Source organism: Eretmochelys imbricata, chromosome 10 (genome assembly GCF_965152235.1).
Source record: "Eretmochelys imbricata isolate rEreImb1 chromosome 10, rEreImb1.hap1, whole genome shotgun sequence".
NCBI lineage: Eukaryota > Metazoa > Chordata > Testudines > Cheloniidae > Eretmochelys > Eretmochelys imbricata.
In genome coordinates, this window is record NC_135581.1 from 20,234,802 (window position 1) to 20,345,917 (window position 111,116).

Genomic DNA, 111,116 nt, shown 5'->3' on the forward strand with positions numbered 1-111,116 from the left:
AAAGATTCACTCAGGCATGGACCTTGGAGGTTCAATACCTGGAGGCTGAATTTGAACAGCCAGAGAGCAGGGTTATTAGAGGGGCCCAGCGCAGGGCTGCAAGAATTAGGGATGCCTTGAAGGAGCAATTTGAGGCTGAAAGTCACCAGTAATGTTTGGTGCCCTGCATGGGAGTGAAGTGCAGTGGTTCCAATGTTAGAAGGAATCTGTGTTTGCTACGTATGATGCACTGACTTGCAGTGCCTGTTGCTTTCACGAGCTACAGTATCTTTTACTTAATGCAATAATAAAGAATGTTTTCAAAGCCAAAAAATTCATTTATTGAAAAGAAAATTCATTTATTGAAAAGAAACACAAGTGCTTGGGAAACAGAAAGGGCATGATAGTTCTGTGCTGTGTGGCACGAGGGAAGGGGGTGGTGTGGGGAACGGGACAATCACAGATTTGCATATGTCCTGTTATCATACTCAGCCTTCCTGTCTGGAGTGCCATGCAATGAGTGCTGCACTTCAGGCTGGCTAAAATGCATGGTGATGGGAGTTGAGTGCAGTGGGTAAGGGTCGTAGGTTGCAGGGCTGGGTGGTGAAGCTGCAGGTGTTGGAGGCAGCTGGTGGCGATAAGAACCCGGATGTTGGGGAAAGTGGGTTGGAGGTGACATCGGGGCACAAGGGAAAGAGTTTTGGGACAAGGGCTGCAGGCCAGGGTGGGCGCGGAAGTGCTCCGCCTGCATTGCTACGAGCACCTGTATTGAGTCCGCTTGGTGCTCCATGATGCTTAGCAGCCACTCTGTGCTTTGGTGCCGGCAATCCGCATTCTGCAGGCGGACCCTCCTTTCACTCTCCCGCCACTCCTGCGCTTTTGATTTTCATTAAGGGACTGCTGCATTACTTCATGCAGTATGTCCTCTTTGCTTCTATGTGGCTGCTTCCTGATTCTTTGGAGTCTTTTGGCCATGGATAACAAGGACGGCTGGGATCTCAAGGCTGCATCTGTAAAGCCAAAATGCAACACTTAACAGAGGCAGCATTGTTCACACCAGATAGAGCAATGATTCGGCCATACTTAAAGACAAGCACAGTGTACACAATAGCAGAAATTGCCCATCCCAAAGCGAGCGCACACAACCCACTGGAGCCCCAAAATGGTGAGTATGCACAGGGGGAAGGGGGACTGATTGTTTCACAGCTGTACTGCCCTCTGAGGTTCTGTGCCTTGGGGAGAGCAAACATCTGCACATCAATGCCCTATTCCACATCTAGGCATGCATGCAGCCCTAACCCTCCTCACCCCAAGAGCCCGCACCGAACAACTTCCTTCCCAAAATAAAAGCTGCTTACCAGGCACCTCCTCTGGTGTTTGTCCTTCCCCAAGCACCGTCCGCTGCAACTGGCTACCTTCCTCCTGGCTTGAAAACAGCTCCTGGCTGCATGCATCTAGGGATGCTGGGCTGTCTCCCTCCTCCTCAGCACCCTTGCTCCCGCTTTCCTCCTCCTCCTGCCTTGTTGAACTGGGCTCTGAAGTGTCCATGGTGGTCTTTGGGGTGGAGGTGGGATCGCCCCCAAGTATTGCATCCAGCTCTTTGTGAAAATGGCAGGTCGCGGGGGTAGCACCGGAGCGGCGGTTTGCCTTACGGGCTTGTGGTAGGCATTCTGCAGCTCCTTCACTTTAACCCTGCACTGCATTGCGTCCCAGTCGTGGCCCCTTTCCATCATGTCCCTTGATATCTGCCCGAAGATATCGTAATTCCTACGGCTGGAGCACAGTTGGGATTGGACAGCTTCCTTCCCCACAAACACTGATGAGGTCCAGCACCTCACTATTGCTCCATACTGGGGATCGCCTGGCGCATGGAGGCATGGTCACCTGGAAAGATTTGCTAAGAGCACTCCACACCTGGCTGAGCAAACAGGAAGGGGATTTTCAACATTCCCAGAGAATTTAAAGGGCTGGTCTGATGGTTGGTCACCTGAGGGCAGGGCAGTAGAGTTCAAAGTGATGACCAGAGTGGCTAGAACAGGCATTGTGGGACACTTCTGGAGGCCGATCAGAGCACAATAACACAAGGGCGTCCACACTGGCGCTGCGAGGCTCCAGCCGTGGTGCAGCAAACGTTATGCTTCTCGTGGAGGTGGATTACCAGGAGCGCTCCAGCTGCAGAGTCCGGACACTCTACGTGCCTTGCCAGTGTGAACGCATCATGAGTTAGGGCACCCGAGGCTGCTTTAATGCACTCTAACTCGCAAATGTAGCCAAGCCCTTAGACTGCAGAAGTGGGAACTCTGCAGCATCTTTAGCTGGACACAGAAACATTTAACATTAGGTATCCAAGTGTATTGTGATAATAATGCAAAATGTTAGGCCCATGTAAAAAAAATCTGGCAGATTACTTTTTTTCTGGCAACTGGCCAATCCATAAAAAGAATGGCCAGGCCGGTCAAATGCCAGCCAGATGATACCCTAATATAGACCAATGACACTCAGCTAATGTTTGAGGTTTTCTCTGTAACATCAGAGCTACAAATTTTTATTGTAAATTAAAATTTTTATTATAAAATTTTTTATTTTAAATTAAAGATCAGATTCTGGAGCATAATTGTGCAGCAAAAATTTCATGGCCTCAAAATCACACAATACACAGAGCCCTGCTAAAAGCCTTATCAATTCTGGGCTAGAATGTGATAGGAGTCCCGATCTTTTCAAGGCTGAGGACAATATTCTGTCAGAGGCAGGGTCTGAGGTGGATTAGCCATAATTAGTTAACATGGGATTTAGGGGAGTTATTGAGAGAGGACTAAGGTGCAATTATCATATTTGGAATTAATAGAGCAGTTGGTGCCCTCTGATGATGGGCTGGAATGGAAGCTGCCAGTGGCTGTGCAGTTCATGGGTCACAGGAAATTGGTAACAAGGAAGAAACAGGCTTAATTTTCTAATACAGTAGTTGGAAAAGGCTTTGAGAGCCTCAGAAAGCATTGAAGGATTGCAAAGTATTAAACAGTTCAGGGTATCTACGCAAAGAGACAAAAAAACTGGATTAGATGGTTATTTCCTTCCACTTACAGCAAGTATAGAATGTGATCAGCTTTCAAAAAAGAATGGTCTGTTTTTTCAAATTATCTGTGTACTTTGGAAAATATTACATTAAAACTGACACAAATATTCTGAGGCTGCTGCTATCAACTTACTGATAAGTTTCTGTCCACATACCTGAATATCAGACCACACCTCTCAGGGGAAAAGATACTGACAATTCAGGGAAGCTAGGATAAAAGCTGAATCCAGAACAGACAATAATGCTACCTTTCTCAGCTACAGGTCATTCACTCACAGCTCCTTCATTGCACGTCATCAATGTGTTATGAATACAAACTGTAGTGTCCTTATTTTAGGCATGAGTGAGTTTTCTTTAAATGGGGTTTGGTACTATGTGAAACGTGAAGGCTCCTCATATACCTACTAAATAGATGAGAGGGTAACGTATGCAGCATTAGGGCTTACTAGGTCTCCACTGCTGCAAACAATAGGTATCTGTCTTCCAGCCCATGCCTCCTTAGCAAGCTGCAGTGGTGAACTCATCTTCCAGTCTTTGGAATGCAGCATTGTTAATCCATTCACTCTTTGCCTGAGCATCTTGTACATAGGTTTGGTTGCTGGGACTATTTTATTAATTATTTGTATTTCAGTAGTGCCTGGAGGCTTTTCATCAGGGCCACATTGTTCTAGGAATAGTACAAACAAAAACAGTCCCTGCCCCTAGGAGCTTACTGTCTAAATAAGTAACTTATTAACCAATGATCCTGCAACATCTGACCTTCCTTCCAGTGTGATCTGAGAGAAAATAGTAGGGTCCTATTGCTATGCCAGTAAAACTCATTTTCTGAAAACTAGGAAGTGGCCTAAAATACCTAGTTCTAAACTTAATTTATATTTGTATATTCTTCTAATATGACAGATTGGTACTAAGAATCTAGGAGCACAATGCATATTGGTCCTTGCCCCTCTCTCTTAAAAAAAAAATCTATACCAAAGTTAAAAGCACAGACCAAAGAGAGTAAATGGAAGACAAAGAAAAACAGTGTTGTAAAAGTAGCTCCCCAAATGCTTGAATAAAAGGCATGTATCTATACAAAAGTAGAAATGATTTGTTATTTATTAACATATCAAATCTTTTACAACAGAAATCTTATAAAACTTGTTTTATAATGTAAGTAGCGATAAACATGGTATACACACAAATACACAATCATAAATTGGCCTGCCAAAGTCCCTAAAGCCCTATTGATGAGATCTATCTGCTGCTTTCCTCAACTTTGTAATATTGATCACATATGGTGGTTGATGATTTTCTGTTCTTTTTCTATCTTGTCAGTTGGTAGCATCGGTTAAAGTCTTTAATTATCTCATGTTTAGATCCAAACTTCTGTTTTTCTTACATTTAGATGTGTAACCCTGTTTATTAATTGTCCTATCAAAACTATATGACATAAGCATATAGGGGATGGGCTTAACTTTCTGAATAAATTATCCCACGTTTCTATTGTTGCTTTCATAAAAGGGTGGTTACATATTAATTTTGGCCAATAGGTTTTCTTTATCCAGGGGATCACAGAATTTTGTTTTCATTTTCAGGGAGGCAGGATGACTTAGCAGATTGAAGATAGGCCCAGGACGCAGGACATCTGGATTCTATTCCTGGTCTAGATACTGGCCTGCTGGGTGACCTTGCACAAGTCACTTAAAACCCCCTGTGCTTCAGATTTTCCATCTGTAAAATGGGGATAATGAGGCTTACCTCCTTTGTAAAGTACTATGCAATAGCTAAGTATTATTATTCAGGCTGAGAATTGTAATTGCTGAACATCTCGCTAGTAGGTGAAAGTACACTTGCTAACAAACCTAAAAGATTCTGTACTACTAGCACTCTTTTTACCTTTAACTTGATATCACTTTAGCAAATGAAAATAGTAGACAGAGATATTAGAATAAGTAGAGGGTTACATCTATTCTGTAGCTCATAGGATTGGGTTCTGTTTTTTTAACTTAATAGTTGATAAACAGCCTTTATTTCCTGCGGACATTTCACATTTTATTTGTCACTCTCCTTGAAAAATGTGTTATTAAGAGTAGTTGAATAAGAGGAGGAAGAAGCCAAAAGATATATAGTACAGAATGGTTTCTGTTGCTTCTAGAGCTGTCAAGCGATTAATCATGCTGTTATTAATAAAATACCATTTATTTAAATTTTTTGAGGTTTTCTACATTTTCAAATATATTGATTTCAATTACAACACAATACAAAGTGTACAGTGCTCACTTTATTTTTATTTTTTATTACAAATATTTTCACTGTAAAAAACAAAAGAAACAGTATTTTTCAATTCACCTCCTACAAGTACTGTGGGGCAACTCTTTATCATGAAAGTTGAACTTACAAATGTAGAATTATGTACAAAAAATAACTGCATTCAGAAATAAAACAATGTAAAACTTTTGAGCCTACAAGTCCACTCAGTCCTACTTCTTGTTCAGCCAAACAAGTTTGGTTACAATTTGCAGGAGATAATGCTGTCTTCTTCTTATTTACAATGTCACCTGAAAATGAAAACAGGAGTTTGCATGGCACTTTTGTAGCTGGTGTCATAAGATATTTACATGCCAGATGCGCTAAAGATTCATTGTCCCTTCATGCTTCAACCACCATTCCAGAGGACATGCGTCTATGCTGATGACGGGTTCTGCTTGATAAAGGAGAGCAGACTGATGAATGTTCATTTTCATCTTTTGAGTTAGATGCCACCAGGAGAAAGTTGATTTTCTTTTTTTGGTGGTTCGGGTTCTGTAGTTCCACATCTGAGTGTTGCTCTTTTAAGACTTCAGAAAGCAGGCTCCACACCTTGTCCCTCTCAGATTTTGGATGGCACTTCAGATTCTTCAACCTTGGATCGAATGCTGTAGCTATTTTTAGAAGTCTCACATTGGTACCTTCTTTGCGTTTTGTCAAATCTGCTGTGAAATTGTTCTTAAAATTAACATGTGCTGGGTCGTCAGCCGAGACTACTATAAAATAAAATATATGGCAGAATGCGGGTAAAACATAACAAGAGACATACAATTCTCCTCCAAGGAGTTCAGTCACCAATTAACACTTAATTTTTTTAACGAGCATCATCATCATGAAAGCATGTCCTCTGGAACAATGGCCGAAGCATGAAGAGGCATATGAAAGTTCAGCGTATCTGGCACATAAATATCTTGCAAAGCCAGCTACAAAAGTGCCATGCTAATGCCTGTTCTCACTTTCAGGTGACATTGTAAATAAGAAGCAGGCAGCAGTATCTCCTGTAAAGATAAACAAACTTGTTTATCTTCGTGATTGGTTGAACAAGAAGTAGGACTGAGTGGGCTTGTAGGCTCAAAAGTTTTACAATTGGTTTGTTTTTGAGGAAAAAAACCCTACATTTGTAAGTTACACTTTCACAACAGATTGCACTACAGTACTTGTATGAAGTGAATTGAAAAATACTATTTCTTTTGTTTATAATTTTTACAGTGCTAATATTTGTAATAAAAAATAATATATAGCAAGCACTGTATACTTTGTATTTTGTGTTGTAATAGAAATGAATATATTTGAAAATGTAGAAAAACATCCAAAATATTTAATACATTTCAATTGGTATTATATTGTTTAACAGTGCAATTAATCACAATTAATTTTTTAAAATCGCAATTAATTTGAGTTAATCAGTGTTAGGATATAGATATTCAGGCCTGTCGGTAAAGGCCTGTACTCTAAGAATTTAGGTGTATTCTTATCACTTGGCTAGATATAGAGGTATAAAAGAAAGAATCAAAATCACTGTCTGCTGGTGTAAGGTCCTTCTCTTACTGTGACAGTCTGAGGCCCTGTGCTTAGGCTAAGACCTTTGGCTAAGCAGCAGAGGCAGCCATAAACTGGGAAGCGAACGGTCACATCCTCACATTCCAAACTAGTCACATTGAAATAAGGTGCTATTGGGCTGTTAGGAATGCAATCCTGTCCAGAGAAAGGGAAATGCCTAGAAAATGTAAAAGGAAACTTAGTCTGACAGCATCCTGTCTGGCAAGAACTCACTTATCAATACCTGGGATGTGAAATCCTCACTTTTGTATTGTTCTGTCATTATAGTTCCCACTTTGCTATTGTTTGTCTGTATAATCTCTGTCTGGTTCTGTGATTTTTTCTGTCGGCTGTATAATTAATTTTCTGGGTGTAAACTAATTAAGGTGGTGGGATATAATTGGTTACATAATCATGTTAGGATTGGTTAGTTAAATTTCAGTAAAATGATTGGTTAAGGTATAGCTAAGCAGAACTCAAGTTTTACTATATAGTCTGCAGTCAATTAGGAAGTGTGTGGGGGGGAATGGGAACAGGGAAATTGGAATATGTTTTGCTAAAGGGGGAAATGGGAACAGGGAATGGGGGTAAGGAAATTGGAATCATGTTTGGCTAAGGGCAGGAATGGGAACAGGTACACAGGTGTAAGGCTCTGTGGTGTCAGAGCTGGGAAGGGGGACATTAAGGAAGGAAACTGGAATCATGCTTGCTGGAAGTTCACCCCAATAAACATTGAATTGTTTGCACCTTTGGACTTTGGGTATTGTTGCTCTCTGTTCATGCAAGAAGGACCAGGGAAGTAAGTGGGTGAAGGAATAAGTCCCCTAACAATTGTAAGTTAACTGTGATTAATGAACAGCCTGAGTTGCTTCAGATTAGAAACAAGGGCCTGCTATTGAAAGTGTGACATATTTTCCTTGATCACAAGGACCAGTAAAGGAGGGGGACCTGACCCGATCAAGCAGACATTGTCCCAGAGGTGAGCTAGTATCCACAGCATGTTTATCATTGACCAGCCTCCCTCTTTCATGAGAGCATCAACAAAAGCTGTATTTACATCATCTTTACTATCCTCTTTTCTCTCCCTTCTGTGTTGTTAAAAGGAGATAACTCTTGTTTAGAGCATCCACTTAGCTAAATAAAGCATTGAAGTGATTTTTTTAGTATAGGCAAAGGAAATAATACAGCCTGGGGATTGACACAAAGAAATATAGCAATGACCAAGTTAGAAAAAGGTTTATTTACATGTCACCTAGCCCCACTGCTACTGGTAGGAAACACTGATAGGCAATTATAAACCTTGGTGAAGACAGCTCCCTATGCTCAGGCTTTCTTTTAATCAAGCTGTTTTCTCTGATTTATAGTAATTTTTTTCTTTTTAAGCAAAGCAAATACGTTTAATCAGTTCACTTCATAGGCTAAAGCAATAATATAACTGACAGCGTTCAGGCTGATTGTGGGACTTTCATTTTCTTGGGAATCTGTTTTGGTGTTTTGGGAGCTTTCTTGGCTGATTTTACAAGCTTGCCCCCATGAGGTGTCACAAAGGATTTTGCTGCTGGTTTTTTGGGAGTCTTTTTCAGCTCCTTATCCTTTACTACTTCCTTTGCGATCCCGGGCTTCTTGGGTTGTTTCTGTTGAGCTGGTGTTGGCAAATCTGTCTCATTTTCAGCCAATTTTAGTTTTGTTTTTGGAGTCTCCGGAGCCAACGATGTCTTTCTCTTACCAAGTGGTGTCTTAAGTTTTCTGATCATATTTACACCTTTTTCTGGAGTCTGATTTGGTTCAGTTTTCTGTATTTAGGACATGGGGAAAAAAGTGTCATCCTACAACAAAGGACACATCGTAATTGTTTTGCAAGACAAGATTGATAAAAACATTAGCACTAAAGATCAGTGCCATCTACTGAATAGAATATTCTCTGCTCTAACTCAATTAGTCATATTTCAGGTAGGCTGTGCAAGGGTAAATATAAACCAACTCAATCACAAAAGGGTCCAAGAAAAAATATTTTCACTGATACTGTACAGAAAGAGAACAGACTTAAGGAAAACATACTGAGTAGTTGAAAGGTTGTGCTTAAATAAAAAATCCAAGATGACTATTTTTCATTTTAGAACAACTTTGTAACTTATGTTCATTCATTTTCTCTCCATTGGATATTTAAGACAGACTTGCTAGAAACGTCTGCAAACTGAGCATGGTTAACTTCATAGTTTTGAAGAAATTTTAATTATATGATCCTGAGTATTTCCATTCCCAGTAATGACTTGATCAGTATGAAGAGTCCACCAAGGCTTTCAATTTTTAATAGCCTTCGGTTCTCCTATTTTGTTGCTATCAGAAACGTAAATTATATGTATTACTCCACAAAAGATCTGACGTTACCTCTCCCCTAAATAGTGACCTCCACTCGGGCAAAAGGAGACACATTTAAAGAGATTTATTTGATTCATAACTTGTCTCAAAGCTGTTTTATTTCAAAAGTGAGAGTAAGGGAATGAATTGCAATCAGGCAGCTATGATTATCTATGGCAACCAGTCCATTTCCAACATACTGATGTAAAACAGTTTGATGAAATGGTACATAAGACACACCTGGGCAGAATATCCATTTACAGAGTGCATAGTTTTCGTCTTTTCAAATAGCAGACATGTGGAAAATGAGCTGACCAATCTAATTAAGATTTTGGACACCTGGAGTGCAAACAGCAGATAAAATTTCACTCCAGAAGCCATTGTTCTCTCTAAGAGAGAACCTATTATTTGTGCTAGTCAGAAATGCTATTGTTAAAATAAATAAATAACTTCCTGTCTGTCTGTAAGAGGCTTGTAAAAAAAATCCCAAGAGAAAAGAATCCCTTGCTCTTGTGATATCCCCAGGAATACATGTTGCACTCCAAGAGTATTAAAACATACTGCCCTGCAAGCATTAGGTTAGACATACCAATGATTTAACTTGCTCACTGTTTCCATTAGCCTATCTCAAGCCTTTTCTTTGCTAAAGGTAGACTTCGTCCACATTCAAAATCTTCATTAAGTTAAAGCTAAACTCTAGATTTCACAAACTTGTTCTTAAATAGAATTACCTCCTTCCCAGCTATACTGACTTCTGTTTGAATAGGAACAAGTTGTGGAATTTCTCCATCATCCTCATCTGGTTCTGTGACTGCCAAGGTTTCTGCTTTTCTCTTTTGTTCCGTCTCAAGGTCTTTGGTAGTAGCATTGTTCTTCTTTTCAGCTGTCACTTTGGCCTTAGTTGAAGTCTGTTCTGTAGCTGACTTCGGTTTTCTTTTCTTTCCTTTCTTTTTCTTACAGGAAGAATCAAAACATCTTCAGTTACACATCACCCCTCCACCACAGTCCAACGCAATATTACAAATATACTGATCTATTTTACTACAAAGGCAAGAATGAGTAGTTCACTATTGCAGAACTTCTGAAACTGAAGATCTTGAAAGAGTGTTAACTTTTAAACCAACACTAATTACAATCCTTCGGTAACAGCAATTTTATAAGCAATGTTATCATACATCTTGCTATTCAGCAGTTCAGATTTGGCAACAGGCAAGGAGGAAACAATGCCGAGTTTTACTTTTAGAGAACTTGCTAAAGGCATTGTAATCCTGTATGAATGACATACATGGACTAATATATATTGTATTACTATAGATAAATTACATGGTTTAGTGGATTATTATTATATCTACATTTTAAAAAATTCTTCCTCCTCCCTGTATAGAAGTTATGCTGACATCAAAATTGACAAGTTCAAAGTGTAGAGCTGTGAGCAATTAAGCAAAAATCAACTATTTTAAGTACAGGGAAATCAACTGTAGAATTCAATGTAACAAAATAGCTGACACTCTTAAATTGATGAAACAACATCCAAATAAGACAAAAAAATTAAAATAACCCAAACTTTTTAGAGTCTATTACCCAAACAATATTGAAGTCATAGTTCAGCTGATGAGTAATTGATGCATCCTCCTGAGCTGTGCATCAATTTAATTAATACGATTAAGTATTTATTTTCATCTTTTGTATTTTCCTTATAAAAATAACTGAAGCCGCATAACCTGGCTGGTCCATGAAGACGACCAGATCTCAAGTTAGAAATAAGGATATAGAAAAGTGAGGGAATCCCATCCTCTACCAGTTTAAGGGAGGAGACTAGCAACACTATAGGATTACATTTCCAACTTGCCACTACTTCAAGTAGAAACAGTGGTTTCCTATTACCATGCACTGTTGTAAAAGCATGCAGTCATGCTAACAAGTGCTGGGTGAGAACAGTTCAACATCACTTGTGTACTGCTGCCTGTGTACTGCACCTAGATGTCTGGCAAATATCCCCAATGCCAATGTTAAACTTACATGCCAAACACTTTATTCCATAAAGGTAACCATATAGCCAGTTATAGCACCACCTTATGGAAAGGTATTCTGTAAAGAAGTTAGTAGGAAGTTTTTACCTGTACTCCCTTTTGATGGAGAGATGGCTGCTTGTCAAGCTCATCTAAATTGCAGATGTATGAATTGAAGATTGGGAGAGCAACAGATTTCAGTGTTTTGAGGTGAAGAACTTTAATATTTTTCCAATTCTGCAATAATTAAGAAGAGTAAATATAAACAAAGAAATGCTTAAATCAAGTCCAAGTCACATTCTAATTTAATCATGTGATAGTACCTTTGGCAACTTATTGGAAATCACCTCAGAAGCAACAGTGACATTTTCTAATAACTCATCAGCTTTCATTCCAGTGTGACCTACACGTGCTGTACTGAAAGAAAAGAGAGGTGTGCTGTTTATCCTTCAGTAAAACAGACCTTCTGACTGAACCACTTGCTTTTAGGCATATCAAAAAATTGACTATGAGTACTGTCTATTCACAATGATCTTAATTAAAAAAAAAAGAATGCTGGACTTCACAGGGAAATAAGATCTATTGTAACTACTATTTTATACTAGCCTTTTCAGTATTTGGACACTTGTTTTTAGTTTTTGTTTTGCAAGATGCTATTAAATCTTTAAAGAATACATATATTTATAGCAGGAACTAATCATGCCTAAAGAAGTTATAGAAGTCTTTAAAAATAAAATAAACCAAGGTGGGGAAATCTTAAGAAAAAGATACTTCAATTCGTAAAAACAAGTTGTTGTCTCTCAACAGTCATAAGGGTAAAGTTTTCAAAACCAAGTGACTTAATTTCCTAAGGCCTGTTGACTTTCAATGGGATCTAGGCTCGCGAGTCCATTAGGAGCTTTTGAAAATTTTACCCATAAATCTTCAAGCTACCGATGTACATCATTAGAATAGCTAATAAGTGTTATTCCCATCATAAAATAAAGATTTAAAATACAAAAAAGAGGATTGTGTATTAATATGGCAGTTATCACTGATTTACAGAAACAAGACCTCGTACAATAGAGTGTCCTAGTAAACTGATTTGTTATTAATGGTAGTAAATAAACCTATGCAATCTATTAGGCCACATAAAAATTCAGCAGGATGGGAGATTAACACTAATGTTTAATGCATTGTGATGATTAGGGCTATGTCGTCATCTCCTTTTTTTTTTTTTTTTTACAGTTACAGTGAAGAGGTCAAAAAGCTATCTCCTTGTCAAAGTTTCTATTAAAAAAACAAACCCCAGTCTCTCTGTATAAACCAAAGTCCACTGCAAGTACTGTGCATTTTGGTGAACCTGTACCTCACTTTATTCAAAGCCCTACTAGAGGGAAAGTAAATAAATTAATTTAGTATTGTATCCTGACAGTACTGTTAGGATCACAATACTATCCTTCAAGTGAAGCACAAGCTAAAAATCGATACTTACTAACAACACCCCTTGTTGGTAACTGGAAGTATAGTTCCCTGGATATGTTTGTTTAGTTCCTTAGCTAGATTCTTGGCTTTCAGGTTTACAGATAAAGGTGCCCTAAAAACAGAAAAGGAAAAGAAAAACAATTCACTAAGAACAATTCAGCTTCCCAGGACAATATGGTATAAACATGCATTAGCTACAGACTTACTTTTTGCTTTGATAAAAGTGTTTCCCTATATGTGAGGGCAAAAGCCTTCTAATTCGATCATCGGCCAGGAAGAGGTTAAATCTGTTCAGGAGACGACGCTTTGCTTCAAATGGTTTGTATTCTTTTTTGAGAGTTTTATATGAGATGATCTGTAATGTGAAAGTAATGTTAGGATTAAACTCCCTTGCAAGAATGAATGGAATACTTCTATGCTTATATACAACTGAATGGCATGACTGCCAATCCATTAAGACTTCCACATTAAAATGTACTCTGTTGTCTTCTCTACTTTATTTAAAATAGTGACACGTTATTTATACAAATAAGACCAACTGAAGAATGCACAATGCTTTTTTAGTTTAGAAAAAACAGTAATAGCTTTCTTTTTAAAAAAATCAAAACAATACAGATGTTAGATATCAATAAAAAATATATAACCATCAAATGGTAGCTGAAGTACATATGGTCACACATAATCAATCCAAAACTACCCATTTCAAAAAACAAATTTAGACTGCTTTTTATTCCTAATAGGACATAGGAGCCAACACAGCTGAGAATGGGAGAACTGTGAATTGTTTCAGCTTGTGTAAACAAACTCTGCTTAACAATTCACACATCAAACACTATATAAGTTTGTGTAGTAAATAAACATGTTAAAAAGTATTCAATTTTCTATTTATGAAAGATTATCTTATTTAAGTCATATGACAGTTAATGTTGAAACCAGATTGGCAGACACTGAAAAAAGGTTTCTAAAAATGCTTTAAAAACTATTTTCAAATTATTGTAAACTAAGAGCATGTTGAAAATGAAGCAAAAGAAGCTATTAATTAATAAGTGTGCTCTGATATATTTTGCTTGCATAATACTGAAAGCAATGACAATTTTACTCATTTGGGTAAATTTTGAAGTTTTGAAAGTTTGGTAAGTTGGAGAAATTTGATTAGAAGTCCTAAATTTTGAACCATCTGAATTAAGTTAATATTTTGCATTAGAAATCACACACCTGTTTTTCTTCTTTTGAAGTTTTAAGGAGAAAAAGACAAGACATTATTGTCCCACATCATATTCCAATGTCTTCCTTACCTGGCTGATACTTGTGATCCCATTCTGGATCAACAGTTTCTTGTACAAGTTTTCGGTCTGTTCTGCAGATAATTCAGGTTCATCTTTTGTGAAGAGGCAAACTTCAGATGTTTCTGGTCGAATACCGTGAGGAAGTGGTCTATAACAAGAGGGTTAGAAAGGGGGGGAAGCATTCAGAGAAGGAATACAAATCTCCCTTTCCAAAGTTAGGCCTACAGAGAAGTTCAAAATCACTAGAGTTATGAGTAGTGCAGAAAGACCGTAGGCCCCAATCCTTCAGTGACTTAGGCCTGCTCTATACTACAATTTTACATCAGTATAGCTACATCTGCCCGAGAGAAGTAGCTATACAAACCTTACCCTGGTATAGACCGCACTAGGTTGATGTAAGAATTCTTTCCGTTGACCTAGCTACTGCCTCTAAGGCAGGTGTACTACCTACAGTGATGGGAGAATTCCTCTCATTGGCGTAGATGGTGTCTACACTGAAGCACTGCATCTGTAGCATTTTAAATGTAGACATACCCTCACATGCTTAAGTACTGAGTAATCCCACATACCCCATTAGGGCTACTAAAAAAGTATAAAGATAAGGATATGTTGAAGTCTTTGATGGACTGGGGTGATTAGTAGATAGATCTGTAACTTCTCATGCAGCATCACTGTAGCTCAAAATAAAATTTGGGTCTCACATCTACTAATCAATGGCACAAAAGAAAGTAGGAATCTTTTAGCGATTTATAATAGCACTGAAAAAACATTTAGTGTTATTTCCTGAACTGAGAAGAATGCTTAAAAACAGATACCAACTGCTCAGAAACCAAGAGGACTGGTGTACTAGATACAGAGATTATAGGCCTAAATCTTGTTTTATTTATAACTAATTTGTAACTAATCTAAATGACTTCAAGTGAGTAAAGTATGAAGGATCTGATCCTTTATATATCTGACTCATATATCAGATATGATGGAAACTGCCATGCATGCTCAGTCAGTGCTCCAAACTTTTGATGCTACTGACAATTATTGAAACCAATAAAATGATTTTTTAAAACATTGTGGTCTTGGGGGGATACCAACAATGAATGTAAGTTAAGTCCACTGCATGCCATAGCAGATGAAAAGTATTTATTATGGAATACAGAAAATCAGAGCCTTTGAGGAAAAACAGAAGTATAAGAATTCTTACATTTTGATAACTTGTTCTTGTGGTGGGATTTTCCATACTGTCACCATTAAGTATACATTCTCGTTCTCATTCAAAAGCAGTTCATCTGTGTTATCTTTGGTCTTTGTGTATGCAAGCAAGGCCTGCACGGCCTTTTTAACCTGGAAGGGTAGAGAAACAGCAACAAGGTAAATTAATGTTAAGGCCGGCCCTGAGTTCTCCTATTAGCGTCAATCAAAGTGAGTTATTGGCAGACACAGGCTCTACGGTTAGGACTGCCTGGCAGGCCATGTGCTCTCTCCCCTCACCAGAAGGGAGATCCAGCTTTACAGGTAAAATGTGTTCAGTTTGCCTGCACTGATGTTCCCCCTAGATATAGCACAAGTCACTGCGGAACTGCTTCTACCCCAGGGACGCGGTTCCAAGCCCTGTCGCCTCCCGCACCCCATGCATCGACCCCTGATACAGCAACAGCCGAAGCCGTGCGAGCGCGAAGCCCCAACCTCCCTCTCGTCCCCAGCGCCCAGGCGGAGTGCCAGGGGAGGGCTCAGGCGGAGGAGCTGCCCGGCCACCCGCGTTAGAGGGCTCAGGATCTGCTCGGCACAAGGCCCCGAGCCCGCCCGCCGTGAAAAATCTTTGCAGCGATTCGGGCCTCCGCGACACGCGAGTCAAGCCGCGCTTGGCCGAACAGCCGCTGGTACCTGTGCGCGATCCAGCTTCTGGCCCGGCCCCGCCATGCTCCCGAGTCCCCACAACGGACCGACACGTGTGTGGAGGTCCGACGGCCCCTGCGCGCGCGCACGCGCAGACCCATCTGCGCGGCGCCCCGTGATGACGTAAACAGCGACCGCCAGTTGTGGGCGGTGCGGTGACTGGCTGAGTCTTTTTGCTTGGCGCTCCTCGGAGGAGGGTAGGGGAGGGCGGTCTGAGGGAGGGAGCTGCGGGCCCAGCGGGGCGGTCTGAGGGGAGGGAGGGAGCTGCGGGCACGAGGGGCGGAAGGGAGCTGCGGGCACGGGTTGGGGAGGAGATCGCTCTGAGGAGCACGGCAGGGGGAGATCGCTCTAAGGGGGGACGAAGCTACGTGGGGGGAGATCGCTCTGAGCCGGGGAGGGAGCTGCGGGTACCGGAGGAGATTGCTTAGGGGTGGTACGGAGTTGCGGGGGAGGAGATTGCTTTGAGGCGGGCAGGGCCGAGGGGGATGGGAGGACTCCGAGGATGGGAGGGAGCTGCGGGCACGGCGTGGGGGAGAGTGCTGAGGGGGGTGGGAGCTATGGGCACACAGGGAGGTGTGAAGGTGCGGGGGAGGAGCTGAGGGCATAGGGAGAGTGCAGGGTCCAAATGGGGAGGGAGCTGTGGGCACAGGGAAAGGGCGCTCTGATGGGGAAGGGGCTGCAGGTACAGGGAGGATGGTTGCTGGCGGCGGGGTGGAGTTGTTGGCATAGGAAGCGGGGGGGGGGGAGGCGCCGAATAGGAGGGAGCTCCAGGTACAGGGAGAATAGGGATCCAGGAAGGGAGGGGCTATGTGCCCAGGGAGACTGGGGATACAAGGAAGGGAAAGGAGCTGTGGAAACAAGGGGGATGGGGGTCCGGTGGGGGCATCTGTCATGACCCTGGCTTCCTACCATAATAGCATCAGGGCAGCTCTACCAGTAGCTGTTTAGTGATGGGAAATTTCTAAATGAAAGTCTAGTATGCTGCAGGGTTCAGCTGTTTTTACTTGCAGTTTTGACCAGGTTTGCATGACGCAGTAGTAGAAATACCAGAGCCCTGTCTATGATAATGGCTCAGCCACACTGCAGCTGTAGTGTTGCTGGCAGTTGCTATACAGTGGAGTCACATCTTACGCGTAGGTTAGGTTCTAAAGTCAGCGCGTAAGGCGAAAATCGCGTATAGTCAAAATTACCCTTGAAAATCCCTTAAATTGCCCATAAAGTACAGTATGCTGTACATGGCTTTGTGTCTACAACCCTGTACAGTAACATATATATAAATGTATAATGTATACAGTAATGTACAGTGTATAATAAAGAGTACATATGCAAAATATAATTTTACAGTACTGTATTTTTAATTACAGGGGGTACTTGCAGGGGGTCATCAGGGCTTGATGTTGATCCAGGTGACGGAGGTGACGGAGAGCTTGGATGATGGAGAGCGAGTCATAGATGAAGTGGTTGGCTTTGGTTCAGCTCGAGAAGTTGATTGTGTAGGCTCATCCGCTGCTGGTTGTTTTTCCTTGAAAAACATGGTGATCGGCAATGGTCACTGTTGTCTCTTGAACTGCTCAAACATTTCTTGATACGGTCTCAAATCATTCATAATACTACGTGTGATTTTGAGGCTTCGTTCCATAGAGGGATCATATTCAGAAATTAAATCATTCAAGTGTTTCGCTGCTTGGAACACTTCAGCAAATTTATGAAGATTCCAACTTGCTGGCTCTTCCTGTTCATTATCATCATCTTCGTTTTCTGTAGATGATTTTATCAGTTCCTCTAACTCTTCGTTAGTCAATGTTTCTCTATGGCCTTCAATTAATTCTTCAATTTCTTCCTCAAGGATGTTGACGAAGCCATCACCACCCATTTGCCTGGCCAGCTGAACAATGCGTTTCACTTCTTTGTCAATGGTTGAGAAACCCTTAAAATCATTCACACATTCTTTCCATAGGTTCCGCCAACATGCATTGACTGTTTCAGACTTGATTGCATCCATTACCTGTTTAATATAAGTGATGCAATCGGCAATGATGAAGGACTTCCAGCACTCCATCACATTAAGATTGTGATGAGCATCCATAGTGCTATGTATCCGTGAGAACGTAAGCCTCATGTACGTGGCCTCGAAATAGCGAATCACGCCTTGTTTGAGAGGATGGAGGTGGTATGGGGGGGGAAGAAAGACGACTTCAGTGTTGTTATGTGCAAACCGGAGTACAGCAGGGTGGCCAGGAGCATTGTCTACGAGCAGCAACACTTTAAAGTCAAGTCCTTTCTCTTCGAGGTACTGCTTGAGCTCTGGAATGAAACACTTTTGGAACCAATTCAGAAATAATGCTGCCCTCACCCAAGCCCTTTTATTTGATTGTCAGAATACAGGCAGGAGATTTTTGTTCTTGCCTTTTAGGGCATGGGGATTTGCAGCCCTGTAGAGCAAGGCTGGATTTATTAAATGCCCAGCTGCATTGCCACAAATCACAGTCACACGGTCTTTAGCTGCTTTGACGCCAGGGGCTTATCTTTCTGATTTCGAAGTGTAAGTGCGGTTGGGCATTTTTTTTCCAGAAGAGCCCACTCTCATCAGCATTAAAAACTTGTTCCGGAAGATAGCCCTTTTCTTCTATGATTTTCTGTAATTGTTCGGGGTAGGCTTTTGCTGCCTCTTCATTGGCAGATGCAACTTCACCAGTAGTCTGCACGTTTTTGAGGTTGAAGCAGTTCCTAAAACTCTTAAGCCAACATTGGCTGGCTTTGAATTCCTTCTCATCGGAAGGCTGTCCCTTTTCGGCGGGAGGTTTGAACAGCGCGTAGAGGCCAAGAGCCTTTTCTCGCAAAGTGTTGCCATTGATAGGCACACGTTTACGGTTCATGTCTTCCAGCTATAAATTTAATGCTTTTTCAGTCTTCACTGAAGTCTTATCATGCACCTGGCTCGTCACCTTAGCAGTTACTGGAGCACTTGATGCCGCGGCTTGACAAATTTATCTCTCTCGAATCTTGATGGCACGGATGCTAGATTCGTTGTGGCCATGTTTTATGCGCCACGTTGGAGACCGACATACCGTCTCTCAATAAATCCAACACAGGCAGTTTTTCCTCCAGCGTTGGAACAGATTGCTGTTTCTTCAGTTGAGCATCAGATGAAGTAGTTGGCTTGTGTTTAGGGGCCATGTTGTACGAAAAATATGTACAGTATCTTTAAACACTAGAATCACACTCAGCATGGCGAGTTGTTCACACTATGAGAGGCACACGAGAACTGAGACTGACTGAGGGAACAGCAGATTCACATCTCACGCTCACTCTGAGGCATACGCTCATTGAGTGGAAGGGTGGGCGGAATCGCCCACATTATTTACAGGTATCTTGTTGTTTTTCTTTTTTTTTGCCGAGCACATATAGTTAAATTTGCAAAAGTTTGCATGTATGATGCGACTCACCTGTAGTTGCATATGTAGACAAAGCCAGACTCACCAGTGTCAACTTGCCCAAAACAAATACTCAGGAATAAAATCTAGCAGGCCTGACACCTGGTTTCCTACTCTGAGCACTAGATTTAAACTTTGATGTGTGTATATTCAGGCATCCTATCATGGGGGCATTCTTTCTTAATGAGTTCCCCTATTATTTAGGGCTGTTGATTAATCACAGTTAACTCACGCAATTAACTCAAAAAACTTAATCGTGATTAATCGCAGTTTTAATCACACTGTTGCAAAATAGAATACCAATTTAAATTTATGAAATATTTTTGGATGTTTTGTTACATTTTCAAATATATTGATTTCAGTTACAACATAGAATACAAAGTGTACAGTACTCACTTTATATTATTTTTATTACAAATATTTGCACTGTAGAAATAAACAAAAGACCAGTATTTTTCAATTCACCTCATACAAGTACTGTAGTGCAATCTCTTTATCGTGAAAGTGCAACTTACAAATGTAGATTTTTTTTTTTTTGTTACAGAACTGCACTTCTTTACAGGATATTTACAGTGTCACCTGAAAGTGAGAACAGGCGTTTGCATGGCATTTTGTAGCAAGCATTGCAAGGTATCTATGTGCCAGATATGCTAAGCATTTGTATGCCCCTTCATGCTTTGGTCACCGTTCCAGAGGAAATGCTTCCACACTGATGACACTTGTTAAAAAAATGCATTAATTAAATTTGTGACCAAACTCCTTGCGGGAGAATTGTATGTCTCCGACTCTATTTTACCAGCATTCTGCCATATATTTCATGTTCTAGTAGTCTTGGATGATGACTCAGCACATGTTCATTTTAAGAACACTTTCACTGCAGATTTGACAAAATGAAAAGAAGGTACCAATGTGAGATTTCTAAAGATAGATACAGCACTCGACTCAAGGTTTAAGAATCTGAAGTGCTTTCCAAAATCTGAGAGGGTTGAGGTGTGAGCATGCTTTCAGATGCCTCAAAAGAGTAACACTCCGATGCGGAAACTACGGAACCTGAACCACCAAAAAAGAAACTCAAACTTCCACCTGTGGCATTTGACTCAGATGATGAAAATGAACATGAGTTGGTCCTCACTGCTTTGGATTGTTATCAAGCAGACTCCGTCATCAGCATGGACGCATGTCCTCTGGAATGATGGTTGAAGGGACATACGAATCTTTAGCACATCTGGCAGGTAAATATCTTGTGACGCTGGGTACAATAGTGCAATGCGAACATCTGTTCTCACTTTCAGGTGATGTGAACGAGAAGCAGGCAGCATTATCTCCTGCAAATGTAAACAAAATTGTTCATCTGAGCAATTAGTTGAACAAAAAGTAGGACTGAGTAGACTTGTAGGCGTAAAGTTTTACATTGTTATATTTTTGAATGCAGTTATTTTTTGTACATAATTCTTCATTTTTAAGTTCAACTTTCATGATAAAGAAATTGAACTACAGTACTTGTATTAGGTGAATTGAAAAGTACTATTTCTTTTGTTTTTTATAGTGCAAATATTTGTAATAAAAATAAATATAAAGTGAGCACTGTACACTTTGTATTTTATGTTGTAATTGAAATCAATATATTTGAAAATTTGGAAAACATCCAAAATATTTATTTAAATGGTATTCTCTTGTTCAATAGTGCGATTAATCATGATTAATTTTTTTAATCATTTGACCGCCCTACTATTATTGTATACTTCTCCCCCTCTGCAAAGGGATACAAGGAGGACTGTTCCAGTCTATTCTAGACGCTGAAATCCCTATGAACACAATAAGAGAAAATGGGTAACGTGAAGAAATACAGGGAAAATCAGGGGACTGTATCCATGAGAAACCGAATACCTGGCCTAAGAATACAGTACTAGGGTGACAGGGCTAGAGCTATATGGATTTTACCTTTGGAAACCAGGATGAGATCTGATGGAGAGAAACAAATGTAACAAATCTGTATGTTGGGGGATGGAGGTTTTTTTTTTTTTTTTAAAAGGGTTAGTGCTATGTAGTGTTACATGACATCCCCTCTCACCTCCCACACACCCTAATTGACATGTGAGGGGTTTCTGAACAACATGGTCTGTAAGGACAGGCAAGGCCCAAAATGCATTTCTGCTCTAACCCTCTCACTCTTCAGCTGCAGTGCTTGTAGCAGGTACAGAAACAAAGGCAGCAGGGAGGCCATGCTTGAATAGATAGAGTTGGTAGTTCTGCTCATTTCCCCCCTTTATTTTATTCCCTCTGCCTTTCAGCCCTGCCCTCACGCCCTTCTGTGAGATCTCCTTCTCCAGTTTGTTGCTCTTCTGATGTGCCAGTACCAACAGGATACAAAGATTAAAATACTCTGGTCTCTGGCACACTCCATGTAGCGATTTCAGATAGCTGGCTCTAGCATCTACTGCAGGAGTGGGCAAACTACGGCCCGTACGCTGAATTCAGCCCGCGAGCCGGCCTGCGAGCTCCCACTGGGGAGCAGGGTCTGGGGCTTGCCCTGCTGCAGCACTCCAGCCAAGGCTCTGGGCCAGGGCTGCACAACGCGGTGCAGCTCCGCTCTGGCACTCCAGCCGGGGCACAGGACCCGGGGCCGCACCACCCGGCTGGGCCCCGCTCTGGCGCTCCAGCCAGGGTGCAGGGTCGGGGCTGCTCCATGCGATTCCACTCCAATGGGAGCTGCAGGGGCAGTGCCTGCGTATGGGGCAGTGTGGAGAGCCGCCTGGCCACACACGAGCCGGAAAAGGCACATGCCACTGCTTCTGGGAGCCACTTGAGGTACGTGCTGCTCAGAGCCTGCACCCCTAAGCCTCTCCCCACGCCCCAATCCCCTGCCCCAGCTCTGATCCCCCTCCCACCCGCCAAACCCCTTGCTCCCAGCCCAGAGCTCCCTCCTACACCCCACACTCCTCATCCCCAGCCTCACCCCAGAGCCCTCACCGCTTCCTGCACTCCAGCCCCAATTTTGTGAGCATTCGTGGCCTGACATACAATTTCTATTCCCCAATGTGGCCCGCAGGCCAAAAAGTTTGCCGTCGCCTGATCTACGGGGTAACAAAGTGGAGTGGTTAATGGTGATTTCAAACTTTTCTCTAGGTAAGAGATTGGAGTAGATTAGCAAGGCAGTTTAGGGTTGCTGAAATCTATATATGTTACTACATGTTTCACCCCTGCACATCTGCTATCAGTGTGGCAGAATAGCTTTCAGATGGTGTGGCCTAAACAACATAGCTAGAACATGTTTCTTCTACCTGTTGGTGCATTCCTGGCACAGCAGGTGTGGGACAAGGAAGCTTATGCTAAAATCAGAGAAAGCTTTTTAGAGCTTGCAGATAGAGGGCAGGGTCACAGCACAGAGGGGTGGTCCCAAAAGCCCATTGCTGTGATGCATTAGGATGTGGAGATCAGCATTTCTTAAAATGGATTTAGTGTTAGTGAATTGTTGGTCACAAAATCTAAAGTGCTAACCTCACACCCGTAGAGGCTCTGCAAAGTGAAAATGGTAGCAAAACAGGTGACAACAAAGAACGTGTGTGTTTTAGGGATCTTCGGAGAGAAAGAAGATAAGATACAGAGACCTTAAGTTTTATTTCTATATTGGGGGGTGGGCAGGTAGGCCAACAGGGCCACATGTGAGGGCAAATTACAGGCCTGCCCATGCCTTGCAGTTGAGGAGGGGGGGCAACCCCCATCATGTCCCCCCCCCAACTATGCCCATTCTTAAGACTCCTGTTTCAGATACTGGACATACAGAAAGATGGGGATAGAGGGACGATAATCATGGAAGTTAGAACATTGAGGCCTGATCTAACTTACAAATTAAATCCATCTAGGTAAGTCACTCAAGGCTATGAAAAATTTCTTTGACCTAGCTACTGCATCTCAGGGAGGTGGAATAATCACAACAGAAAAATCCCTTTATCTATGTATGTTACAATAGCACAGCTGAAGTAGCTGTAGCATAGACATGGTCTGAGTCAGTCTCCTCAATGGAAGGATTGTCTATGACGGTGGCTGTCAAATAAAAACTGCTCTTCTGAGTCAATGTGTGGGTAGTACATACCAAAACAAAAAGCTTAGTTTTTCTGCGGTTTTAAGTCAGCAAACCAGCGGTTGGAAAAAAGTACAATATAAACTAGGTAACAACTTGTGAACAATTTGAATATAAAGTAGGTCACCATTTGTGAACAATTTGTAATGATTTTGGTTTATAGAGCTGGAAAGAGCCAGTTTTAATCTAGTTGATTTGGTGCCATATTTGTTCCAAGATTAGAAATAGAATAAGGAGGAGTTCCAGAAGTCATCAGTTGCTGTAAAGTCTGTTTTTACTGAAGGATGAAAGATGTAATTATTAGAAATGGAATTCTAACCTTCTTCAATGCCTCTGTGTGGTTTGAATGAAACAAATTAGAAAAAAATTTAGCTAATTAATTGATAGTCAATTTCTGTCTTAAAACCATGTGACTAATGGGAATATTATTTGATCAAGACATCCAGTTTAGCCTTCGGGCACAGGTAAATAAACAAATGTGTTTTAAACACTATCTACAATGGAGTTAAATGTTTACATGATTAGTTTTGATTTAGAAAGTTCACACTGCATAATTGCTTCCAATAACAAAATTGAATGTCATTTTCATTCATTCTGAACATGATGTAAAGTTAAAGGATAAATTATAGCAGAGTAATTTTATCTTCACAAATTTTTTTTTCTCATACACACAAGTGCAAACTTTCCGTATATTTTTACCCAGCTCCAATCCATACCCATAATGTGGTGATTCCTGGAATGACAAAAGTGTGTAGTATTCCAGCTTTTGTCATCTAAACCAGTGCTTTTAGACCTCCCTTATTTTTTACTTAATATTTCTTTGAAACGAGCGTACAAGGAGCATTAAAATTTTCTACTATATCTAGCAGGTCTTTGATTTTGCAAACAGAGCTAGAGCTAAAAATATAAAATTAGATTTTTCTTCACTACTCCCTAAGGAGTCCAGATTTTTTTGAGAAGTGTTTTTATTTCTCCAGACTAGGTCACTTTTTCATTGGTGGCAAATTTCCGAAATCCATATGTTATCAGGACATATGTACTACTTGCCTTAAATTGTAGAAGGAAAATAAGCAGAAATGTAAGAAAAACATTTTGAGGAGGAATACCCAAGGAAACTATTATTGGAGACATTGGAAAATTTTGCTGTTGTTCCAAGAGTACATTCATTAGTTATATATTTTCTGTGTAATCTTAGACTACACTCTTCCTCTCCCCAAGAACAGGGATCTGATAAATGCAAATAAGAATAATCAAGTTAGAGGTAAAGATTATGGACATTTACACACAAAATAAAAATTAAAAACAAATGCTTTAAACACAAGGGAAGATGTCAAACTTTAGTACTAGGGCCCTACCAAATTCACAGCCACGAAAAACGTGTCACAGACCATGAAATCTTATCTTCCCCATGAAATCTGGCTGTTGTAGGGGAGACCAGATTTCAGAGCTGAGTGGCTGTAGAGCGGAAGCTGCTGGCCGGTCACCCAGCTCGGTGGCATGGTATGGTAATGCTACCTCCTTACTTCTGTGCTGCTGCTGGAGGCAGTGCTGCCTTCCGAGCTGGGCGCCCAGCCAGCAACTGCCCAGCTCGGAAGGCAGCAATGCAGAAGTAAGGGTGGCAATACCAGAACCCCCCAACACTAGCCTTGTGACCCCCCCACCCTCCTTTTGGGTCCATACCCCCAGGGTTACACCACCATGACATTTACAATTTAAATATCTGAAACCATGAAATTTAGTTTTTAAATTCCCATGATTGTGAAATTGACCAAAAGGGACTATGAATTTGGTAGGGTCCTATTTATTATGATCCAAGTTACAAATAGTTTTTGTAGTCATTTATAAGTAGTGTGCATATTGTCATTGACACAGGCTGGGGTTAACCTTCTTGTGGACTAGTGTTGATGGCAGGAAACCAAAAGCAGATTTTTTTTTTTAATTGGTATTTGGAGCCTCAAGCCAGCACTTCTAAATATGAGGGGAAAAAGATCTGATCGCTCTTTTTATTGTTACCAAAGCCATTATTAGAAGTGACATGCAATGGAAAAACCGGTTCCAATCAGTGCCTTTCTTCTTGACGTATGAAGACCTGAAAAGGTTTTCAAAACTTTTAAATTGCAGCAAGGACGGTTTAGGTTGGACATTAGGAAAAACTTCCTAACTGTCAGAGTGATTAAGCACTGGAATAAATTGCCTAGGGAGGTGGTGGAATCTTCATCATTGGGGATTTTTAAGAGCAGGTTGGATAAACACCTGTCAAGGATGGTCTATATAATACTTAGTCCTGCCTTGAGTGCAGGGGACTTCACTAGATGACCTCTCGAGGTTCCTTCCAGTTCTATGATTCTATGAAAACAATAGTGTTTTAGTTTATCTTGGAAATTGTAGGATTAAAGACCGTTCTTCTCTGTTTTTTCTAGAAGTTGTGGTGGAGGATCAAGAGAATTGGATTGTGCATTCAGCCCTTAAAGGGACATATGTGGTTAATTTTTAACTAGAACACCTGTTCTTCCAATTTAGGTGTTTTAGTTTTTTTTGTCTTTTCTTCACAGTGGTCTCTGTTCACATTACATACCCCTGACTTATTTCCTCCTATCCAATTCAGCATCTTGACCTGTCTCCGAAGCTCCCTAAATATCTTCATCAAACTTTATCTGGTACAAAACTTCTCACCTTTCCTTCCAAACCCTCGGCCCCTTCTCTTGCTGTTAATGCCATCATATTCCCTGTCACTCAACAGTGGTGTCATGTTACACTCCGTTCTTTCTTACCCTACACACCTGTGATGTGGCCAAATCCTTCTAGTTACTATTACTTCCTCCATAGCATTTCTAAAGGCCTATTCTTGTTTAAGCTTTCATTTCCTTCCACCTTTTCCTCTCCCCTATATACTTGTTACTTCCCATATTGAAATCAATGTCTAAGCTTGTTAGACAGCAGCTGACTCTTACAACGTATTTATACAGTGCCTACCACACTGGAGTGTCTTGATTGTGCCATCTATACACTACCACAGTATGAATAATAGTTATTTCCCTTGAGTAATTAGGTTTCACTTCCTAGCTACTCATTCCCCAAGAGAAGGAACCATCCCTACTTCTGTAATTGTACAGTATTCAATACCATGGGACCCCATTGTGATTGGGGCCTCGGCACTACCGTAAGTAACTGCCAATAATAAACTGTTAGTTCTGCAGTGGTCCATAGTTTCTCTAGACAAGCAGTACAAGCAAGATCTGACTTACTAATATTAAAAAAGAAAGTACTTTAGAAAAATTCTTTCAGGCCTTTATACACTGTGTAGAAGCCAGGTTCTCCCCACCCCGCCCCAATTTACATGACACTGTTGAAGAACAGATTCAGAGCCTTCTACAGCAATCAATGTGTAAGTTATTCAATGCAACTCAACCAACCAGAAAATGTGGAAGAACAAATATCTAAAAGAAGTGTAGTGGTGGATGTGGAAGGTTTTCTGTCCTGTCCTCTATTTCATAGAGTTCTGTTATCCAGGGAACTGAACTACAAGCACTCTGTAGGCAGGCGGTGATTATATAGTGTTCTGAGGTGAGCAGAAGTAACTTTCATCGGCTTAATTCTCCATATTTTTCTTTAGATTGCCCTACAGGGACAGGTTAAAAAAACTTGACCACCTGAGGGTGGTTTAATCAAATCCTAATACTTCTTGGAAGAGCTTTTGTATGCAGTATCTTGAGCCGCTCTCAAAGAATTGGAGAAACCATGCTTTCTTCCACTCTGCCAAGCATATTTTTTGGCAACAGAAATCCAACTAATGGTGGGACAGGAGTCAGAGTTAATATGAAATATTTTAACAAGAGAAGACAAAGGCTATTATACCCAGAGCTCAAGGTTCTCCAGCATAAATATCAGCCTAGTCAGAAGTTATCTTTGTGGGATATTAAGATTAGAACCAGTGATAACTCTTCTCCACAGGGGGAAATAAAGTGACTGGATAACCGAGCTCTATACCACACTGATGTAAATTGAAAACCTACCACTTTCCTTATGATCAACAGCTATCTAAGAACTAACTTTGTGGGTATACTTTTCCTTACGGATCCCACATGGGGTTTGTAAAGAAGCAGATTCAGTCTATTGACTTGCTGACTGAGCAAGTTTCTTGGGTGAGAAAAAGCCATGAAGTCTTATATGGAGAAAACTCCATTTGCTCAGGTTTCAGCAGATTATCTAAACATTCTGCACTAGCAACACAAAAAAGGCTAACATTTATTCAGACTCCTGGAATTGTTCACCATCTAAAAATACCCAGTGTCTGAGGACATATATAGACCTCTCATGAAGGCTATATTTCTCATAGTGACCACAACATTTAATGAGTTCATGGCAGAAATTATTCATTAAGCAGTTTTCACTGGGCATCTTGTGCCACTGAGAAATCTGTACTTCAAGCCATATCACCAGCAAAGATCCTTCTGGAATAAATTTAATAAAGCAGCTAGTTTTCCAAAGAACTATCCCCAGTAGATGGCTAGTGCCACTGAAGTGAACAATTAGCGTAAGTATGCATCAGGAAACTGGTGCCAGCAAATGTATAGGGTTTCTGCCTATCTGCAAATATGACCAAAGGAATATGGCATACTCCCAGTTAGGTGGATGATTAGCATGCCCAAAGCCCTATTTTATGTGGTGTTTGTTTCCTCTTATAACTAGCAGGAAAGAATGAACTATCATTTTTCATGGTACAGAATAATCAGGACTCTGCTACTCCATATAAAGATTTTTTTTCATTTAATCATTACATATATTATCAAGGCTTTCAGTTCAATAACAAAAGATCTAAATCATGTAAGGTCAGTATAATCTATTTATCAGTTGATACGTCATTTCCTTATACTCAGTTCAACTCTTCACATCTTAGTTCACATTTTTTCCTCTTATGGCTGGATAAATCCTTTATTTCTTTCATCTTCAAAGTAGTATGCCATGTGTCTTGACAGAAGGAAATAAGGATTCAAAATGACAACTGTTTAAAAAAGTTTATTACATTGAGGAACTTATTAGCAAGTAGTACTTATTTCAAAACAAAGCAGCTGCACCATTCCTTTTTCCTTAATTATCTAAATTCAGCCGTCAATTGTAGTAAAAACTGCACTAACAATAATAATGTGGTACGAAGATTTAATGGAGTACATTAAACTTATGCAATTTGAAGAAGATTCAAAAAAGTCAACGGTCAAAATAGGATAACGGTATATAGACATATTTAGCTCTTATACCTAAAAATGAAGCCAAATGCCCTATACTTTCACTTTGCATTTTGCTATTAATATGCTTAAAGGTTGTAAAATATTCAAACAGAACACCTTACAACCTTATCAAATTTTTGTATTGCTTTAACAGGATCTACAACCTATGATTCAACATATTGTTAATGCACTTCAATCTTAATTCAGTTTCCCTTAACATACAAGGCAGTTTTAACTGGATTTATGTTAACAGGATTCAAATGTACTAGATTTATGATGGAATATATTATCCTTTACAGTTCCATGTACCTGTTAAATTTCCGTCCATCAGTTGATTTTCAGGCTTCAGTGATGAATCTGTTTTCAATCCATGATCAAACTAATCAATTTAAGTCCTCATTACAAGTTTGCTCACAAGTGATAATTCAGGTATTTAGTGCTTCAGTTGCATTTAAATGCTTTAAATAAAAAAGCATAAAACTTTACATTAGGTCCTCCCTGAACTGTCACTCCACAAAGACAGTTTTAATAAGGTGAGAATTTCAAAAGCATAAACATTTCGGGAGCCAATTTATGTACCTGAGAATTTTTAGTCAAATCAGAAAAACAAAGAGCTTTGCAATAATTTCCTTGACTAATTTTTATACCAGTTTAAGATCCAAGTGTCTGTGATTTGCTTTTGTTCACTTAGTTGGGGGGGACGGGAGGGGAGGGAAGGTGTTTGTTTATATTTTGTCTAAAGCTCTCAGATTTCCCAGAAAAATAAAAGCCCAGAGATTTTCAGACTTAATAAAATTTATTTAAATTTCATGCATTATGGTAGCTACAAGTGTAATCATATGAAACTGAAGGACAATAACTTGTGCTGTCCATACAATGTAGCCTTAAGTGAAATGAATGGGAATTCCACAGTTACAAAGAAACAAGAAGGATAAAACTCTTTAAAATTTTGAGTTCTGTAAACTGAAACAGTCATGTGACTGTCAACTTCCAGGGAAGGCAAGGGTCACCACTATTTCATTTTACAATTGCAAAATATTTAGTTTAAGGAAAAGTATTCTGAAGAAACTCTGAAGTTAATCCTTTAATCTAATAATGAAGATTTCCATTAATACTTTATTTCTCTCATTTCCCATTCACCCTCTTTCTTATTGTTTGAACCAGGATGGCAACAGGAGATAGTCCACTTTCACCTACAACTACGTAGGGTTTTAATATTTAGCTCCTTCAAGTTGTATTGAGGACGCTTAATTTGAAACTGGTTATGGCTTTATTTTCTCAAGAAAGCTCTTCACCAGTCTACACAAGCTTAAATTGGCTTGATATGCAAAAATTTACAGACTGTACTTGATTCTGCACCTCCTAAATTTCAATATGTGAAAACACTTAGGGTCTTAAATAGTCTCTCTCCTTCAATTCAGAAAGATCTTTAAAACAGCAAGGATTATCCAGCCTTCTAACAGAGAATGAACTAAGTAACTTGTCGAACTGGCACTTTTTTTAACTGGCCCAGTTTTCAGACAAAATCTAGCTCTTATAAATACCAATGCAGGCATTATTGCCACAATTGCCATGTTTTTGCAACTTCCATTGATTTACTGGTTGTTAGCATTTTCTGAAGGTAAACATTTGATTATGCTGTATTTTTTATAAAGACATAGTATGTAGTTCTAGCATTCAAAACCAGCTTACTGTGTCTACGAAATTATGTTAAGTTGACTTAGGTTTGCTGTAGATATAAGCCATTGTAAAGCTAATATAGTGCCACATTTGCGGAAAGGTATTTAATTTAAAGAATGCATTAAACACCATTAGGATGGGGCAAAACATTCCTTTTATACAAACTTGGTCAATTGTCTAATTACCTCATTTAAAACTGGGGGGGGAGGGGGAGAGGGAGAGAGCCTCTGAGGAGTTTAGAAATCTCCAAGTAATCGAACATTTAGAATACTTGGAAAGTTTAAAAGCTAATGCAACAGTGTTACATCTGGATAAAAAACATTATTCAAAAGCAATTCCAATACCAAAAAGGATTTCAAATTGAATAGTTTATTAACATGGTAGTTGTCTTTGTAACATGTGTACACACACTCACACACTGAGTGATCTGCCTGGAAAAAAGATGTCTTAATATGCCAGGGGAAATTAAACATTAAAAATCCTTTAGATTTTCATAATTATAGGCAATTATGTCCACATCACTTACAAAGCTATTGCCGAATCTTTGCAAGGAAGCAGAATTTGAGAGAAAAAAAAACTTTTTGGGAAATTCAACAGTGGCATAGCAGAGCTCTCAATATGAGAAAGCTGACATAATGTGGACCTTTGCTGTGAAATTTGTCTTTGCAAAATATGGGGAGAAGTTTATCAATGGGCAGAAAATAAGAAGGCGGTGTGAAGTAGGCTTTTGCAGAGTCAATTTTCCTCACAGTATTGTGCAGGGTCATCAAGAAAAATGCTTAGTCCTTCTCTGGAACCAGTTTCAGAACTTTTCCAATTGCAATGGTCTTACCTAAACCAAGGAGAAAGATGCTTGTGTTAGGTCTTTATTGGTGAATAATGCACTTACATCTAGAAGTGTGAAAGCTTCTAAAACATACAGATTCCTCATGGTGTCAGAGATAATTATATATTAGAGGAAATTATTTTTCATGACAAGAGTACAATAGTGTGTTAATGGGAGCAAAAATGCCACTCTCTCACAGGAGAGATCAATGTAGATACAAATAAATTGTTCTACATTCATTTGAATTTTTGCTTGCTAAGAGATGCTTCATCATAAGTGCTTTAAGTTATGCTTTTCCAAATTGTACAGGTTGAAGACACCATTCGTGCAAGTTACATTCTAGGACAAGGGAGTACATGGAAGAATTTAAGTAATCATTAAGGGACAGCTCTTAAGGAGCAAAAGCATGTTATTTCAGGAAGTAATTCCATAAGTTTTGTTATGGATGCATACAGCCGGAAGTCGAGAATGAATGGCAAAACAAAGATTGCCTCAAGTCGTAATATTTTGTCACCAAAAGGCATGTTTTGTCAGGTTAGTGAAAAGTTATTTGGGAATACCACCTTTTCCTTCTTGTTTGAAGTTCAGCTAGCTGGAGTATCAGTTAGCTCCTGTACTCTGCTTTACCAGAAACACCTGCTTCAAGCTAAATGGATTTAAATAACGTAATCTTAAGTCATTTTTACTTGACAGCGATGTCATGACAAACTTTTTGTGCAGGTATTCAATACCCAGTTATTGGCACAGAAAAACTGGGGCTGGGGAAAAGGGAACTACTTTTCAGTGTCTGAGTCCAGCAAAGTTTGCAGAATATTATTAAGGTTTCAAGTGCTTAAAAAAATTGATCACACTTAACAAAATTAATTGTGATTAATCACACTATTAAACAATAATAGAATGCTATTTATATAAAGGCAGCACAAATGGAAGGAGGAGACACAGCTTAGTAGAGAGACAGACAAAGAGTGTGTGTGTGACAGATATGCATTGCCCCTTTTAGTACGCTGACCCCACTCTAAGTACACTACCTTTTTAAGTAGAAGAGCAAGTTGAGACAGCAGCTGTTGCCAGCAAACTCCCTCCATCCTGAGCCCTGTCATGTCCCCCACCCTGCTCTGTGGAGATCAGGTAAAGGAACGGGGGGTAGGGGACACCCTGACATTAGCACCCCGCCTTCCCCTCCAGCAAGCAGGAGGCTCCTGGGAGCAGCTCTAAGGCAGAGGGCAGGAGCAGCACACGGCCTGGGCAGCTGGGGGAGGGGGATGGACAGCTGAACTGCCCAGCAATTGATAGGCTGCTGGGCGGCTGCCGCACGGGGAATTTAGGGGGCTGCCGGTCCACCCTGATTCCAAGCCCCCACCACCTAGCTCCAACGGGCTGCTCTTCCTGCAAGCATTGGACAAAGCAGGCAGCTACCAAACATTATAAGGGAGCATTGTGAAACTTTAAACAAGCATGTTCTCTAAATGATCAGCAACGAAACAACATTAACCAGGACGACGTTAAATGAGAGTTACTGTATCTTTAGTATGCAATACCTGTGAATGCATTTCTACTATTAGCAGCAGCCCTGTTGTCTCCTCTCTATATACTGTACAATGGCATATCTGTTGTGCAGCAGGAAGAATAAGGAACATTCTTCAACATCCGATGAAGTGAGCTGTAGCTCACGAAAGCTTATGCTCAAATAAATTGGTTAGTCTCTAAGGTGCCACAAGTACTCCTTTTCTTTTTGCAAATACAGACTAACACGGCTGTTACTCTGAAACCATTCTTCTACAGAGAATTTTCTACTAAGTACTGCAGTTAGAAAAGGGACAGCTAGTATTTCCATTTCCAGTTTCTCATTTCAGTATTTTCAGCGTTTGAGATTTCTTATTCTAAGAGTAATAAAATGGTGTATATATACAGAAGCAAACTTTAATAGTTGCACAAGTACTCTTACCCTCATCTCTTAAGGTAAAACGACCCATCTGAGGGAACTCTTTGAATGTCTCAAGGCAGATGGTTCCTGCTGTCCTTAAACGGGCAATGCATACTTGATCTTGTTTCACAAAACGCGGTCGTGTCTTACTTTTTTCTCCTGATTTTTTGTCTACCAAGCAGATTAAGGCCTGTACAAGAATGAGAGGTGTTAGCAAAACACAGTATCATTGACAATTATATTTTCCCCTCAGAAATAAAGCCTCAGTATTCCCCAAGCCTCTTTAAAAGTACTGTCCACTTGAAATTGAGTCAATTTTGAAAAGGTAACAGTGGTTTACCTAACACTTGCTTATGAAACACTCACCCCCACCAACTTCTGTCATTTTATAATAATTTTTTTCTGCAAATACCCCTCTCCCTTGTTACTGCAGGAAAAGCTACACAAATTGACTATACTTGGAATACAGTGAAACTTACATATAAAATGCTGTCAAATGCACAAGTAAACAAATTGAAAAAGAGAGAAATATCTCCCCCCCCCGCCCCTTTTTTGGATAGTTTTAGGAAGATATTCAGACAAAAAAAAAGTGTGACAGTGGACCATATCCTTTTATGATATCAAGTTTGAACGAACAGTAGCATTCAGGACTCCCAAAGCGTTCAGAAGATTTATACATGATGCTTATTATTTGCTGTGTTGTGTTAATGCACCAGGGTCCAATCTAGATTGGAGACCTGTTGCACTATTTTCTGTACAAACAATTGAAAAAAAAGTTCCTGCTCTGAAGAGCATGCTGTCTTTAAGTTAAAGCATTAATATAAACTCACTGTTATCTCGACTTCCTCAATACAGGTATGAATGTGCAGCACTGCATTATAACCAGGGCAGATGATGGATTTGTGCTCAATTATCACTATCTATAAAGTAATATAAGAAGTTATATTAAACTGCATTCCTCACATATTATATTCTAAAGAGGCAGAGACTAACCAGTTAAGGGCTAGCTATCACACATTTTTATCTAGAACTTCACATACATGGCATGTCATGCCACTGAATAAAACTTTTCAGAAGCAAACAGCCAACCCCTCACGCTTGTTAGGGGACTGGAAAAATGACTGAATGTCTTATAATACAGAAGTATGCTTACTGAAAAATAACTGATCTATAAGTAGGAAAAATAGAATTTTGCTTTAAGATTAGTGATTTCTGAAACTTCAATTAGAATATTCACGTTCGGAGTACATTTGTTCAATTCACTCATGACTTTTTTTAAGCAATGATTTTAAATCTTGGATTAAGATTTATGAAATCACACAGTGGTTTTACAGTAGCTGTGAAATTTCTAACTAAATTTCAAATGGTATAGCCTTGTTTAGAGTCATTCACCATCATTAGATACAAGAACCAAGGAATTACAGAACTATATTTCAGCTAGTGTACCTGGGCATCAAATGTGCGTCCAGAATGACAAAGGTTATTAGGGTCACAGAGTATAAATCCTGGAAGGATCTCCTCCTCTTCAATTCCTTTCAGTCTAATCTTTAGGTTTTCACCTGGGGCTACAGAATCAGTTTCTACATCATCAGAAAGGATTCCAAGAACTTCCACGTTGTGCTTAAAGAAAGCAAGATTTGGGTTTTCTGATATATGAAATGTTTTACTTAACGCACGTCACAAAACAAAATCACTAACACAAAAATGTATATTAGACCTATACAGTTTGTCAGCTACATCTCTACTTCTTCAGTTTAAATATGTTGCACTAGGTATATTATTATTAGGGCTGTCAATTAATCGCAGTTTACTCACACGATTAACTCTAAAAAATTAATCATGATTAAAAACATTAATCGCGATTAATCACAGTTTTAATCGCACTGTTAAACAATAGAATACCAACTGAAATTTATTAGATGTTTGTGGATGTTTTTCTACATTTTCAAATATATTGATTTCAATTACAACACAAAATACAAGTGTACAGTACTCTATTTTGCTACAAATATTTGCACTATAAAAATAACAGTATTTTTCAATTCACCTCATATAAGTACTGTAGTGCAATCTCTATCATGAAAATGCAACTTACAAATGTAAATTATTTTTGTTACATTACTGCACTCAAAAAACAAAACAATGCAAAACTTCAGAGCCTACAAGTCCACTCAGTGCTATTTCTCATTCAGGCAATTGCTATAACAAACAAGTTAGTTGACATTTACGGGAAATAATGCTGCCAACTTCTTATTTACAACGTCACCAGAAAGCGAGAAGAGGCATTCGCCTGGCACGTTTGTAGCCAGCATTGCAAGGTATCTACGTGCCGGATATTCTAAACATTCATATGCCACTTCATGCTTCAGCCACCATTCCAGAGGACATGCTTCCATGCTGATGATGCTCATTTAAAAAATAATACATTTGTGACTGAACTGGGAGAATTGTATGTCTCCGGCTCTATTTTACTCCCATTCTGCCATATATTTCATGTTATAGTAGTCTCTGATGATGACTCAGTACATGTTCATTTTAAGAACACTTTCGCTGCAGATTTGACAAAACATGAAGAAGGTACAATTTGAGATTTCTAACGATAGTTACAGCACTCGACCCAGGATTTAAGAATCTGAAGTGCCTTCCAAAATCTGATCGGGATGGGGTGTGCAGCATGCTTCCAGAAGTCTTAAAAGAGTAACACTCCGATGCAGAAACAATAGAACCCGAATAACCAAAAAAGAAAATCAACCTTCTGCTGGTGGCATTTGACTCAGATGATGAAAATGAATATGCATCAGTCTGCACTGCTTTGGATTGTTATCGAGCAGAATCTGTCATCAGCATGGCCGCATGTCCTCTGGAATGTTGGTTGAAACACGAATGGACATATGAATCTTTAGTGCATCTGGCATTTAAATATCTCGCGACACAAGATACAACGGTGCCATACAAACCCTGTTCTCACTTTCAGGTGACATTGTGAACAAGAAGCGGGCAGCATTATCTCCTGCAAATATAAACAAACTTATTTGAGCGACTGGCTGAACAAGAAGTAGGACTGTGAGGACTTGTAGGCTCTAAAGTTTTAAAACAAATTTTATTTTTGAATGCAGTTATTTTTTTCTACATAATTTTACATTTTCAAATAGATTGCACCACAGTACTTGTAAGAGGTGAATTGAAAAATACTATTTCTTTTGTTTTTTTACAGTGCAAATATTCGTAATAAAATAAATATAAATGAGCACTGTATACACTTCATATTCTGTTATAATTGAAATAAATATATTTGAAAATGTGGAAAATATCCAAAAATTGTTAAACAAGAATAGAATACCATTTATTTAAATATGTGATTAACCGTGTGCTTAAACATTAATTTTTTTAATTGCTTGACAGCCCTAATTATAAACTTCACAATTTTATGAAAAACTTGAGCACAGAAGGAAATTTCCTGGTATCACTCAGTTATTAAAATATAATCTAGCACTTTTTCTGTCCAAAATTCCAATTTATACAACATTGTGATACAGTGTATTTTAAATGTTAGTCTAGAGCAAGTTTCAAAAGGCTTCCATCATAGCAAAAGGCACATACATTTATGGAGAAGATCATACGCAAGAGATAAGTCTCATTCACTTTGGGGAGTATATACTGTGGTGTTCTAAATATGTATTATATATCATATTAGAACCAGAACTAATCCAAGTTTTAAATTTCTCGAGAGCTTTATATTCAAAAGATGAAAAGCTAGTATGCGCCAAGGTAACATTTTCTAAAACATTTTCAGCACTCTGATAAAATGAATCATACATCAGAATAAATGAGTGCAGTGAATTTGTTTGCAGATCATAGAAGAAGATTCTGTAGAGCTTCCTAAGCAGATTAATATAAAATCAGGATGCAGGTTTATGAATACTCTCAATCAAAACATCATATAATCTAATTTATAGACATCCCTTTATATCATAGCCTGTCCTTTGGTCTCATGCCTTCGCTCACCAGTAAGGACCAGTGGGGAAGAATTACATTAATTTGCAAAGGAGTAAGTGAAAAGAATAAAAGGATTCATCCTACCCGCCAAAGAGTAAAAGGTTTACCACTGTTCAATTTTGTAAGGTTTTAGCTCACTACTGCCATGAACAGAAGTGCACATCATCTGAAGTGTAAAAGGACTTATTGAAATATACAAATTTTATGTTTATGGTAACCTGCTAAAGGCATTTGCAACTTCTCAACTTCTCCCTACTAAATTCTCCTACAGAGTTACATGGGTGTCTATTATTAGTAGTTGTGTCAAACAGTTTTGTCATGAAAAGGAAATAGCTACTTAAAGTACCTTAAGCCAAAAGGTACAAGCTCATCTGAGAATTACATCTCAAATTAGTTCTTTAAATTGTTGAGTCTTCTCCCTCCTTTCTCCTGGGGGAAAAATTGCTCAAGTTCCACAGAAGGCGTATTTTAAAACATTCTTTTCTAAACCACTTGCAAATAAGAAATGCCAGGTACAAGAGTCCAGAGAAGCACTCAATATTCACCAAAATAGGCAAATTAAGTTTTAACAAGAAAAATATTCTGTTAATAATGCATTTGACCCTTATGGAACTTCCCTACATGTTGATAAACTTGTCTTTTACTCAAATTTCAGGAGCAATTATTTTGTTCAGTGCTGTGATGATTTCTTTAGTCACCTAGACCAGTAGAACAAATGCTGGTAATTTGAGCCCTAATATTGATCTAACTTGCTCTTCATGCCCTAAATGAAGGTGGACTGGACATCAAATAGAGTAGGGGTTACTATGCAAGATAACTTTTGGAGACAGTGTCTGAAAATTTCTTTTTATCTTGGAATCTTAATTCAAGTGTAGACAGACTGTCAAAAACAAGTATGATGCAATCTTCACAACCTTTGGCATTAGATTACAGAATCTACTTTTAACCACACTATTCACCTAGATGGTAGCAACACAAAGCCAGCTCCTTTGTACTGTCAATTTTTAAATCTTTAATGCAAAAACATGCCCCATACTATTAACTTGCAGCTGCTAATTTTCCAGAAGAGATGACATGGAAATCAGTCTAAGCATCAATGCATTTTGCATAAAGAAATTTCAGTTTCTAGTGTACAAGAGATTCATCTTATGTTCTGGCATGAATGCTGAGACACCCTTCATTTTCACTGACAGTCTGTTGGAACAGAAGTGGTAAAGGAATTCTCAACCTAAGCCAATAAAAATAACAGTAGTTCTCTCAGAGCATATACCTCAGCTTATATCCTTAGAATATGTTTCATTCTCACTTGAAAATGGACACAGTGCGTGAGGAAGGCGGTGACTAACTCCCAGCAGAAAAAGGATTCAACTAGGCAAAGATACTTATTGCAAAACAAACTAAAGCTCGAGTAAGCCAGGCTGATTTGATGACCCAAGAGTTACTGGAGCTTAGTGATGAAGTACAATTCTACTTCTGAATGCTTAGGAAATCAAAGATATACTCAACATCCAGAAAAAAAGTTAACTGCTAAACTCAGATATTAAGCACTGATGTTTTCCCCCATAAATTTTACAAGTTTCCACCAAACACTTGTCAGGGATGGTCTAGATAATACTTAGTCCTGCCAGGAGTGCAGGGGACTGGACTTGATGGCCTCTTGGGGTCCCTTCCAGTCCTATAATTTTAGGATTTTAAAACATTGAATATTTTCAGAGGCAGTTATATAAAGCTGAATCCTGTCTGACACAGTGCCATATACGGAAGCGCTTAGTTCTGATCAAATTACTTACTGTAAACCAAGTTGATTATAGCCTTAGAAACTTCTTAAATACGGAAGGTGAAAACTTGCCATACCTTGTTTGGCATCATCACAAGTTGCTGTCCTTTGCAAATAGAGCCTGATTCCAGCTTTCCCAGGACCACAGTGCCCATATCCTTTGTAAAAAATAAACACTATTTAAAAGCTTATTTTTCTTAAAATACTGCTCTACTTTACTGTTTAATCATAAATGTAGTCAATGCAGATGTAGTCAGTGAAAACGTTGCACTATTGCATCTAAGTTACTATTTTCCAATGAGAAAAGCATCTAAAGCATGAAAGGGTCAGCATTAGAACATATTTAAAAGCAAATGTCACCCTTTTCAGTCAATCCAGCAGATCAAAAGGTAAATGACACCAGGCCCACCACATTTAAAACAGAACTACAGGAATCCTTTAAAAATAAAGTCAGAGTGGACTACATGGGCCATCCATTTGAAGGTAACAACTAATTTCAAATCCTAGTTTCGTTTTGTACCTTATATTTATCCACAATTGGCAGCCTGATTGGTCCATCAACTGAACGGTTGAAGTTTGGCAAATTATCCAGATATGGAATAAATGGTAATCCGCTAAAAGAGTAAAAATATTTATTTAAATAAACATTTCACTTTGGCTAAACTTTAAACTAACTGTATGGCTTATTCATTATAAGTCAAGGAAAGGATTTCAGCCAAACACAGCAGAGGGAAAGAACTTTATCCTCTAAACAATTAAATCCTTAACACCGCTAACTTGTGTATGTTAACATAGATCAACCGTGGTGATGCAAAGTGGTTATACTGCTTACATTCACACCATTTAATTTTAAAACCTCATTACAAGCATTTTTTAGAACAGTTCATTAGTCCATTGAGACTCTTGCTAGATAGATATGCTAAATCTGTTCCAGGAGTGTGAACATAATAGGCTAGTTTTCACAGTGGTTTTCATTAACATGGTTTAATTGCCTTGAGCCATATCAGCAAACATAGCATTAAATGACTATGAGCTGTGTCCACAATCTTATTAGGGGTCTACACAGACTATTCACATCGAACTGTTTTTCACCCTGGCCCCACACACCCAGTGTGAAATGACTGGAAAATTCAAGTGGCAGTACAGCACTTTCAAGATCTCACAAGGCAAGGAAAATACGCTGTTATGGTCTGTGGTAACCTTTAACTCAACATACAACAGAAATAGTGCTTTGGTAGCAAATTCTCTTCAACAGTGCCCAAATGCTTCTGCTTTACTTCTTGGTCATATTATTTTCTATTTCCTTTGCAATGAGAGTCTTCCCTCACGTATACGTAAGTCAATCATATTGGTTCGGACTACAAGTTACAAACCTATACTTCCACCTAGCTTTACTGTATTACTGCCTATTAATGAACTATTACTATTTCCCCAACATGCTAACACTAAGTTACTTACATATACCAAGGACAGAAATCAGATTGCTCTTTAAGGTTTGCTCCCGTCAGTCCCGAGCAGGGCATAAAATGAATATCTTTTTTGGGATTGAAGCCAACTTTCTTCAAAAATGGCACCAGCTTCTCTTTACATTCTTCATATCTATTAAAAATTGACATGCATCTCAATCATGTTGAATTAAGAAATTCCAGTAAAGTTCTATTTTTCTATTTGAAAACTAATATTACAATAAAAATTAAAAAGAAACCTTGCTGATTAGATCAATATTCTGGATTTGATCAAGTTTTCTGGAAGTGACTTGCCAATCAATTTGCCACATGCAGCTACTTTAGCAATGTGTGCTTACTGCCCCCACCCCCAACAAGCTGAGGGAATAAGAAAGAAAGTTTAATATAAATGTGCTGAATGCCCTCTTAGCTTAGTTCCTGGAGTTATTCAAATTATTGTTGAAGTAGATGAAAGTCTGGCAAACTGACTTAACACTCTCTCTCATATATAATTTGTTTTGGGGGGTGGGGGGGGCTCTCCCAAGTTTCAAGGCATTTAAAGTTTTCCTAACTCTCAACTGATATTAGAGGCTTGTGGCTTTGTTAGACATACATGCACAACAAACAGTTAAAATACATAATTATCTACTTTGCCAGTGGATGCTCTGCAGATTATGCCTGTATTCTCAGGCCCACCATCCTTCCAGTCAAGTATCAAAGGAGGCTTTGGCAAAAAAACAGCCCTAGCTGGAAATTACTGTAGCTTGTAGCTCAGCTATAGTTAATTACATGAAAATACTGAAAAAATAATTTTTACTTCATAGAAACACTCACCTTTCATTACTCCAGTTTACAGTTGGATCATCCATTTTATTAATAAGAACTATTAAATGTTTTACACCTGCTGTTTTTGCTAACATGGCATGTTCTCTTGTTTGTCCCCCTTTTTCAAATCCAGTTTCAAACTCTCCTTTTCTTGCAGAAATAACCTAAATTTTAAAAAAGTGTTAAATATTAAAAAAGAAACAACCCAACAACTTAAGAATTCAAATTATTCTCACTTATTCTGCAATTAAATCAAAAAGGACAATGCATGATTTACAGCCTTACGTTCAATAGTGCAATAAACCCTAAACACACAAACAACATATCACAATCTAACTCAAAACCATTTAACAGTACTGACATTAGAAGCTGAGTAACAGTGTACCTATCAGAACTAAATTACATACAAATATTACTAGATTGCTACATTAAGATTTGAAAATTTCAGAGACCACAACTGACCAGATATTCTTATATATGTAATTCTGATCTAGCTATTTGTAGCAACACCATTAAGTGTAGATGTCCAATTTGTTTTTCTTACCAAAACAGCCAGATCAGCTTGAGAAGCCCCGCCAATCATATTTGGAACAAAGCTCTTATGCCCTGGGGCGTCTAGGATTGTGAAGTGTTTCTTCTCTGTTTCAAAATAGGCACGGCCCACTTCTACTGTTTTACCTTTGTCTCGTTCTTCTTGATTTGTGTCTAAGGCCCAAGACAGGTACCTGCAAAAATACATTATTCTAGTTCTGCATTAAAATTTACTACACTAATATTTTGGTTTTCTTTAAAACATTGTTTATGAAAAACAAACAAACAGTCTTTAACTGCCTCAACAACACTGACAACTTTTAGCATTTCTAAGATCGAGGCATATAGATGTAGATTGTGCACAGACAGGACACCCTTGTAGTGCTAAATCATTACTACTACAACATATAGCATTAAACTAATTATACTTCTGTGATGGCTAAGAAGATACCTGTTATTCATAGAATCATAGAATCATAGAATATCAGGGTTGGAAGGGACCCCTGAAGGTCATCTAGTCCAACCCCCTGCTCGAAGCAGGACCAATTCCCAGTTAAATCATCCCAGCCAGGGCTTTGTCAAGCCTGACCTTAAAAACTTCCAAGGAAGAAGATTCCACCACCTCCCTAGGCAACGCATTCCAGTGTTTCACCACCCTCTTAGTGAAAAAGTTTTTCCTAATATCCAATCTAAACCTCCCCCACTGCAACTTGAGACCATTACTCCTCGTTCTGTCATCTGCTACCATTGAGAACAGTCTAGAGCCATCCTCTTTAGAACCCCCTTTCAGGTAGTTGAAAGCAGCTATCAAATCCCCCCTCATTCTTCTCTTCTGCAGGCTAAACAATCCCAGTTCCCTCAGCCTCTCCTCATAAGTCATGTGTTCTAGACCCCTAATCATTTTTGTTGCCCTTCGCTGGACTCTCTCCCATTTATCCACATCCTTCTTGTAGTGTGGGGCCCAAAACTGGACACAGTACTCCAGATGAGGCCTCACCAATGTCGAATAGAGGGGGACGATCACGTCCCTCGATCTGCTCGCTATGCCCCTACTTATACATCCCAAAATGCCATTGGCCTTCTTGGCAACAAGGGCACATTGCTGACTCATATCCAGCTTCTCGTCCACTGTCACCCCTAGGTCCTTTTCCGCAGAACTGCTGCCTAGCCATTCGGTCCCTAGTCTGTAGCGGTGCATTGGATTCTTCCGTCCTAAGCGCAGGACCCTGCACTTATCCTTATTGAACCTCATCAGATTTCTTTTGGCCCAATCCTCCAATTTGTCTAGGTCCTTCTGTATCCTATCCCTCCCCTCCAGCGTATCTACCACACCTCCCAGTTTAGTATCGTCCGCAAATTTGCTGAGAGTGCAATCCACACCATCCTCCAGATCGTTTATGAAGATATTGAACAAAACCGGCCCCAGGACCGACCCCTGGGGCACTCCACTTGACACCGGCTGCCAACTAGACATGGAGCCATTGATCACTACCCGTTGAGCCCGACAATCTAGTCAGCTTTCTATCCACCTTATAGTCCATTCATCCAGCCCATACTTCCTTAACTTGCTGACAAGAATACTGTGGGAGACCGTGTCAAAAGCTTTGCTAAAGTCAAGAAACAATACATCCACTGCTTTCCCTTCATCCACAGAACCAGTAATCTCATGATAAAAGGCGATTAGATTAGTCAGGCATGACCTTCCCTTGGTGAATCCATGCTGACTGTTCCTGATCACTTTCCTCTCATGCAAGTACTTCAGGATCGATTCTTTGAGGACCTGCTCCATGATTTTTCCAGGGACTGAGGTGAGGCTGACTGGCCTGTAGTTCCCAGGATCCTCCTTCTTCCCTTTTTTAAAGATTGGCACTACATTAGCCTTTTTCCAGTCATCCGGGACTTCCCCGGTTCGCCACGAGTTTTCAGAGATAATGGCCAATGGCTCTGCAATCACAGCTGCCAATTCCTTCAGTACTCTCGGATGCAACTCGTCCGGCCCCATGGACTTGTGCACGTCCAGCTTTTCTAAATAGTCCCTAACCACCTCTATCTCCACAGAGGGCTGGCCATCTCTTCCCCATTTTGTGATGCCCAGCGCAGCAGTCTGGGAGCTGACCTTGTTAGTGAAAACAGAGGCAAAAAAAGCATTGAGTACATTAGCTTTTTCCACATCCTCTGTCACTAGGTTGCCTCCCTCATTCAGTAAGGGGCCCACACTTTCCTTGGCTTTCTTCTTGTTGCCAACATACCTGAAGAAACCCTTCTTGTTACTCTTGACATCTCTCGCTAGCTGCAGCTCCAGGTGCGATTTGGCCCTCCTGATTTCATTCCTACATGCCCGAGCTATATTTTTATACTCTTCCCTGGTCATATGTCCAACCTTCCACTTCTTGTAAGCTTCTTTTTTATGTTTAAGATCCGCTAGGATTTCACCGTTATTCCAAATCCTTACTTTCATGCCTTAATTCCCTGAAGTTATGTTTTGAGCACATACATACAATTCATGCTTCTCCTCAGCTTAGAGATAAATTGCTATCTGAAGAAACTCCAACAGATTAATGGTCAACTTTATAATGGAAAAAAGTTTCAATGCTTTCTTCCTTTTATGCACAGATAACAAAACTGGTTTTGACCTGGCACATACAATCCTTCCTAGAGAATGTATGCTTTGTTAAGTTAAAAAAAAAAAAAGTTATGTTATGAAATAAATATGACCTTAAAAATGGCATCAAAAAATTACAGGAAGTTTGAGGTTTCTAGTGCCTAGGATTTCAATTTTTGCCCACTCAAGAGTACTCACTGCTCTTAGGCGCAACTTTGTACACTCTTTCAGATACATGCTCTTCTAGGCATTCAAATGTGATTGCCAGTGCAGAGTCAAATAAATATACCTTTGCTTCAACTTTCTTTCATATTCACCACGCACTCCACTTCCAAGTCCCCAAAACTGTTGTCACAATATCAGAACAGATTTCACATGACTGGAAGTTCAGTTATTCTTCCCAATGCCTCAATTAATATCTTAATCCTTTAATGCTAACACCAGGTTGGTATACAATATCCCATGTGACAAACAAGGACAGAGTTAAAATTGGTATGACGACTGTAATTCTCTATTTTCTAACTTACGCATAAAAATCATCATAATTTCATTATTTATTTATTGGTAAAGAATGGAAGAGTGTGTTGACCCAAACTTGGTGATGCAATTATAAAGTCCTTGTTTCAATAGGGAATCTTATAGTTTCAAATAAATGTTTATTTGACAAAGGTAAATGAAGAAAACACTACTCCAATCCATTGTTCATGTTGTGTCAAAGATTTGAGCTGTAGAGACAGTTGTTTCTTCAATAATGTTTTAATAGTCCCTATTTACTACCTGTATTATAAGTGAGTAGAACCTTGTCCTGGATATAAGGCAGAGCTGATGCCCTCTAGGAAGAACAAAAACTATGACACACACACACACACCCCCCCCACACATACCCCCGCTAAAAAGACAAGTTTTGAGAGACCCAAACCTGAGATGATCTGTTCACCCCCAGTAATTGGTGTGCTACAGCATGTAGCAGGAATTGCTAGGATCTCCTACTATACCCCTTTCAATAAACAAATGTTAAGTTATTTTCTTGACAGAAAGAAGAGATATTCTTTGCCATCTGAAAAGAACATTTCACGATCTCCCAAGGAGGCATACTACAGGAAGCCAGATCTTGCTTCTGAATCAGTTTTCTAGATCTCAAAGGTGAGCATGTAGACATGGATTCAAGCTTTTTTGGGGGAGGGAGTGAAGAAGGGATGGGGAAAAGACAGGTAATTATCTGTATTGTAGCGGTTTGAGATGTGTGTGCAGACATGTACTCTGCTCCAGCTTTAGTGCGCCAGGCATGCACAACCTGAGTAGAACACACATATCTGCACCCACATCTCGAAGAACAGCAGTTACAATACAAGTAAACTTTTTTCTTCAAGTGGTAGCAGATGTATATTCCACTCAGGTGACTCACAAGCAGTTTCAGTAGGCAGTGAACAATGACTGCAGAACTTCTGTCCCAAAGTTTGCATCTGACCTAGATGATGTTGTGATAGCATAATGTTTGGTAAAAGTATGCATGGAAAACCATTTAGCATCCCTGCAAATGTCCAATATTGAAGCATGATTGAGGAATGAGATCAATGTCACCTGGGCTCTCATCGAATGAGCCTGTAATGTCTGTGGGGTGTAGTCTGAGCTACTCCAAAAACCATGATCTGGAAATCTGCATTGAGATCGGCTGACTTTTCATCCAATCCGCATACGAGACAAAAAAAAATTTGAGGTGGTGAATTAAATGGTTTAGTGCTTTCCAGATGGATGTGTAGTGGTGCTTGGCATTCTAACATGTAGAGATACTACTCATCTACATCTGAGTGTGGCTTAGGAAAGTATATAGTCAAGTAAATAACCTGATTAAGGTGAAACTATGAAATCACCCTAGACAAAAGCTTTGGATGTGGTTTTAAAAAACTGACTAAAAAGAGGTTTGTAATTTCCTGATTTCTTGCAGATGTTATAACCACAAGAGTGTCTCCCTTCTCCCAAAAGATAGCCTACGAGTAGGTTGTCATCAGCTCAAATGGAGGAACCATTATGGTGGCCAGCACAGCATTTGAGTCCCACAATAGGTTCATTTCCTTCACAGGAGGAAACAGGGAGACTATACCTTTCAGAAATCTCACTGCCATGGGGAAGTGTAAAGGGTAATCCAAAATGTCCTGAACATGAGCCAACATGGGCTGAATTTCCTTAGATATCAACCAAACGGAAAAATGCATCCACTTAACAAAAGAAGTAGTTCTAATAGATGGTTTTCTACTTTTAATTAGGATCCTCTGAATTGCTTCCGAGAATTACCTTTCTTTCTCCTCTCGCCATGTACTAGCCATGTTGTGAGGTGTAGATTACTCAGTCCCGAATGAACAACCTGGCCATGGTACTGAAGCAGGTCAGAAGGAGGGGAAGAGATTTGGGTGGTCGAACAGACAAATTGAGAAAGCACATTGTCTTGGCCAAGCCAGCACACTAAGTATCAATTGGTCCAACTTCAGTTTGAGGATAATCTGAAAGGGGTATGGAGAAAGGCATACATCAGGTGCACACCCTAGTACAGATGGAAGGCATTGGTTAGAGATCTTGCACTAAGTCCCCTCGGGAACCAAACTGACGGCTCTTCTTGTTGTCCTTTGTTGCACCTAGTTGATGAATGGGATTCCCCATTCCTTGAAAATAGCCTCACCATGCTGCTTTTTAGAGATCACTCATGATTGTTGGAGAAAGTCCTGCTGAGATGGTCAGCCAACTGGTTTTGAGAGCCTAGTAAGTGTGCTACCGTGGGTATGTCGTCTTCCTTGATGCAGAAATGCCAAAAATTTATTGCTTCCTGACAAAGTTGGTTGGAGTAGGCACCTCTCTACTTGTTCACATAACACACTGCAGTGGTATTGTTGGTGAGTATGTGAACCATTGCTTCCCTCATCTGATCCTGAAAGGCAATGTAAATGACTTGAAACTCCACTACTTTGATATGACATGATGCTTCCTGCCCTGACCACGAACTCTGAACCTTTAACATTCCTAGATGTGCGTCCACAATATGTGGGGGAGCATCAGTGACTACAGTTCTGGTTGGCAGAGGATGGGCAAAAGGAATAATACCCTGGTACACATTGTTCTATTTTTCCTACCACTGTAGTGTCCAGTATCTCTGGAGGCCCTCAGACAAGCCTGTCCTATGACTCGCAGCTCACCACAGACCTACTTCAACCAGGATTGAAGAGGATGAAGACAACTTCACGTGTTGAATCATGTAAGTAACTTCAGGCATACACTGACCATGGTCAGATGAGATTGGAGACCAGACAACGAACTGAACTGTTTGCAATCACACATGTGGGAGAAAAGCCCTCAAATTCATCGTCTAGTAGGCCCCACAGAACTCGATTTCTGAGTTGGAGTCAAAGTCAACCCCAATCAATTGAAGAAGTCCAGTGTGAACGGAGGACTTGTTCCTCAGAAATGCCTTTCACTAGCCAATTGTCTAGGAACAGAAAGATATGAATTCCCCTCCTTCTCAGATAGGCTGCTGTTACCATTGTCATTCATTTGGTAAAGATGCACAAGGCTGACGATGGGCCAGAGGTGAGAACTGTGTACTGATAAAGTTGACTGGCGACAAGAAATCTCAAATTGCCTGTGGACTGGGAAAATTGCTAAATGGAAATAGGTGTCCTGAAGACTGAGAACAAACCCATCATTGTGATTCAATGGGGGGGGGGGGGAGGGAAGTAACCAGGATAAACATGCAGAATCTCAAACTTGAATTGTTGAGATCGCAGAGACTAAGGATAGGTCTCACCCCTTCCTTGGACTTGGGGATCAGGAAATACCAAGAGTAGAATACTTTTTTCAGATGAAAAGAAGGAACACCTCCTCTATAACTTCCAGAGCACACAGTCTGGACCTGCTGAAGAAGCAGTTACACATGAGAGAGGTCCCTCAAACGGAATGGGGAAAAGGCCTGATGTATAGTAAAGCTGAAGACATACCGCTCAATTTTCAAGCCTTTTAATGTGTGGCAAGTCACTGAAACATTTGACCACAGACAAAATCTGTGTTTCGCATTTCAGTCGCACATCATGCCATATTTCAAGTTTAAAACTTGTTTTTAAAATATGTTCCCTCACTTTATAACTCAAAGCATTTCTGAAACAGGATATGGATGAGGAAGAAGGTCTCTGCCCAGAATACTTAGGATTTTGTTGGAGGGGCCCTATGTGGTTTTATCATGGGATTCTAATGGAAAAGGTGGTCCCTGCATATGCTTACCTCAATACAATTAATTCATGCCACCTTCTATCTCTCTACCTTGTCCAAACACAATTAATTCAGGTCAAAATCTACCTCTCTGCATTACTTCATAGCTGTTCCCTCTAATGAGGTCCACTTCTGCTGCACGCCTCTCCATCCCTTCCAAGAAGCAGGAGATGCTTCTGAGAGGGTACACAGCCACCCAGGAATTGTTGGTGGAGGAAGGAGGCAGCAAGGTGGCTCTTCACAGCCCGGGAGGCTAACAGTTCAGGGCCCTATTTCATTCACTCACCCCATTAGGTGAAGAGTTTTGTGATCCAGCCTGCTCCCTCCCTCCAGAGCTTTCCTCCCTCTGACTCCTCTTTCATACAGTACTTATAGGGGAAGGGCAGAAATATGCAAGAAGATCCCTTGCTGTCTGAGGATGGTTTCCTTCTTCCATCACCCCTACCAGACAGCTGCTATTGTGCAGCACCACAAATTAAGGCAATATTCTGTACGATATGGAAGCAAAATCTGCTCCAGCATGGAATGCACTGCATAATGTAGCACACATCAAATCCCTGGCTGTAAAAATACTGGAAAAAACAAAAGGAACCAAATACTACAAGGAAAACTTCAAAACAGTCTCCTCTCAGGAGCTAAAAAAGGATGCCATGTTATAGTCTTAGGTAAGATTCATACCAGGTTTCTCTGTTTTTCTCTTTAGCTTCTCTTTCATATTTCTCAAGTGTTCTTTTGTCAACCATTCCTGTTAAGTACCTAGGGCGTGAGGAAGGGAAAAAAAAAAAAGAAAAAAAGACATTTTACATTAAGTACATGGCAACTAAATTTCTATTCAAATGGAGTATATCAGCAGTTCTCAAAGTGTGGCTCGGGACCCCAAAATGGGTCATGACCCCCTTTTAATGGGGTCACCAGGGCTGGCGTTAGACTTGCTAGGACCCAGGTCCGAAGCCAAAGCCCGAGCTCCACTGCCTGGAGATGAAGCTGCAGCCTGAGGGCTTCAGGCCTGGGTGGTGGGGCACAGGTTACAGGCCCCCCTGCCTCGGGTGGCGGGGCTCGAGCAGGCTCATGCTTTGGTCCCCCCGCTCCTGGCGTCATGTAGTAATTTTTGTTGTCAGAAGGAGGTCGTGGTGCAATGAAGTTTGAGAACCCCTGCAGTATATGATCTGATTACTCTGTAGATCTGAGGTATGGTCTGAAAATGGTAACAATGGAATTTCTGCTCTCAGAAGAGCAACTCCATAATTCAAAAAGTAAGGCATGACTATCTGTTAAGAAAGTAAAGGGCAAACAAGGCATAAGCCTACCTACTATATGAGCTCCACAGTTTAAAAGGTAAACAAATGACATTATTAAATTGAAGCATTTTAAAATGCAATATACAGCCTTCTATTTTTTTATTTTAAGAAATTTTAAAAGGGTACAAAATCTAATATATTCGTTTCACAGACATGACCACCCAAGGAGTGGTCTTCATTTAGAATGTCTTTTAAATCAAGCAAGTACTATTTTTCAGGACTGTTTTAAAACAAGTGTTTAAAGGAAAATATACACATACACAGAGACATCCATAATTAGAATAGAACAGTTACAGAAGATTGGATTAGTCAAAACTTCTAATTTGTTAAATCTTAAAACAAATAAATGTTAGAGACAATAAAACCACGTACAAGAGAGACAAAATATACAAGGAGAAAAGGAGAAGAGGTATCAGCAACTAAAAGCATTATATTCTAAACCAAACCAGATCATAAGTAACTGAGTCACTGCCCACAGAACTACAAAATGGTAATCGAAATCAGAAACCTTGGCATATAAGTTTACATAAAAGAAAAATGCTAACAGTTAGGTGAAGGCTAAAGACCAATACCTTTGACCAGCGCCTTCTTAAATTGGCAAGGAAAGGAAAATTGCATTTTTCCATAGATCTTGCATATTAAAAGCCTAGAGATCTATATTAGACACTCTTTGTCTAATACTAACATATCAGTTATGTTGCTTTTCCTTAAAGCTTCAGTCCGATCTTTTAATGGTAAGAATGGGTCTGTTTAGTTTAGAAAGGAAACTAGTAAGTGGGGAAATTATAGCAGCATTCAGAATAATTAATGGCTGAGAGAAGGTAGAGACCCTATTTACTTTTTCTCATAATAAAAAAGGGATATGCAACAAAATTTAAAAAGGCATACATTTTTTAAAAAACTACAGAACTTATAGAACTAATTGACACAAAGTATAAACACAGAACTTTTAAAAATTAACACCTAAGTGGATAATGAGTGCTTCCAGTGACAGATTAAAATATACTCTTGTGGTTTAAGAGTGTGACATCGTGCGGCATAGTAAAAGCCAACTTCTAAAAGGCTGGCCTTATGAAAACACTTCTCCTATGGGAAAGTTATTCCAGATTTGTTCAGTACTTGTTTAATTTATATAAAGAAAGCTGACAATTTATAATCTGGAATTATTTAAAATCAATATCTGGATTTCAATATATGAATAATGATAATATCAGATGCTGAGCATATTCAAATCAAAGACAATGACTTACTAAATTAATAGACCTGGAGTGGTATTTCATTAAACAAAAAACAGATAAAAAAACAAACAAAAAAAAAGTCTATGCTCACTAAAACCAATCAATCATACTATTTACTTCCCATGAGTTATAATTCACAATATTAAAGACTGTAACAGTTTAAAGAAATCTTATTTTTAAAAATTACGTACATTATTTGTCCTCCAATGGTTGATTTACCAGCATCTAACAAACATACAAAACAAAGATACTTTAAAGTCATTCCGTCTTAAGTATTAAAAAAAATAAAACATAAAAAAGAGAAAGTTAGGTCCATCAAACCCATTTCATGACAATATAGCATTGTTTTGTAGGACACGTTTTCTAGTAATTTGTCCTGTTTAGTTTGAAAATGTCTCAATGGAGTATCTACAACTTCTCTTGAAAGATTATTCCCCAATTTAAGATTTCATTGTCAGTACAATATATTCAGTCTGTATTTTTCCCATCACCATTAATAATTATTTTCCATCTTTCATACTTTCATCTTTCACTTTTTTTGATTGTCTAAAAACACTTAGAGTGGGACAGTGGCATATAAGTGTTTCTCTCAATTTCTGGTCAACTCCTCCATTTCTGTTGCTTCTCTCTGTATTCTCCAATTTGTTAATAGCATTTTGGTTGTGTAGCACCAATATTTCAGGTATGGTTTTACCAGAAATGGATTAAAAGAAAACATTTTCCTGCAAAGGATTTTTTTGTTTTTTTGCAGGAGAGGTTCTTGGGTAGTCTTCACCTAACCTACCAAACCAAGAAAAATGCCAAGGAGATCGTCACCTGAGGCCATAAGTATGGATATTATTTTGACCAAGAGAACACAGGTTTTCTATACCCTTTTCTTAGATGTTACTTCACTATTTAAAAAAAAAAAAAAAGCATTATTAGAACAAGATGGTAGCATCACCTCAAAGCAGGATGCACACTTTCATTTCCCTAGAAGGGAGCAAGATTAATTTCTGGCAAGGAACAAGAGCCCAGAAATTGCTCTACATATACAGCACCTGCTATTCAGTGGGCGAGAGAGAGGCCATCCATGATCATTCTAAAGAATGTCATAAAATTGAACAGCAGCAGCATTTTTGTAAAAGAAAGAAAACGGTATTTCAGATATCAACTTTTATATTACGTAGCATCAGAATATGATACTGAAAAAGCTATCAATGATCATTCATCTATGATGGGGTTATTCATGCAACTTAATTATTCTAGGCAAGTAAAGCCTCTGCCCCAAGGATTCAAATCTTCAGCCAAAATTGTACATAATAGCCTAGTTTATTAGATTCCAAAGAAATATTACTAATATTTGTCGTTAACCTTATTTAAAAATTATTCTGCCAATTCTAGTAACCTGTTAACCTAGAAAGGGAGCGTGAAAGTCACAATTTCAATTCATTAAAGGGCAGAGTTATACAATATCTCTCTCTTGTCCTGCAGTTGTTTATCTGTAACTTACCTACATGCCCAATGAATACTACATTTACATGTTCTTTTTTAGGAGCACCTGGTGGTGCTACTACAGATTTAGGTTTTGGTATTTCCTCCTCTTCCTCCATCATTTCCTGGGCACTCTCCTCAGTATGCCCTGCATCTCCTGACGGGCCACCTCCCAGCTCTGCTTCACATGTTTCTTCTTTGTGATCCCATGATTCTTCAGGGGACATTTCTGTCTCTCCATTTTCTACTAGAATGAAATGAAGTACATTCAAATAAATTATGAATGTAACTCAGAAAAGCTAGTCAATATTTTTACTCCAGCAATAACTAATTAATTTTTTTTTTTTAAAGTCAAGATGCAACTTTTCTGCTCCTCAGATATTCAGTTTATGGATGTCCTACTATGCAAAGCAGGTACTCTCTGCTTCGTTTGAAATGGATGTTACCACTAGCATTCAAGCAAGCTTGTCTGCTGACATCAGAAAATTATGACCCTCAGGGATTGAAGAGACTTCTATTTTAACAAAGCAGCATTTTTATGGGGAAAAAGAAAACCCAAACAGACTTAGAATAGCATAATGGTCAACTACAGACTAATATTTGTACTGAAAATTGCACTGAAGACTACCACAATTTTAGCAGGAAAAGGGAACGCTGCATACAAATTCAGGAAAAATATGCCATCTTTACACTCAACATGTTATGACTTGTTTCGCTTACTCAAAAGGCAGCATGCCATGGCATGAAATATTGAGACTATTTTATAATTTGAAGTAGTGACTGTATTGAAGAAGGGAAGTGGAGAAAATGCAGCATATTCTTATTCAGTGTTCAAATAATCCCACTACACCTGCCACCACAAAATTTACTGCAGTGGCATTTTAGTGTCCCATTAAGTCTCTTTTCTGATTCAGGCACACAGCAGTGATACTGAGAGTTTTGTACCAACCAAACTGCGAAGGCCCAATTAAGGCAGCCTCAATTTAGCTAACAATAAATCAACCCAAGTGATATTAGAAACTGTTAATGGCCATGTCTTACCAACAGGTTCTGAGACTTCCATACTAACAGCAACATTTGAACCTAAACAAAAAATTGAGGCATTATGTACATTTGCTTAATATGAAGTCAGCAATATCAAACAAACAACTTTGGAATACCACCATGAACACTTTAATACTGCAATTACTAAAAATATCTATTTTTCTTAATCACATTTATTGGTGCTACAACAGATTTTCAAACATGAAAGCCCAGTACCTTCACAAGATGTTGTTTGCTCCTCTTGAGAAGACTCTGCAGGTGCTCCTGAAACAAAAAAAATGTTTTAAAACAAGAATCAGATGTTACTAATTTCAAGATTATCCCATAAAGACCAGAGTGCTATCAAATTTATCAAGGCAACAAATAAAGCCATATCTAATAAAAATACTCCCTCCTCCCTGCAAGAGGACACTAAATACAACCTTCTAGTATGAAAGAATTCTACTAAAGCTAGTATATTGTATTTTAAGAACTATGTCACATATGACAGTTTCAGGGGGAAGTCCCCCTATGCCCCCTGCATCTAAAATAGTGGTTCTCAAACTATTGTACTGGTGACCCCTTTCACATAGCAAGCCTCTGAGTGTGACCCCCTTATAAATTAAAAATGCTTGTTTATATATTTAACACCATTATAAATGCTGGAGGCAAAGTGGGGTTTGGGGTGGAGGCTGACAGCTTGCAACCCCCCATGTAATAACCTCACGACCCCCTGAGGGGTCCTGACCCCCAGTTTGAGAACCCCTGATCGGAGAGGCTCCAAAGCAAACGTAGGGGAAGCAATTGCTGTACATGCACATTTTACTTCACCATTCTTTTTGTGTATTCTAGCTATTTTAGATATTTGGGTGTTTAATACATTGAAATGTAACTTCACTATCTGCAATGAAGTAATCTTTTGTTTGTGAGGTCTTTCTATTGTATAGAAAAGTTATTCATCTTGAAGAATTTCTACAGTGCCCATCACCACGCTATCTGGATGTTTAATAGCTTCACTGCAAGATCAAATAGGAAATTGAAATGAGGTAGGGAACAAGTGAGCCCTTGTTTAAGCAAAGATCTGCCATAAATTACCAAACATGGTAAGAAATAAAAACAAGTGACTGGTAAATTTTTAAGCCTAATAAATTATAAGATCCTCCCTAATATCAAAGCTTCTCTCTAATGTTTTTTACATATTGAAGAGTTGAACCATTTGTAATTGGACCAGATTAAGCATAATGATTTATTGCATCCACACATGTTGAACTGGTTTAAGATATTTTCCTTAATATTCACTTTGGCATCTTAAGCCATTTTAGTTACAATACTCTCTATCCTATAAAACTCAGTACAGTTCCAAGAAGAAATACGTTCTGGAAGATTTCACAGGGCCATCAGTGACCTGGAGTCAAGTTCAACCAAACATTTCTTGTACTGTTCCAACTGGTCTGCAGTAATGCAGTAAATTGGGTCACGTTGAGTTGTAACTAATTACACCTACTTAAATAGCTCATTCCAACCAGTTACTAGACCATTTGACTCTTTAGAACATTTTTATATGTGAGTACAAAGTGTTCTATAAGTGTTCTGGGGGATTTAATAAGTTTAATTTTTGGGTAAACCAGACTTCAATGGCCTCTGTGAAATGACATGAGCAACAGCATCTCCATCCACATTGTTCGTTTATGTTTGGCTAGTCCCTTACCAATCCCATATCCTTTACTTGGCTGTGTTGTCACCTCCCCTCCCTCCATACTTAGCATACAGCCCAGTCTCCTGTACTACTTTAGTTATCTGAGCTATATTCACAAAAGACCTGAAAATTGAAAAATTTTCTCAAAGCATCACAGAGAGCAATGAAGAGAAACTGGACCCTCAGCCATGTGTTCATTGCAGGCTGTCATAGACTGGAGCAGTGCAGGAGAATCTGGCAGAATACTAGGACTACAAGACTTGCAGGAAGGGTAGGGACATGGGTCATGCTGGTGCTGGGAGGGCCTAACAGGGCTGGTAGGCTCCCTAATTGGCTCTGTGTGGCTCCCAGAAGCGGCCGGCATGTCCGTGCAGCCCCTAGGTGGAGGCGTGATTGGGGGGCTCTGTGCACTGCCCCCGCCCTGAGCACCTGCTCCACAGCTCCCATTGGCCAGGAACCATAGCCAATGGGAGCTGTGGGGGCGGTGCCTGTAGGTGGCTGCAGTGCGCACGGGCGCCTGGCTGCACCTCCGCCTAGGAATATGTTGCTGCTTCCAGGGAACCCCCTAACCAGAGCCCTCACCCCCTCCTGCACCCCAACTCCCTGTCTTAGCCCTGAGCCCCCTCCCACACCTAAACTCCTGCTGCTGGGGTGGGAGAGGTTCAATGGCCCAAGATTGTCCCAACAGCGGTCAGTGCGGCTGACCCAGGGGCTGCCCAAGAGGCCCCCAGGCCAGTCACACTGGCCACTGCAGAAGTCCCAGAAGTCCTGGAAAGTCACGGAATCCGTGACTTCCATGACAGACTCACAGCCTTACTTATAGTACAATTCATCTGAATTGAGAATCAGAGTATTTTTTATAAAAGCGGTTAAGACTCCCATTTTACAGATGGGAATCCAAGAAACAAAAATTGCCTTATTCACCCAACACTGAACAGTAAGTGGCATAGCTGGAACTAGACTCTAAGTCCAACTCCAAACCCCTTTTTCTAGATTACATCACTTCCCAAATTTCAGCTGGCAACTTAATAATGCATTCTCTGTAGTCAAGGCTGAAAAATCATTTCCATTACAATTTCATTTGCACAGGCTTGTGATTTTTCAAGACATTCACCTTTAGGACTGAAGTTTTCCACATGGTCTCTTGCCTGCAAATGAAAAATCTATCCAATGTTTATTGTACTTTCACTTGCCTTGAAATAGAAACACTATGATAAGTAGATCAAAGAGGTGTGTTTGTTTTTCCTCTCTTATAAACCACATGCACAGCAGCACACATCATTTGAGCAAGTTGGTAATCGGACAGAACATTTTTCATAGAAAAAACACCAATTCATCTAAACCAAAATTGTTAGAGTGATACCCCAGAATAGCCAATATCCCAATGGTTAGGGCACTAACTTGGGATGTGGAAGACCCAGATTTAAAGTCCCTTCTCTGTCACATCAAAGATGAGCACCCTATTGGTTATTCTGATGACCTATTACCATGAGGCTATTGGTTATTCTGGGGCGGGTGTCTAATTTTTTCCTGCAACAAATTCAGAAGGTCTCTCCTTTCATCAGTATGCAGAACAGGAACATGTTTGAAATCTCAAAGTTTTGCAGGATAGGAAAAGCCATTTTCTGTTCAGTTTCTCCCATCCTAGCACTGGATCAAAAGTGAGCTTGCTGAAGCTCTGCACTACGGTTTCTAAACCCATAAGCACAATGGATTTGAGGAGAACAAGAAGAAAGCGACTCCTCCACAGAGAATTGAGATATTGGAAATGGGAAGTAGCACACAAAGAAGTATGGAATGTGGGTTGACCTAGTAGGAGCAGCACGGCTGCTATTATGAACTTCTATTAAGGTAATGTGACAAAGTCAGATCTGACAGCTATAAGAGAGTGGTAGAAGGCCTTAAAATGATGAAGGCCCTTTCCTCTCAGAGACACCTGAGTCAATTAAAGGCTAACAGTGACCTTTAAACACCCCTCTTCTGTTGAGATACAGGGATGAGAAAAACTACAACAGGGTTAGTGGCAGAATGGAGAAAAGGCGTCTCTTGCGAGGAAGGCTGCTATCCTCCCTGTAGGGGAAATAGCCGGCAACCAGAAACCAGCATAAGGCAAAACCCCGGAGAGTGGGCAGGGTATCTCCTTTTGTGTGTTGAGAGTTTTTGTTTTGCTTAAGAGAGCTACTTGTGTCTACCCTGAGGCTCACCTTGTAAATATTGAAAAAATAAATCAGAGAGAAGAATTAAAAACCTCTCGAGTAAGACTGATTCACTCCGGGCCCCCACTGTCTAAGGGAGAAACGCTTAGGTGGCAAAGGACATACCTTGCCACAGTTGTATCAGTCAAATTAGATATGAAAGTACCATATAATATGGCAACAGGGAAAGAGCTAGTGCTACTCTGAGCTGCATCCACAGAAGTATTTCACAGAGCTAGGTGGTGGATATATACATTCTAGTATGACTGCAGCTAGACAATCAGTTCTGGGCACCTCAGTACTAAGGAGAAGATGACAAACTGGAGGAACTATCTTGCAGTAAAAAACTGAAATATTTTAATATGTATAGCTCCACTAGAGCAGGAAAGGGATAACACAAACATCTGCAAATACATAAAAAAAAATGTGAACACCAGAAAAATTTAATATGGTAGAAGATATAATGAGGAATAAAGGAAGCTAAAAATGACCTACCCTACAAAGAAAAGAATTGGGTTTGTGCATATTGACTTTGCGATGTAAACACCTTTCAGAAAACAGCTCATTTTTTAGAAATGAACATTCTACCTACCCTGGAACATTATGGTACTAGGAGGTTGGTGCCAAACATATAGGAAAGCAATATCTGATTGAGGAGAAGAGTTTGACAGACTTTCACTATGTGCTCTGTGTAAAAATGAAGAGGTCTATTAAAGAATTTTTTTTCTTCAGGACAGACACCTAAAAGGTAACAGGTTAACTCAAGGAATTCATAATGGTCAATGTTACACTTTACAAAAAGACCCTGGAAAATGGCGTCTCCTCTGATGAGCTCCAAACAATTCCTAGGCCTAGCTAAGGCAGACTGTCTGAATGACTCAATGGGGGGTTAGGGTATGAAAAAAAGTTGAAAGCCTATACTGACCAACTTGGGAGATATGTTCAGGGCAGGTTAATTCAGCTAGTTAATTCAGGTTAATTCACTAAGTCCAGACTTCATCAGCTGGAGAGAAGGTCACAAGAACATAGCACCTCTGAAGGTAAAGTGACACAAAGGAGGTAATGGAGAAGGTCTTAAACGATATTTCTTGTATCTTGTGGTCTTCTGTTTTCTCCGACAATACTCTAGCAAATACCTATGGTCTCACATACTTCCTTAAGTTTTCCACAAGCCACATGAAGTATCTAGACAACATACTATTAAGGGTTTACACTTTTTACAAGAGTTTACTAAAGCAGTCTTTAGTAGATCATGTGTAACATCCGCTATCATATACAGCAGACCTAAGTGAACAATATGAAATTTTTATCCACACTTCTAAATTCTGCCTGAAAATTCCAGCTCTTCATTATTTGTGACAGTAATTCTGGTAAGAGTCTTTACAATAAAGGTGTCATCAGCTTACCAGGAAATCCAATTTTATCAGAATGTCAATCTTAATTCACACCAGGTGTTACAGAAGATCACAAAACACGGCAAAATTTTGCAATTACACATAGTTTAACGTAACAGAATTTGGTATTATGTATCATCTTTCACATTCCCCCCCCCCCATTCTCAAAGCACGTTACAGTAGGCATTAAACATTGGTATTATAGTGACTGTGGAACGTGGCAGCAATAGCTAAACAGACCGTACAGTCTTCCTAGATGTTCGAGATCTGGAACATTGTTCAAGATAGTTTAATCACCACTTGATCTTTCCAACAACAGACACGGGATCTTTAAGGGTGGACAATCAGAAAGGAAAGGATATAGTGTATTGCAGTCACCGTTTGCATTAGGTAAGAGTTCAGTTTCTAGAGCGAGCTGTGACTCTGCCGAAGAGTAAGTGTGCTCAGATTTAGCCTGTATAAAACTGCATTACAACAAAATGGATCATGCATCCTAGTGTTTTAAAGTGCTATTCTAGTGTCCCAAATAACTTTGCAAGAATGCACCATATGGCCTATATAATCCACATTATCCTACCATAGCTGACATAGATCAGTTGCTTATTATTTATATTCTATTTTGTGCTTCTATATATTTCTGTTGTACAATAGCCCCAAGACCTTGGAATACTGAAGGGAGAAGAGAGGTAGGGTTCTAAAAACAAGTTATGCTCCACTTTCTGAAGTACGAAATTATTTTGTTCTTGTGGAGAACGATGAGGGTAAGTCAGCAAGTTGACAGCATTAGCAGTTTAGAGTACTAGCAAGGTAAGTTTCAGAAAGCTGATTTGGATTGATATTTAAATTAAAATGAAGTTAGATTTTTATGTCCAGAAAAGATACAGCTTGTGGAGACGGGCGGGGGGGGGAGGGAGAAAGAGTGGCTAAAATATAGGAATACAATTGCTAGTAGAGTCAGTGTAAACTGGGATACAAGAAATAAATATAGCTGAAAACTGCTCAGTGACTGTTAATCTTCTAACTACAAAGTCAATTTTGTTCTTGACTATATTTCATGCTCCACCTCTTTTGAACTGCTCCTCTCTTTTATGAGGTGGTTCTGGAATTCCTATTCTTTCCCTTTATTTTATTTACATCTGCCACTTTAAATGCCCTGCATGATAGCAACCCTTCCTTTGATTCAGATGGGCTTGATGTGGTTCAATAAATAGCCCAAAACTTCCTCTTCAACAGATAGGGGGAAGGAATCAATTAATTTTTCACTTCATCCAATAAATGAGAGCCCAATTCCACAGTACTCCTATTTCCTTCTGGCCCAAAGAGCAAGAGACTGATTTTGGTCCTAAAGTTGATGTCACTAGACTACTGGTACAACTATCATACTTTTGTCCATCTCCTCTCTGTTTGCTTGAGTCATACTCATTTCTTATCCCCCTACCCCTTTCATGGCCTCTGTAGATTCTCATCCTACATCTGTGCAGCCTTTGCACAAAGCATATAACTGATGGAGAAAATCTGACCTGTTCTTGGTCACTTTCCCTCTGCTGCTCCAGCAGCAGCACAAACACCATAAACTTCTTCACAGCAATTCTTGAAACACTGGAGGATGAAGAAATGCAAGATGCCCATACTGACTATAAACCGAGTAACCTTAGAACTTCATCATTGCTCCATTCTTGTGATTTGAATATCTGATTTGTGTACCATATTTACACAATAACCATATGGTCTCAGCTGTTCTCATACAATTATTACAGATATTTACCCTTCCTTGAAAAAGGAAATTAAATTAACGATCTGACTTAAAAGTATAAAAGCAGGAGAATCACAGCCAACAGTAAAAATAGTAAGAGACTCAGTTAATATAAGCAGTATTATCTAGTTAAGGACAGTAAGCACAAGAGCTGTTCAAAATATTTCACATGAACAATATTTAAAATTATAGAGAAAGAAAAACATTTTCCAAGAGAGTTTCTGAAATTCACTTCAGGTGAATAAAGCAGTTTGTAAAAATATCACTTACACTTGGGCCCTAAATGATTTTTTGAAAGTCTTGCTCTCTACCTCAAAACTTCAGGTCTTGTCTTCCCTAGGAAAAGAAATGTGTTCTTTACGTGTGATAACAAATAGGAGGCAAAATCCCAATGAAAAAAATCAAGCAGTTGTTTTAATGTGAGTTGGCAAGTTGAGGTAAAAACCATAGGCTCCCCCACTCCCCCATTAACTTTTACCTGCCAACATGTGGGAAAACTACAAACTGCCTTGTCCTCACTAGGATTTTACCTCATGTTAGTTACCTTGCATTAACTAGTATGTGGCAAGACCCCCATTTCTTGTAGTGAAGTATCTTACCTGTTTCACTAAAACCTACATGTTACTACACAACTAGGCCTTATGAAAGCCTGTGGATCCTCAAAGAATACCCCATACACCCCCAGAGATCACTTCCCTTAAGATCAAAAATCAAGGCTCAATTGGTAGCACTCTTGCCTTTGAGACAGAAGATCAAGGAATCAAGCTCAGTATTAAGACAGTTCAGGGTTACAATTCCAACCTTCAAATAAAACATCTCATATCCCGGAGGGATTATGAGACAAATTTAACATTCCATGGCACTTAAAATAGAATCAAACTGAGTATCTTAACACTGACACTCACAAAGTTAGTTCTAATGTCCAAGCTATTACAAAGAATATAATATGATCTACATTTATTTGCCAATACTACATTGTCTGTACTTAACTCCTTGCTTTACACAGCTAACTGGGGTACCAGAGTATGGAGACACTGTCTAACTTCAAATTATATTCTAAGAATTACTAAAACTTGAGCAACTACATTTTGATGTAGGCATAAAGGCCTACTTAAAAACTTTTTGTCACAACATATCTATAAAGCAGCAAGAGATTATTGCAAACAAGTTAAACTCACTCTCTTTTAACCTAATATTGTTATAAGTAATAGGCAACATTAGAGAAAAAAACTCTTCATTTTAACTTCTTGTATTCGGCAAAACTTTGTTTACAGTGAGTTTCATTATTTTGCCCTGTAAGCTTCTTCTTTTGTTTGTATTGATATTTAAACACAACAAACTGGGGAGAAAAAACAAAAAAACAAAAAAAACCAACTTAAAACCAGGAAAATGAAAATGTAAAACCCCAAATGTGCAAGGGAGATTAGGGACGTACCCAAAACCACTTCTGACTTTGTTTTTTAAAACTGAACTTCAAGTTGACAGAGTCCCATTAAGTATCCAAGTTTGAAAATGCTCGCCTAATGTCAATCAACATAGACTTGGACTTGCTGCTATCTAGATGAAGTCAGGTTATCACCTGATTCAAGATTCCATTTTGTGCTAATTTAACATATTTATACTCTGCACAAAGAGATGAACTGTTCACAAGTTATATGATACAGATTTGCCTCCATGTGACCAATCAATAAGACCTCAGTGATGCTGAAAACATGTACATGAAGTACATTAAAGTTCGTGGAATCAATTCTGTCTGTGAAAGGCAGCTAATATGTGAATATTATAAATATACACATTAATGAACTGTATATAAACTAAGCCACTATATAATTTTGATCTGAGTACTGAACTGTTGGCCTCGGGCAAACTCATAATTTGTCTAAAATGCAGAGGTGTTAATCTGCAAAGGTGCAGAGTGGGAGCTAAATTGAACAAAGACTGGTGGTCACTATGCATATGATTTTGGAAAGATGTTTAAAGAGCAGATGGCCTAATGTTCACATAAGTTATACAAAGCTCGAGAAAACAAGACACGTGCCAGACTAAACTATTTTTGAGAAAGTGATACAACACATAATTTACCACCTTATTTCCAAAATGGTGGGCTTTGACAGAAGACAAAACACGTTATTCAATGTCTAGTTGAGAGCAGGTCATGGGTGACCTAAGGGCTAGCTGGCTGAGGGAGGGCAACCCACACAAGACAATTAGTGTTGACAGGTTAGGGAAACCAGAAAGATGGAAGTTCCCTTGACAGAGAAGAGATGTTTCAGAGTAGCAGCCGTGTTGGTCTGTATTCGCAAAAAGGAGTACTTGTGGCACCTTAGAGACTAACCAATTTATTTCAGCATAAGCTTTCGTGAGCGAGCTCATGAAAGCTTATGCTGAAATAAATTGGTTAGTCTCTAAGGTGCCACAAGTACTCCTTTTCTTTTTGAGAGAAAAGAGTTTATTTAGTGTTTGAAACTGAAGGTCTCCAGCTGCTCCTAGATAACCATCTCCAAAGAGTGCTGAAATGACAGCAAAGGTATGTAGAGAACCAACCCACTTAAAGGGTGTTTGACCTTTGACCCCGTGGTCTGCAAAACAGTACTGTTTAACCTATTTGTTGAGTCCTTGCTAAACACATTCAGAAATTTGCTTGAAGCAACCAAAAGCCATTGAAAGAAATGTTAGTGCCACTAAAAGTAACTCAACATCTTGGCTTGCTCTACAACTTTTGCCCTCCAGTTTTTGTTCTCATCACCTTTGTATGTAAAATTCTTCTAAATTTTACATACCACAACCACAGCAATCTCTAAAAGCCATTTTAAATGGAGTCAAAAATACAATACACACACAACAAACATCATGACTACACCGACTAGGTTTTATAGAGTACTATAATAAAAAAAAATTACTCAAGACAAGAGTCTAACTCACTTCTGTTCTCTAGTTTCAAAATAGATGACTTTTGTTTCCATACCCATTTGTCTGATAAGATTGCCAAATGACAGTTTTCACCCTAAGGAACACATCCTAGATCAGTGGTTTTCAACCTTTTTTAGTTTGCAGACCCCTAAAAAAAAATTCAAATGGAGGTACGGACACCTCTGAAAAACAGACAGTCTGCGGACCCACATTGAAAACCACTGTCCTAGATAAAGCATTTTCTTTTAACTGCTTCCTCACTCCTTAAAGCATAAACATCTCAAATCCTCTAAAGATACAAAAGTAAGGAACAAAGCATGAGCCCAGAAAATCACTTTTATATGTATTTAGGAAAAGCAATAAAGCATGATGAGAATTAAATATATGCTATAGAATGGTGAGATTAGAAATAGTGATTACTTGTGGACAGAATTGTTCTGACGCCCATACACCATAAACTGTAGTTTTAAGATGTACTTTCAGCTCAAATTAATTTAGTTCAGCTTAACACTTTAGAGATGGCTACATAAAATAAGTTTTCCCAAAAGCAAAGCTTGTCTATAATATACTTGACCATTTAGTGGAAGATAGCGTAGGATGGCATTCAATCATACATGAAAACGGAGAAAGGTTCTCAGTTAAAATTCCAGGTGGAACCTCATGAACTATGACTTTGGGTAAGTCAACCTTCTTATACCTTACTCAAACTATTAGTTGAACTGGATAAAACCAAGACCTCATGAAAAGCTAGATATTGCATTTGGAATAATTCTTAAAGGAGAAAAATGACAGTTTGGCCAAAGAAACTAAGTAAAATGACATTTTATGTATAATCTGAAGGTGATTTTGCTTCCAAAGTCAGGCATGGTATTGTATTTATGACAAACAAAAATTCTAGTCACATTAAAAGTAACAAAGGAAAGTGAGGAAATAAAAAATTATAGGGAGACACTCTTCTTAGCAGACTCAGTTGCAAACAGCAGAAAATCACATACAAAACAAAGGCATAACAGAGTGCAAGTATGCCACTAAAACCAGAATTTTTCCTGGATTAAAAAAAAAGACAATTTTTAGAATTGGCTTTCCTAAATATCTTCTGTGAAAGATGATTAAACACTCAAATGGCTATTTAATCAAAAACTACCATTCTACTCTATTAAATACATTTTAAAAATAAGTAAATTTATTATTTATGAAAGGAACCAATAATCCTAACACATTGAAACATGGTTATTTAACCAATTATATCCCACCACCTTAATTAGTTTACACCCAGCAAAAATTAATTATACAGCAGACTGAAATAATCACAGAACCAGACAGAGATTATACAGACAAACAATAGGGAAATGGGGACTTCAGTAATAGAACACCACAGAAATGAGGATTTCACATCCCAACTATTGATAAGTGAGTTCTTGCCAGACAGGATGCTATCAAACTAAGTTTCCTTTTACATCTTCTAGGCACTTCCCTTTCTCTGGAGGCGATAGGTATTATCAGGACAGGACTGTATTCCTAACAGCCCAATAGGATCTTATTTCAATGTGACTAGTTTGGAATGTGAGGATGTGACCAGTGTAGTGTGGTCAGTTCTGTGCAATTTTCTCATTTCAGTTCTGCTAATGTACCTTGTTCCTGACCTGCACCATCCTTTTGAGTCGGACTCTCCTCCTGAAGAGACTGAATATGTTGTGGTTTTATGAAGGAGTGTTACAAGAACCTAAATTTTAGGCCACTTAACTCATTTTAATTGACATCTAAACAGTGATGAGCTGCCAAAATCTTAACTGGTTCCCTCCTCACCCCACGAGGGGGTCACTGCCCACCCCACCCCCTGGGACTCCTGCCCCATCCAACCCCCCGCGTTCCTTGATTCCTCCAGCCCCCCCCCCAGGACCCCTACCCCATCCACCCCCCTCTCTGTCTGCCCCCAGAACCGGGCAGGAGGGTCTTGTGGGCCACAATAGTGGGTGCCCACCCCACCCCTAAGAGCCAGAGGGACCTCCCAGGGGGCAAGGTGGGGAGTCCCAGCAGTGCTTACCTGGGGCAGCTCCCAGGAAACATCCAGCAGGTCCCTCTGGCTCCTAGGGGCGGGGGAGCAGCCGCTCCCCCCACTGATCACATCAAAAGTGGCGCCTTAGGCACCGACTCCGTGGGTGCTCTGGGGCTGGAGCACCCCCAGGGAAAATTTGATGGGTGCAGAGCACCCACCGGCAGCTCCCCGTCCCACGCCCGACCCCAGCTCACCTCACCTCCACCTCCGCCTCCTCCCCTGAACGCGCCGCCCTGCTCTGCTCCCCCCCCCACCCCCCTGCGAATCAGCTGTTTGATGGGAAGCCTGGGAGGGCTGAGAAGCAGGCGGTGGCTTCACACTCTGGCCAAGGGGGGTGGAGGTGAGCTAAGGTGAGGAGTGGTCCCCCTGCGTGCGCCCCCTCCCCCAGCGTGGGCGGCCCTCCTCACGCCCCCTCGCTCCAGAGAAGCGGAGCGAGGCAGTGCATTCAGGGGAAGAGGCGGAGCGGAGGTGAGCTGGGGGTGGGGTGGGGAGCTGCCGGAGGGTACTCTGCACCCACCAAATTTTCCCCTTGGTTGTTCCAGCCCTGGAACACCCATGGAGTCAGCGCCTAAGGGGCCACTTTTGGCCAGCTAAATTTAGAAGCCCTTTTGGAACTGGTTGTCCCTCGTGGGGAATTTTAAATTTAACAACCCGTTCCAGTGAACCGGTGGGAACCGGCTCCAGCTCACCACTGCATCTAACCCTTTAATTTTCTCTCTAAAAGCCTGGCACAATAACCATTAATACCCCTCCAGAACATCACACTTAGATTGTAAGCTCTGTGCAGCAGAGATCATCTTTTTATTCTGTGTTTGCACTGTGCCCACCACAATGTGGTCCTAGCCCACCAGTAGGGCTTTAACATTTTACTGAAATGCAAATAATAAATAATAATACAGATAAAAAACGTGAGTAAAATTGTTCCACAAGCTGGCAGAGGCTGACTGCTGCAGAACATGTAAGTGCCTGAGGAAATGGGAAAAGCCAGAAGGTGTTGCTCAAACAACCTATTCAGCACCATTTGCTAATAATGAGCTGTACTGACCGATTTCCAGGGCAAACTCCACCTCCTGGCCAGAAGTGTCACAGATGTTCATGTAAATAGGAGACCGCAACTTAATGGGGTAAAATAGAACCACACAAGAACCATCTTGGTTCCACCAATATCTTGGTCATCAATTACTTAATGTGACTAGGTACTCCCAAGCTCAAAGGTCACAGCAATGATGGCCAGTTCAAGGAATGAGATAAGAAGATATTGTTTGGAACTGCAAAATCCTCAGAATGAAAGAAGGTTGCTCCAAGATAGACAAAAGTGCTTTTAATAGACAATGGCCTAATATTATGAGAACCCAAGTAAATATTGAGTAAGGTATCAATGTAAACCTTTGAAACATTGAGAAGGTATGACTATTATACAAACTAGGAACTTCAAATCAGCCAAAGATGGTATTGCTACATAGGAAGTGTATTCAGCATCTGGAAAGAAAGGAGTGAAAACTGTCCACTCTGAAAGACTAAGGTCACGTACTGTGGCTCTACAGCTGCATAGTTGCAGCTATGTCCCTGTAGCGCCATAGTACAGATGATTCCTACATGGACAGAAGAGGGTTTTTCCATCAATGTAGGTAATCCACTTCCCCAACCTAGCCATATCCACACTGGGTGGTAGGTCAACTTAACTACAGCACTGAGTGGTGTAAATTTTTCACACCCTTGAGCAACATAGCTAGGTCAATCTAAATTTTAAGTGTTAACCACATCTCGGAAGCCATACTGATTGGCTTTCCGTTAAGTCTCCTCTAGTCTCTATCTGGAAATATGGAAGCTCAGTAAAGGGGCAGCATACAGTATAGGAAATGAGGGAGGAGGCTAGGTGAGGGGAAGTATTATCAAGCCTACCAAAAAAAAAAAAAAAAAAAAGCTACACCACACCTACCAAGGAACTGCCAGCCTCATAAAAAGAACTGGAGAAAAATAAGTTACTGCACATGCCATTATTCAAATATTGGTAACAGTATTTCTAACACAACCAGGAGTTCTTGTTCATAGTACAGAACAAAGCTCTGATGGTTCTCTTTTAGGAGAAGATGATGTAAGTAAACTTTTTCATATTGTTTAAATTTAAAAGATTCAGATGGATTATGTACAAGACGTAAAAATATTTGTTTAATTATTTTAAAATGTGAATTCCAAGTTTCATATTAGAGTGAACTTCAAAGATTTTTTCAAAGGTTCATAATACAAATTCTGATACAACTTCAACTATTTGCAGCACCTTTACAATTTACATTTACCTATGAACATTAAAGTGCATGGATTCTTTGAATAGGAATCGAGGAGTCTGTCCAAAGCTTATCCAAAGAATATTTTAAATGGTATCGTACAAGGTCATGCCTATTGTCAGCTGCCCACATCATACATGTCCTGAAATTTACAATATCAGAAAGTATTCGGTATAAAACTAAGTCAGACTTAATGAACATAGAGCTTTACACTTAATTGTTTAACAGAAGGATATTAGTTTTTAATATTGATATTGAATATTTTACACACTTTTCTACAAACCAATTGGTTAGTGATTTCAATCATCATCATCATCAAATATTAAGGCAACTATGATATTCATTTAGATACTAAGTCAGCATGCATATTTAATAACTCATGATCTCTTGCTGGCTATGGCTAATTAAACACTATATAACAAATTGGTGACTATGAATTACTGCAACCCTGATATCTGAAATAGAGGGCTGTCTCACATGTTAATATCAATAAAGGAAGATTTCAAAAATAGATAGTGAGATTTTAAATGTCATATTCAAATAAGTTTCAAAATCCTAAATCACAAGAGTGACCCTGTAATCTATGAATAAGAATTTATGAATGACAAGCTGCTGTAAAATTAATCCACATTTTTGACATTTGGAAGGCAACTCCTTCAATTTGGAACAGGTATTAATAAGAAGCTGTTGTTTAATTTCACCCCATTAATCCCATGCATATGCTATTTGCAACATACCGTGAAATCCTTTGAAATGACAGGCAATATAGAAATTCAAGATATTAAGGTAGAGCACTGCCAGAGAGCCCCACTCCCCAAACACCTCACCAAATGTGTCGCACTGGAAAGATTATTAAATGCTTAAAATGATCCTCTTCATAAAGGCATAAATGATCTCCCTGAAACTGTTGGTGGCAGATACAGGGCCAATCTCCAAGCCATGTCATGTCTACTATGACCCAGACCTGTGACTTATCTCCCTTTTCTACACTCAGTTTCCCCTCCCCTTCAATCCACTCCAATCTGTCAAAAGTATATTGACCTCTAAGGCGCTTTTTGACCCGTCAGGATGAAAAGCAAGATAAAAAAGTAATATAGAGGGGGGTTGGGATATAGATAGTATATGAAACACGATACTAATTAAAACTGAATTACCCCATTTTGCATCTCTGCTTCTTGACAATAAGGATATCTTTACTGTGCACCCTTGTTCAGATTCCTAAATTGTACCCTATTGTCTCCTTCCTAAAACCGCTCAGCACATTGCTCCAGTAGCTAAACTGTGCCACGAAGTGCCCTTCTGCCCAGCTCCACTATAACTCCACCCACTATAACTCTGTGGCTGTATCCTGAGTCACAAAAAAACATTTCTATGCTGTCCTAAGGCTCCTCTGGCTAGATTTTGCAAGTGATCCTCAGCCCCTCTTCCTCGCCACACACACTAAGGTTATGCTCAAGTTCCTCATGTACCACCAACCTCTCTGATGTCCTTTTCTCCATCTACAAAGTTCATTTTCAAAGCTCCCCTCCCGATTCCAAACCCAAATTCTCCTCCCAGACTCCAATCCCTTACTCCTAAATTTCCCCTCAGCAGCCTCACAGTCCATTTCCCTCCCACAGGCCCAACGAGTATTAGCCCCCAGGTCTCTCCAACACAACCGCCCTACATGTTGTCCTCACACCCAGTATGGCCACCAGCAACACCCACACATCCCACTTCCAGTGATGCCTCCCAGGCGCTCCCCTTCCCTCCTGGAAATGTTATTATGCCCAAGCCCCACCATCAATCTTTTCCTCCAGGCTCCACAGCCAAGTGTTACTCCCCAAGGCTTCGGCTTCCACACCCCTCCTCCAACGAGATCCCCCAATATCCCCTCCAAGCCTTGTTCCCCCCTTCCCCAGCCCCTCCTACCTGAATGTGCCAGGGCCCTACTCACCACCAGGCCCTCCCCCCGCGTTCCCTCATTTCCTCTTCGGCCCCGGGGCTGCGTTTACATACCCCCATCCGGCGCACGTGCCCCGCCCACTGCCCCCTTCCCCGCAACGTGGCCCCGGCGGCGGTTACCGTGGGGCGGAGGCGGCGGCAGGCCAGGTGGGGGGGAGGGCGGCGGTAGTCCAGGCGCCGCCCCGCCTCTCAGGAAGGACGGCACGAACTCGGCAGCGTGGACATTGGGCACGAAGGGCTTGGCGTTCACGTTGAGCTGGCGGCTGAAAGCCGCATCAAGGAGGAGCTCCTGCTGCTCGGCCTGGGCCTCTGCGGCCGGCGGGGCAGACCCAGGGTCGGCGCCGCTGCCCGACTCGATGTCCGCCTGGTCCCAGCAGTCGGGAGCCGAATCGCTGCTACTCCCGCTGCCGTTCCCGTTCGCCTCCATTTTGTGGCTGCCCCACAAACCTCTGCGGCTCCGAAGCCGTACGGGAGAAGGCGGCGGCGGCGGCGGCAGCACCGACTCAGCACTCCCTCACTCCAGCGACTCCGCGTGTGCCCCACCGCCCTGCGCAGTGTGACCTGCCGGAGTTCCCGTGCCTCCTCCCGACAGAATCATTCGCCGCCATCTTGGTAGTTATTTCTTCCCTGGTTCCCTTTGCATAACATGAGTGTGCTGAGGTGTAGGGACTACGATTCCCATTAGGCTTTGCGCGCACATATTTGTCTTCCCCCTGGGAGAGACGGGAAATGTAGTTCTCTTGGCCTGCTGGGTCACATTTCCCGGCGGGCTTTACGCACTAGTCTCTCGATTTTGCTCCTCTTCCCCTCCCTCCTGCCACAGAGAGACGGGAAATGTAGTTCGCGGGAGCGATGCTTGAAGGAGAACACCAAATCCCCGCAGGCACTGCGTGTGAATTTGCTTTCTTCAACTTTTTTTTGCCACCGCATAGAGGGATGGGAAATGTAGTTCTCCCCCCTTGACCAGCGAGAACAACAACCCCTCCCATAACTATCCCACAAGTAGGAAAGGTGGGGGGCAGCTGGTGACTTTCAGTGGTGATAGAGAGCTATGTTACAGCTGCCAAGTTGGAGGGGCTCAATTTCCCCCCTTCCAAGTTCAGGTGAGTGTGTCACATGAAGTAACCTCATATGCACAATTCTACAGATGTTCCTGGGGATGTGGGATCTCTGTCCCCTAAACACAAGCCTTTTCCAGTCCACATCCGCAGGCTCCAATTAAATTGGAAATATGGAGCCCTCTGTCTCCCATTGACTTAAGCTGGACTGGTGGAGGCCCAGAGCTCCTGAAAAAAGGTTAGGATCAAAGCAGTGAAGCCAACTCTGATGATTTTTATGGCTAGTCTCATGCTATTTGGTGTGTTTTCTTAAAGCTCCAGCTCCTGGAGTCAAGTGATTACATGAGACTCTTTTCAATTTTTTTTTTTAAAGGGTAGCATAATGTAGCTCTTGGCTGCAGAGAAAAGCCTTAAAAAAAGTGATCCGAGTATATCAAAGGCTTAGAACCTGGAAGGCAAATAAAAAGAACTCAAAATATTTTTTTAAAGTTTTTATGATTTTTAAGGCAATGTCATGATTGGTTGGTTGGTTTGTTTAACACTTTAGGTTGAGAATACTTATAGTGTCTCAAGTTAGGTAACCATAATGGAAGCACCAGAAATCAGTGGCTTTTTCTGTAAAGTGAGTATAACACTACTTACCAACCTCACTGTGTTAACTTGCGGCTTAATTCATTAAGGCTTGTTAAGCACTTTGAGAGCCTCAGACTCTATAGAAATATGAAGTTTTAATATGCTGTATACTGTACCAGTTTAAGAAAACAGAAAAACATTAGAACCACAGAAAAATATTATGCTACATAATGCTGTATTACACAGACCACAGCTTTGATCTCACAGACCCCTCATATTCTTCATACTTGCTAAGTGAAAATTCCTCAATAATTTATCCATCAAAATTTAAACCTTGACAAGAAAAAACCCTCTTCCTTTTCAAACAGTCATCTCGATGTCACCAGATTCCATATGCTCTCCTGCCATCATATTCTCCCTCCTGTTTTGAACATGTACCCACCCTAAGGGTATGTCTATGCAGCAAGAAGACATCCACTGCTGGCCCATGCCAGCCACTGGGGCTGTTTCATTGCTGTGTAGACTTCCGGGCTCTGGGACCCTGCGAGAGTGAGAGGGTCCCAGAACTCAGGCTCCAGCCCAAGTCTGGAAGTCTACACAGCGATGAAACAGCCCCGCAAACCTGAGTCAGCTGGCACAGGCCAGCAGCGGGTTTATCTTTGCCATTTAGGCATACCCTCAGTGGTTAATTCCCTTGGCCAAATTATTAAATATTCGTTGACATTTTGTGAATAAATGGAATGGAATTTGCAAGTATTTAAATTACTCTATATAACCTCTCTCTCTTTCTAGATATATAGTATATATTACTCTATATAACCACTCACCACACAAAGGGCCAGCTTCCTCCAGGACACAACCAGCTTCTTCCAGAAACTCCATAAAATTAACAATCTCACTGAGAACACCATACTTACCACCATGGATATCACCTCTCTGTACACGAACATCTTTCACAATGATGGCATTGCTGCCTATCTCAAATAATTATAAGACAATGGAAAATACTCAGATATCCACCCAAACTCATCTGTTTCATCCTCAGCCATAACAATTTTACATTCAACAACAAGCACTTTGTCCAAACCATGGGAACAACTATGGGTACTAGGATGACTCCCCAAATTGCCAATCTCTTCATGAGCCTCCTTGAGGAAGAATTTCTGGGTAAATGCACCATTAAATCAATGGTTAGATACATCAATAATATTTTCATCCTCTGGACAGAGGACCTAAACACCCTCATAATTTTCCACCACATCTTCAACAACCACCACCTATCAATTAAACAATCTCTAGAACACTCCCACACTAGGATCAACAATCAGCTCCAATAATGGAACACTACAGGCAGCTATATTCAAGAAACCTATGGATCAGCACACCCACCTACACAGATCCAGAAACCACCCCAAACGCACCAAGAAATTTGTTATATATTGCCAGGCACTCAGATACCAAAGAATATGCTCTGAGGAGAAAGTCTGGGATATATATCTTAACCATGGGTGGCACGTGATGGAGGCTTGGGAGGCTAAGCCTCCCCTGACCTCGTGCTGCTGGGAGTTGGCAGTGGTGGATTACTGCACAGGGCCACAGGACCCGTGCTAAGGGGCCCTGGCCAATTTGGGGCCCCCAGAAAAATCTCCCTTCACCACGACCCCAGGGCTGGAGGAGCTCTTGCTCCCCACTGTGGCTCTGGGGCTGTGGCAGCAGCACAGAGCTTTTCCAGTCATAGGGCCACAGTGGAGGGTGAAGGTGGGGCAGAAAGGAGTGAGTGGGGGGCAGGGCCTCAGGGGAAGAGGTGGAGTGGGGGCAGAATGGGGCGGGACTGCAGGGGAAAATTCACCTGATGCCCATGATCTTAACACTCTTAAAACTGCTTTCACGAAACAAGGATATTTCACCAGAGAAGTAGATTTCATTATGGAATGTCTACCCAAATATCTTGAGAGAACCTGCCTCAATATGGAAATAAAACCCACTCCAACCTCTAGTTGTCACCTACCACTCCACACTGGAACTTATACGGTGTGTCATTAAACAAGTACAACCCATAGTCAGTGGGGTCCACAGCCTGAAATAAATCTTTCCTGAACCCCCTCTTCTGGCCTTCAAACAACCCCCCAACCACTCTCCCCTCATCATCAGAAGCAAGCTCCCCACAGACCAGGACACACTAACTCAAAGTGGCACCAGACCTTGCCAGAACAACAGATGTAAAACCTGTAGACATATTTTCACTCCAACGATGATCAATGCCACCCCCAGAACACACCTTTCAAGTCCCATAAGTCCGACACATGCCTATCACAATATGTGGTATGCCTCATCCAGTGTAATAAATGGCCCAATAACAATTATGAGGGTGAAACCAGGCAATCACTATGCTCTCAAATGAACTAACACAGAAAAATGCTAAAAGACAAAAACACCGTATAACCTGTGGGTGAACACTTTTAACAACCATTCACTCTATATCTGACCTTTCAGTCCTCATCCTCAAAGGAAACCTCCAAAACATCTTCAAAAGATGAGCCTGGAAGCTTAAATTTATAACTTTTCTAGACACTAAAAATCGTAGACTGAATAGAGACACTGGGTTTATGGCTTATTAAAACAATCTATAACCCATTAACCCCTATCCTCCCAGCTTTTTACTTCTTCTTTCCCCCCTATGACTGGAGAGATGTTAACTGGTCACTTCACCTTGAATGAGCCCTTGAAATATGTATTTACTTATTCTGAACAATCTGTTCCATCTTGTATTTAGCTGTGACACTCACAGTACATTTCCCAGACCTGAAGCACCTTGTTTATCTCTATAACCTTAGGAATTTATACTTATCAATATATGATCATGCAAATTATGTATTTTCTTATTTGCAGTTGTAAACAAAATATTTTACAAACTGTGAGAATGAAAAAAAACTCTGCCTTTTTGATTCTTTATAATGTACAAAGCAGCCCTAAATTTTTTTACACTTAGAAATATTAGTTCTTGATTTCCCTATTTTTCCTTTAAGGACTCTCTGGACAACTAATGAGATTATAATATGTGGGACTCAAACTAGGGGCATATGTTGTGTCTCCATCTTCCACAAAGTGCCACCTTACATTCCAGAATCACAGCTTTAATTTAAAGTAAAGTTTTTTAAATGTCAGTCTCTAGCCATTTTGGTTGTGAAGCATCCGATGAAGTGAGCTGTAGCTCACGAAAGCTTATGCTCAAATAAATTTGTTAGTCTCTAAGGTGCCACAAGTCCTCCTTTTCTTTTTGCGGACACAGACTAACATGGCTGCTACTCTGAAACCTGTCCTGATGCAATGATGTTTGCCTGAGTTTCAGAGAGCTTGAAACAATAGCTATGGGAGGTAACAACTGTCTCAATTAATTTTAATCAGGTGTCCAACGAAGATCATTTAAATGTCAGTGTTACAGCTAATCAAGCATATAGAGAAAGGAGAGGGACAATCATATTATAAAGATCTGCACAATCTCCTGTGAGTGACATCTCATTTTGGCACCACCAATGGGAAGTGATAGAGTACCACCCTGTATTCCTCCTTTGAGAAGTGGCCAAGCCAAGGAGTTTAGGCTTGTTCAATAGGGCATCTGAGCCACACCCAGTGGGAGGCAAGCCCATGATCATATTTTGAACATCTCCCCAACTATATGCTCTGAGTACTTTCAAGGGGGTGTAGCTTCATTTGTAGGCAGAGTGTGAAGTACCACCATTGTTATTTTTCCTTCTGCATTTGATCCCTGTAGCGGGGTGGCTACCCCGCTCCTAAAATAGAAGGGGTTAAAAGCAGCCCTAGAGAGGGCTGTGGCTGGGGATGGCTGACTGGGGAAGCAGCTGCAGCTGGGCCATGCCCCAATCAGGCCCCAGCTGGCCTGTATAAAAAGGCTGTGAGCCAGATGCCTAAGGAGTCTCTCTCTAGGTTGGGAGAGAGTAGGGTCTGGCTACTTGCCTGACAGGGTACTGAGGGTGATGCAGTGCTGGGGAAGGAACAGGTTGAGTGGGGGCTCTCCAGGCTGTAGGACTTGGTCCAAGGCCCATAGAGGTACTAGGAGGCAAAGGAAGGCAGCAGGTCTGAACCCCCTTGCCTATGATGAGTGGCCTTCATGCTACAGTCTGCCCCAGGGAGTGGGGGCTTGGTGATGACTGGCAGTAGCCCAGACTGAAGCAAGGTGGGGAGGGTTGGGGGTTCCCTAGGAAGGGGAGACCTGGAGGCACAGTGTGGGGGATACTTCCAGGGGGTAGAACCCCAGAGAAAGGGGCACTGGGGTCTGTGAGGGACATGGGGGCCAGAGCTGTGGCAGATCACTGGCCTACAGAGGGTGTGCCATGCTGGAAAAGAGCTAATTCCCAACAACCAGCAGGAGGCGCTGCAGGGGTGAGTCCGTTCCTTTACAATCCCACATAACAGAGGAGGCAAAAGATTGAAATGCAAGTAACTAGGTCATGAGTTGTTTAAAAGTGAGTAAAATAGGTACTAAAAACAATAAACTTCTGAAGTATGTAGACTTAAAAATCTACTCTCCTATGTTCCTCTGCAAAGTGCAAAGCTCTCCCTAGCATGCGAAGGGACAACTCCATCAATTTATGAAGAATCTAGATTCCCATTAAAGTATTATGGCTATGAAAAAAATTTCAAGTGTGACCTGATGCAGCGCTATTTTCCTGAGTATGCAGTAGGCATTTCCAGGATTTCTGTTGCTGCTCGGAGATTTCTTCAAGAGCGAGATTAAGGAGCCACAAATCTGTTTCACCACTGGACTAGTCAGAACTTTGTAAAACTGATGAGTCATCTCATTTTTACTCAGCTGCCATATGGGACAGTTATGAGCAACAGGGGACAGTCTAGGTGCTAATCATATGAGAGATGAACCTGGAAAAAAAGGACCCCCCCTCACCTGACAACCAGAATTCTGAGGAAGAGCAGAGTAGTGGAGGTCACTTTCCCTCTCTTTGAAGCTGCCAAAAGTAGTACCACCCCTGAATAACCATGGGGTCTCTGGGTTTGGAGTGGGAAAAGAGTGATCCTTCTTCTTTCAGCATCCAAAGGAGTTTGGGGGCAAAAGACAGATATCAGATAGGCAGAAAACACATGAAAAATAGATCTCCTGAGCAAGGAGTTATGGGTAGGAGTGCCCTGAAAGAAGTCCCAACACCCTCCACCTTGTGGGAAGGAAGGCTTGGCTTCTTACCAGGACTTCTCTGGTGCCCCAACTTTCCATGAATCTTTGTATTGGCTTCTGGGTAATAGGTGACATTTTCTGGCTATTTGGTATCTGGTAAATTTTTATTTAATGGTTTCCCTTTAGTTGTGGATAAACCCTTATTGGCTCAGTTTTATAACTATTGCATTACCAATTGGTAAGCCTATTTTTGTGTGAGTTCTGACTCTGCTGAGAAGTCAAGTGAGCTCTTACCTTCAACCAAATGCCATACATGAAAGGGATTTTCTCAGTTCTTTTGCCCCATTTAGAAAGACTTCCACAGTCTCTCTTTTGTTAACATCTTGGAGATGTGTCCCTTCTAATGGCTACCTCCTTCGTGGGGAAAGAATTTTAGTTCTGCCAGTGTCTGTCTTGAGATTATTACGTGCACACAGAGCTTATGGGCAGCACTGTCTTATTACGTATGTTTTGGCATCCCTTAGAAGGTTGGACTTCAAAGCATCTGAAATACAACTTGGATTTGTCAGCCCTAAATATCCCTGATCTCTGTTCTTGCCTCTTCTCCATTGTTCATGGGTGTTTCTTTCTCTTTCCGTGTGTGTGTATGTATGTAAGTAAATACACACAGGTTTGATAGTTTTCAGAGTATGTGGTGCCAGAAGTCTCAGACATTCTGTATGGAAGAAAAGTTACTTGCAGTGTCAAGCCTGACATTTATTCCCTAGATACTGTGATCCTCAGACATAATTTCAGAAGCTCTTGTGGCCCTCCCACGTGTTCCTAAGGGTGTGCAAACCTGTTCTGCAGGCTTCTCCATGCATAAGAGGTGAGTAAAGCGAAACCCTAAGGTTTTAACTGAGCTGGTATCTTTCAGTGTTTTCAACCTGGAGTATTAGGTAGTACTTAAAAACAAGAGCTAAGGAGACAAGTAGCATCATGATCACTTAGTTGACTAATATCTGTTGGAATATAAATAGTGATGTTCTATTGAGGTGTCTTAGCAATATAAAGCTTTTTACTTTTTCAAATAGTCCCTTTGTATCGTCCAGCCATTTAAACTAAAATTGTAAGTAAAAGCTCTTACGTATTTTTTTGCTGAAGAATTTTTTTATTCTAGAACCACCCATGTTAGCTGCCAAAATTCTTGTAATGGACTGATGCCATTCCTTAAATTGAATTCGATTATTGATTTACATACAGATTCTGTCATCATTGCAGCATGATTGCTTCATTAGGTTTTCTTCATAAATGTAAAAGGACCCATAATGCAAGGGAGATGAAAAAGTTTAAAAGGTCTTTTCAGTAATAATTAGCCTGTATATAGCTATCATAGGTACTCATGTGGCCTTCATTACCATAATATCTGAGCACCTCACAATCTTTTAGTATACTTATCTTTGCAATCACCTAGGAGGTAGAGAAGCACAGCTCCAGTTTACAAGTGGGGAACTGAGGTACAGAGAGACTAATCTACACTGCATTTGGGAGGTGTGATCATAACGTGTGTAGATCAAAGCTAGCTCCAGTCACAGGTGCCAACTTCTCATGGCACCGGTGGGTGCTCGCCCCTCCCCGCCCCCATTCCACCCCCTTCCTCCAAAGTCCCCACCCCAACTTCACCACCTCCCTACCCCATTGGACCCCTCCCCAAATCCCTGCCCCGGCCCCACCTCCTCCCCTGAGCGCGCCGCATTCCTGTTCTCTCCCAGCGCTTCCTGCTCAAAACAGCTGTTTTGCGGTGGCAAGTGCTGGGCCGGAGGGGGAACAGCGGGCATGCTTATGGAGGAGGCAGAGCAGAGGTGAGCTGGGGCGGGGAGGGGAGGGGAGCTGCTAGTGGGTGCAGAGCACCCACCAATTTTTCCCCGTGGGTGCTCCAGCCCCAGAGCACCCATGGAGTCAGTGCCTATGGCCCCAGTAATAGCAGTGAAACCTTTGTAGCACAGTACCCTTGGTATGTACTTGAGCTGCCACACCCATGCTGCTGGGGTTTCGCTGGTATTGTGATGTGAGCTAGCTATAGAAATTATAGTGGGGCAGAGAACTGATCCCTGGTTTTTTGGGTTCCCAGCTCCTGGAGATCAGGAATTCATTCTACAGCAATCAACTATAGGACACTATCCTTGTCATATTAGTAATAATACTTGGCACTTCTATAGCATCTTTCATTCAAGGTTCTACAAGTACTTTAAACTATTAAGTGTCACACAGACACACCTGTGAAGTACCTCTGCTACAGTTATGTAAACTGAGGCAGGATAAGGCAAAAGCATTCAATCTTGGTGCTAAAATTAGGTAACTAAATCCACATTTAGGTATTTCAATAAGTAGCCTGATTTTTAGAGGTGCTTTCAAGTCAACAGGAGTAGTGAGTCTGAAAACAAGTCTCAGCCCTGGTCTACGCTACGAGGTTAGGTCGAATTTAGCCGTGTTAGGTTGATTTTACAAGCAATGCGTCTACCCCAGTGGTACCCAAAAGTGGGGTGTGCAAGACCATCCGTGGGAGTGTGCGGCAGGAGGAGCGCCACCAAAGGAGCACCTGGTCTACACAACCAACCCCATTCTGTCGACCTAAAGGGCTCTTAAAATCGACTGCTGTACTCCTCCCTGGCAAGGGGAGTAGTGCTAAAATCAACTGTGCTGGGTCGAATTTGGGGTAGTGCAGACGCAATTTGACGGTATTGGCCTCCAGAAGCTATCCCAGAGTGCTCCAATGTGATTGCTCTGGACAGCACTTTGAACTCCAATGCACTAGCCAGGTACACAGGAAAAATCCCGGGAACTTTTGAATTTCATTTCCTGTTTGGTCAGCGTGGCGCGCTCAGCAGCACAGGTGACCACACAGTCCCAGAATCGAAAAATGAGTTCCAGCATGGAGTGAACGGGAGACACTAGATCCGATTGCTGTATGGGGAGAAGAATCTGTGCAGGCTGAATGCCGATCAGAAAGAAGAAATGCTTATATATGCCAAAATTGCAGAGGGCATGGTGGACAGAGGCTACAACAGGGACACACAGCAGTGCCACTTGAGAGTTAAGGAGCTCAGGCAAACCTACCAAAAAACAAAGGAGGCAAATGGTCGCTCCGGGTCAGAGCCCCAGACATGCCACTTCTATGATCAGCTGCATGGCATTCTAGGGGGGAACCCTACCACTACCCCATCACTGTCCGTGGACACCTGCAAGGGGGGAGTCTCATGCAACAGGGAGGAGTTTTTTGTTGAAGAATTGTCACTTTTAGGTCTCTAATCGAGTAAAACTATTTCTCCATGTTTATTTCCCTCCCACACACTGTTCCTCAGATGTTCTTGTCAACTGCTGGAAATGGCACACCTTGATTATCACTACAAAAGGTTTTCTCCCCCTTCCCCCGCTCTCCTGCTGGTATTAGCTCATCTTAAGTGATCACTCTCCTTACAGTTTTCAGAGTAGCAGCCATGTTAGTCTATATACGCAAAAAGAAAAGGAGTACTTGTGGCACCTTAGAGGCTAACAAGTTTATTTGAGCATAAGTTTTCGTGAGCTAGAGCTCACCCGGGTCTCGGTCTTGTAGCGTTCATAATTCCTTGCCACCAGTACCATGGCATCAGCTTGGGGCATGTTGCGATGTTCTTGTGGAGTGCCAAACATGATGTTAACAGTGCAGGAGCGGTGAACTTGGTGCTGCTGTGTGATGACAATGGCAAAAGGAGACCCTCCTGTGCCTACGTCCTCCAGGGTCTGAGTCAGTGACATTTCTGTGTTGAGGAAGATGAGATCCACCACCATGCCCAGATCCCGCACCTTCCGTCCCACTGACTCGGCATATTCCTTTGTCTGTTTATTGACCACTATCACAGAACAGTCCACAGGCCTCTCTGAATCAAAGCGCCTCTTGATTTCCTCAAAGTACTGCCGGTATAGCTCCTCCCTGCGTAGCTCCTTGCGTTTCAGATGCTCTTCTGCACTCAAGGGGGGGGGGCTCTGTCAAAGTGGTCTCTGTAACGGTCATATGGGTCCTTACAGTGTGTATGGAAACTCCCATTGTTTCATGTTCTCTGTGTATATAAATCTTCCCACTGTATTTTCCACTGAACGCATCCGATGAAGTGAGCTGTAGCTCATGAAAGCTTATGCTCAAATAAATTTGTTAGTCTCTAAGGTGCCACAAGTACTCCTTTTCTTTTTGCGAATACAGACTAACGTGGCTGCTACTCTAGACCTACCAACAGGAGAGTTTTTGACATCTGTACAAGATCTGGTATGTTTCAAGCTGAAATTTCTTGATCTAGAACAGTTCAATTTTAACTGAATATTTTACCTTCAGCTTTTTTCCACTAAGTAATGTACAAGTGTAAAGTGCACCATTTGTTGTTGACATTTGCCTTTATTGAACAAATAGATGCTCTACCTGAAAATCCTAATCTAATCTGAAAATCCAGATGAAGTAGCTGATGTTTGTAAAGGAAGCTGATAAATGCCCCTTCCCTTAAAAAAGGACCATGGCAGCTAGTATGAATTTATGACTGTCAGCTGTCCTCTTTTTGATAAGATGAGCATCCTAGACCATCCACTTGTTGCTAAGATCTGTTAAGGAAATGGATGGTGAGGCCTGAAGCCACCGTGACTGTATGAGTCTCTCCCGTGAGCTCTGTTCAGAAGTCTCCCATCCCATCAGCTTTCAAACTTTCTGCAGAGTCTGTTTGGGTGACGGCAGCCAGAATGGCGCTGCCTTTTAATTTAATTCAATCCATTTTGGTTTCTGTTATGCTAGGAATTTTGGCTGTATCTGTGAAGCTTTGGGGTTTCTTTTCTTTTCTTTTATTTCCAGTGTTCAGTTCAAATACAAACAGATGGTACAAAGTTGACTCCTGTTATACTACAGCAATATATACAGAACAGCACATTATCACTGCTGATGAAAATATGCCTTCAGATAGTATTTGGCCTTAGGGTATAAAGCGCATTGTGAGACTGGACATGCCTTCATTGTGCAGCCAAAATTTCAGGGGCAAAAATTGCAGTGTTTGAGATTATAATAAGAGACGCAATATAGATTATAAGAGAAAGTAAGACTTCTTGTTATTATGAAGGTGACAGTACAGATCTCAGCCTAGGGTAAATTAACGTTTCTATTTTGGAAGAGAGACATGTGGAGTGTCCAGAGCAGCCTTGCTCACTAACTCACGTTAATTCCTGAGGTAAAAAACTATAATGTAGACAAGAGCCAGCACAATTTCCAACGTTTTAATGTGTATATACAATGCAAGGTGTTATGAAGTGTTTCAAATCATGTTTTAAAAACACCTGTCTTTCTTGTCTGGGTATGCCCTAGGAGTGTCCTCACAGAGGTCTGGGAGCAAAGGCATGGATGGCGGGGAGCTAATGGCTGCATGACTCCTGAATAAGCCATGCTGCAAGGTGTAAATGAATTTCTGGGGAGTAGTATGGGATGGAGGCCTCTTTAGGTTTCCCTGTAAGTCCTTAAGCTCCACAGGGCTTCTAGGTGTACCTCCTGCCTGTACATGAGTGTTCAGCAGCAAAGATAGTAGGCACCTTATAGACTGCAAACTCTTCCCCCTAAGGAGGGGATGCAACACTAATTCCATGCAGACACATTCCTCTCCCTTTCTCCCCTCCCAGAATTTTCAGTAGGAGGGAGCATAGGTCTTTAATACATACTACTGTAGGATTGTTTCCTACTGTACAAGGTCTGTTGTTTTGTGCTGTTTAATTTAGAGATTTCAGTTCAAAATCTGATCTTTATTTTACAAAGAAGATAGCAACAATTTCCCAGAACAATAGTAATTTAGGCAACAAACATTTTAGAGGCAAATGGAGGTGTGTAGGTTTTTGGAGATGACAGAACCAAAAATACAAAATAGTAAGATTAATTATGCAAATATCACATGTTCATCATCTGCAGTTAGTTTAGTGGTAGGATGAAAATTAACAGCTATTGTGACTCTTTATTCATAATTGACTCAATCCAAATTTCTTTGGATTTAGTAGGCATCTCTATTTTATACTAGACATTGTCTGGTAATATATACTTATATGGCCCTTCCCCTTGTCTGAGCATCTCACAAACATCAATTATTTTAGCCTCACAACACTACTGTAAGGTAGGAAAGTATAATTATCCCAATTTTACATTTACAGATTGAGAACTGAGGCGCGGGAGAAGGGAAGGGTTTTCAGAAGCAGTTAGGCACCAAAACTCCTATAAATATTTTCTTTTGTAAATAGAGAATTTGATGCATAATGACTCTTCGTGCCTTTGAAAATCTTCTCCAGAGAGACCAGGTGGTCAACAAAGCAGGGTCACAAGGCCTGTGCTCCAGGGAGTCTGTGGCACAGCTGGAAATTGAACCCAGGTCTCCACAGTCCCAATTCGGTGCCTTAACCACAAGACAGTGTTTCTGAAAAGGACAGTAAATTTCCTGCTGGAAAGGAAGAGGATTAATCAAACTCCCTTATATAACTCATCAGGAAAGTAGTCTTGCCAGTTCACAAATGAGATCATAGTAAGAATTATTAAATGTTAGTCATAGCTTACATTTAAGTAGTGCCTTACATCTACAAATGCCTTACAAACTGATTCACAAATTATAATAATTTAGGAACATTTTATCCACCCTTCAAATACGACTTCTTGGGTGAAATGCAGCTGCTGATTAACACTACAGAGCAATACTACATAACACTGTCAAAGAGAGAGGGAGTTTTTGGATCCAGAATATTCCAAATTAGATTTGGCCAGGAGACTTTCCTGATAAGTGCCATAAACGATCAGGACCTTGGTTATGTGTCTCATCTGAAAGAGAGAATCCTACAATTTGTATTTATTTAGTGGCGGCAGTGGTTGGGAGAGGATGCATTCTCAATTACATGGAGTTAAAAATACAGAGTGGCAGTTTTTCACAGCATAATATGCAGATTTTTGTATGTGAAAAATAAGTTTGAAAGGAGTAAAAATTTCTTTGCTTCTCAGGAAAAACCTCACTTATCAAATATTCAAGGTAGAATTGACCAGTTTGTTTTGGGATACTATAGTGATGAGGACCCATACTCCTACAAACAGATAGCTCTACATACAGAGAGAAAACACACTCAAGTGAAGCAAAGGTGAGCTAGGTCAATTTAAGGAGAGTTAAATTGCAGTATCTCTTTAGTAAGAGGACACTAAGATAAAACACAGTTGCTTTAATATATATTAGGCTTTGTTCTGCAATTGTCGTCACTAATTGCTGTGGAAAAGTGTTTTCTAAGACATAATCAGACAACACACTTAAGCAATGACAGAGATTGAACTAATGCCAGAGCTTCCACCTGAAAGGATGGCAGTTAAAAATTGGAGAGACTTGAGAGAACTAAAGTGAAATTAATTGTAAAACTTCTGATAAGCCAGAGAAACTGTTTTTATCTTTGAAAGAATAGTAGATGCATGAAATGCTATTGGAGGTTCAATTATGGAGCCATAAGAGCAGAAAGAATTTATTGCTTGGCTATTTCTAATTGAACCTTTGAACAGAAAATCCTGTCTACTCAAATGGACAGTAATCAATACTTAATGCACCAAAAATCTGTCCTGCGTTTGTTAATTTTCTCTTGCTTTAAGCAGAAGCACGTACGTGTCTCAGAGTGAAAGTAATTGGATTAGTAAAATAGACTGTTAAAAAGGAACTAGTTAAAACAAACCAGCACAAGAATGTTTATGCTAACAAACATACTGGCACTTATTTTTAAATGTAGCTGTGTTTCTTTTGCAGGAAGAAAGTATGCAGCTGTGTTCAAGTCTGTGGACAGGGGTCTGGCTGAAAGTCAGTATTGGAGTGATGCCCCAGGTCTATCAGGGCTGAGCCCCAATAGTTTAAGGAAGATCCCATGACAGATTAAGTGAAATCTGTTAGAAATCAGATTAAGTGAAAGTGAAGCTAAATTTTAGCATCTCAAAAAGATGTTTAGCATGTAGAAGACATAGGATTATTTTTTTTAGTATAATGGAGTAGTGTGAATATTAATATGACAATAGTCTTCTACAAAAATGACAGTAAAAGCACATAAACTGCCTGGATTAACTAGAAATGGGTCATCTCAGTCTCTTCATGCTAGTGTTCATGATGATGATGCCACTCATATCTGTCTAGCTGTCTCCTCCTCCTCATCTGGAGGCAATGCATGGAAGATTATCTTTGCAACCACAAGGCCCAATAATTTTTTTTTCAAATGAAAGTGTATATTCTGCAGACACTATTATAACCATCAGAAAAATGTGGTTTTATAGCATTCTACCAAGTACAACTCAATCCAAATTTATTTGGCACAACTACTGTATTATTCATTGTTCTGATAAAGTATAATACTACTGGTGTACATGGCTCTTTACAGATAAATTAAAAGATGTCTGTGACCCATAGAGTTTACAATCTATGAACACTGCTTTTTCCATACCATACACTGTTTTCTGTAATTCAATTCCAAGTTAAATAAGCTTTCAGTGTGATCATTGCAGGAAGTTTTCTGATGTTTAGCTAATAAGTGTTTGCACCATTGGTATTTTAATTACTATATTTAGAGAGCATTTCTGTGTCTAGTTGTTTTGGTCTTTAATCTTTTTTGAAATACCAGATGTAGCAACATTGTAAACAACATCACTCTCTTTGAAGCAGTGCTCTAAGGCCTGGTCTACACTAAAAAGTTAGGTCAACCCAGCTACTTCATTCAGAGGTATGAAAAATTCACAGCCCCAAGCCACACAATGTAGTTAAGCCAATCTAGCCCCGTAGCACTAGGTTGAGGGAAGAATTCTTCCTTCGACCTAAGTACTGCCTCTTGGGAGGTTGATTATCTATGCCAGTGGGAGAACCCCTCCCGTCGTCATATGCAGTGTCTACACCGAAGCACTACAGCAGAGCAGCTGAGGCATTGCAGCTGTACCAGTGTGATGTTTCAAGTGTAGGCAAGCCCTAATTAAAATGTAAAATCCTGTTGCTCTTGATCCCACTGAATGCCTGCATGACATATTATACTGTGCTGTGCTTAAGGAAGGGTACTGTTCTTTCTTGTAAGTAAAAGTTAATTAACATACAAAATCCTTTACAGTCTTCTTTCCTTGTTTAAAACCAAAGTGTGCCCCCTCTCTCCACAAGACACAGTTCACCTCTCTACTCCAAACCACAGAATTAAGAAATGCATGGTTGTTGATAAAGGAAGTGAGATTTCTAAAAACACTTACTTAATCAAGGCTTTTAAGGCTTTTCATGATATTACTGTATGTAGCATCTCCTGTCTTCCACAAAGCTTTGCTAAAAAGTCTACAGAAAATGTGGTAATCATTAGGGAGAAGGAGAAACATTGAAGATTTTACTGGTTTGTATGCCAAACTTACCTAGCTTTTAGGACTGCTATAATGATGGATTTACATGGGGCTGTATTCCTGGGGTTCCCTCTACAGTTAGATTTACAGAATCTAATGCTGGTATAATATGGCTGAAGTTCACCTTCATATAAAGGGCTAGCATAAGGCCCTATTTTTGAGGCCCTAAGTGCTGCATAGGCCTTGAGTTGTTTCTCTGTGCAGGGGTGAATTTCAGCCTGAATGTTTTAACTGCTGATATAATATTTTGTTACTCTTTTGGATTGTCCGTTCACAGTTTATGTGGCAGAAATACATTCATATTATCTCAGTGTTGAAACTCCCAATAGCTTCTTTTTACACTTTAAAGACTTAATTCTCCTCACCCTTATCATATGACTAAGTCCTTTCGACATCAGTGGAACTGCAGCCACAACAACATGAACTGGATTTGGAATCAAGACTCTAGACTGAGGGTGGAATCAGTGGATAAATACAGAAAAAATATTCCAGTTTCATCCTACCCAATGAATTAAAATGGGCACTAACACTGGGATTTTTGCCAGTGCTAAGCTTTTCCAGATGTCAGAACAGACCAGTGATCATAAAATGAGATCAAGACTTGTAAATGTGGGCACTAAGAAGAAATGTCATATGCAGTACATTCATGTTACTACTTATATTCTGCCAATTAAATGTGCCATTCCAGGACCTCTGGCCATACTTTAGAATGAAGTATGAAGATGGGTATGATCATAGGTCATTACAGAAAAAATGACAAAACATTTTAATGCATTTTATACATTTGAGAACTATAAATCTGTAAAGACTTTTTTCATGTCTAACTGTAGAAAATATGTTCTCAAAATGGTAGCATGCTAGTACACAATAGTTTGTTAGCACTGTTATAACTAAGTACATTTGCAAAGCCACTGACAACAGGAAAAGCCTTTTTAAAAGCTCTACAATGTCTTATCTTAATTTTTATATATATTTTTTTACAGACAGAGGGTATTCTTCTTAAACGCTTTTCTATGGGCCTAGTCCAACATCCATAGAAGTCAATGGAAAGACTCCCATTGACTTTAGGAGCTGTTGGTTCAGGTCCCAAAGCAGCACCTTGGAGCCAGTGCATTAGGAGGATTTTTGGATAAAAAGTGAATAATGAATCATTAGGAAGAATTGAGCAAACCCACAATAAAGGCTCTTTGTAAACAAACAGGTGCATAAAACGAGCGGGTTATTTAGCAAATCAATACTGAACCCAAACGTTTTGCCAGATAAAATGCTACAACAATGAACCTCTGAAAATCCTACTATTGATACAAATATTGAAATATGTTAGTGTATTTATAAAACAAGTCAATATCAAGCCTAACGCCAACCCCACTTCTTGTGCGTGCATGTGTTAATAGAAGAAATCAGCTGGCAAAAGCTGAGGACTTGCTGAATGGGGTACGGGTGGCATAAGGATTATGGGCTAATAGTTTACCACAGGACTAGGACTCATTGTTCTGGAGTATATTCCTAGCTTTGCAATTAACTCATCTTTATGATTGAGAGCAAGTCACCTAACCTTTCTGTGCCTCAACTGTACAATGGGAATAATAATGCACAGGCATGTTGTGAAGCTTAATTAGTGTTGGTATAGAGATACAAAGTATTAATGACAAGTTTCAGAGTAGCAGCCGTGTTAGTCTGTATGTGCAAAAAGGATACTGCTTACTGTATTTTCCACTCCATGCATCTGGTGAAGGGGGTTATATCTCACGAAAGTTTATGCACAAATAAACTGGTTAGTCTCTAAGGTGCCACAAGAACTCCTCATTGTCTTAACATCTGAGAGTTAACCATTAATACTTTTAAAAAGAAGTACTTGGGGCACCTTAGAGACTAACAAATTTATTTGAGCATAAGCTTTCGTGAGCTACAGCTCACTTCATCGGATGCATGTAGTGGAAAATACAGTGGGGAGATTTTCTATACACCTTAGAGACTAACCAGTTTATTTGTGCATAAACTTTTGTGAGATATAACCCCCTTCACCAGATGCATGGAGTGAAAAATACAGTAAGCAGCTATAAATATACAGCACATGAAAAGATGGGAGTTACCTCACCAAGAGGGGGATCACTGATAATGAGGCCAATTCAATCAAAGTGGATGTGGCCCATTCCCAGCAGATGACAAGAAGGTGTGAGTATCAACAGAGGGAAAATTATTTTTTGTAGTGACCCAGCCACTCCCAGTCTTTATTCAGACCTAATTTGATGGTGTCACATTTGCAAATTGATTCCAGTTCTGCAGTTTCTCGATGAAGTCTGTTTTTGAATTTTTTTGTTGAAGAATGGCGACTTTTAAGTCTGTTGTTGAGTGTCCAGGGAGATTGAAGTGCTCTTCTGCTGGTTTTTGGAAAGTTACAATTCTTGATGTCTGATTTGTGACCATTTATTCTTTTGCATAGAGACTGTCCGGTTTGGCCAATGTACATGGCAGAGGGGCATTGCTGGCACATGATGGCATTTATAACATTGGTAGATGTGCAGGTGAACGAGCCCTTGATGGTGTGGATGATGTGGTTGGGTCCTATGATGGTGTCCCTTGAATAGATATGCGGACAGAGTTGGCAATGGGGTTTGCTGCAGAGGTTAGTTCCTGGGTTAGTGTTTCTGTTGTGTGGGTTGTAGTTGCTGCTGAGTATTTGCTTCAGGCTGGGGGGCTCTCAGTAAGTGAGGACTGGCCTGTCTCCCAAGGTCTGTGAGAGTGAGGGATCATCCTTCAGGATAGATTGTAAATCCTTGATGACGCATGCGCTGGAGAGGTTTTAGTTGGGAGCTGTAGATGATGGCTAGTGGCATTCTGTTACTTTCTTTGTTTGGCCTGTCCTGTAGTAGGTGACTTTTGGGTACCCTTCTGGCTCTGTCAATGTGTTTCTTCACTTCCCCAGGTGGGTACTGTAATTTTAAGAATGCCTGATAGAGATCCTGTAGGTGTTTGTCTCTGTCTGAGGGACTGGAGAAAATGCGGTTGTATCTGAGGGCTTGGCTGTAGACAGTGAATCTTGTGATGTGGTCTGGATGAAAGCTGGAGGCATGTAGGTAAGTATAGTGGTCAGTAGGTTTCTGGTATAGGGTGGTGTTTATGTGACCATCGCTTATTTGTACTGCAGTGTTCAGGAAGTGGCTCTCTTGTGTGGACTGGTCCAGACTGAGGTTGATGATGGGGTGGAAATTGTTGAAATCATGGTGGAATTCCTTAAGGGCCTCCTTCCCTTGGGTCCATATGATGATGATGTCATCAATGTAGCACAAGTTGAGTAATGGCGCAAGGGGACAAGAGCTGAGAAAGCGTTGTTCTAAGTCAGCCATAAAAAATGTTGGCATACTATGAGGCCATGCAGGTACCCATAGCAGTGCCGCTGACTTGAAGGTATAAATTGTCCCCAAATCTGAAATAGTTGTGGGTGAGGACAAAGTCACAAAGCTTAGCCACCAGGTTTGCCATGACATTATTGGAGATACTGTTCCTGATGGCATCTAGTCCATCTTTGTGTAGAATGTTGGTGTAGAGCAGTGGTTCTCAAAGCTGGTCCGCCGCTTGTTCAGGGAAAGCCCCTGGTGCGCCGGACCGGTTTGTTTATCGGCCACATCAGCAGGTTCGGCTGATTGCTACTTCCACTGGCCGCGGTTTGCTGTTCCAGGCTAATGGGGGCTGTGGGAAGGGTGGCCAGCACGTCCCTTGGCCCGCGCCACTTCCTGCAGCCCCCATTGGTCTGCGGCAGGTAAACAAACCGGTCCTGTGCGCCAGGGGCTTTCCCTGAACAAGCGGCAGACTGGCTTTGAGAACCACTGGTGTAGAGAGCTTCTACATCCATAGTGGATAGGATGGTGTTTTCTGGAAGATCACCAATGGATTGTAGTTTCCTCAGGAAGTCAGTGATGTCTCGAAGATAGCTGGGAGTGCTGTTAGCATAGGGCCTGAGGAGAGAGTCCACATAGCCAGACAATCCTGCTGTCAGGGTGCCAATGCCTGAGATGATGGGGCGTCCAGGATTCCCGGGTTTATGGATCTTGGGTAGCAGATAGAATATCCCTGGTCGGAGCTCTAGGGGTGTATCTGTGTAGATTTGTTCCTGTGCTTTTTCAGGGAGTTTCTTGAGTAGATGGTGCAGTTTCTTTTGGTACGCCTCAGTGGGATCAGAGGGTAATGGCCTGTAGAATGAGAGTTGCCTAGCAGCCTCTTTTTCATACGCTGACCTATTCATGATGACTAAGCACCTCCTTTGTCAGCCTTTTTGATTATAATGTCAGAGTTGTTTCTGAGGCTGTGGATGGCGTTGTGTTCAGCATGGCTGAGGTTATAGGGCAAGTGATGCTGCTTTTCCACAATTTCAGCTCGTCCACGTCCATGGAAGAACTCTGTGTAGAAGTCCAGTCTGTTGTTTTGACCGTCAGGAGGAGTCCGTGTGGAATCCTTCATCTTGTAGCATTGGTAGGAAGTTTTCTGTGGGTTAGTGTGCTGTTCAGTGGTGTGGTGGAAATATTCCTTGAGTCGGAGATGGCGAACGTGGGATTCCAAGTCTCCGCAGAACTGTATCATGTTCGTGGGGGTGGTGGGGAAGAAGGAGAGGCCCCGAGATAGGACAGACTCTTCTGCCAGGCTAAGAGTATAGTTGGATAAATTAACAATATTGTTGGATGAGTTAAGGGTACTACTGTTGTGGCTCCGTGTGGCATGTAGGAGTTTAGCAGGGTGGATAAAAATCAATGATTTTAAAAAAAAATCTGATTTTTTTGACTTAAATCAGATTTTTTTGATAAAATGCTTTTTGAGGGAAAAAAATCTATCTAAAGATAGTTTTAATTAAGATATATTATAGCTCAAAGTTATCTCATCATGGAATAGGGATTATTAATTCTAATTCTATAGTATGAGACAATATATTCATGTAATGTTTAAGAAAAGTTTTATAAATGAGTTCCAATAGTTCATGGATTAGGGACCCAATTTTATGGGGTTCCAGGGGCTTCTGTATAGATTATTTAGGTTAATCTTTCCATCTACCCAATGGGACTCAGTGCTCAGTCTAGAAGATATCATCAGAGATGCTTAGTTTGCAGTTCTCAATTTGTGGATTTGTGTCTTCAGAGATAACTTGCTTTTTAACAGCAAACCATGCTTGTTAACAGCAAAAATGTTTTTAAATAAATAAATACATAGAGATGAGAAATAACAGACCTCAACCCTATTGTCACTCTGCAAATTTGTGTACTCAGAGTCAATCCCTTACCTCTCTCTAAAAGTGCAAAGTTTCAAAAAGTTCAATGAATAGAAGAATGTTGGGGATGGAATAGATCTGGATGAGGAGAAGAAGTCTGGAGATAAATGTGAGAAGGGAGGGACAGGCAGTAGAAACAAAAGTGAAACTGTTTGAGCAGCATATTCCAGAAGTCTTGAGGTCTTTCTGAGTGTAGCCTTCACTGATTTGAGATCTACCATACCATTATCTCAACAGAAGGGAACACCTATAATGGCAGCAGGCCATAAAAGAGACTCAGTTTGGGAATATTTTAATGAAGTTCCTCTATCTGTGGGTAAGTCAGGCATGCGTGCAAAATGCACACAGTGCAACAAAGAAATGCAAAGCCTGGTGATGTTCTCCTCCTAATGCAGCCTGGCAAGAAAATCCTCCAAATATTAGTGATTAACCTGCTGAATTGGAGATCACCTCCCAATGACTTCATAAATATCTGCTTCAATTACCTTTGGTAAATGAAATAACCAAACAATCATTCATTTTCTGATCTAGCTGTAAAACTAATCTGAAAAGTTTTCAAAATAAATCACTTTAAAAATGTATAGTGTGTACCTTCTAAAAATGAAACCTACATCTATCTCTGAGCCATGAAGAATATGTGTTAAGGTTATAACAACCAACAAGAATGCACTTTTATGCAGAAATTCATGATTAAATTGAGTCTTCCTGACTAGTGATTTAAATCATGATTTAAATCAAATTCACCCTGGAGTTTAGATAGTTTAGTGCCCTTTTTCCTCTGTAGAGAAGCAAAGTGTGTGTGTTGTAAAGGGCTTGTCTAGTTTTTGTAAAGTCCAGCCACAAGGAAGTTTGTGTGGAAGGTTGTTTTTTTATGAGAGTCTGCAATTCTGAGAGCTCATTCTTGATCTTTTCCTGTTTGCTATATAGGATGTTGATCAGGTGGTTCCGCAATTTCTTTAATAGTGTGTGGCACCATAGTCTATGTGTTATGTTGATTGTAATGGATTTTTTACCTTCAGTCCTTTTGGTATGATGTCCGTCTGTTTGCATTTAGAAAGAAAGATGATGTCTGTCTGTATCTGCACAAATTTTTTCATTCAGTTGATGGATTTCCACTTCATACAGCTAAATTCAGTGCCTTGCATGGTGACAGGTTTCAGAGTGGCAGCCGTGTTAGTCTGTATCAGTAAAAACAACAAGGAGTCCTTGTGGCACCTTAGAGACTAACACATTTATTTGGGCATAAGCGTTTGTGGGATTTCACCCACTTCATCAGTTGCATGGAGTGGAAAATACAGTAAGCAATTATAAATATACAGTACATGAAAAGACGGGAGTTGCCTTCCCAAGCTGGGGGTCAGTGCTAACAAGGCCAATTCAGTTAGGGTGGATGTGGCCCATTCCCAACAGTTGACAAGAAGGGGAGAATATCAACAGAGGGCAAATTACTTTTTGTAGTGCTAATGAGTCCCTCTAATATCTTTCCCCACCACACACCCAAGTTGAAAGGGGTTTACTGTTTTCTGCAGCACGATGGCTGCCTTCCTTAAACACCCCCTTCCCATCCTCTGCCTTCAGCTTTGTCCGTTTTTCAACAACTGTAATATTTCTGATTTTTAAGTATCAGTATCACTTTTCTTGTAAACTGTCCCAGAACACATCAGTATTGTTTGATTTTCTTCTAATGGTTTCATAAAGATGTCAGTGTAAAAGAGTTTTTTAATGAAATCTCAATAGTTATTTTCTTAGTTCCATGTTTTATTTAAAAAACAGAATCCTATCCAGTATCTGTAGCTGTACTTTCCAATGACTCAATAATATAGGCCTAATAATGCCTTTTGCAATGTAGATTTTGCAGTTGTTTTCTTTTTAATTGTCTGCAGGGATTGAGTAAGACAAGATATTTTTGGCTGGCCTGATGATCTGAAGAGGCTCTAAACAATAAGTTAGTGGGAAACTCAGGCCCAAATTCAGCTTTGAATGACATTTGTACATTCCCATTGGCTGAGTAAGGACAACATCCATATTGTGTGTGTTGCATTTCAAGTGGGATGGCAATACTGTCCATTTACACTATTCTGACATTAAATAGATTGCATTCAGATTGCTACCAGAATGTTTATGTACAACCCCACTCTTTTAGTTTGATTAATGTTAAATAGATTGGTATCCTACCAGTGCCAGGATGTCAAGATGTTAACACTGTATTTTGCTTCTTTGCAAATAAATAATAATAATAATAAATAAGGTGGAAAACTCCATGTTCTTCTGACAATAGGGGAATAAATAAAATTTTAGTCTCATTCCTCAAAATACACTTTTTTTCTTGCATCTCAAAAAAGGAAGAATTATTTGTTTCTTGAAATGCAGTTCATTAAGTTGCAATTACACTTGAAACCCTGGTAAAATTTCCCCCATGCCTGATTTTTTAAGCAAGTGACGTATTGTTTGACAATTCTAGGAAGGGTAAATGGTTCAGAGGTCAAATGTAACAACTTCCTAACAAGATGAAAGAAACAATTTCATAAAGTATAATAAATTGTCACTGGGTGTCACCCTTGAGTCAGCCTACAACAGTTTCAGAAAGATTTTAGAATAAGTTTTATTCTTTACAAAATAGGTGATTGCTTTGCTTCTTTCCTTTTATGTTTGGGGGGGTGTATTTATTTATGATAGTTTTCTGACTAATAATATTAAATATTTTCTCCATAGGAAAGCTGAACTCAGCTTCACTGAAAGATCACACCATATCAGTATGACTTCACAGAATTGTATTGTTCAGAGAAGCTGAATTCGGAGATTTCGAAGTTGGTTACACCAGTGTTGCTTCAGAGAAACCTCCCTGACTTCAATTTCAAACACCTACACTTTGATTTGCAGGTAAAGATTTTTTTAAATATATTGGCCCAAATTAATTCTTCAATCTTTTGTGAAACTCTGTTGACTTCACTATCATCTCATACCATAACTAAGGAATGAAATCGGATGTGTTAGAGATATTGTTTGTTAGGAGTGAAATTCACCCCTTTGCAGAAGGCCAGTACCTGGCCTAGGTACCATTTAAGCCCTCAAAACAAGCTTAAGCAGGTCTTCAGTAGCACATAAACCTTGTGCTGGTGGTCTGCACAGGCCTGAATTTGCCCATTGGAGAAGAATCAAAGAGTCCCAACACTTACTAACTGATAACGCTAATAATGTAAAATAGATATAATTGTTAGTACTAAACCGATTTATTTGACAAATAAATACGATCCCCAAAGGAATAGTTATCCCACAGCTGTACTTCTAATACTGACTGCAACAATCTGATGTGCAGCGGGTAAAAGCAAGCATGTTTTTACTCTGTTGGCCAGTTTCATTTGTTCACTCTAGAATTTTTTTTTAACCCTACTTCTGGAGGGGAGCACACAGTAACCACATCTCCTTCTTGGAAGGCAACTTCCACTTTTCTCCCATAGTAGCTACGACATGAACAAATACTGTCCATTCCTCACCACACATACATTATATCCCCAGTGTTCACAATGGCAAAATTAAAAGGAGTACTTGTGGCACCTTAGAGACTAACCAATTTATTTGAGCATGAGCTTTCGTGAGCTACAGCTCGCTTCATCGGATGCATACCGTGGAAACTGCAGCAGACATTATATACACACAGAGATCATGAAACAATACCTCCTCCCACCCCACTGTCCTGCTGGTAATAGCTTATCTAAAGTGATCATCAAGTTGGGCCATTTCCAGCACAAATCCAGGTTTTCTCACCCTCCGCCCCCGCCCCCCCCCCAAACTCACTCTCCTGCTGGTAATAGCCCATTGAAAAGTGAAGAGAGTTGTCACTTTGGATGGGCTATTACCAGCAGGAGAGTGAGTTTGGGGGGGGGGGGGGCGGAGGGTGAGAAAACCTGGATTTGTGCTGGAAATGGCCCAACTTGATTATCATACACATTGTAAGGAGAGTGATCAATTTAGATAAGCTATTACCAGCAGGAGGGTGGGGTTGGGGGAGAGATAACCTTTTGTAGTGGTAAACACCCATTTTTTCATGGTTTGTGTGTATAAAAAGGTCTTCTGCAGTTTCCACAGTATGCATCCGATGAAGTGAGCTGTAGCTCACGAAAGCTTATGCTCAAATAAATTGGTTAGTCTCTAAGGTGCCACAAGTACTCCTTTTCTTTTTGCGAATACAGACTAACATGGTTGTTACTCTGAAACCTATCTCCACAAGGGTTTCCTGGAGATCTCTGAGTGAGATTCCCGTGAAGTGAGGGAATCTATCAACACGCTGTTCCGCTGCTCAAACTAGGCATATGGTGGGAAACAAGCCTGCTTTCTGCAACCCTCCCCCCCCCAACAAATCGCTTCAGCAATTCCCCAAATCAGATCCACTTACCAGGGGCCTCCTCTCCTGTTTGCGCTTTGCCAAGATCTGATGGCTGTGACTGGCTAGGCTCCTCCGGGGTAGAAAAGAGCCCCTGGCTGCATGCATCTCTGGCCTCCAAGTCATCTTCTGTCTCTGGGTCCCCCTCCCCCTCTTTGTCAAAGATTTCCTCCTCCTGGCTCGGTCCACTCTCAGCTGGCATGCGAGCCAATGAAGTATCCACAGGGTTCTTCACAGTGGAGATGGGGTCGCCACCGAGTATTGTGTCCAGCTCTTTGTAGAACTTGCAGCTCGTGAGCACAGTACCAGAGCAGCGGTTTGCCTCCCACGCCTTGTGATAGGCGTTCCGCAGCTCCTTCGCTTTTACCCTACAGTGCAATGTGTCCCCGTCATGCCCTCTTTCTATCATGCATCATGAAATCTGTCCGTAGGTGGTATAATTCCTACGGCTGGAGCGCAGCTGTGACTGTATGCCTCCTCTCCCCAAATGCCGATGACGTCCATCAGGTCGGCATTGCTCCAAGTCAGGGATCGTCTGGTGTGTGGAGCAGGCATGGCCACCTGGAAAGATGCACTGAGACCACTGCATGCATCACCGAGCAAACAAGAAAGGGACTTTCAAATTTGCAAAGGAATGTACGGGGTGGGGATGACGGTTGGTCACCTGAGAGCAGGGGAATAGAGTTCAAACCAATGACCAGAGAGGTGAGAACAGGCACTGTGGGACACCTTCTAGAGGCCAATCGCAGTGTGGTAATTGCCACGGTGTCTACACTGGCACTGTGGCTCTGTAACCCCAGCGCAGAAAGCTCTACACCTCTTGTTGGGGTGGTCTTTTTAGAGCGCTACAACTGCACATTTTCTGCACACGAAGTGGCTTGGCCGTGTGTACACCTCAAGAATTACACTGCAGAAAGCTGCTTTACTGCACAGAAATTTGCCAGTGTAGACAGCCTTAGTCTCTAGGAAGCATGTTATGATTTTGTTTTATATGTGACCCTGTTGTTTCCATTATCCTTACTCACTATCTCTTGAATCTTTGATAAGAAATGCATTTTGTTTTATGTATCTCAGTGCTGTGGGATTCATCAAAGAGCTGATCCTGAGTTGAATCATATAAGCTTGTATGTACACCTGGTTGAATCATACGAGCTGTTCTCTTGTGGACAGTAGACCTGGTATTTATTGTGAGTGTTCAGTGGAGAAGGGGCTGGACATTACAGGGAAATGCTTCAAAGGGGCTCAAAGACTGGGGTGTACTATTGTTAGTCTGCAAGGCAAAGTAAGGGCTGGGATAGCCCAGAGGAGAGTGTTTGAGTTGTGAGCAAGATGGTGGTGTCAAGGAGATGACACCCAGTTAAGCACAAGCAAGTCTCTCTCTCTGTAGTGGGGGTGGGATCAAGGTGACCCACAGTCTTGGGTACCCCAAGGTCTATCACATGCAGATATTTTTAAATTAAGTTTCTAGCCTTTATGGATTGTGAAGCAGATGTTTCAATTGTAAATCCCATGCAGAGCTGTCTCGCTGACAAAAAGACTATGGCTCGAAGATGGCTGTTTCCATTCATCTCACTTGGCAGTTAACTCTGAATCATATTGTGACAATTTAAGTGTCAGTGTAACGCTTCGGCCTGTCAGAGTTGGCAGCAACAAGGGCCAGGTTCAATACCTAGGGGTTCCATTCCAATAATACAATGCAAAACTGGCTCGAGCCCACACCCAGTGACCTAGGACAAATATATACCACCCCCGCTGGGCGCCTCCAAGAGGCAATACTTCCCCTCTTGCAAGCACAGAGTCTGAGTGTAACAAAAAGCCTTTTAATAACAGAGAGAAACAATGTGGCATTACGTTGGGGAAACACCACCAACAGGATTCATAACACAACCCATGAGCAAAATACCCACCCCAAGCAAATTGGGGCGTGTCCTTTCCCTTTGGTTCTTGAGTCCAGCAACCCAAAGTCCCAAAAGTCCAACGACACAAAAGTCTCTGTCCCTGGTCAGGGCAGCCCCAGAATTCGAAAGTTTATCTGCAGAGTTTTACCTCCCAACCTGGGTGGAGATTGTGTATGGGGGGTTAAGGTGCACCTTATGTGGTCCAAAGTTGATGGCCCCACCTCTCCATGGGGCTCCGCTCTGCCAGTCGCCCCATGAGCTGCTCTAGGCATCCAACAAACTGCTCTGCTCCACCAGCCGCTCTGCTCCACAAGCTGCACTTCTCGCTGTCCCACAAACTGCAATGCTCTGCTCTGCCAGAGACTGTTTTTATTAGAATATTCTGCTGAAGATAACTTGTTTGTGAATTGCCATGTGCTGAGAATTTCATAGAAAAATAACATTCATTTGTCCCTCACTGTCTCAAACATAATAATATGCTCTGAAATTATGCTGTTTTCTGACAATAGTTTTTATCTCCTCATTCTGAAGCCAAAAGAAAGTGAAATTTAATGATGTAAAGGGGTCAGCTTGGCTTCAAATAAGCCCAGGATTCTAATAATCCATTTCATGTCACAGTGACATCAGATGGGTATTTTCAATGTGGCTTGCCTTTTTCGCTAGTTTATTGGGTGTTTTTTAAAATGTAATTTTAAACAAACATTTGAATGTGGATGAAAGTCAAGATGATGAATATATAATAGTACTCCAGTTTAGAACTGGAAGAAGAGATGCTGGTTAAAAAAAGAACAATAAAAAAAATAGAAGTATTCTTACAAGGAAACACTGAATGCTATTTTCATGGATTTATCTTTCTGTATCTGTATAATATGTACACCTGCCAACAGTACTTCTATTTTATATTTGTTTCAGGTATGGAATGTTTAGTGAAATCAACAGGAATTTCATGTATGGATGAGTGCAGAATATGCAATAGAGATCCACACTGTGGCGAATATACCAGTTCTGTTCAAAGAACTTTGCCCCCTTTTTGTTTTCTTCTCTTTGTCTAGAATATTAAGCGTTTTCATAGTTGTGGTCACTTACTCAAGAAAGAATAGTATGTTCTGAACTCCCACTAATGTCAAAGGGATTTCGTTAGCATTATCTAGTGTGAAGCCCTTAGCCCACCCTGCCATCCACTGATCCAGAACTTTGGCAGCTCAAGTGGCATGATGTCCTGTACTGAGAAGGCCAGCAGGACATCTGAACTTTCAACTCTGTGGGTATACTGGCAGATCCTTTGCCATCCCCAACCTGCAGGTGCACAGATTTGCTTCATCAGGATTCCATGGGATTTCTGGGAACAGTCTATGTTTCTCCAAAGGCCATTATGACATTGATCTCCCATCTCCTCAACAGACACTGTAAAATGCATCCGATGAAGTGAGCTGTAGCTCACGAAAGCTTATGCTCAAATAAATTTGTTAGTCTCTAAGGTGCCACAAGTACTCCTTTTCTTTTTGTAAAATCATAGAATCGTAGGACTTAATGGGATCTCAAGAGGTCCTCTAGTCTAGACCCCTGCACTCATGGTAGGACTAAGTAGTGTCTGGACCATCCCTGATAGGTGTTTATCTTACCTGCTTTTAAAAATCTCCGGTGACGGAGATTCCACAACCTTCCTAGACATATTATTCCACTGCTTAACTGTCCTGACAGGAAGTTTTTCCTAGTGTCCAACCTAAACCACCCTTGCTACAATTTAAGCCTATTGCTTCTTTTCCTAGCCTCAGAGGTTAAGGAGAACAATTTTTCTCCCTCCTCTTTATAACAGCCTTTTATGTACTTGAAAACTGTTATGTCCCCTCTCAGTCTTCTCTTCTGCAGACTAAACAAACCCATTTTTTTCAATCTTCCCACATAGATCATGTTTTCTAGACCTTTAATCATTTTAGTTGCTCTCCTTTGGACTATTTCCAATTTGCCCACATCTTTCCAGAAATGTGGCGCCCAGAACTGGACACAATACTCCATTAGCATGTAGTAAAGTGGAAGAATTGCCTCTTGTGTCTTGCTTACAACACTCCTGCTAACACATTCCAGAATGATGTTTGCTTTTTTTTTGTAAGTGTTACACTGTTGACCCATAGTTAGCTTGTGATCCACTATGACCCCAGATCTCTTTCTGCAGTACTCCTTCCTAAGCAGTCATTTCCTGTTTTGTATGCGCGCAACTGATTGTTCCTTTCTAAGTGGAGTACTTTGCATTTGTCCTTATTGAATTTCATTCTGTTTACTTCAGACCATTTCTCCAGTTTGTCTGGATCATTGTGAATTTTAATCCGATCCTCCAAAGCATTTGCAACCCCTCCCAGCTTGGTATCGTCCGCAACTTTATACGTGTACTCTCTATGCCATTATCTAAATCATTGATGAAGATATTGAAAAGAACCAGACCCAGAACTGATTCCTACAGGACTATCCTGACCCTGGCAGGACAATGCTGCAGAAACTCCATAACCTCAAGGTTACTGAGTTTTCCATCTAAATTTTGCCTTTCCACGGCCCTTCTCACAGGAGGTCATGGTTTAGTCATGAAAGGAACCAAAGAATCTTAATCAGTGCAGGTAATTCTTTTCTTATACATATTAAACTTAAAAGCTGCCCCTGCACCATACAGTATCATTTCTCTTAACTATTGTTAAGTAGTTGGAGGTGAAAACTGGTGGTAGTAATTTCAAATACTAGTATATACATTGTCTGAATGTCCTTTTTTGATTAATTAAAGCTTTAAAATGGAAAATTAGTCTGGCAATAAACTGTTTTAGAGTTATAAGCTTTATTTAAAAAATAGATCAAGAAACTACAAATTAGTAAATTTAACTTTATATTGAAATGGTACCATTTGCATTATGAATATGCTCTTACAAATTTTGTAAGAAGGGATTCATTTTATTCACAACAGGTATTTGCTGTTATCAATTTCTAGAAGCCGTTTAATCAGAAAATCAAATAAATGTTAAAACTGCATTACCACATTACTTTTTTCAAATTGCATTGGAATGTGTGTAGATTACTGATATATTCATAATTTTGTAATAGAACATGGGAGTTTGAAGATATTATGGTAGGAGTCATTGTAGGATTGAAAGAACATCTACTTACAGAGATTTAAAACAACCTTATAAGTAAAATGAATTTTCTGTTGATCTACAGCTTACACAGAACAGCAAGAATTGAATAAAGTTGGCAGTCACTAAACATAGAAAAGAAATGGCTCTAGATTATAGGTCTGTTCCTTCACTCCTTACTCATACAGAACTTCTATTCAGACAATGGGAGTTTGCCTGAGTGAAAACTGAGTTAGGACCTCAGGGTTTGGACTTCAGATAAGACACCATCTGCAGTATAATTATTAACAAGTCAGGAGATACAGGTACAACACTGTTAAATGCTGCAGTGTAGATTGGACCTACATGCGTCCCTGTAACCAGGGTAAATCTTTAGACTTTTAACTTAGTTCTGAGCTATGGTTAGGCAGCATCCAACTTTTTACATTTTATCTGTGTTGTACCAGATTCAAGGACAACTGTGTTGTAATTGTGTTCTCTGATTTAATAAATAGTTTTAGTGTATAGAATCATAGAATATCAAGGTTGGAAGGGACCTCAGGAGGTCATCTAGTCCAACCCCCTGCTCAAAGCAGGACCAATCCCCAACTAAATCATCCCAGCCAGGGCTTTGTCAAGCCTGACCTTAAAAACTTCTAAGGAAGGAGATTCTACCACCTCCCTAAGTAACGCATTCCAGTGTTTTACCACCCTCCCAGTGAAATGGTGTTTCCTAATATCCAACCTAGACCTCCCCCTCTGCAACTTGAGACCATTACTCCTTGATCTGTCATCTGCTGCCACTGAGAACAGTCTAGATCCATCCTCTTTGGAACCCCCTTTCAGGTAGTTGAAAGCAGCTATCAAATCCCCCCTCATTCTTCTCATCCGCAGACTAAAAATCCCAGTTCCCTCAGCCTCTCCTCATAAATCGTGTGTTCTGGTCCCCTAATCATTTTGTAGATGAGCCCCAAAGGAGATAATGGAGCTATTTGGATCAACTCACAGTAATGTGGGGCCAGTAACCTTGTCATCTTGTCATTTTAATTTTTTTTTAAATTGCTCAGACCAACAAGTTTTTCAAGATAAAACAGACTAAGGGATAAAACACTGGTGTCCCCTCTTGAAGATAACAGTATTTATTTACAAAAAAATTAATAATATAATGCTGGAGATTGGATGAAACCTCACTGAAGTTGAGAAAGAGGGGGCCATCAAGATGAAGGGTCCAACCTTGGAGGTACAATGATTGTGTTGACAGTTTTTGTTTGGGTTTTGGTGGTTATAAAACAATAATGGGAATTTAGCTATTGAAAGTATAACAGAATCTGTGAAACAGGAATAATGGACTCTGACTCAGACTTAACAGCTATTAGACCAGACATCCTAACCATGCTAAGGAACAAGAGGTCCAAAACTGAACTCCCTAATTGATCTCAAATGGAGTCAGTGACTGGGGAACATGTACCCATTTGAAATTGAGAAAATTGGGCTTAAAAATTGAATCTCTAGAATTTGAACAAGTCTGTGTAGCTGAGATCGTAGATGAGCTAATTTCATTATGGATTTAATTATGCCTAATAACTGTGTAATAAATGCCAGGAAAGGTGTCCTACAAATTCAGTGTGGGAATTACCTTTAAAGATGTGGCCCAGGTGAAGCAAATGATTTGTAGGCAGCTGGTTTGCAGTGAAAAAGTTTGTCCTCCCTCCAGGGGCCCTGAGAAAATCAGTGTCACAGACTGTGCGAAAATGGCAAAAATTTGCCCAATACAATTTATTGTTCCAATGGAGGAGGCAGAAGCAGGCATCCCTGCATGCTGGTCTTGTGCTTAATGGAGCTCATGGCACGTGGCACATCATGCCAAAGCAGGAGTTCAAAGTGATGGCCCCGAACCGCTGTGATTTACTCCAGAGGCTGCAGACGTTTTTCTTTGTGGCTTCTCCCGCGTGGTGCCTGCCTGTGTGAACGCAAAGCTGGCTTACTTGCTGTAGACGCAGCAGCTGGTTTTATGTGAGGCAGCGCTGCTGCTGCTTGGAATACAAACAGCTGTGGCCTCAGCAAGGATCTGGAAGTGCACAGTGGCTGCCAAGTCTTCCCCAAACTGCTGCTCCTACATGATGCTTATGTGCTCACTGAGCCACACTGGGCATGAGACTGGCACATGTAGATACCTGCTTCTGCCTCTCCACTGTTAGAAAAAATTGCAGCAATTTGGTGGGGAAGGAGGGCAGGTGTCACAGGGTGAACACTGGCCCTTCAAAAGGGAGCAGGGCCAATGCACCTGTGCCTCATCAGCTGACCCAAAGAAGCTTTGAAAGGGGGCATCTAGGCCTAGAGAACAAGAGAGACCGGGTGAGGGAGAGCCCGAGTAGAGTCAGGCTGAGAGCTGGGCTTAAAAGGGGTAGAGAGAGTAGACATGGGTCTCTCACTGTCTGCTCCTTGGAATAGGGAGCCATGGAGAGCTAGGACTGCCAGAGTCTCCTAGGAGAGGAGGCAGTGGGAACCTGAAAAGAAAACTCTGAAGGAGTATCAGCACGACAGCCAGAGTGGCCTGGGAAGGGAGGCAGTGGACACTAGAAAGGAAGAGGGGAAAATTCCACAGGAACTGTCACCCAGCGTGGTTGGAGGAACTGTTTTTGTTGTTTTTGTTTGAGTTTGGACAATAAAACAATATTTTATTTTTGTTTGAGTTTGGACAATAAAACTCCCTAAAAGAGACTGTGGGCATGGTAGTTACAAGGGGACTCGAAGGCCAGGCATGCTTCTACATCCATGGTGTGGCTGCAGCTGCTCATGTTCCAAGCAGCCTCCCTTAAAACTGGCTGCCGAGTCCTCAACAGCTGAGCCAGCTTGACGGGCAGGTGGGCACTGGGTAGGAGAAAGGAAAAGAGGGAGGAAAAAGTCTGCAGCCACCAGAGTAATTGTAATAGTTTGCAGGGAGAGGGGGACTCAGAGGCCAGTTTTATGCAAAGGAATGCAGCAGTGACCTTTTGCTGACTGCATTCCGTGCATAGCCTGTGAAAAGCGCGACTTTACCAGTGCCACTGTCGTTAATTTTCTAAAAAAAATTCTACAGTTTTTCTCAGGGCCCTAATCATGACAGCTACGTGCTGTGGTAGTTTTACAGCACAGGAAAGATGGGGGGTGATCAAGACCTACTTTAAGATCTAGATTCTTGTGGGAACCTTAGCTGCCAAAGTTCTTGTTGATTTGAAACAGGAACAGATTTCTGTCCATTTGCTGAATGTTTCTGCAAACAGTAAAAAAGGGGAACCACTGTGAATGATTGGGTCTAGTCAGTGTTGGAAAAGAAAAATACAAGGCAGAAGGGGGAAATAGTGAGTGCTCAGAGTTTCTATAGGACTTGTTCTAGCCTAGTGCTGTACATAAATGAGAAGCAGAATGGTCTACAAGACTTTCTGGTTTAGAATCAGAAGTAGTTGTACAGCACTGGTCCAGCACAATATAGGTTGTATACAGCACTGGTCCAGCACAAGATGGATCTGGGGGAAAACGGGCCCATTAAACAGCCATCTCACCGTTTACTAGAAGCAAAGAGGAAACAGGCTTACAAGCCATTGAAAAAATGTATCAAGAAGGGATAATTAACCCTTCAACCTGTCCTTGGGTCTAACCCATAGTTCTGGTTAAGAAAAAAGATGGCAGGAACAGATTGTGTATGTGATGTACAAGATATAGACTGGTTACAGAACTTCTACCCCAGAGAGAGACATCTTTAATGTGTTGTTTTAGAGTAACAGCCGTGTTAGTCTGTATTCGCAAAAAGAAAAGGAGTACTTGTGGCACCTTAGAGACTAACCAATTTATCTGAGCATAAGGTTTCGTGAGCTACAGCTCACTTCATCGGATGAATACTGTGGAAATTGCAGAAACTGTGGAAACTGCAGAATGTCTTCTGCAGTTTCCACAGTATGCATCCGATGAAGTGAGCTGTAGCTCACGAAAGCTTATGCTCAAATAAATTGGTTAGTCTCTAAGGTGCCACAAGTACTCGTTATCTTTAATGTGCTGTCAGGCATCTTGTATGCTCAGTTAAGTTATGGAGCACGTAACCCCACCTACTGGCAGAACCTTATAATGCAATGTAGCATACTATTACAGTTGGACTATAGAAAATTAAATGAATTCTTATCTATTACCACAAATATATGATACCCTGGATGCTGTTGCACGTTCAGTCTGGTTTTCCATACTGGATTGTAAAGATGTGTATTGGTGAGTGGGAGTGGATCCAAAGGACAGGAAAAAGACTGCTTTTCACAGCATGACAAGGCCTGTGGCAATTTTAAGTGATGGCTTTTAGCTTATGTATTGCCAGGCCATGTTTGAGAGTTTTTTAAGAGGGTATTGCAGAGCATGCCTCTCTAGTCCTGTTTGTTTACTTAGTGATATGGTGGTGCATGCTAACCTTTGAACAAGAACTGATAAATTTGTAAATGGTCTGTGATAAGCTTAAAGCTACTAATCTCAAACTGAACCTAAGGAAATGTCAGAAGTTTCAAAACAAGGAATTTACCTTCAGCACATAGTGAGGAGGGAGTTTCCACTGACAAAAAGAAAATTGAGGCTGTGTGGAACTGGCCAACGCCTTAGGCATTCACACATGTGCAGAGTTTTTTAGGACTCTTATCCTATTATAGAAGCCAGTATTACAAAACCATTGTGTAGGTTGGGTGAGAAAGGGAAACTACTTCAGTGGTCAACAGTGTGTGATTTAGCATTTTCAAAATTGAAAGAAGTTCTTATGGTGGCTCCTGTCTTAGCCTAAGACAGTGGTTAGCTCTATAGAAAATGTTCACCATTATTTGCATTAGAAGAAGATTGTGGTCAGGACATACCATGCATCCCTTCGATGTCTCTTTAGATTCAGGGCAACTTGCCAGGTGGTTGGAAGAATTCTAGGTTGTGATTTCACAGTTACATAGAAGTCTGGGCACAAGCACACTAAGGCTGATGTCTCGTCCAGATGGCCTTCTTGGGAAGCTAATTGCAAACACTGCCTTAGGAAGGAGAGAAATTATTTGGTTGTTCAGGAAAATGAGCATGCTCAGAAAGAGATGGCTGTCTCTTCTCTTCCCATAATTTGTAGATGTGCAAATAGTCCTGGTTTATCCACTGGAACAGTAGGTAAGGGGTGGCAGTGCAGAAATGGACTCCAGAGCAGCTAAAAGCTTTCGAAAGAGAGGAGTCTTATCTTTGCATAGTGTGTGCTTGGAAAATCAGTTGGCAAAGGCAGCTACTTTAGAATGACATCTACACGGAGCATATCACAGGACACTGTCAGTACTAGGACAAGTAAACGAGACCACCAGTCAGGGAAATAACCTACTTTCTCCCCTGACAAACCAAGGGACGCACTCCACCCATGTACCTATTCACTACACCAATACTGATTTGGACTCTAAATACATTCTATGGATGGCATATCCGAGATCACTTATTCACTGACGCTTTAAAAACTCCCGCACCCCAATCTGGGTCTATGCTGGTTATGTACTATGTATGTATCTTGTGAACCTTGTAACTGATACTTGTAATCTCTCATAACTCAAGCCTGACCCCAGATGTACAGTACCTTCCTTCTTAACTTGTGTAAACTTGATTTTAAACATTAGCTTTAATAAAATTTTTAATTCCCTTCACAATAGCACAGTAAAAGGTTTTTGGTCAGAGTGGGAAAATGTGGATCTTAAAGATGAAATACTGTATAGAAGATGGGAAAAACCTGATATAGGTATTAGCTCATTTACAAGCTATAATGAAGGAGGTTCTGAGATTGTAATGATTTTAAAAATGATGGAAATTTTAGTGTTGCAAAAGCCTTAGCCAAGCTAAGAGAAAATGCAAGACATGAATATTGATTAAGTGCTTGGGTCCAAAGAGATAACAATAACTTCATAATGAAATCTCTCTGAGACTTTATCTTCTCCACAGCATGCATGCGGTAATGTTAGAATATGCAATTCAAGGAAAATTGGGTCAAGCATGTAGCTATGTTTTATAGCAGCGGTTCTCAACCAGGGGTATGCAGAGGTCATCTAGATATTTGCCTACTTTTACAACAGGCTACATAAAAAGCCATAAAAAGCACTAACGAAGTCAGTACAAACTAAAATTTCATACAGACAATGATTTGTTTATACTGCTTTATATACTATATTATACGTTAATGTAATGTGCATATACGCACTGTATTAAGCATGCATTTTATGTCATTTACTAATGCATGGATCAGTATTCACATTGCGCTCCCTGTCAGTACCTGGCCCAGCAGACCAAATTTGGTGATGAATCCTTGTCATGTGCCACTTGAGGCACATTGTGCATATGTTAAGACAGGGGTAGGCAACCTCTGGCATGTGTGCCAAAGGCAGAATGCAAGCTGATTTTCAGTGGCACTCACACTGCCCGGTCCTAGTCGGTCCGGGGTGCTCTGCATTTTAATTTAATTTTAAATGAAGCTTCTTATACATTTTAAAAACCTTATTTACTTTACATACAACAATAGTTTAGTTATATATTAAAGACTTATAGACAGAGACCTTCTAAAAATGTTAAAATGTATTACTGGCACGCGAAACCTTAAATTAGAGTGAATAAATGAAGACTCGGCACACCACTTCTGAAAGGTTGCTGACCCCTGTGTTAAGAAGATGCATTCAAGCATGTTAACGAGGTTGAAGTTGTCATGGTGTGTATGCAGTTGCGATGTGAAAATGGATAGATTTTTAAAACAGCTAGAAATGGCAATAGTGGGGACAGTGAAAATGGTAAGAAATTGAAAATGACTGAAAAAAAATATAATCAGTTCAGCAAGCAATATATTGCTTTGGAGTCACATCTCTGCATATAGTGATCCACCTCAAGCTTTGTGTTCCTTTGCGGAGAAACTCTATCAAATAACAGTATGAAACCAGTGCATTTGCAATGCCCTTTGAAGACAAAACACCCTGTGCATGCAGGTAAGACAGAAGAATTTTTTCAAAGAAAGCTTTCTGAGTTCCAGACTTAGCAGCTTAAAATGAAAAAAGCTTCAAGTATTTTTACAAAACCACTTGAAGCTTCATATGCTGTCTCTCTTCTTGTATCAAATTCAAAGAAGCTGTACACAATTTCAGAAGATCTTATTCTGCCTGCCGCTATGGTGCTTGCAGAAAACATGCTTGATTAAAAAAGCAGCTGATTCTCTCAAGAAAGTACCCTTATCAAATGACACTGTGTGTTGTAGAATTGAAAATATACCTTAGGATATTGTCTCTCCACTTGTAGAGAAACATAAAAAGGCAAAAAGATTTGCCCTTCTGCTTGATGAGTCCACCTATATTAGTGGAAAAGCTCAGCTGATTGCTTATGTTCGCGGGTTTCTTTCCGATCATTCATCCCCTCTTGCCTCTGTGTTTGACAATACTGTGTGGTTAGCTCAACTTGCCTACTTCAGAGATATATTTAGCAATCTGAATGATCTAAATTTATCCATGCAAGGCCGTGACACTAACATTCTGAATCTCTATGACAACTTCAACCTCATTAATGTGCTTGCCTCCATTAGTAAATGACATAAAATGCATGTCTAATACAGTGTGTATACGCATGTTATACTTCCATATAATATAGTATGTAGAGCAGTATAAACAAGTCATTGTCTGTATGAAATTTTAGTTTGTACTGACTTAGCTGGTGCTTTTTATGTAGCCTGTTGTAAAACTAGGCAAACACCTAGATGAGCTGATGTTCCCCTTGGAAGACCTTTGCATACCCCCAGAGGTATGCATGCCCCTGCTTGAAAACCACTGATCTAGATGGATACAGGGTGGGTCAGGGTGAGAAAGGTACCCGTTTGTAACCAGTCTCAGATGCAGGGGATTCCTTATTTCAATTACAGTTTTGTTCTAGGTTGTTTATCTAGTGTAAACGTCAAGATAATTTCAGGCCAACATTTTAAAAACAGATTTTGGGAGCTTTAATTATTGGGTGCCCTAGATAACTCCACAATCAGAAGCACTCAGAATCAGTGGCCACTTTTGAAGGTGTGTCTGCATATTTGGAATAGGTTGGGGGTACAAGTATTTTGTTCAAATACATCCGGGTCTATTGCTTTGAGTGACTCCAGTGTCCACGTGGACATTGGATTTTCTGGACTGACCTGAAATCTCATGTATGCAGTGTTGTTGTAGTTGTGTTGGTACCAGGATATTAGAGAGACAAAGTGGGTGAGGTAATACCTTTTATTGGGTCAACTTCTATTTGTGACAGAGACACGCTTTTGAACTTACACAGAGGTCTTCTTTGAGTCTGGGAAACTACTCTGAGTTAGTTTCCCAGACCTGAAGAGCTCTGTGTAAGCTCAAAAAATTTTGTCTGTCTCAGCAACAGAAGTTGAACACTTCATATCTTGTGTATTTGACAGAATTAGTGACTCAGGGATAAAAGTGACCCAGGCCAGATCATTGCTTCCTTATGTTTGAGGTGAGGATTCACCTTTGCTCCCACTAGGGAAGATGGGAATATTTAATTGTGTGCTATGGAGGCTGCTGGACCTGCTTTAGTTTCAGGATTATTAGGGAGAATGACCTGCTGCTGGATTCTCTCAAGGCTTGCATTTGTGAACCATTCATGTAAAGTATTACAAAACATCTTTATGATGACTTATTAAAATGAAAAGCTAAATGATGCTGCCCAAGCACTGGTGTGGTGGGATATGTGGAAAGCGGGCAGGAGAGTATGCAGGTTCCCATCTATCCTTCAGTATGAATGTATTCTGTATACACAGAAACTTTTATCACAGTTTGTAGCTTCAATAATGAATTATTATAAGTATTTAAAAAAGGGAATATTATAGCCAAATCATAATAATTGCCATTAGTTCCCAAGAAGAGAATTGAGTATCAGTATATGCAGGTGAATTAATGATAAAACACAGGTATTGAATTAAGTGGCAGACCACAATTTTATTAATTTGACACCAGGAAGTGTTCTATATACCCTGTACAGTTTCACACGCCAGCCATTTAACTGTATCTAGTGTGGGGTTACAAGGCTTTACTATTTAATCAATAACTTGGGGTAGACCCTCCTTGGCCAAACCCCAAAACTCAGCTCACTTCTGAATCCTCTTGCCCTCTGTCTTGCATTCACAGCACTAGGGCATACACCAGACCTGTAACCAGTCCCTTGGGAGTGCCGCCCTTTAGTGTGCCAGACCCCAAGTGTCCACACAGTTCCACAGGGCTCCACAACTCTGAAAACGAGGCCTTCAGGTGCCAGCAATCCTTGTCTCTCTCCATGGCTCCCTGGAGCAGATCCAGCCAAACCAGACTGCTGCAGGAGATTTGTAGCAAACTCCTTCAGGGCACAATGCTCTCAGTAAGTATTTGCAGTGACACCAGGCAGTCTTTTAAAAACAGGTTAACAATTTGTTAATCACCTGGTCTACAGAATCTGAAAGTCCTTAGGTTATCATAGAGGAGCAAAGGTTAAGACAGAGTTCAGAGAGACTAAAGCCAGGGCTCCCTTGAACCAAGCTGCTGTAGAAAACATCTTTGCTTCATTTCTCTGTCTCTCCCATTGTCTTATTCCTAGGCCAGAACCTGTGTCTCTGAGCGTTCAGCTCATAACACAGCCACCTTATCTTATCTTAGTTCTCTGGACACAACTGTGCTATATTCACATGTTCAGCTGCCTCTACGACTAGATGTTAATTTTCCATCACTGGGGTTCCATTTGTCTATGTGTTGATCCATTCAAATGTGTTGATTCCCGCCCAGACAATCCAGCCACTATATGTTGCAAATACCTAGCTGGATCTTTCATGTCCTAGCAAGAAAATGAATTCTTTCCCCCCAATGTGTAGCAGTGCCAACGTGGTAGGTAGAGAGTCACAAAGAGCTCATAAAAACATTACAGAAAATGTCCACATTTATCACACCCTCCCCCTGTGGTGGGGGGATCAATGATAGCAAGGAGGGATCTCAGTCCATCACAATGTCAGGTTTCCACTTCTCCAACAGACACAAAGTCAACCAGTGAAGTCCTAGGCCTCATTTACCTGGGAATTGGCCCTTTTAGCATTTATCCATGCTGGACACTAGCTGCAACTTGCAATGAGCTAAACAGTCATCATAAACTTCCTATTATTACACTTTCAAGTCCTGTTCCTTTCAATGCTACTTTGTCTCCATGATACTGCAAAGAAAGTGAAAAAACAAAGAAACAAACAAAAACAGCAGACCGTGGCCAGTTTGGGCCAATGGGAAAAATTCCATCCTGACCCCAAAACAGCAATAGGTCAGATCTGCAGCATTGAAAAACTGCAAGTAAGGAGAGGAAGGGCAGGGCAGCTTGAAAAGCTAAGGAGGAGTTTAAAAATGTGCCATGGAAGGGAACTTGAGAAACAATCAGCCCGCCCACCTCCCAAGCCTAGCCAATGGGAAGCAGAGGATCTGAGAGGAGGAGAGGTACAGCGTCACCAAGCATGCATTCTGCGGGTGTGACTTTGTCGCCTTCTCTATCCACTAGACAGTCCTCTTTTTTTCTCCTCTATT

General features: G+C 40.6%; 2 protein-coding genes across 4 annotated transcripts; both read right to left on the bottom strand.

The window, feature by feature from the left end:
• Positions 1 to 8,097: 8,097 nt before the first annotated feature.
• RSL1D1 (ribosomal L1 domain containing 1) lies at positions 8,098 to 15,999 on the bottom strand. 2 transcript variants are annotated; one of them, XM_077828617.1, is made up of 9 exons: positions 15,876 to 15,999; positions 15,196 to 15,335; positions 14,007 to 14,145; positions 12,918 to 13,066; positions 12,722 to 12,823; positions 11,571 to 11,664; positions 11,356 to 11,484; positions 9,991 to 10,191; positions 8,098 to 8,673 (listed from the first exon to the last, which is right to left on the bottom strand). In XM_077828617.1, exons 1-9 carry the CDS (start codon positions 15,909 to 15,911, stop codon positions 8,326 to 8,328), a joined length of 1,338 nt encoding a protein of 445 aa, XP_077684743.1. In that variant the 5' UTR covers positions 15,912 to 15,999; the 3' UTR covers positions 8,098 to 8,325. The 2 variants fall into 2 exon arrangements, with proteins under 2 accessions (XP_077684743.1, XP_077684742.1); XM_077828616.1 differs by having other exon boundaries at positions 9,970 to 10,191.
• Positions 16,000 to 29,404: 13,405 nt separating this feature from the next.
• GSPT1 (G1 to S phase transition 1) lies at positions 29,405 to 70,341 on the bottom strand. 2 transcript variants are annotated; one of them, XM_077827762.1, is made up of 15 exons: positions 69,870 to 70,341; positions 53,754 to 53,801; positions 53,535 to 53,576; positions 52,513 to 52,737; positions 51,212 to 51,245; positions 49,163 to 49,240; positions 41,645 to 41,825; positions 41,110 to 41,264; positions 40,289 to 40,429; positions 39,351 to 39,444; positions 38,908 to 38,988; positions 34,504 to 34,677; positions 33,888 to 33,977; positions 33,079 to 33,247; positions 29,405 to 31,139 (listed from the first exon to the last, which is right to left on the bottom strand). In XM_077827762.1, exons 1-15 carry the CDS (start codon positions 70,174 to 70,176, stop codon positions 31,087 to 31,089), a joined length of 1,872 nt encoding a protein of 623 aa, XP_077683888.1. In that variant the 5' UTR covers positions 70,177 to 70,341; the 3' UTR covers positions 29,405 to 31,086. The 2 variants fall into 2 exon arrangements, with proteins under 2 accessions (XP_077683888.1, XP_077683887.1); XM_077827761.1 differs by having other exon boundaries at positions 52,513 to 52,740; positions 69,870 to 70,340.
• Between the last annotated feature and the right edge of the window lie 40,775 nt (positions 70,342 to 111,116).

Coding starts and splice junctions, on each gene's coding strand:
- GSPT1 (XM_077827761.1), bottom strand. CDS start 70,176: ATGGAGGCGAACGGGAACGGCAGCGGGAGTAGCAGCGATTCGGCTCCC. Junction 41,826..49,162: donor GAGAAAAACAGAGAAACCTG/GTATGAATCTTA, acceptor GTATTTTTGCAG/GTACCTGTCTTGGGCCTTAG. Junction 40,430..41,109: donor GTAAACTGGAGTAATGAAAG/GTGAGTGTTTCT, acceptor AATTTTTAATAG/ATATGAAGAATGTAAAGAGA.
- RSL1D1 (XM_077828616.1), bottom strand. CDS start 15,911: ATGGCGGGGCCGGGCCAGAAGCTGGATCGCGCACAG. Junction 15,336..15,875: donor AGAAGCTGGATCGCGCACAG/GTACCAGCGGCT, acceptor CTACCCTTCCAG/GTTAAAAAGGCCGTGCAGGC. Junction 11,665..12,721: donor ACCAACAAGGGGTGTTGTTA/GTAAGTATCGAT, acceptor CTTTTCTTTCAG/TACAGCACGTGTAGGTCACA.